The 144,179-nt window shown below is 51.3% G+C and overlaps 1 protein-coding gene across 1 annotated transcript; it reads right to left on the minus strand.

Annotated features, from left to right (window-relative positions):
• Positions 1-12,908: 12,908 nt before the first annotated feature.
• On the minus strand, positions 12,909-52,213 carry LOC133354167 (uncharacterized). Its single transcript, XM_061570794.1, has 7 exons — positions 49,268-52,213; positions 35,333-35,453; positions 25,918-26,080; positions 23,962-24,021; positions 18,556-18,645; positions 17,657-17,717; positions 12,909-13,009 (listed from the first exon to the last, which is right to left on the minus strand). The coding sequence occupies exon 1, from the start codon at positions 50,927-50,929 to the stop codon at positions 49,889-49,891; it is 1,041 nt and encodes a 346-aa protein (XP_061426778.1). The 5' UTR covers positions 50,930-52,213; the 3' UTR covers positions 12,909-13,009; positions 17,657-17,717; positions 18,556-18,645; positions 23,962-24,021; positions 25,918-26,080; positions 35,333-35,453; positions 49,268-49,888.
• Between the last annotated feature and the right edge of the window lie 91,966 nt (positions 52,214-144,179).

Raw genomic sequence — 144,179 nt, forward strand, 5'->3', positions numbered from 1 at the left:
TTATTGTTGTGTGTGTGTACGGGGAGCGGTGGCGCAGTGGTTAGCGCACTGCGTTTCTGATGTTTGTCGGCGACTCGGGTTCGATCACCGCTCAACGATAAAATCAATTAACAGTGGCGAATCAGTTGCACTCACGTGCCAACAGGCGATTGGCAGCGGAGCGCGCGCAACCTCCACTCGCCCGACCCTTTTAGGCCAAGGCGATTGTTGTAAGAACATCTGAAAATAGAACGGAGCATTGCGACGGCTTCGAGAGGTGGCTCTACTGGCGATAGACAAACACACCAAGGCACGGGAGGAGCGAGGGAAGCGCGGGTGGTGGGAAGCGGGGGCGACGATTGGAGCCGTGAGGCTGCCGGGAACAAAGTGGCTCCACAAAAGACAATAGTTTTGGCTCCACCATCAGGGGATAGGCGAGTTAGGATGGTTTTACCCACACCCGCTCTGTGTGTGTGTGTGTGCGCGGGGCAGTTGCAGTCGGCCGTTGTTTTGCTCGTCTCCTTCCGTGTGCAGCTGTGGTTGTGTTGCGAGTGAGACAAAGGCGACCGGGCGTGGTTCTGGCCACCCACCCCCTCGTGCACTGCATAGGTTGCTACTCGCGAACAGCACTTGCCCCAAAAAAGTATTTGAAGGCTATAGGGGGCCCTTTGACATTGCTTTACTTGCAATGCACGCGCTCAAGTGCAGTCGTTTGTGCGTCCAAGAGTGCACGCGTGTGCGTGGCGTTTCTGTGTCACCATCATCATCATCCTCATCATCATTATCATCATCTGTGCACAGTTCGAAAAAAACAATCTAGCCTGCGGTTTGCAACAAAAAAAGGGCTTGCGAGTCAACGCGTGTGAATTGGCACAGGCGTGTTCATGCAAGCGCGTGCACGCAGGTGCACATGCACGCGTGTGTGTGTATTCGTGTCTGTGTGCATGCATGCCCTGTGTGTGTGTGCCTGACACACACACACTTGGGAGCGGTGGCGCAGCGGTTAGCGCCGCACTGCGCTTGGAACCCGGGCGAGCCGAGTTCGACTCCCGCTTACGACCAAAATCAATGACGAATATATCTGAACCGGTCCTGGGCCACCCCTATGTCGATTCAGCCTTAAATTAATTACCTTGGGTGCGGTGGAAACGTCGGCACTGCCGAGACAAAGGTTGGCGAACCGTGTTCCCACCTTCATAGGTGGCTCGTCGCGAACAGCACTTGCCCCGACAGCCTGCGAAGGCTACATGGCTGCTGGGGGGTGAGGAGGGGAACCTTTGCCTTTGTGCGTGCGTGTGTGCATGCGTGTGCGCGTGCGCGCGTGCACGAGCGGTGCGTTCATGTGCGAACATATGTGTCTGCTCGTGAGCATACCCATGAAGGCTTTAAATTGCACAGCTGGCCTCTCTGGAGGACCACGGAGTGTGGGTGGGGTGAGGGTTAGAGAGGCGGCACGTTTGGGAATACTGACATGGTTCCCACAAACATTCCATTGTCGCCCATCAGGAAACTGCATACATTAGCCCGACTGCAAGAAATACTGCCCCGGATCGCTGTCCCAGACCGTAAGAGACTGAGAGCGTTAAAAAGAGATACGACCCGGCCGAAGCCCTTTTGCATGACAATGCCAACGGAGTTCTTTGCCCCCCCCCCGCCCCACTCAAAAAAACCAAGCCCCCCCCCCTCCCACCGCCCTCTCCACCCTAACCCCCCCACACACACGAATCTGTAGTTTTGTTTTAATGATCACTTTTGCCAGAGAGGAGAGAGATCGCAACGATACACTATGGGGAGGGGGTTATTTTTTTACTTACTGTACAATGCGGCTGTGTTTGTGAGTGTACATATTGGAAGGGGTGGGGGGTGACGTGTATTGTGCTTTACAATTGCCCTCGTGTGTTGCACGTGACCACCACGTGGGCCCGGCAACACGAGAACCTGCTTGGCTCGTCCATATCTCGGCGGCTAAGCAGGTTTACAACCTGGCCAAAAGGTTGCTTGGACAGGGGCAGGCCGCCGCAGACTACCCACGTGCTCCAGATAATTGAGCACCAAGGTTCCCACTTGATGGCAGTGCAGCGACGGATCGGTAAATCTATCTGCGCGGCAATTTGTTTTTTCGTAGGCACACTGGTGTATCAGACCATGAGCAAATCTCCTTCATAACTGGGCAATTAAAGACACGAGCCACTGGAGTGCGATTGTGGCCACGCAACCGAAACTGTGGACCAACGAGTAAACCCACTCTTCTGAGACCTCGTCGTGTGCACGAACAGCATAGAACTATAACCCATTTTCGAATGAAAGCGATAACGTGAACGAAACGGGCCACGCGTTTGGCAGTGCGCTAACCGCTGGGCCACTCACTCACTGCTCCACCCTCGTGCGATCAACAAGGTGGGGGGGGGGGGGGTGAAGCTGCCCCATGACCAGTGCCGGATTAAGCTAGTGCGGGGCTTGTGGCGTATGTTATAAAGGGGCCTTAAATAAAAAAAACATAGACATAAAAAAATTACTTGTATAGTAAAGTCATTGTATTTTTTTATTTGCTATACAGCCAGATAATGCGACAAATGGCTAACATTAAACACCCAGTCGTTCATAAACCGTGAAGGCAGTATAGTACTATCGTAATAGAGCAAGTGCAGAATCAGTGAACCGGAATTTATTTAAAGCATTTAGCGTGGGGCCCTTGAAAGTGCGGGGCCCGTAGCATATATAATAGAGTGTTTAGGGTTATATCCCGTAAATGTATAAATGTGTCATTTAACCCGCCACCACCCGACACAGCCAACTAGTAAGGGTTGTCACGTAAACAGAACGTGGCCAATTAGTCACTAGTACAGCACTACACCGGTGTGTTGGAGAGCCAAGCCACAACATTTACCAACTGAGTACGACGTTTCGCCAGTAATTACAACCAGCTTCATCGGGCGGTGGCGGGTTTTAACGACACATTTATATATGTACGCGATCTAACCCAAAACACCTCTATTATGGATATTGGTCGCGAAAGTCTACGTGTTAAACCCCGTAGCATATGTAGCTACTCTTGACTCCGAGGATAATCCGGCACCGCCCATGGCACCGCGGGCGACTGCAACGCAATCCTCGTCCGTCCAGCGACGCCTCGGAAGGTGTTATATTCTCAGCGACAATGATTGACAGATTGCCAGATAATAAGAGGTTTCTAAATATTTTAAAGGCTCATTTGCCCCCACACATGTCGCCGAGTGAACACGAGACGAAAATCATTAAAGGGATGCGGTCGCCAGCGAGCAGACAACAACAGAAAAAGAGAGAGTGAGTCCACTGACATTAATTTTAAGACACCAAAAAAAATCCATACGCAATCACTTAACACCGCTAATCCCTAACCATGGTGGGTTTTTTTTTCCTACACGCGACACACATGTAGTCTCGGCGTTGTCACGCGAATTCAGAGCAAAATATCCAAACGTCGCGGAACTCGAAAGCTCGGTGGCCAGAGGATAATCCCTTGAATATATTACAAAGGCACGCAACGGCACGAAGTTACGTAACTTGCAATTCACTTATTGCCGAGTATCACGAATGCGCTTCGCTCTTCGTTTCGCTCGCTCGCTCATTCGTAAATAATCAGCATTATTGTCGCCAGGTGCAGTATCCCACTGGGACGTCAAGTCTCTCTTGCAGGGCAGACCTGGCTTCAGACGAAAGCGAGAAAGCGCGGCGCAGCACAGCGCGACGGAGGCTTTGTGCGCAAAAAAACGCAGACGGATCACACCCAGGAGAAACGTCACTCACACAACAACAACAACAACCAAAATTCAAACGCAATTTTCAACGTTTGTAAAACAAGCCTAACTTTTTACTGGCAGGTTGTAATGTGGTGATGCTGCTACAGCTGCGTTGGCAGTGGCGCACAAAGCACAATTAACACGACACACGCACACAAAACTCAACACGTTTGTCAATAACAACACCGTGGCCTTGAAACATAACAATTTACACGTATTTGTAAGGCACCTTCCACTAAAGTATCAAGGAGCCTTGTAAGAATAAGGATAAAGAACGGACAAGACAGTAGGTGAAGCTAAACAGAATAAAATAATGCCTGAAACGTGGCCGATGACATGTTTTCTCACATTGAAAGCCACAGTGTATTTTACGAATGCGCTTAAGATAATCTTTTTTTCTGTTAACAGCCCTTCGTTAAAATCCACTGCTGTATGAGGCTTCTTCCAACGCCTGTGTCGGTCACGAGAGTTGTTCAAGCGCACTTTCATCAGGCTGCTCAGTGCGGGCTTTGTGAAGGGAATCGGATGATTTCACGAGCCACTGATGTTAAGCAGCGGTGCCACGCGCCTCCCTGTACAGGGGCGGACGGACGAGTCAGACCGTGGGACAGGAGGCTCAGGTGTTCACGCCTTCGAACTGGGCAGGGATGTGCTTCCGAAGGTGCCTCCTCCGCTCGTTGTCTCGGCACGACGTCCGACGTTTAGCTTCGCGTGCCACCGGGAGCCTATTTGGAGAATAAGAAGCCAAGCAACCTGAACGAAGAAGTGCGTGGAGTGTGAGCGGAACGTCCGAACAACGCTGGGGGGGGGGGGGGGATGAGCTGAAAAGACATTGGAGAACTGCACAGCAGCACAACCGGGAAAATCTGCGCGGCGGTCTCTCTCTCGCTGTTCAGTCCAAGTGGAATTTTCTTCTCCGCCTGAGTTTCTCTCCCCCCATCCCCCCGCATCACTGAAGGCAAGGGCACGGACGTTAAGTCGTGCTCACAAGACCCCCCCCCCCCCATCCCTTAGCTCCCTCTCTTCCCTCTCTCTCTCCTCTCTCTCTATCTCCCCCCCCCCCCACTCCTCCCATCTCTCCAACTCTCTCCAGGGTCAGCCCCTTCTGCAGCCCCAATGATTCCATGCAGCGCATTGTAGTGACCCGTGCAACTCGGCACCCCCAACCTCCATCGCGCTCTCTCCGTGGCTCATTTGCCGACAGCCCCCGGGGGGGGGGGGTCTCGCGGCGCATCGATTCTGTCTCCGGTGCGTTTTCGTCTCGCGCCACGCGTTGCTTGTGCGAGATGTCCCAAACGCACGCCTACCCCTGCAACGCCTCACAAACGCGCGCAACCCCCACCGCTCGACCCCGCGACGCAACTTCTCGATTTGCAAAAATACGGGGGGGGGGGGGGTGGGAGACATTATATACACGTGCGACAAAATAAACGAGGATCGCGTGAGGATACGCCGGCCAGTTCTCCGAATGGAATAAACGAGCGATCCCGATTCACTGCCCACGTGACTTTTCCAAAAGAACCGAAGAGTATGGATTCCTGCAGTCACGAAAGCTTCAAATCAAGAGTAAAATAGAGGTTTGGGTGTGGGGCCGGGCAGTGTATCATTGCACCCTCATTGGCTGCCCCTTCCCCCCCGGGGCAGTTACCGATTCAGTTCACAGCTGCCCCAAAGCCCCCCCCCCCCCCCCCCCACGATCTGCGCATGGCGTTGAAGAGCGGCTCACCGCCCCGTGTGAGCGATCCGTTGCGCGCGACCGGTCCATATCGACGCTTTGGGTAGGGAGTGGAGGGGGGGGTGAGATCGGTGTCGTCCCCTCCCTGAAATATCCGGCACGCAACCCTCCTGGGTGACGCCGCGCCGGCGAGGGATACACAATCCGGCAACGGCACCGGACAAGCGAGCGGCGGAGTTACAAAGTAAAAATTACGAGGTGGTTGTTTTTCGATTTAAAGCTTTCGTGACTGCAGGGATTCATCTTCTTGGTTCTTTCGGTTAAGTCACGTAGAAGGGAAATAATAAAATAATAAAATAAAACATAATAAAAATAATTCTCACGACGTTTCGGCTACAACGCGAGTAGCCGTCCTCAGGTGAGGATAATTATCACGACGTTTTGGCTACAACGCAAGCAGCCGTCCTCAGGTGAGGATAATTCTCACGACGTTTTGGCTACAACGCAAGCAGCCGTCCTCACCTGAGGACGGCGTTGTAGCCGAAACGTCGTGAGAATTATTTTTATTATATTTTATTTTTATTATTTTATTATTTCCCTTCTACGTGACTTTACCGAAAGAACCAAGAAGGTGTCTTTTTTTTTCTTCCTCCGTCTCTCTGTTAATGCTCCCGCTGGGACGAAGGCATCCTCCACATGCCGTGTCGGTCTTCACCGTTTATTAAAACTCATCCCCCCCCCCCCCCCCCCGCTGCTGCCTCCCCCCCCTTTTGTTCTCGCTGCAAGTACGGGGACCGTGGCGGCGGCCAGGCACACGCGCTTGTGGGCTCTCTCTATTAAAAAAAAACATAAAACCACTCACAATGGAACGGTGGGCCGCACGCTCCCGTTTACCCGTGACAGTCAAGCGTCAACACCCTGTCATTATCTTGTTGCCGTTATTTGTGAGAAGGGGGGGGGGGGGGCTTGTGTCCCAGGTAATCCGGTCGGATAGAAATTCCTCGACAAATTATAGTGTGTTTTTTTGTGTGTGTGTGTGGGCGCGCGGGAGGGCTCACCAAAGCGGCGTGTCACCTCATTTGCTCGAGAAGGCTAAAGTATAGGCTGACAGGCGGACGTCGAAAAGCAACGCCGGCCAGGGGGGGAGGGGGGGGAAACATGTCGGGGAATTAAGACCGGCACTGCGCAAAAGAGAGACTAACGAAAACAGCGCCGTGGGCTTCTGTGGCCAACGAAGGCTCCCGTTAACGACCCAAGTTTGACAGGAATGCCGGCTCCGGCGAGCGTGGTGACGTATGGCCGTGTGATCCCCACCACAATCCGCGCAGGCATTGTGGAGAAACGGGTCTCTCTGTCGCAGCTACTGGGCATCGGTGGGAAAAAGAGCTTCATCGCTCATCGGATTTCTCCAGGATAAATAAAGATTCTGATTGTGAAACGTCGCATGTTGCGACGTGTGTGTATTTGTCCTGTTAGGGCGGTGTTATGAACGAATGTGTTAATGTTGTTGTTGTTGTTTGTGCACCACCGCCAACGCAGCAGTAATCACAACAGATTTTGTTTACGTTTGATTGAAGGCTTGTCAGCTGAGAGGATGATAATTAGTTATTAAATAATGGTACAAATTCCAGGTTTTGCTTACGATTAAAACAGTGGCATTAGTCACGTTATTCCACCACATTATTCCACTGCATTGCACGCTTTCAGATACGCTTCTGCGGCCGTCTGGAACGCTCTTACTTTTTTTAATAATAGAAAGTCATTGCAGCTATGCACTTTTAAATCTATATTGAAAACTCATTTATTTCTAAGTGATTTTTGTATTTAGTTTGTTGTTTTTCCCCCGCACCTCCGATTAGCACGGTTGACAGCGTACGGTGCGAAAGAAGTTAAAACACTGTACATACAGCGGGCAAGCGATATTTTAAACGGTTCAGCAGTAACCAGTGCAGTGAAGTGTGGTGAAACAACCCTAATCGCCGATATGACACAAGGAGGCCCTCATCCAGCAGTGGTTTGACAAATCGACTCTAAGTTTAACCAATACCAAATGAATGAATCCAAGACAAATGATGATGACAGTGCCAAATTATGACAATGACAACGATTATTTGGGCATGAGTACATGCCAATGAGAGTGGTGATAATAACGACGACGACGATGATGAATTGGAGGTGCTAAGCAGAAACACCTATTAACGCGCCTGGTGCACAATGGTGCACAATAACAACAATTACAGCGGTGACGTTAGGGTCACGGGCACAAAGTGAGAGCTGACTTTACGGCGGGCCTCTGAAAACACCGAGGCAGCAGCGGCAGCAGCGGCGGTGGCGGCAGCGGCATTCCTAGGCAAGTAATCGCCGCATAATTGAGCGCCTGCCACAAGTGTCTCACGTGCTGAGATTTGCACCAAAAAGCTCTGCGGGCCCAGGTCCCCGTGACCCCTGCCTGAACCGCCGCTCTCTGTCTGACCAGTCCACCAAAGGGTCAGCTGGTGGTCACGGCTTAGAGAAAGGGGACGGGCGAAGAGAAAGGAGGAGAGCGGTGGCGGTGGGGAGGGAGGGAGGGAATGAGAGATGTAGAGAAAAGGAAAAGTGAGAACCCAGCCCATTTGTGTTGTGCTCAGCTCTGTAAATTAGAAGTTGCGTCCGTGACATCGGCCCCCACGTCGCACACAACAAGGGTACGACGGGGGCCCCCAGGCGCTACGCTTTGTTCACCCAAGGCCTCCGGCTCGGCATATTAGGCCGCGCTGTCACGGGGAGAAACGTTAGCCGGAGTGTCCCTCTCCGAGGGTGCAGAGCGCCCTGTGATTAATCGGGGTGAATGGTTGAGAGGCCCTCTTGCTTTGGACACCTTGAGATTAGTGGGATTTTGTGCCCCCCCCCCCTTAAGCAAGGAGCGTTGCGAGTTGATTTTTCATTTAGCTGAAAACCGATCGCGGGAGGTCATTGGGGGGAAACGGCGATGGCGACCGACGACGCGTCATTGTCCAGAGTTTACGGAAAGTTCAAGCCATTGAACGCGCGCATGCCTCGCTGTTACGGATCGCCCCAACGCGTCATCCGTGATGTAAGTCACCGCCGTTCGCAGTCGCGCCGTGTAATCGCAAACGCCCCGCAACCGTTTGTAACGGCGACACAGTGCCCCGTGGTCGCGCCGTACAGCAGCGGGATAAATATTCCTGAAGAAGGCCGGTTGGCTGAAACATCAAAGGTTAGAGCTGGTTCGATGGGTAGATTATTAAGGTGATTGATCGACTTAAAATTGGACTCCACTACTTTTGAGTGGTTGATTACTCGCACCACTTAAAACATGTAGTTCCCCCCAGATCCTGCCTCCAGAAGGTGGGAAACCCCCAAAAGGGCCACGGCCAACGTGATGCGGCTGATGATTCAGATGACATCATCTAGTACCGCCCGTAACCTCCCGTACAGCGACACAGCTGTTTTCTAAACGTTCGTTTGTTATCCGATTGGTTGAGCAATGGAACCAACAATCAGCTGAGTAATTGATTATTTAACAAATCAGATAACGCAGCTTTAATAAAGATCACCCAACCCTCTCGGTGACAGTAACAAATAAACGAGTTATTCTTTTAAATTAATCGTCTGTTTTTGGTGGCAGCCCAGGAATGGAACGCGTCCGAATGTCTTGTCCACTTGAGGAGATGGAGCAATGAAATCAGAAGGCGACGGCTCAGGGAGGCCTTCATCCAGCAGTGGATTGACCAAGTTGCGATGACGGCTAAGGGGCCGTGGTACACGGCAGCGCGCCAGCACGCTCACCTCCTAACCTCGCGACAAAACCACCCTTTTGAGTCGGCGACCGAGAGCATATCTTCGAATTAAACTTCCGCAGCATTTATGTTCGGTTTCAAACGGGGCGCACCATCTGACCCCGCCGTAAATGCACCTGAACTTTGCGACCGCAGAGATAGAGGGGCGTTCTGTTCAAGTTACTGTCGAAAAATACAGGGTTCGTAAAAAAAAAAAAAATCCCCCTCGCTTGAAACAACGACCGGTCTGACACTAAAATTGTGGAGAGGGTGGGCAAGCGAAGGACAAGTCGGCCTTTTTTGAGTGAGCGGCCCTCTCGTTATGTTCGCGTAACCCGGCTTGCGACGACGATTTCCTCCCCGCCACTCATGCGCTCGCGGGCCTTCCTCCACCGTGAGCACAAAGCGCGCGCCTTGTCCCGCTCGGGGGCACGGCGCCTCTGCCCACCCACTCCTGCAGATGCTCCCCTCCTTTCACATTTTTTTTATCCCATTGTGGGTCCGGTCAGCTGCGGTGACCTCCCCTGCTTTCGGAGGTGGTCCCCGCGTATAATGCATCCCTTTAATAACGGGGCCAACTGAACGCGGCCGCCTCCGCCCGCTTGAGATCGGCCCACGGACAGCTTGCGAGGTCGCCTCGGCGGGCCCCACCAGCGCCGGCCCCCCCGGAGGAGGCCATCGCGAAACGGCCGCCCTGCACGTTCCTTGTGCGACGCTTTGACCCGAAGACCCCCGCGCTTTCCTCGTCCCCCCCACCGCCGTGGTCAGGGGGCTAGCGACGTCCCCCCCACCCCCCTCCCACCTGCCCTCGCCACCCCCACAGCCGTTGGAGTTAATGATGCAAGTGAGTGGGCGCTCCTCCTGTGTGACCGGAGCACCTCGGCGCGCTCCGGCCACGCACTGCGTGGGCTCTCGAGGTTGTGTCCCTCCGCCGCACGGCGGCTCTGCGATCTCCGCTTGCAACCCTGAGCCCGCGCGGGGAATTTCCTCGTCGCTACGGCGGGGGCGAGGCTCTGCGTAGGACAAACCGCGGTGGGCTTCTCCCATGAGCTGAACCTATTTGATCGAGCCTCGTAACGGTGATGGGCTAAGTCAGGGCTCGGCAACCTGCGGATCCGAAGCCACGTGCGGCTCTTTAAGGGACTGCTTCGTGGCCGTTAAGTATGAAGGACCCACACCGTCTCGTATTCACTAAGTGCATTGCAGCTCTTGAAATATTGAGTATTTTTAACCGAATAAAAAAAGTGCTCTTCTTGTTATTTTGGTTGCAGGCCAGTTTACCATGGGAGTTCAGTTTACCGTGGGATTTCAGTTTACCATGAGAGTCCAGTTTACCATGTGATTTTAGTTTACCATGGCAGTCCAGTTTACCATGGGATTTCAGTTTACCATGGGAGTCCAGTTTACCATGGGAGCCCAGTTCACCATGGGATTTCAGTTTACCATGGGAGCCCAGTTCACCATGGGCAGGAGTCGGCAACCTGAGGCTTCGGAGCAGCGTGCGGCTCTTTAAGGACCGCTTCGTGATGCTTATTTATTAAGGACCACAATCTCGTATTCACATGCATTGCGGCTCTTGAAATATTGATGTTTTTTTTTACTGAAGTCGAAAAAAATTGCTCTTAATGTTATTTTGGCAGCCGACCACTGGTCAATCACCGCCGAGGATTTGAACTCGCAATATTCTGATCGAGAACCGCTCGGTCTACCGCCGAGCCACCCAGCTAAATAATCGCCGGCCACGCTGAATCCACTGCTGGATGAGGGCCTGCCCAAACCGTCGCTCGCCTACATCTCCAGTGGGGATGTAGAAGTTGCGTTGGGCACTTTGGTTCCACTCGACAACTCACCAATGAAACCATTCACCAACGGGGCCTCCCCAGAGAAACATTTTTCACTGAATGACCTCTGGCTTGCTGGCCCACTGGAGGTGGTAGGTGACGACACCCTACAGCCATAGCGAGATGCATACTTGATGTTGTGTGCCAGGTGTGAATTTTTTTTCACGTCACCCTCACCCTAACCCATAGACTTGCACAGAACCCATATACTTAGGATCCATAGGCCATAGCACCCAAAAACTTACATAGGACCCATATGCTTACATCAGACCCATAGAGTTACATAGAACCCATACACTTACGTACGAACCCAGGCCTTCATTTCGGGCTCAATATTTTCTCGGCAGACTGCAGGAGGTGACACGTGACCACCGAAGCAGCCACCGTCAGAGCTAATACCGGGCGCAGTGCGACAGGGGCGCGGTGACACCCCGCGGGTCGCCGACCCCCCCCCCCCCCCGGCCGAGGCGATTCCGCTGGGCACCTACCAAAAGGCGCGAGCGGGCGATCGCGCAACGCGAGGCGACGGCGCGTGTGCATAGCGGCCTCGCGCGAAGACGGAGTGCGTACAGGTAACGCATGGTGCTCGCTCGCCATCCCAGCCCACGATTGGATTCCCGAAAATAGCTACAGTGCTGGTAAAGCCTGGACCCCACTCACCCGTGCCATGGTATTAGGACAATAGGACTGTGTAAATGCCACTAAAATTTTAACATCACACAGGCTAAAACTCATTTATATTAATGTACATCGTAAATATTAAAAAGGGCACCTTTCCCAGCGATGCGTCCATGTCAGAATGGAATATTTATGATGCCGGGCCACACCCCGGCAGTGCGCCCTTTTGTTGTGGTGCTCCGCCGATTCGCGCTGCTCGCCGTTCGTGCAGAAACGCCAAAATACAAAAAGACGAAGAACGTCCACCTCCCACCACAACCCCCCCACAACCCCCCCCCACAACCCCCCCACAAGCCCCCCACAAGTCCCGACCCCTCCCCCCCATTCCCTTCACCGTCTCTGTCCACCCAGGTCACGTGCGGTGGGGAGTGTGTGTACTTCTCACCTCTTCCAAGCCGTCTGGTCAGCTTGGAAGAGTAGGCCAAAATGCTCTCCAGAGGGGCTCTCAAGAGCTGGCTCGAGTAGAAGGCCTTTCGCCAGCAGCGGCGTAAGCAAGCAGTTGCAGGGCCGCACCTTTACCTTGGTACCTTGTTACGCTCGTTCGGATCCGTAGATTTCTTTTTGGGCGGGAAGGGGGGGGGTGGTTTGGTAAAAATTCTGGCCAAAAAATAATCGGAGGCTTCACCCGAAAACAATGATGGACAAGCTGCGGCAAACCTCGTTGAGTTTGTGTTTTAAGCACTGTCGTTACGTTCGCGACAGGTTGCCAGTGAGCGTTGCGCGAGGCTCACCGTCGCCCGCTCGGTTCGACGCTCGAGCCATCCACGTTGTCGACAGCTTCCCCCCGTCGAAAAGGGGAGCAATTACGAAGGACGCGAACGGACAGATGGACGGACAATACCCCGCCGTGTTCGGTTTTCCTCGGCTGCGTTCACCTGCACAGCCTCCCTTACAGCGAGAGAAAGAGACACGACGCAAATTGGATGCGGCATTTTGAAAGTTTACCGTTCCTCGAAATCGTTGGCTTAAACGAGCAAACGGGCGCGGGCCTAATGGAGGCGATGGCGATCCGGCCCCAGGGCGCGACGGATCGTCGGGAGCCACCGACACTTGCCACCGTCATCTCAGATCGTCGGCCGGGGGGGGGGGGGGGGGAGGATTCACGAGGCATTGAGAGACCGTAACGCTGCTTCAGCCGGGAGGGGAGGTGGTGGTGGTGGCGATGGTGGTAGCGATCCCCCAACAGTCCAGTCCTGGGAATCACCCGGCACGCCACATCCAGTATAGCTCTCGCCGCCATTGCGTGTGGCTACCGGGTCACGTGAAACCTGTTCCAGTCTGCCGAACACAACATATCTGGTCAAAGAGCCCTGGGTGCTGCGTAACCCTTCAGCAGCAGCGCCTGTAGCGATGGGGAGGGGGGCGGACACGGGATGCTTTGCCGTTGCCGTTGGTGTCTGTAAGGAAGCGCGCGAGAGCGTTGCTTTCGGTCCCGTTACAGCGCGCGTGCTTTCAAAAGGAAGTCTTTCAACAGGAGACGTTATTATTTTGAGGGTGGTTGATGACCCCACTCTGAAGGTGAAGGTAACGGATGCCCCCACTCGCAATGCCCCGCGGTCGCAAACCGCGGAGAGACGCCTTGGTTCTTCCGCCAGCGCCGTCGCCTCTTCCCGGAGAGATATCAGGGACGGGGAGAAAAGGCCTGAGCGAGCGAGAGAGAGAGAGAGGAGAGAAAACAAAAGGAAATGTGAAAATAAATAAATAAGACAAAGGCAGAAAGAAAGTGTGACACTCGGGGAGCGTTTGATGTATTGTTGGCAGTTGGCCGCGGCTGAGATAAGCGGTCGGGCAGGGCCTCACTATTTGTCAAGGGGACAACACGGAAAGTCAGACCGCCGGGTCACAGAGGGCTCGACCCCAGGGATGAAAAGGTCAGACGTGGCAGAAGAAGGCGCCCAGGTATATATATACGTGGACGGGTGGGAAATTAACCTCCCCCCCACCCACCCACACCCCGCCACCACCTCCCACGGTGGGGGAGGGGGATAAAAAAAATGCCTTCCCTAAAAGGGGCTGATTTCTGTTTGCGGTTGGCGATTTCATCTGTTCTGACACAAATCCCTCCATGAATACGCACAATGAGGCTCTTTAAAAGGCAGTGAAAAGGGCCCGGGCTTCTGAGCTCTTGGGGATCAGTGACAACAGCGGGATGAATGAAATCTCACTTTTCACCCGATAGAGAGATCTTTATCGGGATAAAGGAATGACTGAATGAGCGGCGCATTTCCTATTTGCCGAGCTCGGCGCAAAACACTCGTTCTTCAAAAACATCTGATAGTGTACAAGTGTTCTGCCTTTCTACGGCGCGCGCTCGGGGAAAAAGGACCGGCCGCCCGGCCCGGCTATCGGCCGTGTGTCGCGCGACCGCTCCATATCGACGCCTTGGGGGGGGGTAGGGGGAGATCGGTGTCGTCCCCTCCCTGCAATATCCGGCAGGCAACGCGCTCACGGACGTGGACGCCGTGCCGACGACAGATACACAATCCGGCAATAACACCACACAAGCGAGCAGAGGAGTTCAAAAAAAGAAGAAATATCGATCATTGTGTTCTCGTTTCGTCTCTCTGTTAATCTACCACTGGCATGAAGGCCTCCTGTCCACATGCCGCGTTGTTCCTGAGCGTTGTTTCACCGTACGTCACTGTGCAAGGGACTGGGTCCAGATATCGCTTGCCAAAAAAAAAAACACGAGGCGTGTCCGGGAATCGAACGGCGGTCGCCGAGCTCGGGTGCTTTTGCGCTAACCGCTGCGCCACCACTCCTCCCATCTCGTCAAGTAGCGAGGTGCACAGCAGAGGGTCCGTTAAGCGCACGTTGCAACGGAACCCACCTGACGCGCCAGCGCAGCAAGATACAAGGGAAATCCAAAGCACAGCGTACTTGAGAAAAAGTTACGTCGGATGAACTTAAAGGGTATTGCTGTGGCAGGAAATTACGTCTATAGCTCAGCGTATGTTTGCTGAGTATGCCAACAGTCGCCCTCAATCAATCCCCCACTCATTCAGATAGCGTCGGATGGGGGGGGGGCGGCAAGTTGTGACGGTGCAACTTTCAAAAATGTAAACGTAAAGTGAAATTTCTGAATGAGTTCAGAAAGTCATCTTAAACTCCATTTGGTTAGCGTTAACAAAACAAAAAAGCGTTGAAAATAAAACCAAGAGTGCATGGGCGCGATGACGCCCGGCGGTCGAGGCTCACGAAGGAGCGGCAGCCGAAGGAGGGAACGCGACCGGTGAGGACGTCACCACGGAGTTCGAGCATGCGTGCAAGCAGCTCGATGGGTCGCTGTGTCGAGCGACCATGAGTGGTGGTGATGGCTTTGCGCGGCCTGCACTGAGCAGTAGATCGATCATGGTTGGCGATGATGACGATGATCACGATGATGATTGGTGGTGGTGGTTAATATTTATGCATAACGGTAACTTTTGCAAACTGCCTCCATAATCTCTGTGCTCACCCGGCTCAGCAAACGAGTCGCGGTCCTCGTTGGTGAGTGGCGCCTCTGACACTCCAGTATGGATTTAGGGAGCCGCCGTGGCGAGATGTTAACTACCTCGTCTGATATACAGGAGGTCGTGGGTTCGATTACGACCCTGACGCCTGCTGTATATTTAGATCTCTCCCCGTAGTCGCGTGGATTTTTCTCCGGGTTCAACGGTTTTTCCTTCCGCCTTTATCAACATGCGTTTCGAGTATTTGGCTGCTATAAATTTTCACGTGATAAGCCACTTCGCTTGGGCTATCATTTGTGGCCAGGTCAATTCTGAAAAAGAACTCTATAGCTCAGTGGGCCTTGCCTAGTAAAAGAAAAATAGTTTAGTTTAGCTCAGTCTTTGGATGCAGAGGTATCGCTTCGTAAGTGTCATGTGCAATTGCTTCGCAGAGTGACTCAGCGAACTTATTTATGGCGCAGTTAAAAAGTCTTGCCATTAGATTTTAAATGTATTCGGTGCGCCACATAACTCATTGTCACGCACTTCATTTTAATACAAATTTCAAAATCTTTTTCCGAGGTTTGATACCATTTTTTTTGTTTGGGGATAGCCTTGATGGAGTGGTTCCCACGCTGTGATTCGGGTCTAGTGACAAACATGAGTTCAACTCCCGGCCACGACCAACATCAGTTGCGATTGATATCTAAGCCCGTCCTGGGGAGCTTCACCTTCCCCAGCCCGCCCTGACCAGCGTGGCGAAGAATGTTCAAACATCCCCATGATAGACACAGCATGGGAGAGGCCTTTACCCAGCAACATATTGACAAAAGGGTGATTTTTTTGATAAAGATTCACTCGAATGTTCCTTTATATTGTGTGTACGAGCAATGTCTACAGTGACGGATTGACCTGGAATGCCAAACCATATTGGACATTTTAGGTAGAACTGACTATGTACTGCTGCCACCATTGCCTGCAAACATCAAACGGTTAATGTTGGATATTGGTTAAATAGAGGCATTATCACACTGAACTCCAGATAATCTTTGGGTGGCTTATACGAGTTTCGGATTACCAATGCTCGCGAAAAAAATAACGCAAAGCATCTACGCGCGCTCATTTCATTGTTTTCATCCGCTCCTCACTTATCGAAGGCTGGTGGCATCGCCGCAAACCTCGGCGAGTAAACCGATTAGCCACGGGGAGGAGAGACGTCACGCACATTCCACGACCGCGCGCCCAACCCGTGTGTGCAATCAACCGCCTACCTACCTGTTTGTTCACAACCTCATAAAAAAAAAGTTGCTTTATATATTCGTATTTTTTTTCTATATCCGGGCTCACACCGCCCACGCACGGCGTTGCCCCCCCCCCCCTCCCACCACCCGCCCCCACCCCGGTTAATCGAGAGTTGATGAACATGAATTTAGCCAAGCTGCTGCGTGGTCCCGTCGTGGAGGGGCTGAGCAAGACGCGTTTAAATAATCTGACTTACGGCGCCGTGACAAGACGCACAATGGCTTTACTTCATCATCCGCGAGCGGCAAAAAAAGCCGGCAGCTTCTTACCGCCGAGGTGAGAATTTACGGCGCGACAATGATGAGCGGAGCGGAGCGTACGGGCGCGTATTTTCACGCCGCGGTAAAGCGTGCTCGTTTCATGCTCTCGCCTTTAGATTTTTTTTCTTCTTCTGCCGTTCAGGAAATATCGACGGCGCGGATATAAACGCCCTCCGCGTGAGTCACGGCCGATAAATGTTAGCTCGTGTGAACGGGGCTGCGCGCGTTAGTGCTCGCGTTAGAACGCCAGCGTAGCGTAGGCCGGGCCACTGTGTGTGTGTGGTGCGTGCGTGTGTGTGTGTGTGCAGTTGAAAGGCAAATCATTCCCCCCATGTAGCCTTAACAAGGCTAATTGAGCGAGTGTTGTTAGCGAGCACGTATTAATGTATTTGTATGTATGTTGAAATTCTTCTCAACCGTATGTTGCCAACCATGCTAATGGGAGGTGTGGAGGAGGCACAATAAACTCAACACAAACATCAGACAATAGCACACGGGTGGTGTGGCTAACGCCACAACCGGCCGCATTTGTCTCCCCAGTGCTGATTTTCACACACTGCACGAGATACTTATCTAAGGCCAAGTCAACTTTGGGGAGGCCTGCAGGACCGGTTCAGAAAATCACCGCTGATATTAGCCATGGCCGAGAATGGAACTCGGGCCGCCGTATTCGTAGCGAGCATCAGCTTTGGGGAGACAAAGGCAGCCGGGGGGGGGGGCGTAGAGCTGGCCACACCAAACGCTCGTGCACCACACTGGCATTCGTCGGTGTCTCGTGAACAGCACTTGCCCCAGAAGTGTGCTAGACAGAGGCCACACATGCGATCTTCATGTTTGTCTCTTCGTCAGTGTTGGCAGGAGCCAACGTGAGATGGGGGGTGGGGGGGGCGGGATTCAAATCTTTTAGCTCCGGCAAAAAAAAAACCCATTACCTCCTTGCCCTCGGCTGATGCCGACTCAGACATCAAGCCCTCCTTGCCGCAGCGATCAACTCTGCGAATCCAACATGACGCGCAGGACCCATCGAGAGAGAGAGAGAGAGACGGGAAACAACACAACGCGTTATTAATCTCCGACAAGAATTTGCGATTAAGTTATTATGCAATTACGGGACCCACAGCAGAGCCAGGGCTCGAGTTATTTAGAAGACGTCGCCGCCGCAGTGGGAAAGTAGTCTGCCTGACATGACGATGATGACGACGACGATCACGACGATGATGGTAAACCACAGGATAGTCAGATTATTTGCTAATTTCTCCTGCCGCTTCTCATCGTTCAGCGTCCATTCAACTTCCATTCCTTCTAGATTTGAAGTTTTCGTGACTGCAAGGATTCATACTCTTTGTTTTTTTCGGTAAAGTCACGTAAAGCACATCGCTTAAGTGTGCTTTCGCTAAGTTGTCCCCACCTTAAGAAGGATGCTTGTGTTGCGCCCGAAACGTCGTGATTTAATTTATTTTAAAAAAAATTACCTACGTGACTTTACCGAAAAAATCAAAGAGTATAGCTTCCATTCCATAAAACTTCGTTCAAGATTCACGTTGCGGTCAGAGTCACAATTTGGCAGTCACGACTGAAAGCGTAATAAAATGTAAAAAAGAAAAGGAACGTAGTTACATTTTTTTTTATTTAGTTTCAAAGTGCATTATACTGTAAAATAGTAACTTTAAGCCAATCGTCAATCCACTGCTGCATTAAGACCTCCAATGCTGAGCTGGTCATGGAAGGAGTTTCACCGTATTTCACCACGCTGCCCGGTGCATGCTGGCCAAGCGGAGGGGGGATGGGGAACGCTTCAGATCTCACTTGCGTCACCGACATGAGCGCTCACCTCTCCGTCTGTTTTCCAGAGTTGGCTCCTCTCCGGCGGGTAAGAGACAACTCCAGGTCCACAAAGGTCCCTCCTGTCGCCTCGAAAAGGCTGTTGGGGCAAGTTCTGTTACCACTTGTTGTGTTGAGTTTGGTTGTCCTTCCCCCGCACCTCCGATAAACACGGTTGGCTACATACGGTGCGAAAGAAGTTCAACATACATACAACCGAGCACCTATGAAGGCCGAGGTGATGGGTGAGCAGCACCACACCCGGCCGCCTTTGTCTCCCCAGTGCCGATGTTTACACGCCACATCAGGCACTCATCAAAATGCTCAGCCGACCAGTTGAAACATTCGCCACTGTGATATTCAGCGAACGGTGCTCTCCCCAACAGTCTGTTCAGAGGCTGTCCGGGGGAGGGGGGGTTTCGTCTTTGTGTGCGCGTGCGCGTGTACGCGCGTGCGTGAGACCCAGTGACAGCGCGGCGGTGGCGGCAGCCGCGGGAATCTCTGAATAAACACGGCGGTAATTGTCCTCCGCTGGTCACACGCCGCGTTCCTCCGACAATCCCACGGCAGAGCGGCGGCTCCCCAGTTAGCCGGCCACGCTAACCAGGACGCGCGCGAGTTTTTTGTTTTGTTTTGACGGTCGATGACAAAAACGCGCGCGTGCGGTTTGCGACGTCGGTCCTAATTCGCCAAGCTTCGAGAGCCGAATGCGAAAAAAAACGGAGCAGCAGTTCAGGAGAGAAAATGGGAAATAAGTGTCGCCCGAAACCGGTCGTCTCATTCGCCTGTGATTAAAACCGGGACGACTGCAAGGCATGTAACGTTGCAAACTGCAAACGTGACCACGGTGGAACGGCCGTCTTCATTCTGCTCGTGCTCTCACTCAGTAGAATAAATAAATCAGTTTTACATTCGACAAAAAAAACTAATGGTAAAAAAAAAAGTTTTTGCGTCTCAAATTTTTTTTGTAACCTGTAAGCCAAAATAAGTTAAACATGCTCCATGACGTCCAGCTTCAAGATCTATTAACGTTCTCCAAGTTCAAAATCGAATGTCGTCTTGCGCAAGAAAGGAATTATTTTATTTTACCTGCGCTGAACGTTTCGCCGCTGCCCTGCGCGCTACTGCTGAGAGCGCAGAAACTTGCATCGGTCTATTGAGCGAGCTTTCCAATCGCTCTTGTGGCTGCGTGGACAAAGGATCCATGCCTCTCCCCATCTGCGTTGCGGCCCGAGAGGACCCATCGGTGGTCCATTGTCCGAGCTGTCTGCCACGCCGTATGTCCCATGACGTACATACACGATAAGGCCAAAGTGCCCATCAATCATGCCGATGGAGTGCTCTTTCCGCTCACAGAGCAGGCCGCTTCCAACCACCGCCCGTCCGTTCGCCTGCCCTCCCCTCTGCCCACCATCTACACGCCCAGCCACACCATTACGTATCGCTCGGACCCCCGGGATAACCAAATATTGTTTCTCATTTGAATTCCGGTGGCGAGAAACCGAACACCACGACACGCATGCGCTGGTGCGTACACATGACCGTTGGTCCCATCCTGTGGTCCGTGGACAAGGTCGTGGAAGGTGTCCCGCAGAACTGCTGAAGATGCTCCGACATTATTTTTTATCGCCAATCACTGCACGGTGGTCCGCATAATCTTTTTTAGCAGCGATCGGCGGGACCAGAAAGGTCGGGAACCACCGCACTAAACACTTTCTGTCACCTCCAGATTAATTTATACAATCAAAAATGCGGGAGGGGGGGGAGGCTGGCCCCCCAAATCTTAATTTCTGCTTAAGGGCCCCCAATGGATGAGCACCGCCGCAGGTGGGCTGGCTTCTAACTCGGTCCCCCCGTGCGGTGCCGTGTTAGAGGGGCATTGTCGCTCGGCATTAAAGCCACGGATAGTGTCTTTACACACTCGTGGCCGTTCAGGATTCCGCGGCGGGACAGGCGACCGTGCGCTCCAGTCAAGGCCAAAACTGCGGCCCACTTAAGGCAATCGGCAGAATCGCCGGGGCGTGCGCCGCCGTTGTCGCTGCCAACTCTGGCACGGCTTACTCGATTACGTCCGCAAACACGCTGGCCACGGAACGGGGCGGCTGCCGCTAATCAATTCTCGTTCCGGTGTCCAGCGACGCGGTAAACAATTTGTTTAAACGATTTAAATATATTTTATTATTTTACCAAGGTAAGGCCCACGGAGCTACTTAGCTCTTTGCAGAAGCGACCTGGCCATGTGGAAATGCATAGCAGCTAAATACTCTAAACGCATGTTTTTAAACACGGAGGAGAAAACCCAGAGGACCCTGAGAAAAATCCACGCGACCAGATATACAGCAGGCGTCAGGGTTGGGATTGAACTCACGACCTCCAGTATACCAGGAGAGGTAGTTAACATCTCGCCACCGTGGCAGCCCAGTATCTGCAGAATACTGAGTCTCTGCAGGGTGAAGCCCTCCCCAGGCGAAATAGAGGTGTTTATGACCACACCTCTTCGATACTGGTCAGTGTGGGTTGACCCTGGTGCGAGGAATTAAATGCTCTCCACCCCCCCTCCCGCCCCCGGTCTCTTCAATTCTTCAATATACGGAGGAGAAAAACCAGAGGACCCTGAGAAAAATCCACGCGACCAAATATACAGCAGGAGTCAGGGTTGGGATTCAACTCACGACCTCCCGTATACCAGGAGAGGTAGTTAATATCTCGCCACCGCGGCAGCCCAGTATCTGCAGAATACTGAGTCTCTGCAGGATGAAGGCCTCCCCAGGCTATATAGAGGTGTTTATGACCACACCTCTTCGTCAGCGTGGGTTGACCCTGGTGCGAGGAATTAAATGCTCCCCACCACCGCCGTACCACCCCCCCCCCCGCCCCCCGGTCTCTTCAATTCTTCAATATACAGAGGAGAAAAACCAGAGGACCCTGAGAAAAATCCACGCGACCAAATATACAGCAGGAGTCAGGGTTGGGATTGAACTCACGACCTCCAGCATACCAGGAGAGGTGGTTAACATCTCGCAGCCTGCGCTCCCCTGGCCTGCGGGGCTGCACCAGTGCAGTGGCACCGCCTGCACTCTCTAAAGCCAGACCGCTTGTGCCAATATGCTAGAAGTTTGATTGCGATCCCTTGCATAGCTGGAGTTTGACTTGTATATTTGGGGGGAGGGGAGGGGCAGGGGTTCACTTTGCCCCTCACATTAGGAATCGCAGGGGGGGGCGGCATCGCCCTCCCGTGCCATCCTCCCTAAACTCTGCCCCAAATGGCTGGCTACATATGGCTGAATGCAAAAAAACCCTCCAACGACGTCCACAAGCAGAAAGTACGGCCGACACGACGTCCCCCTCTCCAGCAACGCATCTGGCCCGGCGGTTCGCACACCGCGCCGTGAACCCGGCCGACCCGAGTTCAAATGCCGGCCAAGGCTGACCGTCGGTGGCGAGTGATGCCCCGACCAGTACTCCGCTTTCGCCAACCCGCACTCACCGGCGCGGTGAAGTGCGCTCAAAACAACCCCCAGCGCCCTGTCACTTCTCGGGAGGTCTCCATCCAGCGGGAGACTGACGCGGGTGCCGGTGATAACAGCGAGGCGCCGCGGTGGCTAGGAGATGTGAACTTCCTCGCCTGGTGCACAGGAGGTTCGTGGGGTCGATCCCGACTCTGATGCCTGCTGCTGTATATTTGGAGTTTGCGTCTCTCTTTCTCTGTCCCCGTGGTCGCGTGGAGTTTTTCTCCGGGTCCTCCGTTTTTTTTCCATCCACATTTATGATCAACATGTGTTCGGGGTATTTGGCTGCTATAAATGTCCACATGATAAGCGGCTTCGTTGGGCTATCACTTGTGATGGCCAGATTACTGCTGAATTGGAGCTCTATAGCTCAGTAGGCCTTACTTCGTAAAAGAAACATAGTTTAGTTAATTTGAGCTCAGTCTTAGGATGCAGAGCTCTCCCTTAGCAAGCACCACGTGCAATTGCTTGACCGTCCGAATCAGCTTTACATATTCATGGAGTAGTCAAAATGTCTTGCCCTCAGATTTTAGTCTGAATAATCGAGTTTGAACGGCTTGCTCTGCACATTTTTTTCCCAGGTGAAACCCGAGAGCCAAAGGTGCCGCTGTCATCAAACCCGCCGTCCGTCCGCTCACCAGCCGGGGCGCTTCGGTACGCGCCATCGACCGTCAACTTGTCGTTGGTCGCGGCGCTAAAAAGCTCGCGTCCGTAGGAACGGCCGGTGGGGGGGTGGGGAAGGGGGGGCGCCCCACCCCCCCCCCCCCCACCTCCGCGTTCCTCGGGTGGGGGGTGGGGGGGCAGGGCAGCCCACATGCTCAGGTGTTGAGTTATGGCCCAATCTAATGCGTCTTGAAATCGGAAGTGTGTGGTCCGCGCGCGCGCACGTGCGCTAAACGGGTTTGCGCGAGCGATGGAAACGAATGAATGAAAAATGAGCCCCCCGTGCTCTCACAGCTGCCGCCGACGCCGCCGCCGCCGCCGCCTCCTCCGCAGCGCAATTTGCGGGAGGGCGCTGATGTATTTGTTTTGCCGCTGGAAATTAAATTACGGGCGGGTCCGAAAGGGCTCGCCGAGCAGAATAATTCCGCATTATAAATTTGCGGTGTAAACTAATACATTTAGGCGCGGGTATTTCATGTAATTTCCGCGATCCCTTCGGACGGAGCGGAAAAGGCACCGCGTGCCCAGCGAGCGCGCCGCGATTGGGCGACAGAAGGCGTGCCCCCGCACGCGCGTTCCGCAGCTGGCGTCACCCGCACATCTGTAGCCACAGCCGTGGGATAAGCTGACCGCTCGTTCCGGCGACGAACCAACCCCCCCCCCTCCCCCACAAGCGCTCGGCGCTCGCAAACTACCGCTGTGTGCCAAAACTAAAAATAACCAAATCCCATGCATGTACGTTGAACTTCTTTGACGCCGCACGCGGTCCTTGCGATTGCTCACGCCGCCGCTGCTGTTAGAAGGGCCTCCACCGCTGGAGACTCGAGGCCATGGGTGGCCAACTGGAGTCTGTGGAGCCGCATGCGTCTCTTCGATCCACCACGTGCGGCTCTATCGATGGGGCATGACGTAGAACATTCCATCACAGTAGTCAGCAAAGAATAATGAATATCTCCCGTGCTGTGCCGACAACTGTCAACATGCATAAACTTACACACGTGACTCTTTGCAGAACTCACGGATACTTTTTAGCTCTTGGTCTGTTACAGGTTGCCAACTCCTGCTCTAGACATTGTCTTGGCCTGCTCTGCCATGCTGACCGGAAATCTTGGAAGAGGTAGGAATACCCACACTTTACCCCATACATCCTAATATAAATGCGCAAAGCACAGAATTGTATTTTATTTTAATATACATGCTTTTAAATTGTACAAGTATTCATAGTTATACGGTGGTTTACGCACCAATCAGTGGCGAGTGACATTTCAACCGGTCCTCTTGGGTCCTTCACCTCGTCACCTAACCTGCAACGGACCAGTGTGGTGAAGTATGGTCAAACATCTCTTTTGACCGAAGCAATAGGTGGAAGTCTTCATCCAGCAGTGTACTGGCAAAGGACATGAAATAAATTCGAAATATCATTGCCAAGTCTCCGTGTTTATAACTAGAAACATTAACAATGATCATTGTCAATTTGTGCCACACCCCTCTCATCCGCCCCCAAAAAAATAAAATCGTGGCCTGGAGGTCAAACTGTGTGACTCATTGGGTTAGGGTCATCCTGAAATCTGGCGCTAAACGTTTTAACGTCGTACAATCAGTGTGAATCGAGCAGCTCGCCCAGTGAAGAGCATTACGTTCCAAGCCAATAAAACGTGGGCGATTCTCGGTCCCAATTGCTCGTAACACTCATCATCAGGACATATATATAGAGCAGTAACGTGGATATTGAATTCAAAGTGGGGTGAGGTGGGGGGGGGGCATGTTGGGGGGGGGATGGGTTTAGAATAAAGCAGATAAGAGCGCAAATTGTTTAAAAACCAGCGCAGAGAGTGTCCGGTGGCGCGACGTGTAAACGTGAGCGCGCGGCGGACAATTTTGGGCGCAAACGGCGCTTCGCGTGATATATCCGCGGCCGCCGCGCGCGGTGGTAGCAATTGATATATACCGCGGGCAAAAAGCGACGCGGTTGTAATGCGCACGTCATTATCGCGGCAAGTGCGAGCGTTTCATTTTTATTTACGCGTTTGTTTATTTTACAGCGCAGTTAAAAAAAGAGAGAGAGAGAGGCAGAGAGAGAGAGAAACGCGCCGTCTCCTTCGCAATCGCATCCAAATTTAATTATTCATGGCCGCCCAACAGTGGAGAGCCTATTAAAGGGGGTGGCTTAAAACACATCATTCTATTATTTACCACATTAAATTATACAACGCCGCTTAACTTAGACAAACACGAAGGGGCTCGCCCGTTTCCCGCGCGGTCCCCCCCAAAAAACGCGCAGGAGCCGGGCGGCTCGGCAAAAGCGGAGGGGGGCGAGGGGGGTGGTGGAAAAGGAAAAAAAAACACAAACGACCTTCTAATTGATGGAGCCACAGGATGCAGGCCCCTGGGCAGCAGTGGAGCGATGTTATCTTAGCCCAGGGAACGGAGGACTCACGGCAAAGCGCTCCGGCGATTAATCTTGAGTCCACTAAGCTCAGAGAGAGCGAGAGAGGCGATGCTCGCACTCTCCCCGGAGCACCCTTCACCCAGCCCCCCATCTACCCACCCACCACCCCACCCCACCTATACAGCCCCCCCCCCCACCCAAGTTATGTGTCCGTAATTCCTGCGCGAATCCGTGCGGCGATGTAAACACAGCGGTGGCTACGAACGCCGCCACCGCATCTGCAGTCATCATCATCGTCGTCGTCGTCGTCGTCGCCAGCCATGATCTGTCCACTGCTGGATGGAGACCACCTCAACAAGCCTTCACCGTCTCTCTAAGGGGTTTGCGGTGGAACGATCCGCCGAGCCAATGCACACGAGCTGAACCTGGTCGTCACTGGCCATGATCTATCTACTGCCTGATGGAGGCATCCCCAATCGCCGTTGCATAGTGTACGTATGTATTCTAGATTTGAAGCTTTCGTGACTGCAAGGATTCATATTCTTAGGGTTTTTCGGTAAAGTAACGTAGGTAAAAAATTAAAATTAATAAAAGTAAAATAAAAAATAAAAATACAAAAATAAAATAAAACTATATAATATAATAAAATATTTTATTGTACTTTTATTTTACTTTTATTAATTTAAATTTTTTACCTACGTGACTTTACCGAAAAAACCTAAGAATATGTACGTATGTATGTTTAACTTCTTTCGCACCGCGCGCAGTCAACCGTGCGAATCGGAGGTGCGAGATGCGGCAATCCGTTCACCTTCCACGCATGCGATGCAACAATCCTTCGAGCAGCCGAACACCGGCTGTTGTCACCGCTCCGTCTCCGTGGCGGACGCCCTAGAGTGTGATTCCCTGCATCTCCATCGCCAGTCTCGAGCGCCGTCATCATCCCGCGTCCTGTCCAAGTCCTCGTACCCTTCCTTTAACGGTAAATGCAACGTCTCAAACTTACGCATTTGCGCGTCGAAAATGTGGGCGCTCACAAATAACATGAAAAACATATGCGGATCTGAAAAGTGCGGGAAGTAGCACGCGGAGAGGTGCACGCTTGGAATGACGCTGAGAGATAGAAAGGGGAACCATTTGGTTTGGGGAACAAAACATACGACGTAATTCATGTTGGCCAAACATCCCAATGGATTATAAATATTCCAATTTAGATTTAAAAAATGTTTTTATTTTATTTTTATTTTATTTCTAACTACGTGACTTTACCGAAAGAACCAGAGTATGGATTCCTGCAGTCACGAAAGCTTCAAATCTAGATTGTTTTTAATTGGTAAAACATTCATACTTATTACCATTCATTGTTATCGTCACACGCACGGCAAAAGTTGCGATGATGGAAATATCACAATTAGCCAGGAACTCTGCACAAAACGAGGCTGGATTTCGATAGTTGTAGCCGCATGTGTTTATCTCTTCCATCCTGGTCTATTGATTGATTTGCTTTATTTTACCAGGTGAGGACCCATTCAAAGGTCACCGGGGTCAAGCGGTGGTCACCAGTCCAGTGCAGCAGACTGACTGAACGCCCCTTATGAACTCCACAATCATTATACACTCCACAATGATTATGAACTCCACAATTATTATGAACTCCACAATGATTATGAACTCCGCAATGATTATGAACTCCACAATGGAACCCCCCCACCCCACCTCCTCGCGGTTCACGACCCTCCCCCAACGCGTCTACGTTACCCCACGCGAGCAAACGATTCAGAGGCGCTAGAGATTTGAAAATGGTTATTTCTCTCGTGATGCTTCCTGCACATGGAACAATATTGCATCTCTCTTCTACAAACAAAGACACAACAATCCCCACCCCCGTATAGCCTTACCAGACTGTTGGGGCAGATGCTGTTAGCCAGCACCTATGAAAGGCCGGCACGGCGCACGAGTGGGTGGGTGGCCAACAACACGCTCTGCCGCCTTTGTCTCCCCAGTGGCAATGTTTACACACCGCACCGGGTGCTCATTTGATGTTGTGTCGACCTAGGAGAGGCCCTGGACCGGTTCAGATAATCGTCACTGGTGTTGGCCGTGAGCGTGAATCGAACTCGGGTCGCCAGGTTAGCAGAGCAGTGCACTAACCACTACCTTCAATATGTGATAAAAGACTCCGTCAGGCACTGCTTGTCTCCGTTTGTCTTTTATTTAGGTTCTTTTTCCGCACCCCGCTGGTCTCCTCCGCAGACCAGCGTCGTCTCGCGCGTGCCCCGCACGCGCTCCCTCGTCAGCTCCTCCACTCTTCCTCACACCCTGCTGGTCCTGACAAGGGACCAGCGTCTCCCCTAACGTGCCACACACGCTCCCTCGTCAGCTCCTCCACTCTTCCTCACACTCCGCTGGTCCTGATCAGGGACCAGCGTCTCCCCTAACGTGCCGCACACGCTCCTCCGTTAGCTCCTCCACTCCCGCACACCGCTGGCTGACGGCGTGCTGAGGTCCTTCGGCCACGTGGCCGATGGCGCGGATCTCCTCTCACCACCCAACGTGGCTCAGCCTCTTAACTTCCCCAACTGCCACGATCTCTTCCGGGCTCCCACTTATATACATTCCCCCCACGTGACCCTGACTCCTCCCCTTCCGGTTCGTCAGATCCGGCCTTCCCATACTACCCTGCTGGCTCTGCTCCCATTCACCTCGCCTCCCATTGGAGCCGAGGTGAACGGTGGCCCCTCCCAATAGGGACCTGAGGACGGCTGCTTGTGTTGTGGCTGAAACGTCGTGATAATTAGTATAGAATTTTATTTATTTAATTATTTCCCTTCTACGTGACTTTACCAAAAGAACCAAAAAGAGCTGTGCGGTGTGAGTTTCGTGATGTTGTTTTGATCCTTCACCGCGTGCATTCTCACTCTCTCTCTCTCTTTCTCCACTGATTTTGTTACCCAGGTCTCCTTTGACGGAGAGTCTTGTTGAGCTCTCTCGTCTCCCTCTGAATAAAGGACGTTGATCGATTTCACTGATTTGTCTAAAATAAATGACGGCACGCGCGTGACCAAAAAAAATAACTACGTCTCAGTTAATCACAAATGCGGCGAGCGACCACTTGGGCAGACGAATAAATAAAGGCGCACGGCATCACGACGTTGCCACCACACGCAAACGTCGTTCCTTTCGCGCCACGATTTACGTGACCCCTTTACCCAGACAACAACAACAACAACAAAACTTTAAACCGAATTCTCCCATATACGAGACCAGAAGACCGTGTTTTTTTGCTTCCCAAACGCCACTTATCATGAAGTGTGCGCGCTCACAGGTGCGACCTTGGGAAGACAGCCAGGGAGGCTTTCTCGAGCCTTTGGGAGAAATTCGGATTTCGGAGCCAACAAGCCACCATCCATCATCTGCTGCTGTCCCCCATACACCACTCGCTTCCTGGTCACATAGACTCAGCCCTAAGCCCCCTCCCCTCACCTCATATTAACCTCCCCCACCCCCTCATATTAAACAGCGGGGCAGGCAACAACCTCGTAAGCAATAGGGGCAAGCGCAGCGTGCCACGGTGGAAAGCCACCCGATCCGAGCAGTGGGAACTCGGATTCAAAACCAGAGCCTGTCCGCGGCTACATCGGCACACCCGCCCCTCGGGCTACGATCGTTTCCCAATGCGGTTGGCGGGGCTGTGGAGTTGCCGGTAGACTGGAGTAGAGCACCGCAGGATGGCGTGGTGATAATCTGGTATGCAAGAGGTCGTCGGTTCGATCCCGACCCTGACGCCTGCATATTTGGAGTGCGCGCGTGCTCCCCGTGGCCTGCGTGGATTTTCCTCGGGGTCCTCTGGTTTTTCCCTCCACATTTAGAATCAATGTCACGCGTTTCGCGTATTTGGCTGCTCTAAATTTCCACGCAATAAGCCACTTCATTCGTGGCCAGGTCGCTTCTGAAGAAGAGCTGTATAGCTCAGTGGGCCTTACTTGGTAAAACAAAAACATTCAAAAATAAAAACAGGCGCACAACGAGTATCCACGGCCATAACGAGTGGTATACTGGACGTGGTGTGCTGGGTTCAGATAATATTTTTCAGGGTCGCTGACTCCAAACGGACCCGGCAATGAGGAAATAACGTGGCGGCGGAGTGGCGCTAACAAACACGGCCGCGTGGCCCGGCCAGCGGGCATCCCGGCCGCGTTCATTACGATGGAAAACACGCGCAGAGCGAGACGCATAAAACACACGGGCGGTAACCGCCACCGCGGGGGCCCACTCCTCGACACGTCTCTCGCCTCCCAGCGTTTAATTTAATTAGGCCGCGCTCAAATGTGGGTTAACATCTCCCCCCCCTCTCCCCAATATTTAGTGCCGGGAAGCTCCCCACCCCTCCCCCAACCGATCGCGCCGCAAGCGACTTGGCGGGGCCGGGCCCTGGGTGGCCAGCCCAGACGATGATACATCCCGGCTTGACCTCATGGCAATGGGACATTAAATGTGATTTCCATTACGATGATAGTTAAAGGTACAAGGTGACTCCCGCGCAAGAGACATCGTGACAGATTGCGCGCGCCGTGGTGACAGCCACGAAGACAATACCATCCCAGGGGCTGCTGGTGGTGGCCTGGACTGCATCGTGGCTCAGGCTCGCCGGGATTAGTCCCCCCCCCCCACCATCCCTCCCCCCCCCCACCCCCACGTGCCCTCCAACTCAGACATATTTACCAGTCCGCGTTGAAACACGAAGCAGTAATACGGCCCACAGGGAGAGAGAGAGAAGTTGTGTTCGGCTCCATCATCGTTCATGAGCTGATGGAAGCGACAGATAACAATGACGATGATGATGGCAACGATGATGATGATGGTGACAATGATGGTGGCGATGGTGATTACAATGATGACAATGATAATGAGGATGATGACGGCGATGATGTAGACCTGGCCTAGTCAGCGAATTATCTGGAAGCTGGACTCGGCGGGAGAGGGCTCAAGGTCACCACCAGCAGCGCCAGCAGCTGGTCACCTGCCAGTGACATCATCGGTGACCCCTGGCCATGTGGGTGGGCAACAGGCTCTGCTCATAGCAACCTTGCGCTCTCCCGTTTTGGGATATTAATAGAAAAAACTAATATTTTACATTTCATCTCTATACAAGAAATATCTGTACCCGGCTACCAATGGCAATCTGGGTACAGCAGACGGCAAGATAAACAGCGCAAGAGCTAAATCATCAGTATGCACTATGGTGAACTTCGTTTGCACCATACGTAGCCAACCGTGCTAATCAGAGGTGCGGCTGGAAGGACTAAAAAATAAACACACAAAGCAAGCTCTAAAGAAATGAGTTATAAATCTAGATTTAAACGTGAAAGGCTCCAGCGGTTTCCTAATAACGGAAGGAAGATCATTCCAGACAGCCGCAGAAGCAAATCTGAAAGAGTGCTATCTGGTAACCGTCTTTGTAACCACCATCATCGTAAAATTATTCTTTATGCCAGGCGAGAGCCAAAGTGACCAAGAGTCTCTTTGTGATGGAGGAACTCGGGTTACGGAGCAATACCGTCAACATGTCAACAAATCCTTAACTTTTGACAATTCATTATCATCGGCCGTCATCTATCCGCTACTTCAAGAAGGCCTCCCCAAACTGTCGTCATCCCTTGTGATCTCGCAAAGCAACAATGTAGCTGATTTTGTCGCTCCATCTTCACGGTGGATGACCCTTAATGGCACGTTTCCCTCCTTTGGCTGTTGCTCCGTTATTAGTCTCGACCAATGGCCATCCTCCCTTTTCAGTGACGTGGGCTGTGCAAACCCCCAATCTTATTCTAAAATTCAATACGATGACTCTAACTTGAGTGCCTCATCCATTTGTTTCTCTGGCTGTCTCTCGGTGTAATTCCAAGCGTGCGTCTGTCCATGGCTCTTCTGTTCCTGGCCACGGCCAATATCAGAGGCATATATATCTGAACCAGTCATGGGCCTCTCCGAATTCAACTTAGCCTTAAATGGGCATCGCGGTGGCGAGGTGTTAACTACCTCGCCTGGTATACAGGAGGTCGTGGGTTTGCATCTTTTTTTCTCCAGGTCCTCCAGTTTTTACCCTCCACATTTATAAACAACGTGCAATTAGATTATTTGGCTACTGTAAATTCCCACGTGATAAGCCACTTCGTTGAGCTATCATTTGTGACAGCCAAGTCACGTCTGAAAAATAGCAATATAGGTCAGTGGCCCTTATCGGCTAACATAACAAAAGATTAGTAAAAAAAAATGGTTTCGTTTTATTTTAGTGTAAAACATGAGCACTGGGGAGAAAAAGGTGGCCGGTTGTGGTGCTGACTAGACCACCCCCTTGGGCGCCATGCCGGCCTTCGTAGGTGTTCGCTCACAGCAATTTCTCCAACAGCCTGTGTGGGCTACACGGGGGATCTCTGTTCTCGTGTGCCCACGTGATCCTTTCGCTCGCCTGACAGATGTGACCACTGGGCTCCAGTCCAAACGTCCTCGTGACACCGAGAGCACTGCAGCCTCTGGAGGTGAATGTGTAGCCCAGAAGGCTAATACTGTCCTAGAGATACTGACACGGCCGTTCTGAGACCCTGGATTTGAATCCTGGGTTTCAGGCAGCTGTGACCAAACCGAGGTCTCACGTGAATCGAGTCGAAGGTCTCAGCCCGGTCACCGCTCACTGCACAAACAATGAACCCCATCGCATTATAGATATGCCATGGAGTGGAGCGGTTGTACGGCGGGAAACACACTGCATGATAGCCCTGGCAACCCGGGTTCGAATCCTGGCCACAGTGAACATCGGTGCAGAGTGAAATACCAATCTGTCCTGATCTCCACCCTTTAATATATCACCAACCCGCACTGACCAGGGCGGTGAAGTATGGTCAAACAATGCTCACGACCGACACAGCATTGGTGAGGCCTTCATCCAGCAGTAGATTGACAATGCGGCTACAAATCACCATGATTATTATTATCAGACAAAGCAGAAGCTTTCTATTTATCGAAATGATTTACTATTTTACTTGGTGAAAGAAAGTAGGTTGTAAAAATGCATTGTAATAATTTGTTCCCCCCCCCCCCCCAAAAAAAAAAAAACAAGCCAGGTTGTAATAGATAAAAAAATATATTAAAAGCCCAGTATACATTATATAATTTACGGTCTAAAGTCCCGGTACTAAAAAAGCAACCCATGCGTGCGGACGCACAATCGATGGGAGCACAGCAGCGGGTCATCGTGGGGCACACAGACCCTCACCTGGACAGACTCCGACGGGGGCTGGGGGTGGGGGGGGAGCCCTGGGAGGAATTTGATGTCTTGTTCCAGCAAAAAAAGTTACGCACTTCTTTGTTTATTTATTTCAAGCCCTCTGCGCTCTCGGGCGGATCGAGGTCGTGAAGCCGTTTCTTATATTTTACCACCACCTACCGCGGAGAGCGTCAAGCGCAAAAGAGCGATCGCGAAAGGAAACGCACGGAGGCCCCCGTTCGGCGCATCCCGGATTGCATTTCGAACGACGTCTCGAGACGCGCCATCCTGCCGCATCATTGCATCGCGTACAAAAAATATACGGGGGCCCGTGTTACCTTTCTAAAGATGCGTCAACTCTTATACTGACAGATATAAAAACACCTTATAAAGATACTGTTTGGGGGGCCACGCGGTCAGAAGGTCGCGACCTCAAATCCTGGTCGGTTGTTGGCAAAGACCATCAACCCCCCCCCACCCCCACCAGGGTCGATAAAATAAAGTACCACTTTGTGGTGAAGTGTGATAACTATTCCAGCACGGCAGGCAAGGGTGCTGCTTGTCAATTCGAATTCCGGGGCTCGCTGGCTCTCTTAAATAACGTGAATGTTAACGTCGTAGATGCTTCTAGATTTGAAGCTTTCGTGACTGCAAGGATTCATACTCTTAGTTATTTCGGTAACGTCACGTAGGTAAAAAATGAAATTAAAATTAATTAAAAATATATATTTTTTTGTTAATTTTAATTTCATTTTTTAAATTAATAAAAAAATTATTTTATTTTTTGTTAATTTTTATTTCATTTTTTACCTACGTGACTTTACCGAAAGAACTGAGAGTACGTCGTAGATGCTGCCCAGGTGTGACGGTGAGCAGTTGAAAAAACAACGCTCGTGTCTTAAAGCCCCACGGAATTCTGTACACCCTCGGCAGTATGAAGCGAGTCGACCGGCAGGTCACGTGTGCTGGTGTAAGGTGTGGGTGGGGGGGTACTCCCACCTCTTACAAGACGTCAGGCCAACGTGGGGAAGAGTAGGCCAAATACACACCGAGCGGGGCTCTCTCTTGAGCTCTCTCCATTGAATGCAAGGAATTGCAGGGCTGCACATTTGCCATTTTTTCACAGACCAATAGGTCCCTGTGTGCGTGTGTGTGCTTATTATGACCACTGTGGAATTCCGATCCCTTGTGACCGGGCTGCTGGGTGTGGGCCTATAAGCAGGGCTGTGTGTGTGAAGTCACATGTCCCCCTCGCTCTGGCAATGCTGATATTGCACGCCAGCCAGAATCAGTATTTTCATTTATAACGGAGGTATCTGATGAGCTATGAAGCCCTCTTCACCTGCTGCTGATCTTGACACAGCGCACTCGGTATAATGGTACTCACCATTGCAATGGTACTCACCGAGTCGACCTAGGGGAGTTCACAGAATCCGTTTTGGAATATCGCGTGTTGATGAATGTCAGCTGTGGATGGGAATTGAACTCAGGTGGCTGGGTTCGTAGTGAATAACGCTCACCATCATGCCACCACCGCCCGGCAGTTACCGAACGCCTGTGAAGGGCTGCACTGCACATGAGGTGGTGTGGCCAGTACCATGCCCAGCCGCCTTTGTCTCCCCTGTGGTGATGTTCACACGCCACGTACTCATTTGAGGCTGACATAGGCGAGGTCCAGGACCAGTTCAGATATTCGTCACAGAAGTTGGCCGTGAATGGGAATCGAACTCGGGGCCGCCGGGTTCGTAGTGCAGTGCACGAACCACTGCGCCACTCCTCCCCTGTATCCCCCGCACTTCCAATTCGCACAGTTGGCTACGTACGGTGCGAAAGAAGTTCTACATACATGCATGCCCGCGCACGCACATGCACGTACATATCCAGAGAATCAAAGGCACACAAACCCTTCATCAACCCGTGCTCAACGCGGGCGCGCGGGGTCAGGCAATAACGAATGAATGGAGGTTCGGGGGTGCTTGTGCTGCTGCAGCGGCGATGACGGTGGGGTGCAGGAGGCCAGGGGCTGCGATGATCCGCTCTCTCACAGAGAGGAGGCTCGCAACAAGGCTCGGCTCAAATCAGCAAACACCACTACACTTCAATATACGTTAAGTGCGCATGGCTGGGCATTGTGCAGAACACCCTGGAAACAAGGAGGACTCCACTTAACGCCTTTATGCGCAGTCTTTGAGAGTCTCACCTTTTGACCTTCGGCAAAATGAAGACTTAAAAAAAAACTGTGCTCCGAGCATGCGCACGCACACACGCGCACGCACACACGCGCACGCACACACGCGCACGCACACACGCGCACGCACACACGCGCACGCACACACGCGCACACACGCGCACGCACACACGCGCACGCACACACGCGCACGCACACACGCGCACACACGCGCACGCACGCACACACACGCACACACGCGCACGCACACACGCATGCATTCAGGCTCTCTCTCTCTCTCCATTGCACAGCCCCCTATGCTGTACGTGCACGCATGCAAGTGTGCACGTGTGCATGTGTCTGTGTGTGCAGAACGTGGGGAGCGATAGTGTAGCGGTTAGCACTGCGCTATGAACCCGGCGACCCGGGTTCGATTCCCGCTCACGGAGCAACACCAGTAACGATTATTTGAACCGGTCCTGGGCTTCTCTTAGGTCGACTCAGCCTCAAATGAGTATTTGCTGCGGTGTGTAAGCATCGCCACTCGGGAGACGAAAGGACGTGGTGCCGTGCCGGCTTCCCTAGGCGCTCGCTAACAGCACTTGCCCCAACAGTCTGTTAAGGCTACAAGGGGGATCTTTGTCTTTGCAGAACAGTAGCGCAGTGGTTAGCGCGCTGCACTATGAGCCCACCTACTTAGTTGGTTTTCAATCATGACCGTGTTGGTTATTGGTGTTGGTTGTCTAGGTGCAAGAACCAGTCTTGGGTTCTACCGATGTCGACTGAGCCTTAAAGTACCTGGTGCAGCGTGTCACCATCAGCGCTGGGGAGGCAAAGGCAGCCGTGCGTGGTGCTGGCCACACCACCCCGTCATGTGCCGTGCCGGCCTTCGTAGGTGCTGCTCGTCAACGGTGATTTTCTGATAATAAAGTTTTTTTTTTGGGTTAGATCGCGTAAATATAAATGTGCCGTTAACCGACCACCACCTCTGACAAGGCAAATTAGTAAATTTCGTCACGTCAACAAAACGTGACAATGATGAGCTGGAGAGTAAATCCGAAACATTTACAATCTGAGTGCAAGTTTCACTGGCGTTTGCAACCGGCTTCATCGAATTGTGAAAAGATCTTCCTGCTCTTCCCTGAAAAGTCGATACGAGGAGGGGGGGGAGATATTTGCCTCCATTGCACGTGGAAAGCTGTTACTGATACGTACGTGGTAGACAAACGAAAGTTAAACTTTCCCGTGTACGGCGAGCCTCGCCGCAGACCGTCAGGTGACACGGAAACGCGATTCTTCGACGTTACCGGCGGCGCGTGAAGAGCACCAGTGCCACGAGACGACCGGGGGGTGAATCGGGGGGGGGGGGGTGGTCAAGAGACTCGAGTATTTGTTTAAATGAGCCAACACGTAAAAAAAAGCTAATAAATTCAGGTCGTGCATTTGTGAAACACACAAACGTAATTTTTTTTCAATAATTTTATATCAGATAACAGCAATACGCATACAAAGATCCCCCATATAGCCTTAACAAACGGTTGGGGCAAGTGCTGTTAGCGAGGACCTATGAAGGCCGGCATGGCACACGAGGGGGTGGGTGGCCAACACCGCGCCCGGCCACCTTTGTCTCCCCAGTGAGGATGTTTACAAACTGCACCAAGTTCTAATTTGAGGCTGAGTCGACCTAGGGGAGACCCATGACCAGTTCAGATCATCGTCACCGGTGTTGGCCGTGAGCAGGAATCGAACCACGGTCGCCAGGTTAGTAGAGCAGCGTGCTAACCGCTCTACTACCGCTCCCTATGCACACACACACTGTTAGTTTTCGCAAATGTGTGGCCAAAACAAGGAACAACATCGGTTGGCTGGTGGTGTTTTTTTTGTGTTCTCAGTGATGTTCTCTAACCAGTGATCATAAACAGCGATGCCTGTTCTGGCAGAAGGCTGGTCTCCCGGGAACCTGAAATTATGTTGTTGTATTAGTTTACATCGCTGTCCACACAGCTGCGCACATTCCTTTGTACGTGATTTGTGGGACGCTTGTGCTGCTGCTGCTGCGTGCTGCCATGCATCGAAAGAAAAATGAGAATTAATAAAATCGTGCGGAAACCGACGGGAGGAGGGGGCAGGGAGTGAGGGGTGCCCAGTACGATCCTGCTCCCACGACACGGGGTTGGCGAATCGCTGGAGGACGGGAGCCACCGCGTCTGCCGCTCCCAGTTGAGCCCCGTGGCGGTGATCAGCGGCAGCGTGCGTTCCCGTGTGAGCCACGATGAGATGGGAGGGGGGGAGGGATGGCCGGGGATGAGGGGGTGGTGGTGAAGATGCATTTATGCGGCGTGTGAAGCCAGCGCAACCAGAGCAGAATGTGAATAATGTGAGCCTCCCTGGCCTCCACCCCCCCCCCCCCCCCGAGAACACACACACACAGTGTCTTCTTGCAGACTGGAGACGCAGCTACAGCGGCCTGGACAGGGCTCCGAGTGCGCGCTGTGTCTCTCCCTCCAGTGTGGCGGGAGGCTCCCCTCTCTTTGTGTGGCAGCGGCAGTGGCAGGGCGGTGGCGACGGTGGTGTAGTGGTGGTGGCGTAGTGGTGGCGGTGGCAGTGGTAATGGTGGTGTCGTGGTGGTGGTGCCGGTGGCGATGGTGGCGGCGGTGGCGACGGTGGTGTAGTGGGGGTGGCGTAGTGGTGGCGGCGGTGGCAGTGGTAATGGTGGCGTCGTGGTGGTGCCGGTGGCGATGGTGGTGGTGGCGGCGGTGGTAGTGGCGGTGTAGTTGTGGTGGTGGTGGTGGTAGCCGCTAACCGTCCCTGGGGACGCACGGAGCGAGGTCAAAACGACAAGCTGCTGACGTCAGGCGCGGTTATTATCCCCCACCAAATTAATCGGCGATCGTTTCGCGCAAACGGACGCCGAGCGGTCTGCGCACCGCGACACGCGTTGCACCGCAGTTACAGATTTGAGCAATCTTCCTCTTATCCGCTGGTCTATTGCCTCCAACGCCGATTTCTCCGCGAGGGCCGAAGGGTTCCTACAAATACTCATCATCCACAGGTCCCCTATTCTTCATAACACCTGCGATTAGTCGGCATTTTTTTGCGGATGATCAGAGTACATTTGTGGACAATAGGAGCCATGATGTTTGCTCACCGCAAGAATAATGAGAGAACGATTGAATTATCGTCTTCATTCACCACCATCATCAGCAATGACGACGGTCTTTAAAATGTCAGGACCAGAATATCTTCTTGGTTCTTTCGGTAAAGTCACGTCGAATGGAAATAATGAAATAATAAAAAATAAAACATAATAAAGTAATATAACATAATTATTAATATAATATAATTCTACGTGACTTTACCGAAAGAACCAAGAAGATGAATTCCTGCAGTCACGAAAACTTCAAATCGAAAAAGGACCAGGATATTTATTTACACTGGAGGAATCCGATGAGCTGTAAAGCTCTTTTTTCACAGACTCCTAAGGAATGATGCCACCCAGCCAATGACAGCACAGCCGGACACCAGGCTGAGGCCGTCAGTTTGCTCCGCTTTGAGACTCCGTGGTGGCGTGTCCCGCTTGGCGCACGATCGATGTGCGAATGATCTTCCACCGCAAGTTCCCGCTCTGAATAACTGCGCGAGCGCCTCTCCAGAAGCAATTTGCCATTTCCCAACCCTCGCCGTGGCTATTGAGGAGGCCCTGTGCACGGCGTCGCGCATTTCCCCTAACCTTGACCCCCCCCCACCTCCCCACCTCCGCCAACGGACTAACAAAAAAACATTCGTTCCAAAATGCGGAGCAGATAAGCGCAGCATTCCTCTGGTCGGCGATTAACCATGCGGGTGATCACGTGAGCGATCACGTGAGCGCGCACGGGCTAGAAGTGTGGCGAGCGCTCTCCGATAACGCGGCGTGGATTTTGTTCCGCGCGGTGACGGTTCCCGAGGAACAGAGTCGAAAGAACAAACAGACGTCCTCAAATCCAACCCCAGGGTGCCTCTGTACCACCCAGCAGGAGAAACGGGTTTACACCGCAGCTAGCCGATCCGCAGGTCGCGTGCGGTCGGGTTAAGTGTGGTTACTCTTTCGCCAAGATGTCCGGAGGGGGCTCTCTGCTCCTCTATTGGAGGCCCTTCTGCCGGCAGTGGCGTGAGCGAGCAATTGCAGGGCTGCGCCTTTGCCTTAGAAGCATTGCACGTACTAGCATCCCACTGGTCAGGTTATTTTTTAACATGCTCACACGGACAAAGATCCCCCCGTGTAGCCTCAAAATGCTGTTGGGGCAAGTGATGTTAGCGAGTAGCAGCTATGAAGGCCAGCGTGGTACAAGAGGAGGGGGGGGGGGGGTTGCAAGCACCACACCCGACCGACTTTGTCTCCCCAGCGGCGATGTTTACACACCGCACCAGGTACTCATTTGAGGCTGAGTCGACCTAGGGGAGACACAGGACCGGTTCAGATAAATCGTCACTGGTGTTGGCCATGAGCGGGAATCGAACTCGGGTCACCGGGTTCATAGCGCAGAACGCTGTCGCTCCCATCCTCACGCTCGCTCACTCACTCACACGTTCCTGTCAGCTTGTGTCCGTCAAGCAGAAATACTGATTGCCAGAGCTTGGCACAGGCTCCTTCTGATGGACAAACACTTGACTCTCGGCATTAGAGCATATACAACCCGAGCAGACACGTATTTAATGACGCTACTAATAAGAACACTTCTTCACACATCCCCACAGCCACTGAAACGTCCGCAAGATTCACGCGTGGAGATGCGGGAGGGGAGGGGGGAGGGGTGAAAAGAAAAAGTGGATTCCAAATTAATAATCCACATCGGCCCATCAATCATTTCCCATCGTGTAATTTGAATTACTTATGGTTTGTAAAACTCTATTATCTGCGCCATTTGCCGGGGAGCATATTGGATCGTATGTTTTCCCTGCCTGAACAAATAAGCTCTCTGAGATAACAGCGATTTATGGCTCATTACTATCTGAGCCAGCGGACTCTATCCATTAGGCCCCAGTTAGCGCGCTAGCGAGCGGCTGCCACCACCACCACCGCCGCTGCGGCTGCCGAGCGGGCGACGGACCCCCCCCCCCCCCCAGAGCACCGGCAGGGATCCTCCGATGCTTGCGCCACGCGGGCCCCCCACCCCCCTCCCACGCCGAGCTACCCGGAAAAATACCACCACCGGCGGTCGCGCCATCCATCACGCCGTGGTGATGCCCGCCCTTAAAACGGGTTTTAGGCAAAGGGGGGAGGTGGTGCACGCGTGGGGGGCACGCGAGGGAGGGGGGAGGGGGCCGTGTTGGGGGGGGGGCACTGTGGGTACGGGGGGGGGGCATCCCGATGGAAGGGAGACGATGTCGGGGAGTGATGTTTATTTAAATCTGGAGCAGTGGCGTTGCCTCGCTTGTGCAGGAGTTTAAAAAAAGCAGAATAAGCATATATATTTAAATAAATGTAATTAACCAGTGTAGATGACATTTTACGATAGTTGAATAAATGTTTGACAAAAGTCTCAGAACAGAAGGTGAATTGCACTTCGAAGCTGTGAAAATACAATTTGCAGCGGAACGCCGAATAACCGCGGTGATGTAGGTGGGGGCTACGGTGGACCCCATGAATCACAACACAGATGGTTGAGTTTTCTCGCCGCACAACTCCAAACATTCGCAAACAATGCGCATCATTTTGGAATTTTGCCCCAATCGATTGTGGGAACTGCCACGAGCCGCGCTGCTAATAATTCACCGTTATGCAATTTCTGGAACGGAACGTGGCAAGATCTGTTGGTTCCTTCCCGAATGCGTTTTTGCCCGCATCTCCCGGAATTCGGGATGGGCAGAAAGGGAGGCGATGCGCAGGCAGGAGCCGTGACCGCCGTCAAAACGAGCCAGGATGAAGCTCAACGCCGCGGGAGGATGGATGTATGCATGTTGAAGTTGTTGTGTGTCGTACGTAGCCAGCCGTGCAATTCGGGGGTGCAACTGCTGCCTGGAAAACTCTCTCGCTGGTGACGACACAGCCGATTCCCACATCCCTAACCAAAGTTTCAAATGCAGAATGAAGACTGTCCAAACTAGTTTCTTCCTAATTTACGAGACTGCGAGAAGCGACAAAGGCTCGGGAAAAGGGGGCTTTCATCCAGCAGTGGATGGAACATGGCTGTTGATGGCGATGAGGATGAATAGTATGATATTTGCATGCCGTGTTGATCGCAACTCGAAGTTCTGGCCTCAAATTCAACGAGAGATCACTGCCCCTCGATTCACGCTGGCCACGTGCCCTCTTCGCTCCGAGTTTCACGATCTCGCCCCTTTGCCCGCGTGGCCTGCTTCTTCTTTGCCAGCGGACGGTTCCCTGCCTCCCATTGGCACCGACGCAGCGACACGGCCTTTTGCTTCCGAACGGCAATCAATGAGTGAGCATTCGGTGTCGTCCATCATTAGGGTCGGTAGATTTGAAAGCAGCGGCCCGACAATAATTGTAATCACAGTGCGGAGTTATTACCGGTGTGGGGAGGTGTGCCATCTTCTGGCACCTCGATCCCATTTTTGACAGCAAGCCATTCGCATCAAATCTCGACGCAATGAATTGTCTTTAATCGTTATTATTGGTCACCTATAATAACGTAGGTGTGTATCTACAGACAGCGTCGAAATGCGAACGCGTGTCCAGGCGCCCCACAGACACAGTGCATGTACGTTGAACTTCTTTTGCACCGTACGTAGCCAACCGTGCTAAATCGGAGGTCGCCTTGTTTGAGAGAGAGGCACGTCAGTCGTAGGCAAAGGAAAGAAAAACAAAAAGTCTTGATCCTTGACTTGAGCAGAGGCAGGGGGTCCAAAGCCCAGACTGCTGAGGGATGGCGCTTCCAGACGATGGGGACAGCAAACGATGAATCTGTTGCATCGTTGCATCGTCACACCGCTAGTTTTGACAAATTTAGCGGACCAAAGCCTCCAGCCCTTAAGGGGTAGTAGATAGATCGCAGCTGATAGTAAACAGATGAGTGAACCGATAGCTGGGGGTAAAAAAAAGCCCAGTTTTGGGGGTTATGTTTATCCGGCCTCTATTTTTTTTTAAACATCCACGTGCGAGACGAGATTTCTGAGCAACGCAATGAGCCAGAAAATATTCCAGCAATCCCACAACCACTCCGCAATGCAATGTCAAACCGCCCCCCACCCCCCACCGCTGCTCCACTCCCGACCCCCCAAATGATGGAGTGATGGAGGCTCGGAGGACGAGGAGTGAAGTGTTTCCCACTCGGCGAGAGCGTGAGTGACGCGAGGCGCTCGGCTCATTGTTGAGCACGCAGTGCGATGTCACCTGTTGGAATTCCACGCCAAGGTCACGACACTTGAACCCCTACATCTTTGCACGACCCAGTGGCCCCCCCCTCTCCTTCCTTCAGAGATGGTGGGGGGGGGGGGGGGGCTCCGCTCCGTGAGCACCGAACGTTCAAACTCAATCGGGGGGGGGGGGTGAGGGTGCAAAGCCGCTCAAAGACCATGGCTGGTGGGCTTAAGGAAAGCGTGCTGATCAGTCAACGATAATTATTCAGTTGAACACGTAGGCTCTCGCGACCAATATGATCCACAATAGAGGTTCATAATACAATCTCTATGATGAACGATAATTATGGTAACGGTTATCGTTCACAGCCCCTTTGTCAGTCCACTTGATGCGCGGAGAAAGCCCCCTCGCCCCTGCACAGCGTGTCGACCACGAGGTTTGTTTTGACCATACTTCACCACTCTGTGCGGCTCGATGAGGGGTGTGGCCGACGACCGGTTCAGATTATCAATCATCACCGACGTTGGCCGCGGTCGGGAATCCAAACGCGCCAGGTTTATAGCGCGGGGCGCTAACCGCTGCGCCACCGCTCCCTCCACCCCTACCCCTCCCCCTAGTCAGTAAAAGTCACCGTTGTCATCTTCATCATGAACATCGCCCATTGGCCACTCCGCCGCTGGGTGAAGGGCTCCCCCAAGTCGTCGTCACCTCTCACGATCTCCAATCGTCAGAAAATATCATCCATGAATTGCTTTAGCGGAAGGCTTCGGGGAGGTGGTGGGGGTCGATATGGAGGGGGTCGAAGGTCGGGAGGGGGGAAATTCTGGTCAGGGGAGCACGATGGGAAATATTTCACCACCAAGGCTGAATACCAGGCCAGGCATACGCAACAACAACAAACATTACCTTATTATTATTATTGTTACTGCTGGCCCGTGAAAAATGGTGACGGCATGGGGAGGCCTTCATCCAGCAGTGGAGTGATCATTGAAGATGATGATGATGATGATGATGATTGGCATATGAAATTTAAGTCTGGCTTATTCCAAGCATCTTTCAACTATTTCCGTCCAACCATGTCCCGAAGAAGACCACAACCTGTACACAACAGCACTTATTTATTATTCTGATTACAAAAAAAAAGATATTATCAATCGATTCCAAGCGCCGCTGTTTGTTTTTTGTCACGTGCACGGCAGTAGCCCTCGGCAGAGTTGCGATTGAGATGGGGGGTGGGGGAGGGGGCTGTGGGGCCGCTGAGTACGAGGGGTCAGGTTCGACTATGAAAGCCCAAAGGTCATACACCTCAGGGTCAAAGTCAAGACGTTACAAGCGCCGCCGTGCAGGATCAGAGCACGGACGCCCCATGAAAGAGACAGAGAGAGAAGGGAGCGAGGCCTCCTCCTCTATCACCGCAGGGTCAAAAGACCACAGTGGTCACGACTAACCATGTAGCAGCGTGAACTTGTTTAAAGGGGGGCATACACAATCTCACGAGGGGGGGGGGGGGGGGGGGAGGGGAGCACTACACGGTCAATGTTGAATAAACTTCAAATGAATGATGAATGCTGCGATCGGCTTGCGTCCACCGTGCATTCTGCTCCCACTCTCACCCCGCTGTGTTGCGTACGGGGAGGGGCTGCGATGTCACCGGTGTTAGAAATGGTAACAGTTTTTTTTCTATAATTATAGCATTTTAGAAGAAGGGGAGGGAGATGGGGTGGGAGCCCCGTCCAGCCACTCCAACGCTCCGGTGCCAATCGTGACCGACAAAAATAATGAACAGCAAGCGACGATGGCCAACCACGTGACGGACAGACCGATGGACCGACGGACGGACCGACAGACGGACTTGACTTTTGGATGCACGGATGGAACGGCAAGCTCACGGCGCGCGTACGTCATGCGGCGGGCATCAACATATAATTCTCCTTTATACGCGGGGGGCAGGGTGCGGGGGGGGGGGGTGCGGCCGGATCTGGGCTGCGGCCGCCCAGGCTTTACAGATTGGCCGTGGGAGCACCTCACGGACCTCGCGACAGCCAAGGTTACAGCCGCGCTCCGGCTGCTTTGTAAATCCGTGCACCCCGTCAATGATGGGAATAGCTCTGGGGGTCAAGGGCAAGCCACCTTCTGCCAAATGAAATCACTCCACTTTATTGTCCCTTGACATTAAATAATTGCTTTAGTTTTTCGAATCGATTCGTTCACTTATCCTCTTACAAATTACATCTGTGTCCTTGCGCGCGTGCGTGCACACGAGGTGGGGGGGGGGGGGGGGGGAAAGAGCTGTCTTCCGGCCGCGATATACCGTGACTGGCCGAACGGGCGAGCGTTTCGTCGGACCCTTGCCGCCGGATGAAAACGGCGAAGCGCTCTTATCGGCGGCGACGCGGCTCTCGGCTTCACAGCGATTTCTTTCCCGCGTGCGTTTGCGCGTCGTGAAAAATGTTTAAAAGACACCCCCCCCCACCCACTACCGTTGCATAAAAGTTACAGGGATAGCGTTCGTCTGCGATTGGTGTTGTGAATGCCACCGATATTGTCTCGACCGAGGCGTTGCATGAAAAAAAAATGAATGCATGTCCATCGAGTTTTATGTAACAAATAAGTTCCGTTGATATTACCCCTCGGCACTCCGTTCAGTGATTGTATACTTCGGAGTCGTATAAATATCTGAATAAAGGCTCTCGTTTCATGGCGTGGCGCGTGAACGAAAGCCACCTGTCTCCGGCAATAATATTAATGAGGAATGTAGGTTTCAAAGACTCTCCGTGTATTTTATGAAAATTGGATCGTCCCGCCTGCCCGCCCGAGTCGGGTTTTGGGAAGTGACAGGGTGGGTGTGTCGTCGTGTTTCCACAATCACAGCGCCCGGCAAATAAATGTGCACCGAGAGATTGAATAAGTCCTTCGCCTGCCCTTTGCCTATTCGGCACGGCATGGCTCTTATCACGTTGTGGTGCCACCTACGCCGCACGTGCGTGTCTATCAGCAAAAAGAGGCATTTGAAAGTGAGAATGCAAATGAAATGCAGGTCCCCCCCCCAAAAAAAAAAACTCCACGACGCTTAAAGGGAATGCCATTATTACGTGGCGCCAATACATTGCCCTTAAAAAAATAAATCTAAACGGCCATGGGGACATGTACACACGCACAGAGAACTCCATAAATAATTTTTCCATACATCATCATTTATAACCTACAACATTTTAAATGGGATTATTTTTGGGAATGGCTTCTTTTTTACGGCGCCCCTCCCCTCCTCCCCCTCCCCCTTAAGGCCACATTTTATGCCGTCCCAAGGCTTTCGGACGATGCGAGTGTAACTTTTACGAGAAAAGCAACAGATTTCGGAAGAGCAAACCATTTACGGCATAACTAATAAAGCCGCTGACCCAGAACCTGCCCAGGAAGATCACAAATGGAAAGCGCCTGTTATTAGAAAATGCTTTCGCCGTCGCGAGGAATTTTAATCTTACATCTCATTCACCGCTGTCTTTGGCAATATTTTTTTGCAGGGCCTTGATCAGCAAATGGTGCATGAAATTAAAGCGAGCTGTGTGTAACGTGACCCGGGCACAGCCGGGTCCTATTCGCACGGCGATTATGTGCCCCATTATAAGTGCCACGAGCATTCAAATTGGCTCCCTTTTTTGCTTTGCCAGAGCTCTAAAGTAACGAATTTCATCGGGATTAGCGCAAGTGCCGCACGTTTGGCATTTGAGTATCCTAAAAGACACCTTGATATTTTAACCGCGTCCCGCCGATGCGGCCACTGACTGTGCATAAGTGTAATAGTCGCACGTGCGTTTTATTATTTAATGATTTAACAGTACATAAACTTGTAATTGCTGGAATGCAGAGAACAGATGCCCCAATAAAACCCGTTGCTTCAATGCACTGTTTGCTTTATGCGCTATGAATGATGCCGCTCCTCGCCATCAAATTATCGGGGGCTCATTTCTGTGTCCTCCGTCTCAGATTGTCGTGCCGCTCACTCCTGGATTCGCTATTAGCATGCAAACTACCGCGCGCTGTCGTCTGCCCACGCGACGTTTCGCGCCCGGCCTCACGCGCGCACGCTACTCGCGCACGCTAAGGCCGGGGGAGCGCGGTGCGGCAGGAGGAGAAGGATGGCGTCGTGCGATCCCGGCAACCAACGTGCTCCTCCGCTTGCGGTGCATCATCGTGGTCATCGCCGGCGTCGTCACCATCATCAATCTACCGCTGGATGCCCACCGCCACGCGGATTTAAGGTCGTGCCGGTTCAAGTGTCACACACGTGTGCCATGGGCGGTATCGAATTCGATGTACGGAAGCCGTCGGGGAAGGATGGGGGGGGGGGAACGCATCTTTGATTTTGCAAGTAGCCCTGATGCTCCGATTTGTTTTGGGCGTGAACCCCTTGACCAATGTAGCCAGTTAGTCACCAGGGAAAGCCCCGAAAGGCAACACAACTTTATACACAGCGTTCATCCACACGTGGTCATCTTGACGAGAGTTATCATGGCCGCCCCCCCCCCCCACCGTTGCGGACGGACGGATGGAGCAAATCCAAAAAGACTTTCCACTTTGTTTGGAAAGCATTCCAAATGTTTGTGAATATGAAGTCAAGTAGGCTCCGTGCGAAGTAGCTCATGGGGCAACGTGCTCGTCGTGGTGCCCTATTGGTGTGCGTGTGTGTGGTGTGTGCTGCCTGTGTACGTACGGGTGGTGCATGTGTGAATGTGTACATGTTGTGTGTGTGCGTGGAGACCACGTGTGACTGTATGTGTGTGCCTTTGCTTAGCAGAGGAGCAAAATGTTGCGGGAATTTCTTTGACAAATCTGAACATTTCAGGTAGGGCCCAGAAATACCCACGACACCTACAGCGGCTGCGCCCCCCTAAAGGGCCCCCCGCTGAGCCCCCACTGGGCCCCCTCTACTGGGCCCCCTCGCTAGGCCGTCAAGACCTTGGCTCCATAGATACCGATGGGGAGGATCGATGGGCGTTGGTCGGATTGGAACCCCCCCCCCCCGTCTCAGGGGAGGCGACAGCTCTGGGTAGCGGAGCGTTGAGCACCGTCATGCCGAGCCCCCCACACAAAGGGGGGATGTGACTCTGCTCCGTGCAACCCAGCGGCAATTAGTTCTGAGTTTGCACGTTTTAACCCAAACGCGACCCTTTGCTTGTGAACCGCGCATGTGCCCCCACTTAAAAGAAAAAAAAGAATCTCAAAACGTCCACCGCGTAGGTGTTTGCACTGCACACGGCTCTCCAGACGAGCTGTCGCGTCGTTTGGCACGACGTCCGACGTTTCGCTCCACGTGCCGGGGAGCTTCTTCAGGAAATGTATTCGCGTGTATTCGCGTGTGGAGCGTAAACGTCATGAACCATTGATTCAATGAAACAATGAACCAAAAAAAATCAATGAATGAACCAAGGCATCAGAAACCAATGGATCAATAAACCAATGAAGGAACCAATGAAGCAATGGATCAATGAATTAACCAGGATGAATTAAGCACCAATTAATCAATGAACAAGCAATGAAGCAGTGAATCAGTGCAAACGTGAGGGCACTCGTATGCACCGCACACGCTCCCTTGACTGCTAACGGTTAAGTTACTCTCCTCACAGTGACAGCCAGAAACAAAACACCAAAACATTATGCTCAAGAATGCGAGCGAGCCGGCGGTTCAGTACTTTAGGTGGCGGCGGGGTTGGCGTTTAATAACGTGACATCCCTGGCACGTGGCATTTGACACACTGTATAATAAAGTGTTGCATTTGACTTTATCAAAGCGTGACTGATTTCCGCACCCTTGCCATCCATCAATGCTCATAACGCTCCCCTAATCAAATAAATCCTTCCGACGCAACTCGGAGGGGTCAGGGTTACTTAAACCAATTACTGCATTGTCACAGTTTGCTCGCAAAAAAATGACTCTGATCTGTTCATCAGACTAAGAACTTTTGATATCTGCAATTACACAAGCCGCTGGGACGCAGAAGAAAAGACCAAGGCGCAGCCCTGACAATTTCTTTCTTGTGCCACTGCTGCCAGAAGAGCCCCTATTAGAGAGGGCTCTACAGATCCCCTCTGGATGGGGTTTTGGTCTACTCTTCCATGCTGGCCCTATGTCTTTGAAGAGGCTTGGAGTTACCCACAATTTACCTGACCACACGCGACGTCCTGTACGACTAACTGCGGTGTAGCCCATGTGGACTGCTGGGTGGGCTGAGGTCTGGGGGGGGGGGGGGTTAAGACTGCCTCCCCTCGCACCGTTCTTTGAACTGCCACGACGAGAGATCGAACCGAACCGGAGACATCTCGAGTGCAAGCACAGGGTGCTGACCGTTACACTCCGGGCAGCGTGCTACGGCAGAGAGACACAAATGAAAATTCCCGCTTCTGACGGTGGATTTAAACAGAGGCACAATCTGTTCATTGAGAATAGTTGTGCGTTTATTTTCTTCTCTTTGGTGTTTCTTTTTTCCCTTCTCGATGCCATGTTTTGTTTCTCATTATTTTGCGTCAATAACGTCTCACCATCTGCTACGGAAATTCTTACAAATCCAGGATTTTTAAACAAGCTGTTACTCGATGCAGATTGTCACGTTTTTTTTCTTTCTCTTTTATACAAAGTTCCGCCGATGAGTGGAGACTCGTAATTTGTATTTTGCCTGTGGAGATCACACGCGGAACGTTAGAAATGTTTTGCACTGATTATAATGGGATCATAAACACTCGCCCCCTCCCCACCCCACAGAGGACATCAGAGCCCAACCCACCTGACGACCATCTAGAAATGCCCTCTCCGAGTGCAGGTAAAGGTTTAGCCCTGCAATTGCTTTCTCATGCCACTGCTGGTGGAAGGGCCTTCACCAAGAGTTCAATTTCAGAAAGGGTCCGTCCCGACTGAAATATTTACGCGTCTGGCACACCGCACCCAAGAAGGGTAGATGGCACGCGATTTGCAAACATGACTACCATGGTGGTCATGTTTACAAGTCGAGTGCCATCTACCCTTCTCCAGTCTACCAGCGAGCAGAAAATATTCGGCGAGATATTAGGCCCTGCCTGCACAGGAAGCTTCGTGATGCGTGTGGTGACGAACAGACGGATGGACGTCAGTTTCGCCAACAGCCACGGATCATTCAGCTTAGGACCGTTCGTGAGCCAGGCTCTCACGCTCGCAAACGCGACGTCCTCTCCCTCGGCCCACCAGCGTGCGGGCCCCCTCGTTTGCACGTGCCACCGGCGGTCACGTGACGTCGCACGCAAACAAACAGACGGACGTTACAAAAAAATTCTAAAAAGAAAAACGGCCATCGAACAAGACAACGGTTCCGCCACGGCTTGCGGCGCTGTCATCGCGGCTCCGCCGTGCGCCGCCGGAGCGCCCTACCGCAGTCCGTGCGGCCGCGGGGGGAGCGCCCTACCGCAGCGGAATGCCTCGTGATGACGGGCCATGCTGGTACGTCGCAGGTGCGCTCGCTCGAGAGCGAGGGTGCGGAACCCGTCCGCCGCCAACGCCGTTGCGCGAGCCGCACGCGGCCCACAAGTTAGTTTCACGCAGCTCCCCCCCACCCCTCACCCCTGCGACTGCAACGGCCCACGTGAATGACGCTCATCGACACGTGTCTTTGACCATGCCGCTTCAGCGTACAAAATGTATAAGTTCACGTGGAGGTAGGTGAGTGAGCCAGTGGATGGCTCAGGAGTGGCCCCGTGGTGAATATCTAAGATGCTGCCTGAGACTTTTGGGAGCCGGCAATGGGCATCACTACACGGTCCGTGGTTTGAGACAGCGACTCGTGCATAGGTTTAGAGGCTTTCCCAGAGAGCAGCTCTAGTCTCATAGAAACCCAAAAACCTAACGAGTGGGCAGCGGCAACCTGCGTGGTCCTTCACTGCACTAATCGGGTGCTGGAGAAGAGTCGCGAGACTACAGAGTTCGGCTTAAGTCCAGGAAGCTGCAATGTTTTCGGACACACGTGGACCAGGGTGAAGGGGTAGTTGTCTGCAAAGGGCGGCAGTGACGCGGGGAACTCGAGATGGTGTTAGCGGGAGAGGAAGACCTCGATGTTCCTGGGCGTCAAGCCGCGAATGCTGGAGAGAAAAACCTCAATGAGACTGGGCGTCAAGCAGCGAATGCGGGAGAGGAAGGCCTCGATGAGACTGGGCGTCAAGCAGCGAATGCTGGAGAGAAAAACCTCAATGAGACTGGGCGTCAAGCAGCGAATGCGGGAGAGGAAGGCCTCGATGAGACTGGGAGTCAAGCAGCGAATCTGGGAGAGGAAGGCCTCGGTGTGACTGGGAGTCAAGCAGCGAATCTGGGAGAGGAAGACCTCGATGTGACTGGGCGTCAAGCCCCAAATGTGGGAGAGGAAGGCCTCGATGTGACTGGGAGTCAAGCAGCGAATGCGGGAGTGGAAGACCTCGATGTGACTGGGCGTCAAGCAGCGAATGCGGGAGAGGAAGACCTCGCTGTGACTGGGCGTCAAGCAGCGAATGCGGGAGAGGAAGACCTCGATGTGACTGGGCGTCAAGCAGCGAATGCGGGAGAGGAAGACCTCGATGTGACTGGGCGTCAAGCAGCGAATGCGGGAGAGGAAGACCTCGATGTGACTGGGCGTCAAGCAGCGAATGCGGGAGAGGAAGACCTCGATGTGACTGGGCGTCAAGCCCCGAATGCGGGAGTGGAAGACCTCGATGTGACTGGGCGTCAAGCAGCGAATGCGGGAGAGGAAGACCTCGCTGTGACTGGGCGTCAAGCCCCGAATGCGGGAGTGGAAGACCTCGATGTGACTGGGTGTCAAGCAGCGAATGCGGGAGTGGAAGACCTCGATGTGACTGGGCGTCAAGCAGCGAATGCGGGAGAGGAAGACCTCGGTGTGACTGGGCGTCAAGACCCGAACACTGGCACGGGATGGAAGCCGTCTCGGCTGAAGTGGACAGCAACCGGCCAAGAGAATCGGAGAGAGTGCCGCACGGGGATATCGTTCGTGGCCCCCAACAGCGTAGAAGGCCAGGGGACAAGAAGGAGGGAGGGAGAAGGATGAGAAGAGAGACTCGGCTGAAATCGGTGCCCTGCATCGCATTTGTTGCGGCTGCCACTTTTCGGCGGCCGCGGATTTATCATTCGAGGGACAGGCACGATTCCGTTATGGCGCAATGTTTTATATATATAATGATGGCGTGCTCTACGCTGGCTGGCTACAAATTCATTACGGTCTTTTAAGTGTTGAGCTGGAAATTGAGATGTGTGTCCCGAGCAGGAGCCGTGCTGTAATTGTTGGTGCTCCGCTCCCGGCCGCAAGCGTCTCCGCAGATTGAATCACCCCGAGCAGAGATGCGACGAGCGGGGTTGACAGGCACATAAACTTAATCAGACTCAATTAGAATACATTACACGGTAACAAAAAATTATATATTTCTTTTTACTAATCCAAACTAAATTACGTAGCGATTTCAAAATAAGCTTCTTTTTTATAATAAAATCAACCAGTGTGTGTGTTGCACTATCGAGGCTATACGGGAGATCTTTGTCAATGTTGCCACTGGAATGTGGTGGAGGTGGATGCTAAGGGGTGCCACCTGTCTGGGTTTGACCCGGTCAGTCCGGGAATCGGCATCTTTGCGTCGGGCAGCGAGAGTTTATGTGTGCCGAGATCTGGCACAAATCTCATCTTGCCGTGTTGATCTCTATTGCAGGAGACTGCACAGTGTTGATGGAAGACCTCGCGCTCCTCCACTCAGCGATTTACTCATTCATTCTTATTTATCTGCCAAGTCACTTATTAACTCACTCACTCGATCACTCACCCACTTCACTCACTCACTCACTCGCCGACTCGCTCTAAACGCTGCACCGGCGTTGCCACTTGTCTGGCACTCTACATCTGTGTTCATGTGGCAGGAATTGATGTGTAACCGAGATGTGGCGATATTGTGGAGAAATCTATTGCAGTCCACTGCACAGCACCGACGAGAGATCTAGGCCGACGGAGAAATGTGTCCGGGCTTGATTTGTGGAGGCGGTGTTGCTCGTGCGTCAGAGATCCTAAAGTCAAGAGCGTGACATGGCCAGTGTGGAAGAGTAGACCCAATACACCGCTAGAGGGGCTCTCTCTAGAGCTCCCGCTAGCGGAGGCACTTCCGCCAGCAGCGTTGTGAGCAGCTGCAGAGCTGTGCCGAAATTAAAGGCAACTTTGGTTAAAATCGATTCGCTATAACTTCAAATTGCACATGTAAGGAGCTGACGTTTGTCAGTTCGGTGATGTTTACGTCGCCCGCTGCAGCCACTGGAGGCGCTGCTCATTCACAGCGATGTAATAATAATTGGAAAAAAAATCCATTAATTAATTTAATCGCAACTCTAAATCGATAGAATTCATAGAATTGCAGGCAGGTGAATTGTGGCAACCATACTAATGGCAGTCAGAGGGATGTTCCACTCCCACAAACGAGGCCCCTGAACCAGAGAGGAAATTCCACATTCCTATGGTGGGGGAGGGGTCCGTCCGCATCACAACCGCTGCGAAACTTCTCGCAATGTGGCACTCGTTTTATCGACCGAGGAGGGAGGAAGGGATGACGTGAGCTGCTCACTTCAACGACTGCAAAATTCGCCACTTTATGTGTACCGATTGTTATTAAAAGTGTAACACTTTTTTGGTCGAGAAAAATTTCAGAAATGTTTTAAAGTTGTGCAATCATATTTATTTGATGAGGTTAATTGGCCCAAATAACGGGTACACTGATGAAGACATCATGTTAAGAAAATGCTGTAATGAAAGCAATGGTTATTAAACACCTTAAACTTGCAAGCTTCCAATAAATGTAAAGGCAAGATTACAATTCATACGTAACACGTTAGAAACCGTACTGTTGACAATATTCTTAAAATAAACACCCAGGTTTGTCCGGGTAAGCGGACTCAGTTATGCTTTTTTGTCGCAGTCAGCACACCACATTCAGTATACCACTCACTGTGTGCTGCGGTTAGCCACGTACCACCGACTCCAACCTACCAGCCACGCACAAAACATCCAGTGAGAAACCAAGCCCCTGCATTGCTGCGTGAAACGATCAAACCAACACTGCGTATGATACAATGACATGAAACACAAAGTCGCATCTGCACGCAGGGCTTAAAGGCAGACGCGTACGACCCAAGGTAACATTTCAAACGCGGTCGCGTCTTTAGCCACCGGCAAGAGATCGCGTCGGCGAGGTCGGGGTGACTTTTACTCCGCAGACTCGATGAAACCCCATTACGGGTCAGAAATCCGCGGCGAGACGCAACGATGGCGCAGACAGCGAGAGGGGGCTAATCACATTATCTGTGTCTCCCAGCACCTCCCTGGCATATGGCGGCAGAGAGAAGATTGCATTATCAGGGGGGATCGCCGTGCCACTGGGAGAAGCGGAGCCGCGGCGAGAGACACCGAATCAGATTAATCCGCTCGCGAAGAGTTAATTAAACTTGGCACTGCCCTTCGGCGCCCAGGTGTGACCTTGAGACCCATCCTCTCCTCCTCCTCCGCCCGGCATGCACGGGAATTCGGGGCGTGCGGCGGGGGTGGTGGGGGGGGGGCATAGTAATGACGATGGGAAAGTGTTGAGGAGGAGGTGAAAACAGAGGAGGAGGATTCGGAGGAGGAGGAGGGGGGGTCAGGATGCAGTGAAAGGGTCAACAGCCAGCGCTGGTGACAGGATGGGGACACTTGGTGGGGGGGAGAGAAGGGGGGAGGGAAGGGGGGAGGGAAGGGGGCAGTGGTCACATGGGGCGGTGGCTGTCTTAAGGGGGTGGCGGCCTCCTTATTATGGGGGCGGTTGCGAGAGCGGAGAGAAAGTGAGGCGGTGGGGGGGAGGGGGGAAATGGGATGGGGGCAGAGCAGGGATGGGTGAGGTGGGATGGGCTGGGGGCGGCGGTGGGCGATTGCTCAGGGAAGAGAGGTGGAGGGGCTGTTTCTGGGAGGGCACACACACGGGGTATTAGGCAGCAGCATTTGAGTGCAGAGGCAGTGGGGCTCAGCAAGGGAATGTCAAGAGAGGTCAGACCCACCGGCCCGTGGCTAAGCCGCAGGCTTCATTCCAACGCAGATGACCCTTGCCTTTCTTGAAATCCCTAAAATAGATGTAATCACAAACTGGTGGCCGAGCTGCCAAAACATCGCGACTCCCGCGAAAGTTTTAAGCGCCTTTGGAATTTTTTTTTTCGACGGTGGAATTTTATACCGAAGCGCATAAACTAAAAGGAAAACAAAACCACTTATCCGATATTTTTTCTTTCTGGGGGGGGCAAAAGAAAATGTAAATGCGTTGAGATTTGCCCCAAGATCTGTCGAGTTTTGAGACCGACTTGCAAAGGTGCACGGCTGATTGGCAGTGGATCTCAGCCCGCACATCCTCGCAAAAAGATCAATTTATTTTGCCAACAAATCAACAGAGATGCAAAAAAGTGAGAAAATGAGCAATCGACCAGTCCGCCGGCTCAACTTGATCTCCGGGGGTGGCAGTTGCTCATCGGATTCTTCCAGTCTAAATGCAAGATTCTGATTCTGAGAACATATAAGGAATGCGGCAGGTTTCTTACACATCCCCTACCCTCGCCAACGTCCACGCAGTGATGCATTGGGTACAACCACAGTTCGTCAAAGAGTGTGGGTACTCTCACCTCTTCCAAAGACGTCTAGGCCAGCAGTGGAAGAGTAGACCAAATACACCTATAGAGGGGGCTCTTCAGAGCCTCCATGAGCGGGGCTCTCTCTCGAGCTCGCTGCTAGCGGAGGCACCTTCGCCAGCAGCTTTGTGATCGAGCAGTTGCAGGACAGTGCCTATATCTCCAGGCAACTTTGGTTGCCACAAATCTGCGCACGTTTGTTGGAAACGACAGAAAGCGGCATACTCGAGGCATTACCGCTGTCATGAGTTAGCCACACGTGCGGGGAATGGGAGGGAGGGGGTGCTGGGGGGCTAGCGGGGGGGAGGGGGTGCTGGAGTGGAGGGGGGTAGAGAGTGGAACACTACAAACAATTCTTAAATCGTACGGTAAAAATCAACCTATTCTGATCTTGGCATCCCTTGCCAACGCGAGGGACCGCGGATTCAAGCACTTGCAGGGCTGCGCCTTCAACTTCTACTGCACGAATGCCGCGCCCCCCTCTCGAGACGGCGCTCTGCGAACGACCGACGGCAAAAACCGGCCGGGCGAATTGAAAGACGGCACGTGCAAGGATATGCGGGAAAAGGGGTTAAGGGTAAAGGTTGAGGTCCTACGACCACTAGGTCGCACCAACGCTGGCGGAAGGGCTTCCAATAACGAGAGGGAAGCTCCAGAGAACTCCCCTCTGGAGGGTTGTTTTTTTTGTTTTGTTTTCCTTACTCTTCCACGCGAGCCAGACGTCTTGGAAAACGGCGAGAGTACCCACACTTTACCCCACCAACCTGTTAATCGACCAACCATTGGTGCAGCCATTTATACTGCTCTGTTGGCAAGAGGCAGTGGGGTAGGAAGAGATGTGGGGGAGATGCATGGAAACTTGCACAGTTGTTTGATTGGGGCGCCGAGGCGGCGAGATGTTAACTACCACGCCTGGTATATACAGGAGGTCTTGGGTTCGATCCCAACCCTGACGCCTGCTCTATATTTGGAGTATGAGTGCTCTCTCTCTCTAACCGTGGTCGTGTGGATTTGTATCTGGGTCCTCCAGTTTTTCCCTCCACATTTAGAATCCACATGCATTTCGAGTATTTGGCTGCTATACATTTCCACTTAATAAGGCCACTTCATTGGGGTATCATTTTTAGCCAGGTCACGTCTGAAAAAAAGAGCTATTTCGCTCAGTGGACCTCACCTGGTAAAATAAAAAAATACAAATTGAGTTTAGGTTTTCGGCTGAGATTCAATGGAAACGCCGACCTCTGGATTGCTGGTCCGGTGTGCAGACCATTAAACCAAGGCAGGCAAGGGTGCTCCTAGTTCATTCATATTCTGCCACTCGCTGGCCGCCGGGCTCAAACTCAACTTACTTGATACAGCTGTCGTGGCTGTGACGGTTCCACCTGAAGACGGAGGCTTGTGTTGCTTCCGAAACGTCGTGAATTTTTCAATTTGTTTTATTTTACTTTGATTAATTTAAATGTTTTACCTACGTGACTTTACCGAAAAAACCTAAGAGTATGAATCCTTGCAGTCACGAAAGCTTCAAATCTAGAATCAAACTCAAGAGTTCACGAGAGCTCTGTGATTTCACCAGACGGCAACGTCTCTGCGGCGAGCGACAGTTTAAAAAAAAAAACGACTATTACGTGCGAGAAGGATAAATTGTCGGGGTTTTTCACCATTCCAAAGGCGCGCAATTCATCACGACGCCGATCTTAATTTTCAACGCTCATAGCCAGAGATCTCGTTTATCAGATCTATTGCCATTTGAGTATTTGTGGACTCGGCAAGTTATGATGAAGAATGTTAAGTAAATAAAAAGCCCGAAGGGACCGCTGCCTTGTACACATGAAGGAATTCTCTAAGACAACATTCGGTTCACAGATGTCAGCGTCTAAAAATAACCCTTCGCAGGAAGAAGAGAAGACGAAGTCAGCTGTGTAAACAGCCACTCAGATATCTTCCAGAATGTCATGCTTTCCACTCGAAGAGAACACAAGAGCACATTTCCAAGTGATCAATTATAGAACTGAACTTTATTTCGTGTGGTGTGTGTGGTGTGTGTGCGCGGCCCATGAGTTATGGCTATTTAGCTGGCCTTGAGAATTCAAATGAGTGCAGATAAAAATGTGAGCGATTGGCCACAAAATCTCGCACGGCGTTAGGGCTCTCAATCGACCACCGTCGCTTCGCGCGAGCCATTTACAGATACCCCACTGATTTCTAATGAGCCCCCCCCCCCCCCCCCCGCATCTTTTACTTTCTTCCCAGCAGGGGAGTGAGCGAATGTTGTGACGGCTCCGTGCCGTGCAGGGAGGAGGGTGTTAGCGGATTTTACGCGAGCCGTGAGATTGGTGGGATATGTGTACGTACAAGCTTTGAAATAAAAATGTGCTCTCCGCATGGATATCTCCCACCTATTATTTCCGGGTGGTTTCTACGAACGAGGCATCTATACATGGATCGCCCCGCACTATTATCCATAGACGTGGATTGTTCACCCCAGGTGAGGGGGGGGTGCAACTGCCCTTAGCGGGGGGGGGGGGGGGGGACAGCTACCTCGGGCTCTCTTTCGCGAGTGATGGTGAGTGGGAGTGGGAGATCGGCCGGTGGATCTGTGCGGAAACGTCGTGAGAATTATTTTACTATGTTTTATTTTTATAATTGTATTATTTCCCTTCTACGTGACTTTACCGAAAGAACCAAGAAGATGAATCCCTGCAGTCACGTAAGCTTTAAATCGAAATTTAGCAGCTGAGTTCTCGAACAAAGCTCGCGGTTTACAGGCCGATCCACGTTCCAACCCTCGCCGATGGTCATGAGCTTTGGGCAATGACCGAAAGGATGAGACCGCGGGTACAAGGGGCGGATGTGAGGTTTCTCCCTGCAGGGTTGCCGGGGTCACCACTCTCCGCGGTCGGGCGAGGAGCTCGGCAATCCGGGAGGGCCTCTGAGTCGAACCGCCGCTGCTCCTCATCCGTTAGAGAGGAGCCGGCAGAGGTAGGTTCGGGCACCTGGTAAGGATGCCCCCCGGTCAACTCCCCCTGCAACTCTACCGGGCAGCAGCAGCAGCAATGTCCCGCTGGGCGAAGACCGCCGGGGCCGGCCCAGGACCACGCTGCTGGCGGTGGGACGATGTCGCTCAGCTGGCCTGGGAACGCCTGGGAATTACCCAGGAAGAGCTGGAGTCTGTGTATCGTAGTGTATAGTGTATAGTAGTGTATAGTGTATAGTAGTGTATAGTGTATAGTAGTGTATTGTGTAGTGTATAGTGTATAGTAGTGTATAGTAGTGTATAGTGTATAGTAGTGTATTGTGTAGTGTATAGTGTATAGTAGTGTATAGTGTATAGTAGTGTATAGTGTATAGTAGTGTATAGTGTATAGTAGTGTATAGTAGTGTATAGTAGTGTATAGTGTATAGTAGTGTATAGTGTATAGTAGTGTATAGTGTATAGTAGTGTATTGTGTAGTGTATAGTAGTGTATAGTAGTGTATAGTGTATAGTAGTGTATAGTGTATAGTAGTGTATTGTGTAGTGTATAGTAGTGTATAGTGTGTAGTAGTGTATAGTAGTGTATTGTGTAGTGTATAGTAGTGTATAGTGTATAGTAATGTGTAGTGTATAGTAGTGTATAGTGTATAGTAGTGTATAGTGTATAGTAGTGTATAGTAGTGTATAGTGTATAGTAGTGTATAGTGTATAGTAGTGTATTGTGTAGTGTATAGTGTATCGTAGTGTATATTAGTGTATAGTAGTGTATTGTGTAGTGTATAGTGTATAGTAGTGTATAGTAGTGTATAGTGTATAGTAGTGTATAGTGTATAGTAGTGTATAGTGTGTAGTAGTGTATAGTAGTGTATAGTAGTGTATAGTGTATAGTAATGTATAGTAGTGTAGTGTATAGTAGTGTATAGTGTATAGTAGTGTATTGTGTAGTGTATAGTGTATAGTAGTGTATAGTGTATAGTAGTGTATAGTGTATAGTAGTGTATAGTGTATAGTAGTGTATAGTGTATAGTAGTGTATAGTGTATAGTAGTGTATAGTGTATAGTAGTGTATTGTGTAGTGTATAGTGTATAGTAGTGTATAGTAGTGTATAGTGTATAGTAGTGTATTGTGTAGTGTATAGTGTATAGTAGTGTATAGTGTATAGTAGTGTATAGTGTATAGTAGTGTATAGTGTATAGTAGTGTATAGTGTATAGTAGTGTATTGTGTAGTGTATAGTGTATAGTAGTGTATAGTAGTGTATAGTGTATAGTAGTGTATAGTGTATAGTAGTGTATTGTGTAGTGTATAGTAGTGTATAGTGTGTACTAGTGTATAGTAGTGTATTGTGTAGTGTATAGTAGTGTATAGTGTATAGTAATGTATAGTAGTGTAGTGTATAGTAGTGTATAGTGTATAGTAGTGTATAGTGTATAGTAGTGTATAGTAGTGTATAGTGTATAGTAGTGTATTGTGTAGTGTATAGTGTATCGTAGTGTATATTAGTGTATAGTGTATAGTAGTGTATTGTGTAGTGTATAGTGTATAGTAGTGTATAGTAGTGTATAGTGTATAGTAGTGTATAGTGTATAGTAGTGTATTGTGTAGTGTATAGTAGTGTATAGTGTGTAGTAATGTATAGTAGTGTATTGTGTAGTGTATAGTAGTGTATAGTGTATAGTAATGTATAGTAGTGTAGTGTATAGTAGTGTATAGTGTATAGTAGTGTATAGTGTATAGTAGTGTATAGTAGTGTATAGTGTATAGTTGTGTATAGTGTATAGTAGTGTATTGTGTAGTGTATAGTGTATCGTAGTGTATATTAGTGTATAGTGTATATTAGTGTATAGTAGTGTATTGTGTAGTGTATAGTAGTGTATTGTGTAGTGTATAGTGTAGTAGTGTATAGTGTATAGTAGTGTATAGTGTATAGTAGTGTATAGTAGTGCATTGCGTAGTGTAGTGCATTGTGTAGTGTCGTAGTGTATAGTGTATAGTAGTGTATTGTGTAGTGTATAGTGTATAGTAGTGTATTGTGTAGTAGTGTATAATGTAGTAGTGTTAAAGAATCTGTCGGCTGGGAAAGGGAGGTGTGGACCGCCACCACTCAACACGCTGCCCGCCGCGAGCCTCAGCGGGGCCAGCGGACTGAGAGACGAACGAACGAGAGTGTACACGTGTAAGGGTACGGGACCGATCCAGTTACAGATGCCCCACTGATTTCTAATGATCCCCTCTTACTTTCTTCTCCGGTAGAGCTGTTAGGAGATTTGGTGCTTGAATTGAGATTGGTGGAAGACGCGTGCCGGCAGCTTTTCTCTGCAATCTCCCCCCCCCCCCCCCCCACGTTAGTTTGATGCAGCAAATCTGGCTGTGACGGTCCCACCTGATGACGGAGACTTGTGTTGCCTCCGAAACGTCGTGATTTTAATTGTTTTATTTTTATAAAAAATTTTTTTACCTACGTGACTTTACCGAAAGAACTAAGAGTATGAATGCTTGCATTCACGAAAGCTTCAAATCTAGAATTGGTGGGGTATCTATAAATGGATCGCCTCGTGCATTCGTTTTGTTCTCTCCACCCCCTCTATGGAGGGCGTTTAAAAAAACAAACAAAAAAACGATGGCATTTGCACAATCGGCTACTCTTGACGTCTTGCGCAACAATTTTCAAAACGAGAGCGGACTTTCAGCATTTAAAATAAATAAATCATTCAGAGTTAAGTGGTCACCGCGGCAATGAAAACAAGAAGTAAATCACGTGATGAGCGCTAGCAAGAGGGGGGGTGGGGGGGCGGCTGACGCGCTTTGGCGAACAGTCGGCCCTTGAAGCGATCGCGGGACGGTCGACAACCGAGAGAGGACCCCCGCCACGCACGCCGAGTCAACTGTAACGCACAGTCCGAGGAAAAGGGAAAAGTCAAAGAGGGTTAAACTTTAAGAATGGCGGTGACCTTTATCTGACGGATAATCTTGTCCGCAGTTTACGAGGGGGGGTGGGGGGGTGGTAGCGGGGGGGTTGGTGGTGGGGGTGGGAAGACTGCTATTGATCCGGACGACTAAAGAGCGGATCAGAATAGGGGACGCGACGGCGATCGAGAGAGAGAAACGCCACCGCCACCGCCTCCTCCGAACCGCGCCGGGGATTATTTTTGGGCCCCGGCCCCAGCCTCCACACTCGAGCGCTCAAATTGCCCGCCGCTGCATATTAAGAACGGATTAAATACAGATGGGAGCGAGCGCCACGGGGAACGGGGGCGGGGACCTTCCCTCGGCTGCCGCGCGCTGCCCCATCGGTGCCTAATAACCCGAGAAAATATCAGGGGTTAATGTCTTCATTAAAACACAATAAATAATCCACGCAGCACAGATGGTCCCATCGCCGGTGGATCGCATCACCGGGCAGGGATGGCACGCCTCTGAGTGGTTTTGCTGCCGCTGCTGTGTCAACCCGGCAACACCGATCGGCGCGGGAGACTTGGGACGCGACGGCTTGACAGCCAGCATGCGGCACGATCGCTGGGTGCGGAGAGCGACCCCCGACCCCCCCACCGGATGGAAAGAGCCAAATGCACAACGGCCCCAAGCAGATCGCATCTGCACATCTGTGAAAAGGGGCTTCATAGCCCTTCGGATTGCTCCAGTATAAATATGCTGATGCTGCCGGCAGCTTCTTCGGGAGTTCCCAGAGCTCCCAGCGGAGGGCGAGGAGAGAAATGTCAGACTTAAACGCCGAGAGAAAAACAACCCCAAAAAAACAACATCGGAGAGTGATGCCGTGTCACCGCCAAAATCCACGCAGCCCGTAACTCGTTGCTCATTCAGTTTAGCGTTTAACATCGATTGGTTTAACACCTCCGGCTGCGTCGTGCCACCGTGCCCCCCTCTCCGGTTTTCGTCTGCGTGCCCCTTTAGATACGGTCACACTACTGGGGCCGTTGTGGAGGACGACCCCGGTGAAAGGATGCGCGGCAGCCTCAATAACTGGGCGTCCGTTTCACGTTTGCCGTGATCTCAGCAAGGAGTTCTCGGCGGTTGCTCTAATCGTGGGGGCCGTCCTCGTCTCAGGCGTCCGCGATCACGAGGGCGAATCGCCCAGCTCCAGCGCGTCACGACCGCTTTCATTCCTTACCCGCGGCGGTGGCGAGATGTGAACTGTCTCGCCTGGTATACGGGAGGTCACGGGTTCGATCCGGGTCCCCTGACGCCTGCATTTTTGGAGTTTGCACGTTCGCCCCGCGGTCGAGTGGATTTCTCACCGGGTCCTCCGGTTTTTCCCTCGACGCTTAGAAACGTGCGTTTTAGAGTGTTTGGCTGCTATACATTTCCACGTGATAAACCACTTCTCGTTGAGCTATCATTTGTGGTCAGGTCGCTGCTGAAGAGGAGCCACGTAGCTCAGTGGGCCTTGCCTGGTAAAATAAAAATAGTTTAATCGTTTAGTTCGAGTTTCATTTCACAATACTTCTGACGGTATGACCCATTACACGCACGAGCCATGTAAACAGCACAAGGGGTTTCCGAAAGAATAATGATCTTTTAATTATGGCAGTAATAAATTGGAAAAGATTGGAGCATTAACACTTATTTATATACTAACGAAAGCCACAGTTTAGTTTGAAGATTATTTTTCAGAAGGGTCCTCATACATTGAGGTTGTTCGACCAAACATGAATGACATTGTTTTTTAGCTATGGGAGGACACGGGAGAACCTTGAGCAAACCCATGCATGACAGGGGGAGGGAGTCTACAAATCCCACACAGAAAAGGAGCCCGAGTCAAGAATCGAGCCCAGGTCCTTCTTATTTGGGAGGCACAGGAGTTAGTTACCACTGCGCCAGCCTGCCGGAACACGGGTCGTAAAGTGTGCAAATAAGCGCGGAGAGGCCCACTCTTTGAATTACACCGAGAGACAGAATGAACGCAAACTAGAATCAGCAAACCAAATGCAAATTAGTGACAACATATGCTAGACAGCATACTTGGCTGATGGACGAGGCTTGTGGGTGACATGACAGCCAAAGGAGAGAAGTGTCAGATAGGACGATGAGATCGACACGATGAGATCATCTCAACGCATCTGATTGAGATTAAAACACACAAATGCCACACTGTTGGTGGAGCCTTCATCCAGCGGTGGATTGACCATGGTTGAGAAAGAAGGATGAGGACGATGGCAAATTCCGCAGCAACTCAAACCACGACGCCCGCCCATCCACGACGGCTCGCCACCGAGCGCCTTTGGAAGACAATAGTTCAAACGGGCGCAGCCAAAGGCGGGCGGTCGGTTGTTACGCGCGGTGCTGCGTCGTCGGAGCGGAGGCCCTCCCCCCTCCCCCCCTGCGAAGGTCCGAGCGCTTCGTCTCGCAGAAAAAACAAACAAGCCGCCACCCTCAACAATCGCGGGAAGTGGCACGTTGGGGTTCCAGGCGGGGTCTTCGCGGGCCCATAAATCAGGCAGCGGGGGAAACGGGCAGAAATGATCTCCGCCAGAACTTCATCGAGAGTGATGGCACCACCTCGGCGGCGCGCGGGAAGGAAGCGAGTGAGCCTCCTGGCGCAAGGGAGGATACGGAGAGGGCGCGACAGGCGTGCATGCGTGCGTGCGTGTGTGCGTGCGTGCGTGCGTGCGCGTGTGTGTCTTCGTGTATGCGCGTTTGCGGTTAGCACGCCTCACCGCGAACTTGGACACCCCCGCTTCATACCCGCTCACGGCCAACATCAGTGGCGAACATCTGAACTGGTCCTGAGCCACCTCTAAGTCGACTCAGCCTCAATGACCAGCTTGTGGAGAGTTATAAACATCAGGCAGGGGGAGTCAAAGCTGGCGAAGCGTGGTACCGGTCGCCGCCAACGCAGCACTTGCCCTCCAGCCTGTGTAGGTTACGTGGGGGATCTTTGCCTTTTGTTTGTGTGCAGCATTGGGCCCTCGGGGTCCAGAGTCTCGCTGTCTCTGCATCCTGCACCAGCGGTGCTCGTGACAATAACTAGAGCTCGAAAATACAGCACTGGCAAAATAACAAAGTTGTTTTGTTAAGACGGACGGTGTTGAAACCTATCCACCTACTATTCCCCAAAGGCAGGGATTCCAAAATATATATATACCAAGGAAGAAAAACCATGAATGTGCGTGGATTCTGTCATGCTTTCCGAAGTGCGTTTGCTCTCGCGCGTATTTTAATTAGCAATATGGAAGCTGACGGGGTAGCGGTTGGGGAAAATGTATATTTTCATATTTACAGATAGTCAGTCCTTTTATAGTGCTGGTTTGTGTCTTCAGGGTTGAGGCAATGCTGTGATGAATTTGGCCAGTTTTCACTTGGGCTAAGTCCGTTCCAGCAATACAAGCTTAGAGTAGAACGCTGAATTTAAGTTAAGGCAATCGCAGTGTCGCGGTTAAAACTTTAGAAATAGATTGCAGTCTATTTCCTCTCATCTGAAACCCTCATATCTGCCACTGATTATCCACACTCCCCAAACACAGATGCATAACCTCATATTACCAGCGTTTGGCCAAGGATAAGAGGCCCCACCTAGAATTGGTCTCATGAAAGTGCGGAACTGATGCTCTTATCCACGTCTTTTCATACAGCACGGCTGGGGTGGCAGTTTCATGCGCGCAGATCTAAATTGCCCAAAATTTGCTGAGCTGCGAGTTGGACGAGATGTGGAAGTGCATCAAGAGGCTCCCTGTGAATGATCATATCTGGCCATGTGGTTCCCAGGGTTGAGCGAGCGGCTCGCGATTGCAAGATTACGGGTTTACTCAACCCACAATCTCACAGGGGTCGATACAATTAGCACCACTTTGTGGGGAAGTCAGCAGTCTTAGTCCTGTGGATAGACTCATCCCCGCCATAGGAATTTGAAATTTTCATCACTGGCTCAGGGGCTGTAAAAGGAAGATGAGCAGGGCATCAATTCTCATTTGAGTGGGAAAACCACGAGTCTTACTATTGTTGCTGTTAAACGTCGCTGTTGCTGTGAAATTCATGGCAGGATTCCGCAAGAGCTCGGGTTTCCTCCCACACGTATGCGAGTTGAACTTCTTTCGCACCGTACGTAGCCACCCGTGCTAATCGGAGGTGCGGGGGGAGGACAACAAACTAAACACCAAAAGCAGTTCTAAAGGAATTAGTTTTCAATCTAGATTCAAAAGTGTACAGCCCCAGTCGCTTCCTGAAAACGTGCAGTTGCACACGCTCCTTGAAACGAGCAAAAAAACAACTCAAGACGCAGGAGCCTCATGGAAAGTGTGGAGACTGGCGGACGTACACGAAGGTGGATGTTGCCGTTGACGCTGACGACGCAAATGGAACAAGAGCCGAAAAAAGTGCACGCAGAAACGGGGGGAGAGAGGTGGCGCGGCTTGGAACGCCACAAAAATATAAAACCACACCGATGCCTGCAACATGCAATGCGACGCGTCCGTCGGGACCTGCGATAATCTAATCAATCGATGTTTCCTTGCATCTGTCACGCGTCCGAGAAGACGTCCACAGGGGAGATGGAGCAACGAAATGAGTTCGTGCACAGCTGTTGGGCGGATCGTTACGTCGCGGGATCCTTTTAGAGGTGGCAGCCTCTCGGGGGAGGTCGTCATCCAGCAGCGGATTGACCGTGGCCTTTTCCGCTGACGCACCGCCCATGCTTTTTCCGTCCGCGTTCACGTCTCTGTACGCCGGCACGAGAGTGAGCGCGGAGCGGACGGCGTTCGCTGCACGAGTCTGTGCACATGAAGGGTCCTACAACGCTGACAGCGTCTCACTCACTCCCCTGCCCGCCCGTTTGCCCCACGGCTTCCGAGTCAGGAGCCAAGATATCAGAGGCGATGGATCAGCAGCCCTAAGCAGACGCAGCATGCGAAAGCCAGCAAGTCAACTCGCACATGCGCGCTCTTCATTACTCACCCAGCGCTGTCACAAAACTACTTTGGTGAGGACAGATGCCACGAGCAAAATGGTTCAGGGACACGGAGCAAAGTGGTTCTTTTTTTTGGAGGGCGAGGGGTTACATTCTCCCCCACCGCCCCCCCCCCGCCCCTCAATTTTATCCCAATTGTGCGATCAGCGCCGTGTCACGAGACGAAGGGTCCGCTCGGATCTGTCGTAACGTGTGTCAGAGAACGGTGAGCAGAAGGAGATAACGCAGAACGACTTCTGAGATCTCGGCAAGCCCTCAAGTGGCCTCTTATCCACACTCGGGGCACAGCACTTCACTATCCGTCCCTCGCCGCGGAGAGGAATATTCATCGCACAACGGTATAAAACAATTAGTTTCATTTTTAGAGATGGAATTCTGGTAAATTAAGTGCAGGCACAATTACATTTTTTAGTATTTTGTGAATATTTACTTGTAATTGTAATAAATATGACATCAACCCCCTATGGTCTTCGCAGCAGTGACGACATCACATTTACCGCCTCTATTTAAGACCGAAACGGGAGGAATTCTCCACAATTCTGGCTATCGCCTGATGATGCTGGTTGTAATTACCAGCTAAACGTCGTATTCGATTTCTAAATGTTGTGGGTTTACTCTCCAACACACCGGTGTGCTGCACGAGTAACTAATTGTCACATTTTGTTTACGTGACAAACCCCACTGATTGGTCGTATCGCGTGGTGGCAGAATCAACGACACATTTACAGTCAAGCGATCTCACCCCAAAAAAACCCTCTATTTTGAATATCCAGATATTTTTTAATTGGTTCATTTGGTGACCCAAGCTGAGACACCATCAACTCGCTTCATCTGAGAATCCGATTGAATCGCAGGTGGCCCAAGCGACGTATCCACACCGAGGGACATCTCAGCGGCGCCAGCTCAGCCCTCTGCTGACCTCCGAGCCACGGGGTTCACCGGGGGATGAAAAGTGGTTTTAACGAATGGGTCTCGCGGTGTTGTCTCAGTTTTGTCTCAAGTTCCCCAACCTCCGGATTTAATCAGGGTTTAATTCGCTCCAAGCCGTGGCGTCTGAAGTGAGTCGCGTCCAGGTTTTTCTGGACGGACCTTGAGGCAGGACCATTAATTGAGTGACCGATAGCCCCTACAGGCCAACGATTGTTACGTCTCCACTGGCAGTATTGAACGTGGCCGCTCTGGCGCGGATGGACTTGGCTCGTGGTGACGAACGATTTGTGATCTATATATATTAAAGGGAAATTTGTGAATGTGTGTCTGTTAGAAATGTTTAACATACTTCCCAACATGCAACAAACTTTAAATGTGGCATGTGGGTAGCTTCCAGACTGTACACAATGCAAAAAGTATAAACATAGACTTTTTAATTTTTTGGGGGCGGAGTGGGCACAATAACGGATATATTTTGCACGGCACGTGAGCGGTGACGTCACATCAGGAGACAACGACAATAATAGACAGAGTTAATAAAAAGCGTGTAATAATGAAAACACGTGGATTCCTGTGCACGCCATTAAAACGGATGAATGGCGAGATTCACAATCGATACTTGTGACACGATGTTTCGTTACACTGTACGTAACCGTGGCACAGCGTCCTATTGTACAGTGGCACAACGGTGGAAATGACCACACACGGCAGGTGATACATATACAAGCACTTAAAATGCTCCTAGAATTACCTGCCAAAAATCCCCGCCGAGTACTCAAGGCACGAAAGTCCTGCATGAGGGTGTTTGCATTGCGAATTTGTCTTCGTGTGGGAGAACTCGGAGAAAACCCTGCCACACTGCATACGGGGGTGGGATGTGGATGGTTGGTGACACCCACAGCACCGCCATCAGCCCCAACACCTACAACAGCAGGCAAGCTCACCATCCCTCAAGGAATGCACGAACCAGGCTCAAAAAATTTAACCCGTAAAAACAAAGTTTTTCACTATAAATCCTTTATATGCGTGGCATCGGTTTTATTTTATTATTCATTTCTGTTTTTTCTTGAGTAAGAGTTTCATTTTTATCACATTGGTATTTTATATTAAATATGAAAAAAAATGCTAAAAAGTGGGAAATTTAGGAAAAAAATGTTCACGAAAATAAATGGTCACGCAAAAAACGACCGAAAGATTTGCACAGTCGTAAGCGTGCAAGCAAGCAAGCAAGTGAACTTAATATAAAGGATTTAAAAAAGCTGCTCAAGCTTCGCAAGACACGAGGGGAGATCGGCCGCACGCGGTCTGCCCGGGTTGGGTTGCGTCGTCAGACAGAGACAGAGAGATCCGCCGATTTATAACCAGAAAAAAACACAACGGGTAATTGCGGAATTTCAATACGTAACAATGCCCCCAGTGAGTTTCCAGGAACGTCAATTTATCATCTGAAGAAAGAAAAAAACCCCACGATAGTGCGGCGCATTTAGAGATACCCTTTGATGAACACAATTCTCCAAGTGAAGCATTAGTAAATTCAAAGTAGCGTTTTTCTGTGTGTGTGTGTGTGGGGCTTAAACAAGTTTAGGCTTCTGATGTGTCCTGCCCCACTGGAAACGGAATTAGATGAATCGGAATGAATTGGTTTAACATCTAATTCAATTCCAAACACATTAACGTGATTTGATATCAAACCCAATTTGTGGTCCTGCCAACCACAGCCACAGATTAAATAATATAGACTTGCCAAGTGGAAATGGAAATGAGTCTGTAATTCCCTTTGATGCCACGCTGATATAAGCACGCATATATAGCTCGCGGTGCAAACAAAGGTGAAATATTAATATTTAACCTGCTGGCAATAGAGCGCAATCAATTGTAATGGTAGGGACATCGTTATTGCTACAGCAGCGGCAGGGCTTTGTAATGGAGAATGACGATCCTCTGCCGTTGCTAAGTGGAATATGATACGCGTTTTTTTTGCTTTGTTTTCACAAATGTGACGCTAAGCACCGTGGCCCCTTACCTGGCCATTTCCAGGAGCCGTGGGCTACGTCTCGTCAAAACATTTTACTTTGACGAATTACAAAATCTAAAAAGATAAAAATGCACGTACACGCACAACGCACCTCGGTTTAACGAGGTACACCCTTCGCCTATCAAAAAGCAAACAAATTACTGGGAGCTATTTATTCAACGCCCCGAGTAAACGTGATGAATGCAGCTGTGGAATCTAATAACTATTTTTTTTTTCATTTTACCACGTAAGGCCCACCGAGTTCGCGAGCTATTTTTCAGAAGCGGCCTGGCTTTCACAAACGATAGCTCAACGAAGTGGCTTATCACGTGGACATTTCTAGCAACCAAATACTCTAAACGCACGTTGCTTCTAAATGTGGAGGAAGAAACCGGATGACCCCGATAAAAATCCACACGACCACGGAAAGAGAGACACCGCAAACTCAAAATATACAGCAGGCGTCAGGGTCGGGATCGGGATCGAACCCACGTACCTCCTGTATACCAGGTGAGGTAGTGAACATCAAGCCGCCCCCTTGCGCAACCGGGCTCCAGGCTCCGAACCCACTCGTCCCCACCGGGATTTTGTCCGCACGGTGCCCACAGCGTCTCTGGAGTTCAATGCCCTTGGAGGTGAGGAACTCACAGTTGACTTCTAAGTCCCTGTTGAGGACTTCACCACTCATTTAACACGACGTAATTTCTCTGTCGGTGATGTGCACGTCTTCTTCGAACGCTGTGGAGCCGGAAAAACCCTCTGTACCAGCGTGGACGGCACCCTCGTGTTCACCTTCTGAAGCGCTCGCTCGTCGCCGTGGCGTGCGCGATCACCACCACCACCACGTGGCTTTTCTTTCGTGTTGTGCGTGGTGCATTTAGCAGAGGTGGGACAAAGTCATTGTTATGCAAGTCCAAGTCGAGTCTGAAGTCATCAAATTCATGACTCGAGTCTGACTCGAGTCCAAGTCACATGACTCGAGTCCACACCTCTGGCATTTAGCGCCACAGCGCGTGGATTTGTAGCGTTTAATTTCATTTGTTTGCTGGTGACTTTGTGTATTTCATATCGGAATCGCCTCCAGTGCTGTTGCTGCTGCTGGCGGCAATAAAAGTTGTTTAAAAGTCAAAAAGTCTCTCTCTATCTGCCCTCTTTTGTCACTCTCGCACCAGTTACTTGTCAACGATTCAATTCCTCCCCATACATTGCATCGCGCTCAGAGACACATTGTTGAAGGGACGCCCTATACATCTACATCGACATTATTGGTAGCAAATGTAAATGTTTAAAGATTTGCAAAAAGGGCTAAGGGAAGAACGTGAATCGCACTTAACGATTAATATTACAAGAAATGGAATGTCATTTCTGGAGAGGGAAGTTACTGAATTGGGAAAATGGAAGTTCACAAGAGAGGACACAATGGCTGAGGTGGCTGCGAACGGGAGAGGAGCGGTTGCTCAATGCTCATTCGAGCGGTACAAGCCACGATTCTTACTCTTGCTGCTGTTAAATGTTGATGCTGTTGTTGTTGTTAAACAACATCGCAGGTTTCTACCGACGCTCGGGTTTCCTGCCCACACGTCTATAGACCTCTGTCTTCTCCTTCGTGTTCTCTACGGATGATGTTCATGTGGATAAAAACAACTACGACTTTACACTGTGGTGCTTGAGTCAGATGTTTGCATCAGGAGGAGCAGAGTGCAGCGCTGATGTCGTGATGATGTCTCCTCTGTATTTATAATTAGCAGCTAATTAATTATTTCACGGCACTAAGCTGGCACTTGTGCACGAAAAACAAAACAAAAACTCAACACATTCGTTAATAGCACTGCCTTTGATGGGGAAAGGTATTTACTTTGTTGAACTTCTTTCGCGCCGTACGTCACCGACCGTGCTAATCGAAGGTGACGGGTGGTTATGACAACAAACTAAACACAAAAGGTCCCCGGCTCGTTGCAAGAGAGATCACGAATGGCGGCAAAACAGGCCAATCCTCAAATAAACGACCAATTGTAAATGATTCTGCCGAAACCGCTGGTAAAAAAAACAAGGAACACAATCACATAAAGGATTACGCAACGATTTCCGAGCCGAATTTGTGCCCGACAGTTTCAAATTCGCGGCACGAAAACCGACAGAAAAGGGCCCAGGGCAAAGCGCATATCCACGTTGGCAAATCGTTCTTTTTCCATGGTTTTGGCCAAAGCTTTCGTGCAATTTGACCGTTTTGAATGAAGGGTTATAGCTCCTAATGGCAACGCAGCGTTCTACTCTGGGTCGGATCGTACTGGGTCGTCGTAACGAAAGCTCTCGTGACCCCTTGCTACAGACGGACGGACGAACAGACAGACAAAACCAGTGGCACGATGCCTTGTCAGCGTCTGCTCTTCCACTTCACATGCTGGGCGGGAGCTGACAACCCCCAGTTGTCAATGGCCTATCGGATCCACTGCTCGGAAATATACAAGTGTCTTCTGCTAAACCTCATTTCAAAACCTTGTCTGAACCGCAATTTGCACTTCATATATTGGGGGGGGGGGGTGTTTGGCAGTTGAACCTGATGGTTACTTTGGATGGGAAATGGCAAAGTGCTCAGGGAGGCCTTCATGCAGCAGTGGATAGACCATGGCTGACGACAAGTTTTTTTTTGTTCCTCCCCTTGAAAAGGGGACTCTCGCTCAGTCCCAGCGGGCCCCCCACCTCCCTTTAAACAGCGGTGCCTCCGTCTATGGCCTTGCGTTATAGACAGTGCCGGATGAAGCTAGTACGGTGCCTGTAGCATACGTTATAAAAGGGCCCTAAATATTAAAAACACGTAAATATTAAAACACTAATTTTTAAATTGCACAGTAAAATAATTGCGTGTTTTCATTTGCTATACAGCCAGATAACACGCCAAATTGCTAACCTTAAACACCCAGTCGTTCATAAAAGTCAAAGGCGGTATAGTACTATAGTAATAGAGCAAGTGCAGAATCGCTGAACCGGAATTGATAGCTTGAAAGCATTTAGCGCGGGGCCCTTGACAATGCGGGGCCCGTAGCTACTACATGTGTAGCTACTACATGTGTAGCTGCTACATGTGTAGCTGCTACATGTGTAGCTACTACATGTGTAGCTGCTTCATGTGTAGCTACTACATGTGTAGCTACTACATGTGTAGCTACTTCATGTGTAGCTACTACATGTGTAGCTGCTACATGTGTAGCTGCTACATGTGTAGCTGCTACATGTGTAGCTGCTACATGTGTAGCTGCTACATGTGTAGCTGCTACATGTGTAGCTGCTACATGTGTAATAAAAATAAAACATAATAAAACAATTCTCATTGTTTTATTATGTTTTATTTTTATTATTTTATTACTTCCCTTCTACGTGACTTTACCGAAAGAACCAAGAAGACAGGCGTAGGACTTTTTCCAGCCTCGGCGTTTTCCGGTTGTCGACGTTTGTTGGGAGCAACACAGTTAAGAAGTGCCGTGGTGGGGTGGGGGGGGTCCGCTAGCCCTGATCCAGACACTTTTGTCGACGCAGCCTGCGACCTCTCCGTCATCACCGCGGTAAAGTGGCAATCGGGACAACGCCACGCATTTGACGCTCAGCTCCGCGGACACTGTTTAAAGCTCCTTGTTTGTTTCAATACGGAGGGAATTAACGGATTTTGGTGGGGGGGGGGGGGTTTATTTACTTCTTTTAATGACGGCGGCACGAGAGAGAGAGAGAGAGAAAAGAGATTTATCCACGATGTTGACAGATTGATAAATGGAAAGTTGCTTTTTTTCGCGTTTAAGGAAATGCGCATGGAATGCGTGGAATTGCACAACACCGGGGCCCTGCGTGCTACTGATGCCGCTATTTCCTACTGCCTCCGTACAGTGCCACGCATCCATCACTGTCATCCCCCCGCGTGCATCCTCCACGTGCTCGCTCGCTCGCAATCTGCGTCGTCGTCTTTGGTTTTCACCGTTTAACCCACCGCCCCCCCCCCCCCCCAGTTTAGAAGCCATTTATCGGAGTTCAGCGTAATCAGCCGAGATATACAATGCATGTTGCTTAACGGAAGGGCTTGTTTTTCTTTAAAACAGAAAATAAAGAGTCGAGGGACAAACACAAACCGCTCACTACACATTGCCTTACAGGGGAATAACGCCGAGTGGGCTGGTGTTCCGGCCAATGGACAATCTTCTAGAGAGAATAGGAAGGAGGAGGGCGATTGTACGAAAAATGTTAACTACCTCGCCTGGTAAAGAAGATGTCATGGGTTCGATTCAGGCCCTGCATATTTTGAGTTTGCATGTTCTCTCCCTGTGGTCGCGTGGATTTTTCTTCCAGCCCTCCTGTTTATCCCACCACAGTCAGAACCAACACGCGTTTAAAGTAGTTGGCTGCTGTAAATGTCCATGCCATAAGCCACTTCGTTGATCAGTTATTTGTGGCCAGGCCGCTTCTGAAAAACACATTCCTGCGGAGGGAGCTGGTAGGAACGTTGGGTTGCTCGGTCAATGGCCAGGGTCAACGGCGGCGTGGTGTATTCCGCAAATATGGCCGACTGTGAGGGCGGGCACAAGCCGACGTGAGTAGGTTAAACGTTGAGTTTTATAAGGGCGCCACGGGGTGACCAGCCCCTCCCCACCCAGCCCCACCCGTCCCACCCCCCACCCAGCCCCACCCTCCCCACCCAGCCCCTCCCCACTCAGCCCCTCCCCACCCTCCCCACCCAGCCCCTCCCCATCCTCCCCTCTCCACCCAGCCCCACCCCTCCCATTTTTGGATGCACGACGGACGGACGGACACAATAATCCCCTATGGGCTGGTGGAACCAGGTGACTCCTACCAGTAAACCGGCTATATATCTCAGTGGGGGTTACCTGCTAAAATAGAAAAAAAAGTTTACAGTTGAACATCTTCTCTGGTTTACATCTTCCACGCCTTTGACATGCCAAGGATCCGGAGAGTCCTGAGTAGCTGTACAGGATAGGGGCACGCACCCACAGCAGACGGGCACTCGGCGATGAGCAAGACAAACATGTGCTCGCTTCACCAGACCCCGCACTGGCCAGCGTGGCGAAGTTTGGTGCAACATCCGCTCTGAATGAAACACATCATAAACCAGAAGCTCTGGTTCTAGCAGCCAGGCCATCAGCTGGATAGGTGGAGTAGGGGGGTGATAAGAACACTGGGTATGGGCAGGACGCCACATTCTGCTGTCACGGTCAGCACAATGTATGTTGTACATTGAACTTATGTCGCGCCGTACGTAGCCAACCGTGCTAATCGGAGGTGCGGGGGAAGGACAACAAACTAAACACACCATTGGAACCGCATTTGCCAGTAAAAAATATGATAATTGTTTTTTTACCCTTCTATCTGGCAACAAAACTGACACCTTTTTTTAAGGACAGTGCATTATCAGAGTTATGTTTTTTGTTTGCATTATGACTGCAGGTATTGTGGTCTATGCAAACATGACTCCTTGTAAAAAAAAGGTGTCAGTTTTGTTGCCAGATAGAAGAGTAAAAAAACAATTATCAAACTAAACACACACAAAAACAGCTCTAAAAGAAACGAGTTTTCAATCTAGATTTTAAATTGCGTAGCTTGTTAATATCGGAAGGAAGAGCATTTCTAGGCAAAAAGGGCATCCGAAAGCGATGAGGTGACCGCCTTTGTTCGATGGCAGCGAAAAGCCGCTGCTGCTGCTGCTGCTGCGAGGGTGACCGCCGGAGTCCGCGTGGCGATGGTTGACGCAACTTGACATCGGACCGGCCTCGGTCGTGCAATGCAGAGGCCGCGGTTCGAGCTCCCGGTGGGCCAGTTGATACGATGGACCCCACTGCCCCCCTCCGCTCCCATTCCCCGGCCCCCACACCCCAACCGCATCTGCTCACCCAGCAGTACAAATGGGATCGCCGCAGTTAGTCGATCGGGAGGTCGCGTGAGGCGGGGTCAAGCGTGGGTGTCGCTCCCACATCTTTTATAGAGAGCAGGCCAGGTAACATCTCCTCGACAGGCTCTCTCTCTCTCTCTCGAGTCCACTCTCGTGGGCGAGCGAGACACTGCGGGGGCCACGTGTGGCCTGGGAGAAGAGCTCTTCGTGTTCGCGTGTCGGTTGTTTTCTAGTTTCGTCCTTCCTTCCACGGAGCGGACTACACAGGCTAAAGGGGTCATTCGGTGAACCCCGCAGCTTCGCGAAGCGAGCGGGTGGTGGAAAGTGGGGGGGGGGGGGGGGGATCACGTGACGGACAGCGTTGGGCTGCCCGGCCTTCAGCGCCCCCCCCCCCACCCCCCGGTTACGTATTATTTAGAGCGTCCGTCGCACCGGCCGATCCGTCTTGGGGAAACAGGAAAACCCCGAGGAGGTTACAAGGCGCGGGCGACCCCATTTGTACCGACGCTGTTTTCATTAGAGGGCTACGCCACTCTTGCGCTCGGGGAAATGATTTATTCCCCCGGCATGGGCCGTTGTCAAATTAAAGGGCACGGCGGAGGGATCCCTCGTTGAAGCCATCGCTGCCATCCCTCTGCACCTCTCTGTCCGTTCACCTGGAGGGGTGGGGAGGGAGGTGGGGGGGGGGGTTACATGTGCCACGGTGGTGAGATGGTAACCACATCGCCCGGTATACAGGACGTCGTGCCTTTGATCCCAACCCTGACACCTGCTGTATATTTGGAGTTTGCGTATCTCGCTCCTCGATGCTCGTGTGGATTTTTCTGCGGGTCCTCCGCATTTAAGGAGCGGGCGTTCAAGAGTTATTTAGCGGCTATACATTTCCACATGATAAGCCACTTTCACTGGGCTATCATCCGTGATAGCCAGGTATCTTCTGAAAAAAAGAGCTAGATAGGCTCAGTGGGCCTTACCTGGGAAATTCAAATAGTTTAGTTTTTTATAGTTTTTCACATCGTCAGATCGCAGCGGTACCCTGTCACCGCTCCGTGAAGCCGCGGCCACGGAGGTGGACTATAGCCCACCCAGGATGCCGCAACGCTGCTAGAGCCGGGCGATCCCGCACCTCCCATCAACACGAGTCGGCTACGTACAGTGCAAAAAAAGTTCAACGTGCGTACATCACACATGTCAGATTGCGTCAGTGATTGCCGACTCATCGGGCAACAGGAAAATAGTTGGGGGGAAATAACGTCTTACACCACACACGTGTGTGCCGCTGAACGGGAGGTGGTGGTGGGCGGGGCTTGATGACTTCACCGGCACCTCCAACCGCCTCACGCTGGCCGTGGCTTGTTGGGGGCATCACGTGGGAGTGACGACCACGATTAAATGGGCCCGAGTAGCCGATTGGAAAAAAGGTAGTGGATTGTAATGTGTTTCCATTGATGTATAAACTTCATTTAGAAGATCATCACGGCTCTAAACTAAACTACTTTTATTTTACCAGGTAAGGCGAACTGAGCTATGCAGATTTTTTTTAAAAAAGCGATCAGGCCACAAATGATAGCTCAACGAAGTGGCTTATCACGTGGAAATATATCGCAGCCAAATACTGTAAAAGCATGTTGATTCAAAATGTGGAGGAAAAAACGGAGTACCCAGGTTAAAAATCCACACAACCACTGGGAGAACACGCAAACTCCAAATATACAGCAGGCGTCAGGGTCAGGATCAAACCCAAGCCAAGACCTCCTGTATACCAGGCGAGGTAGTTAACATCTCACCACCGTGGCGTCCGCTACTCACAGTCTCACGACAGGGGCAACCTAAAGGCCGCAAGCGTAACAATGATGCTTGTTTGCCACATCTGCCGATAGATATCCAGGGCTTTTGTTTGAGCCGGATATATTCATCTCCACATCCGGCACAGCATATCCAGTATACCACTACACCTTTTGCTATGGGAGTATGGTTACTCGAAACGTGCCCAACTCTAGTCCACCAGAAAGCATGCAGTGAGAAACTAAGGCTTCGGTGTATTTATATATTGACGAACTGCACGTGTCGTTTTTCGTCTTGTCGCGCTGTCATTACAGGCAAACATCACAATCCTTGGAGGGGGGGAGGGGGGGTGGGGGCAGGGAGGTGATACGGTGGGTTAGTGCCCTGCACTGTGAACACAGCGTTTGATTCCCAGCTATACATCAGTGGCAAGCGGCATCCGAATTGGTCCTGGGTCGATTCGGGTGTCGAACATCCGAATGCAGAAAACCTCGTGAAAAATCAAGTTTTGAGACCGCCGCCACAAACATCGCCACCAACACCGCCACCACCACTGCCAACACCACCACCAACACCACCACCGCCACCAACACCACCACCGCCGCCGCCACCGTACGTTCACCCGCAAAAAGAACGCGCGCAGAAATGTCCCCTGGTCAGGAGCGTTCAAGGGGTCAGAGTGAAATTACACATCATAAACTATTTTCTCAAATTACGTAAACATTTTTCATCGTGGGTCACAGCCGCACGTGGTAAATTTAAAACAAATGTCCTTTGGGGGGGGGGGGGGTCGGCGGGCGGGCCTAATTGCAACCAGATGGTGGAGCCATAGAAGACACGGCTAATGCATGCAAGAGCCAATGGGACCGAGGAAATAGCTTTTTGTTAGAATCAATAAACCTGCGATATGAGGGGCCCGCTGTATTCTTAAGCGCTCGCTGCGTGCGAGATGATGGATCGTCGCGAACCGCCCGCGCTGCGTGGAGTTTTCAATTCTTTACGGGCACGCGAGCAAATGCCTCGAGTCCCTAAAACTGGCTCTGGGGGATGTAGATGACTCTTAAAATATTTAAAAAACAATTCGGTGCATTTCGTCACTTTGACTGACAGCTGCGTTTTTCTCTCTCTCTCTCGATCGCTCTCTCTCTCTCGCTCTCTCTCTCGCGCTTTTTTCTTTCTTTCCAGGACGCCGCTCGGACGTGTCCAATAATTTCTAAGAAATAAGGGAAGCATTACAAAAAAGAATAATAATGGGGATGCGCGGAAAATGTATTGCACGCTCTCTCTTCTTCCAGGAGGACGTTCGCCACGGAGATGGAGTGACGAGATCGGCTCGTGCGGGTTGCATCGTGGGACCGTGGTTAAGGATGGCGGGACGACCTCGGGTGGCTGTCATCCAGCAGTGGATTGATCATGGCCGATAGTGATGATGACGCTCACAGTTATTAGCTATTATTGAGTGTTTCTTTAAACGCCTTTTTTACGGTCCACTCCACGCTTGCAATAACAAATGTGAGCGTGTGAATACGGACGTGCTGATCGCGGGGTTCCTGCCAGGGGAGGTTTGCATCGGGCAGGCCCCCGTGACGTCCGGCGATGATGCATCAGCACTCCTGAGGCTGGCGGCCCTCACACCGATGGGGCGTGAACAAATAGTACAACGACAGCAGACTCATTTTTTTGTTTTTACACGGGAGTCAAAGAAATAGAAATAATCTGCCAGAATACAATACACGACACTCCGAAGTTCGTCTTTTGCACAATATTGGAATCTTCCTTACGAACACGACACAAAAGTCAGGATAAAGCGCCGTTCACTACCGTACAACGGAAGCATCGCTCGACGGGACGATGTCCGGTGGTCCAGGCTAGCGACAAAGTGGCAGCCTTGGGAGTTTCCACGCCCGAGTGAGCCTGTCCACCGTGGAGATGGAGCGACAAAATCGGCTCGTGTGCAGGCGCCAGATGTATCGTTGCACAGCGAGACCCGCGAGAGATGGCGACGGCTAGACCTTCATCCAGCGGTAGATAGATGAAAGTCGATCACAGTTTGTTTTATTTGTGCCTCTACAGCAGCGCGCACACCATTGCTTAATTTTTTTCGCACCATTAACAGCGTTGCAAAATTGTATTCTAAGTGTCCCGCGTAAGTGGACGAATAACCCGACACTCGCTCAATACTTTAGCGATAATCATTGCTGCACAGGGAAGGGACTATGTAATCAAGTGGCAGCGAAGCATCTTCAGCCGTCGTGTCTGCCACTCACATCGTGGAAGCGACCACGTCTGCACGGGCGCATGCACGTGTGTGCGTGTGTGCGTGCCATGTGTGCGCGTGTGTGTGCGTGGGGAGCGGTCGTGTCGCGGTTAGTGCCCAGCGCTACAAATCCGGCCACCAGAGTTTGATTTCCGCTCATGGGCAACACCGGTGACAATTATCTAAACCGGGCATGAGTCTCCCTTCCCTAGGTCGTATTTGGTGCGCTGTGTAAACATTACCACTGGAGAGACAAAGGTGGCTGGGCACGGTGTTGGCCTCCTACCCCCTTTCGGTGCTCGCTAACAGCACTTGCCCCAACAGTCTGTTCAGGCTATATGGGGGATCTTTGTGTGTGTGCGCGTGCAAGCGTGTGTGGGGAACGTTATTGTAGCGGTTAGCGAGCTGCGCTATGAACCCGGCGACACGGGTTCGATTCCCGCTCACGGCCAACACCAGTGACGAGTATCTGAACCGGTCCCGGGCCTCCCCTAGGTCGACTCAGCCTCAAATAATTACCTGGTGCGTTGTGTAAACATTGCCACTGGGGAGACAAAGGCGGTCGGGCGTGGTGCTGGCCACTCACCCCCTCGTGTACCGTCCCGGCCTTCATAGGTGCTCGCTAACAGCACTTGCCCCAACAGTCTGTTAAGGCTATATGGGGGATCTTTGTTTTTTCTTTGTTGTGCGAGCGTGTCGCTCCGTTCGGCACTCGTTCGCCAACCTGTTGATTTAATGGACCCTCCGCGAGACGTGACCAAATCTCCCCCTCAATACGGCCGATCTCAGTAGATATTCTGACTCTAAGCGAGCTTGATCCCGGATAATGCTCGATTGAACGAGCACGGTGTGCAAAGCAGATCGCTGCCCGGCTTACAGGGAGCTACGTGGTGGGCACCGTAAGAAGGTGCTGTAAAATACACTGTCGTCCTAGACTATGCTCGCCACGTTCGTCAACCCGGGGAATTGGCGTCCCTGTTTGGGTGGCAGGAATCGGTTTGGACCGGGATCTGGTACCGGTGCTGTGTTTGGACTTCATTGCAGCGTACGGCACCGTTTGGAGAGACCTCGGCTGACGGGCTTGGTTCTACAGCGGAAACGGTGGCAGCCGTTGTCCAACCCGCGCTGACCAATCGCTATGCAAGTACAGTCACATAACCTCCATGGACACTCCAGGCCCTCGGCCAGCATAGTTATTGTTAAATTTCAATCACAGTTCCTATGATCACTGTTACATTGCTTTTATGCCTTTATTTTGGTGATTTTGAAAACGTTTTGGTTTAGCCATATTTTGTTTGTTGTAGTACAGAGTTAGACTGATCACTTTAATCTAAATTGTCTTGTGGTTGATATTGTTTGACTTGCATCCCACTGTGATTTTTGCACACAGCATTGTTATACGGTGCTTTTTCTGGAAGACTTTGCTGTTTTTTCCTGGATTCTTCTGTTTACGCATAGTCACTTTAAGATATTTCTTGTTCATGTTTTTGTTTGTTGCGGTTGCACCCGATACAAGAGCCGAATGGCTCACAGGGCTATACCAAATAAATGCAACTGAAATGAAAACTGAAAAAAGTTGTCAAAAAGGGCTTTTCACGTAACACGCGAGACACAACACTGCGTCTCGTCCATCCATCCGTCGAACCCCGCAGAGGCCCCACGTGTGCATGGGGTCAGACCACCTTTGGAACAGCCCATTAGCATGCCTAATGCAGGGCAGCGATCGTGCCCGAATGTGCAGTTCATCAGACCGACAACCCCGGGTCACCGAGTGGCACATTCCTTCCACGGCCTTCCGAATCAACCTGCTGTGCAGGTGGCTAGGGGGGGTCCCTGAAATGTTATTTATTTTATTGGACATTTCTGTGGGGGTTCAGGTGAAAGGGCAGATTGATTCTTTTTAAGCCAGCTTTCGGGTCAATATATCGACCAGTTTAATTGTCATAATGAAAAGCACACCTTCATGAAAGTAAAAATAATAATAGTGATGTGTAATGTTATCAATGAACAATAACAAAGCAAAATTCATATCGCTTTTTCAATGCACTGCTGAATGGAACCTCCCCCCCCCCCCATGTCATGCCGGTGATGGACGTCGTATGACCATACTTCACCACGCCGGTCAGCGAGGGTTGGTGAAGGCGGGCGGGAGGGCACGGGACCGGTTCAAATTTAACTTCACCACCGATGTTAAAGCGTTGGTCAGGAATCGAACTCGGCCTGCCGGCTTGACCGCACGGTGCGCCAACCACGAGGCCACCACTCCCTCCCTGCGCCCGATTACGGAAGACGACGACGGTGGTTCAAGCCGTTGTGATGAACCACCAAGGTCACTCACGAGGGGGGCCAAGTTTCACGTTCAATCAAGACAAAGATCTGGAAAGCATTTGAAATAAAAGTATTAAGGGTTTTTTTGTGTTTTACGCTGCTGAATGCCAGCCTGATTAATATTTCCAATTTGGAAAAATTTTGGCCAGGACTCTTGCTTAAATGATAATTGTTCTGACTGAAGATTAATTTACAAAAAGGTATAGATCCTACGTATAATATTATATCTTTACGGGGAAAAAGGAAAAAGGTGCAGCCCTTGAATTGCTGGTTCACACCACTGTTGGTGAGAGAGCCTCCACTAGTGGGCGCGCTCGAGAGGATATTTGGCCTACTCTTCCACACTGGACAGCAATCTTTGGAATACTTACCCCACCACACGACCTGCCGATAGGCTAATTGTGGTGTGACCCATTCACGCCACTGCATGGACAGAGACAGTGGGGAGGGCATTTAAGAAACTAGCACCGTTGTTTCAACTGCCGTGCCAGGAGCTGGAATCGAACCGGTAGGTTCTGAATTGCAGGTCCGGAGTGATAACCACAAGACAACGTCAGCTGCCCCCTTACATCTGCATAATATGTACTATTTCTTGTGAACTATATTGTACGTTACCATTGCAATTTAAATTGAATCAAATTTACAGACACCAAACATAAAAGTCCATAACTTGTACGGCCCTTGCTCAATGCATTGCTGAATGAAGGGTTTGTATGAATGTATCTTGTGCTATCTTCTTGGTTCTTTCGGTAAAGTCACGTAAAGGGAAGTAATACAATAATACAAATATAACATAATAAAATAATTCTCACGACGCAAGTAGCTGTCTTCACCTGAAGACGGCTACTTGCGTTGTGGCCGAAACGTCGTGAGAATTATTTTAGTATGTTTTCTTTTTATTATTTTATTACTTCCCTTCTACGTGACTTTACCGAAAGAACCAAGAAAATGAATCCCTGCAGTCACGAAAGCTTTTAATCGAAATTTATCGTGTGCTACTTTCGCACGTAGCCAACCGCGCTAATCGGAGGTGCGACGTCATTCGTAGGGGTTGTTTTACCATTCTTCACGATGCCGGTCAGGGGCTGCACATGCTCAGATATACTCTTTGGTTCTTTCGGTAAAGTCACGTAGGTATGAAATAAAATAGATCACAACGTTTCGGGCGCAACACAAGCGTCCGTCATCAGGTGGATGTTTGTGTTGCTCCCGAAACGTCGTGATACCGAAAGAACCAAAGCATATGGATTCCTGCAGTCACCAAAGCTTCAAATCAAGATTGCTCAGATATCATTCACCACTGATGTCAGCCGTGGCTGGGAATCAAACTGAGGTGGCTGGGTTCATGGCACAATGCGCTCACCACTGCGCCACCACTCCTCCGAATGTTAATTAACTTTCACAAATTTACATCGGAATTCCTGGTGTGTTTAGGGCACTTGGAGCCACGCGAGGTGTCATGCCTGACTGCCACGTAGCATTAACATTTCCCGTTTATAGAGCACTTATGCCTGGGAATACCTCCATTAAAATGTAATCTACGCATTCAAATGCATGTTCTGGAGTCCGGCGGCGCCTGTGGGGTTGTGAAGCCACGGTTGACGCGTCGATTCAACAGCTCAAATAAATATTTGCACCCACAATGCAAGCATCGAATCGTTGCCACTTCAACATCGATTGCACTTCGCTTCGTATCACCATCATCGGCCACGCGTGATCCACCGCTGAATGAGGGCCTCTCTAAGCTCCTCACCATCTTTCAATTGCTTCCAGCCACGGGGCTGGAAACAATTAGCACGACGGCTGGATGACTGATGCCCCACAGGAGTTGCGGAGGTTTGCGGTTGATCACCTGAGACGCGTTCTGCTCGCACGCACGCACGCGCACGCACATGTGCACGCATGTACGCACGTGCGTGCATGCACGCTTGATTCCCAGCCATGGCTGACAGCAGTGGCGAATGTTATCTCCTTTGCCTGGTATGCAGGAGGTCGTGGGTTAGATCCCGACCCTGACGCCTGTAAATGTGCAGTTTGCATGCCTCTCTCTCCTCCCATGATCGTGTGGATTTTTCTCCGGGTCCTCCAGTTTTTACCTCCATATTTACAAACCTGCGTTCAGGGTATGTGGCTGCTATAAATGTCCACGCGATAAGCCACTTCGTTGAGTTATTATTTGCGGCCAGGTCGCTTCTGAAAAAGAGTTCTATAGCTCGGTGGGCTTTACTTGGTCAAATAAATATAAGCATATCTTCGTTTACTTGAAGACAAAAACAATTGACGAAATCGCCGTGCTTGTTGCGTCCCGGTTGCCTGCCGATGATTACCGCGGCGCGATTAACACGTATCGATGAGCGTCACGAAGATTGCAACGATACTTTCTTTAAAAAGCATAACCTTTACAACTCCCTCTGAACAGTTTCCATTTGTTGTGAACAATTACGAGCAAAGGGTGGGGGGGGGGAGATGGAAAAAGTGGGGGGGTGGGGGGAAACCCTCATTTCAAAAGCGAACGGGCCGTGTAATTATTTTCGTATACGTGTATATTACATTCCCTCGCCCCTTAAATTGAGATATCATTAGACGTCTGGATTTAAAAGGTCGTCGTGCATCCCCGCAGACGATTCCCCCTCATTAGGGAAACAAATTTATCAAACTGCGCCGCCCCCCCCCCCTCCCTCCCTCCCCCCACTTGCAGCTACGGGGTGAGCGGCTCTCGTTTCAACGACGACGACGAGGCTGAGGCTGCCCCCTCGTCGTCGTCACCGTCATCATCTTCGTCGCGCCGGCTCGATGGTCAGGCCTCGTTAAGAACAAAGAATCGACGCCCCCCCAACACCCCCCTTCCCCCCTACGAGTGCTCGCTGCCAGGTGTGTGCGAGTGAGTGAGCGAGCGTCGGGCACAGGTGCGTCCGTGAGAGTTCCGTTGAACGACGTCTACACGGGACGGGGGTGGAGGAGGAGGAGGGAGGGAGGGAGGAGGAAGTAGAGCAGGAGAAAGTTTGAAAACAAAAACATTTCTCAAATTTCATTTGTTTGTGGTGGCACGGAGGTCAACGGGACCTGGCAGGGTTCGAGGACAGACGAAGAAAGAGGGCGATCGGTCCCAATTGTTGTCCTTGAGATGACGGGAGGTGGAAGGGAAGAGGTGGGTGGGTGAGGAGGGAGGGAGGGGAGGGAGGGGAGGGAGGGGAGGGAGGGGAGGGAGGATCAGGCAGGTGCCTTCGCCGCTATGGTGCTGGTAGCGCAGCAGCAGGGGATCTGGTGATGGGTTTTTGAGGGTGATTTGTGTTTCTTGTTGGTGTCTTTTGAACACAGTAACACACAATGGGACTAATGTTACACGGGAAACCCGCGTTATATCTTTGATTAAAAAAAGGGAGCACATGAAAAAAATACAAACAAACGACATGATGAACGAAGTAAAGTGCCGAAAGACTGAGCATCTTTCTCGTCTGATCGTTTAAAAAAAAAGGAGGGAGGGAGGGAGATGAAAAACAAAAACAGCTCTCAAATTGCATTTGTTTGTGGTGGCACGGAGTGATGCCAGAGGTCAGCAGCACCTGGCAGGGTTCGAGGACGGACAAAGAACGAGGGCATTTGTTCGGTCCCAATTGTTGCCCTTGAGATAATGGGAGGAGGAGGAGGAGGTGGGAGGATGATGATGATGTAGAGGAGGTGACAGAATGAGAGCGAGGATCGTGCAAGTTTGAAGGAGGAGAGGTCGGAGAAGGTGGGGAGGACGAGAGGAGATGCAATGCGGTCAAACGCACGCCACATTTAGAGGTTCTACAGCTCATTTTAAAGGATCCACGTAGAACACCGTGACGAACGTTCGTCTGTAACGTCCAGCCTAGGAATAAAGAGCGACAAAGTGAAACAATTAAATGTAGGTATGTTGAACTTCTTTCGCACCGTACGTAGCCAACCGTGCTAATGCGGAGTTACGAGGGAAGGATAACAAACTAAACAAAGAAATCAGTTCTCAAGAAATTAGTTTTCAACTTAGATTTCATACTGCATAGCTTCAGGGGCTTCCTAACATCGGAACGAAGAGCGTTCCAGACGGCCGCAGAAGCGCGCCTGAAAACGCGCGAAACGGTGACCGTCTTTGTTGGATGGCCAGCAAAAAGTCACTGCTGCTGCTGCTGGCTGCGAGGGTGACCGGAGTTTGCGTGATGGTGGCTTATGCTACTCGGCGAGATCAGCAAGGTATAGTGGTTCAGTCGTGGCGAGCACTTTGTTTGCGACGAGCACGACCTCGCAAAGTATTGGTTCAGCAAAGGAACGTGGAATTTCCACCACTGCCCCTGATACAAGGCCATGACACAAGACGAGAGCCACAAAATCTCAGCGCTCATTTGGAGCAGGAAATCGCTTTTGGAAAAAAAAAAAATTCGCGTCGTTAATTAAATCATCAGAGAGCTCCATCCGCGCTCCACACAGACACGCACACAAACACGCACACAGACACACACACAGACACAGAAACACAGACACACACACATACACACACAGACACACACACACACAGGCACGCACACACAGACACACACAGACACGCACACACAGACACGCACACACACACACACAGACACACAGACACACACAGACACACACACACAGACATACAGACACACACACAGACACACAGACACACACAGACACGCACACACAGAGACACACAGACACACACACAGACACACACACAGACACACACACAGACCGCCCCCGGTGCCTTTCGCAAGAGGACGTTACGCTTAGAAGGACGGCGGGGGGTGCGCGCTCGCGCACGGCAAGGAAGGGCCCAACATTATAACGACACTCGATACGCCGACCCGCGATGGTTGCGTGGCGCAGAGGAAGCGAGTGCGCCGGACATTGCCGGCTCGGCCGGCAGCCGGTGCCGTAGCCGGGAGCGGTCACAGAGGCACCTGCGCGGGAGGGAGGGAGGGAGCGCCGTGGGATTGCGGAGTTCGTGCGTCGAGGCAAGTTCGAGCAAAAAAGAAAAAGAAAACCGCCGCTTTAAAAATGCGGATTAAAACGTCGTCAGATGTTGCCCCGGATTGTTATTGTAAGAATGAAATAATTGTACGTAAAAAAAAGTAAGCTACTATTTTATTAAACTATTTTTTATTTAACCAGCTAAGGCCCACCGAGCTATATAGCTCTTTTTCAAGAGACCCGGCTATCACAAATGATCGCTCAAACGGAGTGGCTTATCTTCGTGTTAACATTTATAGCGTGATGTCGATCCTAAATGTGCGGGCAGAAAAAAGCGGAGGACCCAGAGAAAAATCCACGCGATCACAGGGAGATCATCCAAACATATACAGCAGGCATCAGGGTCAGGATCGACGCCACGACCTCCAGTAGAGCAGGCGAGGTAGCTAACATCTCGCCACGGTGGCATCCCTTGTGTGCTATACGCGAGCTCCACTGTCTCATCGGCCTGGCACAGGACAATCCACAAGGCCGTCAGCTCAGAGCGGAGGTCGGTATTTCCGACAGCTCTTAGCACACTGCACGAGTCGAGATCGACTCGTCATCGTCAACATCATGGCCAAAGAACCGTTGATGTCACCACCACCGCCGACACCACCGCCGCACCTCATCGCCAACGCTTTCTGCCCCGCCGCCAGATCCTGCAGCTGCTGCACAGGAGACACACGACCATCAAGACCTGCACTGGCAGTGTCCCACCGTGCACTCTTTCAGAGGTCTTCCCCTGTAGCATGTGAGTATAAGGGCATCGATGCGACTATGCGAGTTTAAGGGTGTCTGTGACGAGCGGTAGTGTAGCGGTTTGTACGCCGTACTCCAAACCCGACGGCTTGCGTTCAGTTGCTGCTCACAGCCAACACAAAGCAGGTCCTGGGCCTCCCCTAGGTCGATTCAGCCTCAAATAATGAGTACTTGAAGCGATGTGCAAACATCGCCACTGGGGAGACAAAGGGGGCCGGGCGCGGTGCTGGCCACCCGCCCCCTCGTGTGCCGTGCTGGCTTTCATAAGTGCTCGCTAACAACGCTTGCTCCGTCAGCCTCTCGAGGCTACATATGGGGGACATTCGGCGTTGTTTATGGGTGTCTATGCATGTCCATGAATCTCCACGCGAGTCTGTGTCTCAAACCAGGGACCTCACGGCGACACCAATGCCCGCTTCGCGATCATTCATTTCTTCCGAGCTGCTTTGTGCGTCCAGTTCATTGTCTCTCTCCCTACGATGAGCACGGTGGTCGGCTACGTACGGTGAGCGAAATAAGTCCAGCGTGCGTGCGTGCCATTCACATTTCTCTCTCCAAAAAAAAGGAAAATCTAAAGTGCATGACATTTGTATTTACCGGCACCCGCATTGCCACGCGCTTGTTACGCGCTTTCTACTTCTCTGTGTAATCCAGCTCCAGTCGTACAAAAAGACGCGCGTGTACACGTTCTCGTATCGGCACCCCGTGAGCCGATATATAATCTGGGGAACCATTACCTCGCGGAGGCTCGCGCATAATTTAACATGTTGATGTCACAGCGTGATTCGCGGCCCAAAGAATTGATTCCAGCGGCGGCGCGATCTGCGGAGACATTAGCGCCTCCCGGATGCCATCACGTCTCTCGACGGGGCCGCGATGACGCGTTCAGCGGGAGGTGCCGGGGGGGGGGCCCGGCCGCCCCCCTCAACCCCCACCCCTCCCACTCTACCCCAGCAGCACCAGCGTTGCCGACTTTCACGATTCCGCCTCTAGATCGGAGACTTTGTTTGCCCATCCGCCACCTCTCCCCGCGACAAAACATTTTCGGCGACAAAATCGAGCGACTTTCACGACGGAGCACATGACGATGCAGATGTATTTGTATTATTGCTGCTGTTGTTGTTATTACATACGCTTGTTTACCCAGAAAAGGCGCTACAAGAAGCCGGGGGGGGAGGGGGTGACGGCGAATTGAGTGCCATAAGCAATTCGGAGAATTCTATGCATCGTCCTTGAGTGATGGTCACACGGGGAGGGAGCGAAATGGACGGGAGGAAGCGAATCCCCGCAACCGTTGAGACAGGACACGTACACGTAGACTCAGGGAGAGAGAGAGAGAACCCCGGGAAAAACTCGCCGAGTCTCAAGACTCAAGAGGGTCCTGCCAAGTCTTTAGAGGGACAGGCGCAATGGATGGCATTTGTGTTCCAAGCGAGTCATTTCCGGTGAACATTTTTCACACTGGGAAAATGTTGGACCCTGACGCCGGGAACACACAATGGCGCGCTCTTGTGACTGACGCCGCTGGGCCTTAAAGAGTCCTGCATGGGCCCTGCATCGGTTTACGAACTCTTGCAAATGACGCCACTGGGTCTCAAAGAGTCCTGTATGGGCCCTGCATCGGTTTACGAACTCTTGTGAATGACGCCACTGGGCCTTAAAGAGTCCTGTATGGGCCCTGCATCGGTTTACCAACTTCATTGTCTCGTGACGTCATGTGATGACTTTAGCAGCTCCATCTCGAGACATCCAGCAGCAACCTTGTGAGTTTCCTCTTGTCAACTTTCCACTCCACAGAGTTGGCAGACGCGTCCCTCCGGTAGAACTCCCCGGTATCATTCACTCGGCACACCCCGGTTCCACTCGGCACACCCCAAGGTCAAATGGCCAACAACCCGGTGGGATCCATATGCCGGGTCCAATGCCAGACACCACTGATCACCCCCCCCTACCCCCCGCACACAGAGATGTATACATACACCCAATGCGGGGGAGCGGTGGCACAGCGGTTAGCACACCGCACCATGAACACTAACGTCAGTGGCGAATGACATCTGAACCGATCCTTTCCTCCCCCCACCACCCCTCCTCACCCACCCCTCCGCTCCCAATGGATCGATCGTAGCTGATAATACAAATGTATATAAACATAAAAGCCATGAATTTTGTTTAAACGGCAGTCGCAGCTATCGTGAGACTCGCACGCGTGAGAGACACAAAGCGAACGTGGGCACGCCCGCCAGGGTGGGGGGGGGGGGGCAGCGAGCGCATCCCACGACCCTCCGGGGTCCCCCCCGCCCCCCCACGTGGGACGCAGCCCCCCTGCCCTCCTCCCGCTGCTCACATGACGGATGGCCACAATCACGCCCCGCGCGGGCGGGGGTAGCGCGTCACGGTTTGTGGTTGGGGGGGGGGTTGCTGGTGGTGGTGGGTGGTGGTGGTGGTGCGTCGCCACCGCAGGTAACACAAAAAACTGCAGCTCGCTCAATGTGCGGAGCAGCGGCGCGGAGAGGGAGGAGCGCTGGTGGCAGGGCAGGGCAGCCGTGTGGAGATGGGGTGAGACAGTGGTGGGTGGGTCGGTTAGTGGGGGGGTGGGGGGGTTGCCGGGGTGAGGGAGGTCAGCGTGAGAGAAGGGAAGGTGGGGTTCGTGTCGGACGCGAGAGGGGTGGGAGGGAGGGGACGATGGTGGGGGGGGGGCAGTGGAATAGCAGCCAGGGGGGGGGGCTGCCTCCGCTCCCAAAAGGAAAATTACTTAATGCTTGAATGAATATGTGACTTTTGGAAAAGCTACAGTAGTGCGGCACTCTTTTCGGTGGGTAATGAAGAAAAATGATCGGCGAGCACGCGGCCCGTGCCTCGTAGCGCGCCGCACAATCTCGGGGGGGGGGGGGGTGGTGAGGATGGGGCGTGCGCCCGCGCGGGGGTCAGCACGCGTAAACGGAGCGACCGCTCTCGCGCGCATGATTGGCCTCGTCCCATAAAGGCTTTGGCCTTTTTCTGATTTGTACACGCATTCCGCCCACACATTCTCTTATTTATCGAAGATGGGGGGGGGGTGGAGTGGAGGGGGAAGTCCCCCTCTCCACCCCCAATATCGTGCACGAGTAGCCAGTCGCGTAAGCGCCGCGCGCGGACGGGACGTGCTCCTTGTTACGCACGCGCACTTCACACTGGGGGTGCTGGGGGGGGGGGGTGACGGGGTGGCGTGTGGAATATCGCGTGCGTTCTGGAATTTCAAAACGCCACTTCTCGCGACTGTGAACGTAAGTCAGAATTAATGATGATGTTGATGAGGATGGCGACTACGATGATGATGATGATAATTTACGGAGCATTGTCGATGCACTGCTGGAAAGAAGGCACCTCTGCTACGATGGCGGGTGGCGGTTGTTTGTTTATACTTCTCCACGCTGGTCACTGCGGATTGGTGAAGCGGAGGAGAAGAGAGGCGTGGGGTGGGGTGGGTTAGGGTGGGGTGGGTGGGGGGAGGAGGCAGGACCGGTTCAGATGTCGCTCGCCACCGATGTTCGCTGTGGCTGGGAATTGAACGCAGGTCACAGAGTTCACGGCACAGGGCACTAACCACTGCGCCACCACTCTCCTAATCCAATACAGTCATGTCCTCTATTTGTTCAGGGAATCCCTACCAAGTCTCGTGATTGAGGCGGGTTCCGCATTGGGATGCTCTTCCAATGCTATTAATGAGAATTTAGTACGGCATTGAATAAGCCAGCGAAGTGGTTTACTCGCAACTGAATGTCGAACATCTACATAAATGCCGTAATTAAAACGTCAACGTAATGTATTCATACGTAGCTTAATAACACGATGCAACATCTCATGCATATCTTATGGTCAATCTGCGAATGTCAATCCCCAATCATAAATCACTCATTGCAATACAATATCTGGATACAGTCGACAAAAGGCATCGCGCGGGTGCTCCATTCTAAAGCGCGCCAGGCATTGTGTGCAAATCTCCGTGCGGCATTAACGCTCGTGTTTGTGGGTGGAAACGGCGGTGCAGTGGTTGTTGCACTCTGTGGAACCCCGTGAACCTGGTGACCCGATTTAAAAATTCCCGGCCACGGTCGAACATTTCGTGGCAAGCGACGGGTGCTGCGTCTGTCCCGTAGCGGCCCCGGGCCCTCCACCCCACCTCGTCGAACTCGCGCTGACCAGCGCGGTGAAGCATGGTCAAACGACCGTCACGAAACACATCACGTACGTGAGATGTGCGTACGTTGATCTTGTTTCGCGCCGTGCGTGGCCAACCGTGCTAATCGGAGGTTAGCGGGGGGAAGGGCAAGAAACTAAAAATGCAAAAAGCAGTTCTAAAGAAAGGAGTTTTCAATGTAGTGTAGAGGTTTAGTGTAGTGCATAGTGTACTATATACTAGTGTAGTGTAACAGCAGTGTAGAGTATAGTGGTGTCGCAGTGTCGTGTATAATATATGTACGTATGCTGAACTTCTTTCGCACCGTACGTAGCCAACCGTGCTAATCGGAGGTGCGGGGGAAAGACAACAAACTAAACACAAAAAGCAGCTCTCAAGAAATGAGTGTTCAATCTACATTTAAAAGTGCATAGCTCCAGTGGCTTATTAATATCGGAATAAATATATTAGGAAGAAGCGCATGTGAAAGGACGCGATGCAGTGAGTGGCCGTCTTTGTTCGGCCACAAGCAACTGCCGCGAGGTTATCTGCGTGATAGGCTCATCCCCCTGGACGATCTCGGCAAGGTAAAGCGACTAAGTTGGTGTAGCGAGGCGTTCGTCCAGCAGCTGATTCACCAAGGGCTGTTGAATGAACGCAGTAAGGGCCTCCACTCGAGGTAGCTCTGGAGAAGCCCACTCGACGGTGTCTTGGCCTCTACTTCCACACTGACCCAACATCTTGGATATACAGCGTGCGTTTTGAAACCCGTGGGTTTTTTTTTGACCGACCTGTCCTATTTTTCCGTTACGATCGTTTTTCTCTCTCTCTCTCTCTTCATTAACGGAGTTGATTAGCGTGAATTGTGTAAAAACAAACAGTGAAGAGGGAGACAATTGCGCTTTCAGCGTTCCCTGGATCGCTGCCCAGAACGGCTCCGCCGTGCGCGACACCAGCGCAGTAAGGGGACAGCCAATTCGGGCCACGGTGGTAACAACAAAACTGCTGAGCCGGCGTCTGTTACTGCCAGGAAGGGTTCAGGCCCTTTGGTCAACACCCCCCCCCCCGCACCCTGGTCCTCTGCCCCTGCCCCCCCCCCCTGCCCCTCCCTCAACTCTCCCCCCAGCCTTCGCCGACCAGACGCGAAATGAAAAAGTAATTTTATTTGGAAAGTTATATTCGTGGTCAAGAAAAATAGATGGCTTTGTGTGACAGTCTCTACCGTGCCGCGGCCGAGCCGCAGGGCGTTGCGCCGCTTTGTTTGCGGAGGTTAGCGGTTCGCATTGGGCAGGCGGCCCCGGTTAATACCGCCGGTTTCGTTGACCGCGAAACATTACGTGATGCCGTTCGACAAACAAGAAGGCAGGCGGTGTGTGCCAGTCGTTTTAAATTAGCTTCATTTGACAATTGTCTGCAATTTTGGGTAATATTGGACCGCAACATCGACCCCTACTGGCAGATTTTACCTTCTGTCTGACACGTAGAGCCTGCGCAACAGATCCTATCTCTGTAAGAAGTGGCACGAACACCAGATGTACAAAATAATCCTCACTTATAATTATAAAAGAAAGGCATTTTGCACAAAATTTGTATCTGTATTTGATTAGATTATTCGCAGCTCTGAGAATACAAAGCGATAAATTTGCGGAATAAACTCGTGACTAGTTAAGTATGTATCTATGTTGAACTTCTTTCGCACCGTACGTAGCCAACCGTGCTAATCGGAGGAGGCGAAATCTTTGGACTGCCGCACGACGAGAGCGTAGCTCCTCGCAGGAAGCTGGGAGTTGTGGGTCCTGCTGGCTGCTAGCGCAGTGGTTCACAGCGCCTTTGGAACCCAACGTCAACCCTCAAAAACATTTCGCGTTGACCACCGTGCAGTAAAATAAAATCTATGCTTTTAAGTTCGTGGGTATAAATGTGACGGTGGTGCTTTGCGTGGGAGATTTGTGCCAGAAAGGTGCCAGTTATGTGTGCACATTTTTTTAAATTTGACTTCACTAAAATCGCGGGCCACTCCCCAGGGCCTAGCGGCACCCTCATGTTCTCCCCGTGGTCGTGTGGAATTTTCTCCCGAGTTTTCCGGATTTTCCCTTCAAATTTTGAGTCAACGTGCGTTTCGAGTGTTTGGCTGCTACGAATTTCCACGTGATAAGCCACTTCGTCCAGCAATCATTTGCGATAGCCACGTCTATTCTGAAAAAGAGCTATGTAGCTCAGTGGGCCATACCTGGTAAAATAAAAAATAGAATCGTTTTATTTTTCGATTTAAAGCTTTCATGACTGCAGGGATTCATCTTCTTGGTTCTTTCGGTAAAGCCAGCATAAATAGTCGCTCCAAGCCTGGGGCCAATGGACGTTCGCGGCACAATGGACATTCCTGGACAGAGTGAAAGTGCAAGCTGTTTTCCACGTGGGGAAATGCATCGCCCCACTTTCGCGGTGAACAGTTGTAACGCGCGATTAACAATGCACGCCTTGTACGCGATTAGCACGCTTGGCTTCGTGCGGTGTGAAAGAAGTCTAACACACATACATAGACGAACAGCTGCATATTTGTGAACATCTGTAAGCAAAAACAAAAATGATGAAAAGTTCACACCAGACTCTGCCTTCTCGACAGACCTGTTCTCCACCTAAAGACGGCTGCTTGCGTTGTGGCCGAAACGTCGTGAGAATTATTTTATTATGTTTTATTTTTATTATTTTATTTTTTTCCTTCTACGTGACTTTACCGAAAGAACCAAGAAGAAGAATCGTTTTAGTTGAAGTCCACTCTACCGCTGGCTAACCCGTATACCAACAGGTGGCCTAAGATGGACATCACCGAGCAAAAGGAAAACTGGAAGTCCCAAGACCACCTGACGCAACACTGCGAAGGACGAGCTGGTGGCAACAATCAACTTCTTCAACATGTTGCCAAGGACAGGAAGAGGTGGAGGGAACTCATAGCGACCTAATGTCCCATCGGGGATGAAGAAGATTAACTAACTAACCGCTGGCTACTCGCCCCAGCGCTGTGCCGACTGTTCGTGCACGGCTGCGTAGCGTTTAGAGTTTCCTTCATCCGAACGACCCCGTCGAAGAGAGAGAAACGGCGACTCGAAAGCCACCTCGGACGGCTGCAATACAAACTCGTGACGCGTCGTTGCTGAGCATCACGGGTAATGACACGGAGCGCCATGGGAAAGAACGAGCGAAGAGACCACCTCGGTTTCGTGTCTTCGAGTAAACATGTATAAAAGCCACCGTCCACGATGGCTTTCCAAACCGATGCCACAGTCGGCAAGGACACTCTCTACCGCTTTCAACCTTATGGGTCTCATCAGCAGTTGCGTGTAGTTTAAAAAAACATACGCTGGTGGGGGGGGGGGCGGTGTCTGGACACCCACAACACCCTCTGGCTGGGTGGCTTGCTCTGTACGATTGCATCGAGGGGGCCTGCCGATTACATTTCCCCTCGAGCGCGGGAGGGACGAGCAAGGTTAATAATCTCTCGTGGTCTACCGAACATCTACTGCGCTCGTGACTTTCACCTGCTAACAAAAAATGTTCGGGTGGTGGAGGGGGGGGGGGGGCAGGGGGCAGTAGAGACCGAGCACCACAAAAACCTCGCCATTTGATTGATTTTCTGGTCAAAGATCACTGTGGATCAGAGGTCAAGGTCAACGGTGCTCCCTCAGCCCTGATATTCCTCTGAATGGTTGCGCTAACCCGCATTATTCCTTGACGTCGTTGACCAATCTGGGCAAAACGTTCTGAATAGTCCCCACATAACAGCATTTCGGATTGAAGTGCTCCCTGGGTGAAAAGGGCAAAAAGGTAAACTTCATAATGATGCTAAGGACTGTCACGGGCAAAGGAAGGACCAGGCAGTGTGTATGTGTGTGTACAGGGTGTGTGTGTGTGTATAGGGTGTGTGTGTGTGTACAGGCAGTGTGTGTGTGTACAGGGTGTGTGTGTGTGTACAGGGTGTGTGTGGTGTGTGTACAGGGTGTGTGTACAGGGTGTGTGTGTACAGGATGTGTGTGTGTACAGGGTGTGTGTGTGTACAGGGTGTGTGTGTGTGTGTAGGGTGTGTGTGTGTGTGTTATAAAAGGCGCTTTGTGCACCGTACTGTGTGTACGTGTAAGCAGTCTAGCAATAGATTTACATATATATTGAAACAATCAACACATCTGTCAATAAAACTGTGGCCTTACAAAGGATATATGTAATTACGCGACGTTTTGGGCAATGGTCCTTCTTGAAAGCAGGTATGTGTTGTTGTTATTTGTGCTTGTACAACACTGCCAATTTAGCACCACCAACAAACACACACATATATATACACTATCCTGATAAAGGCCAGGATAAAAAAAATACTTCCGAAAAAATGTTTAGAAAAAAAGGGACCATCTGCAATGCTCTTCCTTCCAATATTAGGAAGCCACTGGAGCTATACACTTTTAAATCATCTAGTTTGACAAACTAATTTCTTTAGAGCTGCCTTTTGTGTCTAGCTTGTTGTGCTTTTCCCGCACCCCCGATTAGCACGTTTGGCTACGTACGGTGCGAAATAAGCTAGATGGACAACAGAGGAGGACGAGCGAATTCCCACCGAGCAAAGGAGGACTGCGATGTTTCACGGAACGCCTTGCTGGCTCGAGCGGTGAGTGCGTGGGAGGGAAGCAGAGTGGGGTGAAAGGAGAGATAAAGGAGAGATGATATAGGAGAGCGCATTGAAAGGGAGCAGAGTTAGACGAGAGGACAGAGTGTGTGGGCAGGGATGAGTTCATAAGGGATCTTGAAAGACTGAGCACGATCTTGAAACGAAGATCCGCGACTGGATTTGGAGACAGCGGAGGGATCTGAGCACGAGGACGATGCGGCTTTGTTTACAGCTGCGAGGTTGTCTGGCGGGTGGCGTTATTTCATCCAAAATGCAACAGAGTTTCGAGCCATTACAGGCTTGAGTGGATTGTCACATTCACGACGGGAAGATTTGGCGCCCACAACCCGACGCCGGCCGTGCAGCGATTACAAAAGGTGCCAAAACGTCGAGCCCGACTCGTTAGGCAGCCGATGTTGCGGCACTGCCTGGACGGAACGCGGCTCGCGTGGGAGCGAGGGGTCTTCTCGTAGCCTGAGGGGCGGGCGGTGGCAGGATGTCTCAGCCCACACGGATGAACGTTCAAAACAGCTCCAGTGAGGAGCCCTCTTTAGGGTTCGATCCCGACCGTGACGATTGTATATTTGGAGTTTGCATGTTCTCCCCATGATCGCACACCCGGTACTCCGGTTTTCCCCTCCACGTTTAAAAACACGCGTTTGGAGGCTTTTGTTGCTATAAATTTCCACGCGACGGTAAGCCACTTTATTGAGCTATCATTTGTGGCCAGGTCGCTTCTCAAAAAGAGCTGTATAGCTCAGTGTGTCCTACCTGGTAAGATAAAAAAAAATGTTTATCGATGCTCAATGAGCCACTGCCGTTATCCATGCCTGCGGCTGTTAAGAGGGTGTAGGCGGTGCAACTGCACCGGTGGGTGGCTCATTGGACCCGGAAGTGCTCAGGTGACGGCCTGCTGGAATTTCAGAGCGTGGCCCCCAATTTAATTCGTCGCACGCGCCGTGGGGGGGGGGGGGGGCGTGTCTGGGCACGTTTGGCCACCCCTGTGGGACGGACCTCGCGTGCTGCGAGTTTGACGACGGTGCGTTGGGATTGTGGTCTGGCATCAGGGGACCTAGTGGACTTATTTCTTCGTTGCGAGAACTTTTTTTTGCTGTGCTTTTCGGTGCTATTTCTTAATTGTTTGTCAATTTTTGATTTTGCTTGGTTGCAGCAGGGGTTTATTTTCTTGGTAGTGGCTGTATATGGCTGTATATGGGATTTGGTCCTTATATATAATGAATGTACAGCGTCATGGGATGCTATCAGCATGAATGATGTATATAACATGCAAGTATTAAAATTATTATAAATACAGTACATGCAAAACGTGGCTTACAGACAGCGATGGGTACATCTGTGACCATGAGATCAGTCACCCCATAATGCCTTGCACGTCACGTGACATCGCCAAAAGAGCTTTGGTTCAGACCACCGACGCAAGGTAGAGAACGCCGAATGGCGGTTTCGTCCTTGTTAGGAATCATCAGTGCAGTGGAGCCACCGTTACCTAACTGCTGCCTTGTGCCTCCAGTGGTATTAATGTGGTTGAGGGCCCTTCCTTGGCCACTGCCATTCCCTGGTTTGTCACGGCCTGTAGGCGACCAAAAACAACAACTCGAGCGCTTCCTTGCCCATGCGACGAGACGCTCGTTAGAGACAAACGAGCGGTCACGTGGCAAATTTACAACTCGCTTTGACGTAACGCGCAGCGCGTATTCGCTGCGATTCACCGTTCACTTTTGGGTCAGGCCACGCACGCAACCATCTGGCCGGATATTTGCCACAATGTCCTCCGCCACCCGGCACTTCGTGTACGAGCACGTTAACGCATAGACTGATTTCTAATTCGTAGAACGATGACAGCTCACGACCGGATGCAGTTACTTTGAGTCGCTAAAACCCAAAACACGTTGGCGAAAGCAGCACAGATCGCGTAACCCGAGTCAATACGTCGCATGCTTCACGTGCATTACCGCCGCCTTCACGCGCTTGCCCCACATGCGGGTGGGGTAGAAGGGTGGTGGAGGCTGGGTGGGGGGGGGTAAAGACCCCCCACAGCCATATGCAATTATGCCAAAGATCTACCGCTGTCTCGAGTTCAAAGATTCCTATCAGTGGAACCCTCTAAACAATTCTTAAACTGCACGGTAAATCACCCATTTCATCTTGGCCTCCCTCCGCCCGCGAGCCGCGGATTCTATCTGCCGAGGCCTCTAAACTCCATCCCACGTGTGACACATGATTTACGCCGCCCGGCCATCCTGGCCCAGGATAAAAAGCATTTCCCGGCTCCCAATGATGGGCCCAATCTGCCCCGCATGATTTACTGCAACGGAACACATTCGCCAGATCCTTGTCCCCGTATTTTATGGAACACTGTGCTCTATTTACTCTATTATGAGTCATTTTTATATATATATTTATAACTACGCTGAAGAGATTTTTGCCGCACCCCCCCGCCCCCCCTCCGACACGGTTATTTAACGTGCGGCGCGTTGTCTGCGGGTCTTTGTTGTTGTTGTTGTGTCCGTGGCCGTGGTGCAGGTGCCGTTATGCAGTAAAGTGACGACGATGCGCGCCGAGGGTTCAACTTGAAGCAAAGTGCTCCTCCTTCCCCTCCTGCCGTGGCGACGACTTGACGGTGTAAACATGACTTACGCGCACTGTCACGGCGTCCCGATGGGATTTTTAACAATGCCGCGTTTGCGTCTCTCTCGCCCTCTCTCTCTCTCGGCGAGAGGGTTCATTATTTATTTAACACGCTTTTTATTACGGCCGGCGGTGTCAAAATCACGACGCGCGATAATCCGAAACGAGTTCCCTCCCTCGCCTACGGCCACGAACGGACGCGCCCCGTACCGCACGCGATAAACGCTGCGCAAACAGCAGGTGACGATACAGGTTGGAGCGTAAACTCTGGGCCGTGAAGACTCGAGCGCAGGTCGCAGGCGAAGTGATCTCCTGCTGATAGCCCCCCTTCGAAGCCAGGAGTGGAAATTCTACATTCCCATGGCGGGAGAAAAGCCAACCGCTGCTTGCGACTCCTCGCGAAGTGGTGCTCGATTTGTCGACTCACCCGGAGGATTCGATGGGCCGAGTGAACTCCCGACCAGGATGTGAAGTCGCGGCATTCCGACAGCTTCACCGCTGAGCCACGTGACCATTTTGGTGCTCGGGTTGTTATTGAATAGCGAGAGCGTGAGACACGGCCATGGGTTGGCGGAGGCCTTCATCTAGCAGTGGATTGATCATGCCTGCTAGGGGTGTTGATGATGATAGTGTTTTGTGGTTCGAAGTTGACAGCCATAATTAATACAACATTCACGCACAACCGCAGTTCCTCATCATGGTGAATTCATCGTCACCGTCATCGTAACCATCGTCGTCGTCGTAATCCTCGACCGTCATCATCGTCGTCGTCATCATCGTCGTCGTCATCGTCATCATCGTCATCATCATCGTCGTCATCATCGTCATCATCGTCGTCATCATTGTCGTTATCATCGTCATCATCATCGTCGTCGTCGTAATCCTCGACCGTCATCATCGTCATCATCATCGTCGTCATCATCATCATCGTCGTCATCATCGTCGTTATCATCGTCATCATCGTCATCATCATCGTCATCATCGTCGTCATCATCGTCGTTATCATTACATCATCATCGTCGTCGTCGTAATCCTCGACCGTCATCATCGTCATCATCATCGTCGTCATCATCAGCATCGTCATCATCATCGCCGTCATCATCGTCATCATCGTCATCATCATCGTCATCATCATCATCCTCGACCGTCATCATCGTCATTATCGTCATCATCATCGTCGTCATCATCGTCGTCATCGTCATCCATGGCGGCGCTGCTTTTTGCCGTGTGCCACTTCGACACAGAGGCACACCGAGCGGTAGCGGGCGACTCGGGCTCGCAGCTTTGACCCCGAGGTGTCAATTCATAACTAAAAAGAAAAGTACTTTTTTATTTTACCAGGTAAGTCCGACTGAGCTATACGGCTCTTTTTCAGAAGCGACCAGGTCACAAATGACAACTCGACGAGGTGGTTTATCACGTGGAAATCCACAGCAGCCAAATACTCTAAAACGCACGTTTCTTAATGTGTAGGGAAAAACCGCGGAAGAAACCAGCGAACAATCAACGCGACCACGGGGAGAGAGAGAGAGAACATGGAAACTCCAAATATACAGGCATCAGGGGTCAGGATCGAACCCCCGACCTCCTGTATACCAGGCGAGGTATTGCACATCTTGCTACTGTGGCGACCACAATTCAAACACGCCATGAGGTTTAGAGGGAGGGGGGGTGGGGGTGTCTGCGTTATAAACGTCGTCTTGGAAGTCACTTAGAGCGTGTATGTCGTTCGCGAGCACGGCACTCGGTCTCTCTCTCTCGCACGGCCCCCGGTGAGGAGTAAATAAACACGTGCCCCCTGTTCCCGAGCACTGCGATCATCACCCCCCATCCCCCCGTTGGCGAAGAGCGCGGGGGCGAGCCGCCAAACTAAACACGCGCAGGAATTGACCGCCCCTGGCTCCACTGTTTGCTTAACTCCGCGCCTAAGGGCCACTTGTGTTCATCTGTTCCAGATCGTTTATGCACGGGACGGGTCACCATTAGGCCTTGTTCGGTTTTAAAAAAAAAAATGTATTACAGCGATGATTTATTTTCACATTTCTTGTTTCGCTCTCGAACGTTTTACAAGCATTACAATAATAATTTACGTAAGTTTTATGTTTTTCCGAATTTATTCTTAGCCTCAAAATGTTCTTTTCGGTTGAAATGTCTCTTGAAATTATGTTTCCTTTTCCTACCCGGCTACACCGATACCTGGAGCCCCCTTTGGGCATCCACTGCTGGATGAAAGCCTCGCCACCCCGTGTCGACCGCGGGGGATCTTTGACCGTATTTCACCTCGCCGATCTTTGGGAGCTTTGATTTCATCAAGGCTTTGGCACAGTTTCACCACGCGATGCTCCCATACCCACGTCGCATTAGTTACTTTACACTTGCAGATGACCGCCCGATGATTGTGTAGATTTAATTCGGAGCAGGACGAAGTGATTTGGAATACTGCATTCGATCATTAAAATCCAACTTACCAATGTGCCTTAAGGAGGTGCATACGACCTGCCACATGTGCACTGAGAAACAAAAGTTGAAATGTATTCTTGGTTCTTTCGGTAAAGTCACGTAGAAGGGAAATAATAAAATAATATAAATATAAAACAATAAACAATATTATTTTATTATTCCCCTTCTACGTGACTTTACCGACAGAACCAAGAATATGAATCCCTGCAGTCACGAAAGCTTTAAATCAAAAGTTGAAATGTATGCCAATGAGTGGAGTACGGAGAGATGACCGCTCATCATGGCGGTGAGATGGAGGACGCTCAACACGTGGTTCAGGGAAAACATGGAAATTGGAGACGTCATATTGACTGTGAAGGAGAATCGGTGGGCTTGGAAGGGACACATCGCTAGAAGTGACGATCACAGATTAGCTAAGGTCGTTTATTTTGCGTTTCGAAGTCAGAACTCAAGAGACATAATCTTCATTTGTGGCACGGGGCGTCAGTTTTCCAGTAGGGGGCGATGATTGACATCTGTGAAAAAAAAGAAAGAGCTGTGTCGCTCATCGGATTCCTCTAGTATCTATACATTTTCTGACGATTACCATCTGTAGCACTAACTTAATACATTTGCGGGTCATTTTGGAATTTGGCACGCGATAGCCTCCTCCCACGAATGACGCCAGTTGACCTTTCAACGTCCGCTGTGGCAGCAGGCGGCGTGTGTACAGCGTCATCACTGCTGTTATCGCTTCCACGCCGATCACCAGGGTGGGCCCGCTGGATCCGAACCGTGACCCCCAACTCCGCCCCCCACCCCCCCACCACGCCGTCGCCAGGCCGCGTCGTCGCCCGCGACGGATGGGACCGGTGAAGCAAAGGAAAGTGGAGTTGATAATTGGTTTTTTACCCTTCTATCTGACAACAAAACTGACACCTTTTTACAAGGAGTCATGTTTGCATAGACCGCAATACCTGCAGTCATAATACAAACAAAAGACATAACTCTGATAATGTGCACTGTCCTTGAAGTTGATTGGTCCACACCCGACACAACTTTCCTTAGAGCCTAGTCTCACATGGGTTGGACCAGATGACGCCAAAACGCGCACGGAGAGTTGCAGCCACGGAGAGAACAAAGGAGAGGCGGCGACGGTGGCCGTGGAGGCGGAGTGACGGGGGTTAGATCACGTGCACGAGTTTGATGGGTTGGGGCACCACGAGACACGTGAAGGATGGTGATGGCCTTCTTTCTGCAGTCGGCAGACCATGGCTGATGACGCTGATGATGATTGTTCAATAACATTTTTCTTTTCTTTTTACAATCGCCTGCAAGGATCGGATACAAATTCCTCTCCGATGGATTTTAGGCGATGCTCAGTGCTCGCCTTTTGTAACTGCTGATGTCATGGGTCAATGGAGGCAGAGGGCGTAGGGTTGATGACGTGAAAACAAAGGAAGCTCGGGTTAGCGACTCACCAGACGGCTACAGAGGAATAACAGAGATTGAACCAGACCGGAGATTAGCCATGCTTACAGAGGACCCTATACTTCTAAACTGTCAAAGCACGAATGCTATGAATTACAACATAATACTTACAATCATCATCACTAGACATGGTGAAGCTACCGCTGGATGAAGGCCTCCCCAATCTTCCGGCATCCCTTACAATCATGCGATGCAATAATCCCACCGGCACCTGCGACACGGGCCGATTTCGTCCCTCCATCTCCACGGCGAACGTCCCCTGCAACGCGTTCCGTTCCTTGTCTGTAACTCCGACCTTGAGTCTCGCCATCGTCCCTTCTCGCCGTGGCGCGTCCTGCCCCAGCCCCGCTCGCTTTTCATAGCGGTTTGAATGATGCGTTTAAATTGTCGTTTTCACCCCGCACCTCCGATTAACACGGTTGGCTACGTATGGCGCGAAAGAAGTTCAACATAGTAATCTGCACTTGAATTTGTTATTCTGCACTCCATGCTCGTTCCTTTTCCTATCCCTCAATGCAATCATGTACGTGCATCTTCCCCCTCGCTTGTAAAATAAATTCATGCAACGGCTTCCCGGGAGGACTTGACAAAACCGTTGGGGGGACGTGCGTTTCACGATAGCGCGATGTGGATATAACGCCGAAGCATTTGTTTGGAAGCTCCTATGCGCTGCGAATTTGTCATCGACGCGCGCTCCGCGACGTAGAATGGAAACAAGGAGAACGCGAACACAATTAGCAACGCGTGGCTCTCCGAAGGCACGGGTGTGACATTCGAAAATCGCCCGCTCGCTGCATCCTCCGCCGGTGCCGTGGCATTCCCGAAGACTTCCGTTGGTGGCGGAGCCTCGTGCCTAACGACGCAACCACGCGGGGGAAAGGAAAATTAAAGAACGATTAACGTGAAGAAAAAAAACAACGACCAAATAAACACCGTCGTGGGGGCATCGCAAACGAAGGAGGAATCAGGCGACGCGCGCAAACGCGCAGTGGCACGCAGATGCGTTGGCACGCTCGCGCGCGCTCGCGCGCTACTTTCTCCTTGAGCTCCGCGTGACCTGCAGTTGAACCTTTTCCTGTGTCTAGAAAGGGGTCAGTGCTCGGTCAGGCCCCCTCTGAAAGGAAAACAAGCGGAATTGAGTGCTTTATTGCTGTTATTTATTCATTTTTGGCCCGGACAATTGCGCAGCATGTGACAAATAGAGGCCTGCACGAGGGCCAGAGAAGACAATCAGTCTTTTGGTCGCTGGCAAACAAACTTTGTCTGAATCTTCAGAGAGCGAGGAGGATTTGTGATGAAGGGATTTTTTGTATGCTCCCCCCCCCCCCCCACTTCTTTCATTTTGTTGATCGAGAGCTCTCTCTCTCTCTTGTCCGCCTTGATGGCGATCAATGCGTGGCCCGTACCTTCACCAGACCCGGGAGGGAAGGAAAGAAAAAAGACAAACCCATTCCCGCAGGTACAGAGGGGACGATTACGGGAGTCACCTTAACCGAAAGCAGCTGAACGCCATCCAGCCTACGGCATTGTAGCGCCGCAGTAAAGCGCATCCGCGCATAAAGGCCTTTACGCAGTCTCTGGGAAAAAAAAACTAAATAAGTAGCATCATTACAATTGCTTTCCCAAAGTATATATTCTGATGCATGCTGATGTTGTGCGCCCGTCAGAGTTCGATGTTGTTTTGTCTTTTTTGCAAACTAGGAAAATGATTATTTCTCCCCGCTGTGTTTTTCGGGTTGTATGGCAAAATTTCAGTTTCTGAAGATTATCGTACAGAAGTCCACATCGCTAAGGTATGTGGGACTTCTTTTGATCCGTACGTGCTCATCGGAGATGCAACATGTGGCGAAAAATCGCAACATCATGCCGATCAACACGCAGCAGCGCCCGACACACATCCATGAGATGATGATCGTTGGTGTGCACTGATGCATTCCAACACAGAGTGAATGTTAGGGGTGCATTGGATTAATCGATTCAATGATTCTTAGTGCACACTAAATCAGAATCGATGATTTTCAATGTTCATGTTCACATCGCCTCTGCAGCCACCAGAGGCGCTACAAGTCACTGCCGTTTAAAAAGAAATAATGTAATCCTGGATCGAATTGTGACCCTTCCATGGGGACAATTCATCGCAGTGGGAGTGAATTCCAATTTCAGTTCAAGTTGAAATGTTATTTAAATTCCTGCAGAAGCACATCCTGCCAAACAGAATCAAAATATGTATTTACACTGGAGGAATCCGATGAGCTATAAGACTCCGTCTCACAGATGTCGAGTACGACCCGAGAACGCGTCAGAGAGCTGCAGAGCTGCACAACCGCGACAACCCGCAAGGTAACCACAGAACCGATTTAAACAACAACAACAAAAACAACAACAAAAACCTCGCCAGGACGAACCACAGAACGCCCAAATTTCTGCCGTCCAAAAACTAAAATACGAAACTCAAATGCAAAAAAGAAGTGGCCCTAGGCTTTGGGTGCAACATCGCTGAAGTCGCACCGCGTTAGCGGGACTTATCCCATTGTCTGGAGAATAAGAGCCGACGTGAGCCACCCCTGTGCTCAAAGACTAAGGCCCTCTCCCCCCACCCCGTGTCCTCCGTGGGGGCAGGTGGCTCACACTTGAAAGGGCAATGAGCAGAGGAGCACACTCTTGCGAGACGCACACGGCAGAGTGTGTGCCCGTTTGGAGGCCCATGAGGGCCCCACGTGGTCAGAGCCTCACAATCCCGCTGGCCAAAATCTGCTGAACACCACCAAAATTGACCGCCCAGTCTAGCGTGGCCTGGGCCTGGGAAATGAGAGCCATCCACTCCTCGTTGGAATTTGGGAAATTTTCCTCTTTCGGGAATAATAAAAGCTAAATAATGGCCCTTGTCTTTTTGGTTCTTTCGGTAAAGTCACGTATAAGGGAAATAATAAAATAATCAAAATAAAACATAATAAAATAATTCTCACGACGTTTCGGCCACAACGCAAGCAGCCGTCCTCAGGTGAAGAACAGGTCTGTCGGGAAGACAGCGTCTGAATGACAGACCTGTTCTTCACCTGAGGACGGCTGCTTGCGTTGTGGCCGAAACGTCGTGAGAATATATTTTTTATTATTATTTTATTATTTCCCTTCTACGTGACTTTACCGAAAGAACCAAGAAGATGAATCCCTGCAGTCACGAAAGCTTTAAATCGAAATGGCCCTTGTTTCATCTGATAGATCTTGGCGACTCTCAAAGAGGCTGCTGCTGTGTTGAGATTCTTGGCCAGTTTTGAATATGATGGTGGTGATGACATTATGACAATACTGGTTACGATGATTATAAATTGAGACTGATGTGCAAGTAAATAATGATGATGGTGACGATAAGGATAGCAGTGCAGATGTTGATGACAATAATGTATTTAAAAATTATGACAGCAACGATGAAGACAATTCTGATGATTACAACGGTGACAATAATGGACATGAATGACATTCATTATACAATCGTGACTACTTCACATGACGGGTTAGCATCCGATGATGCATACATTAACACTACTTTTTCTTCCCTATCTGAATCAGCGTAAATTCAGGCGAAGCTCCACGCACATTGCACGATACATCCCGGCCCAGGACCACGTGGTCGGCACGAGGGTCAGTCCAGCGGTCACTCCTGCAGGAACCCCCTCACCCACCGCCCCTCCACGCTAAGAACTCAACTAAAATCCAGAGATTAACTCGGGAGCAAATGCTCATGGGTGGAAGGAGGCGATCCGACACGATGTGCAACCGCGCGCGGTAGATAGCATAGCGCTGGAAATCACAACGCTCTCAACGGGGTGGAAATGCAGCCCTGCAATTGCTTGTTCACTCAACTGCTGATGTAAGGGGCCCTCCACCAGGATGTTTTTTTTTGTTTTGCCTACCTCTTCCACGCAGGCCAGACGTCTTGGAAGGAGTGGCAGTACCCACATTTTACCACACCGCACGCGAACGCCCACCCCCTTCCCCCAACATTCAAATAACGGTGGGTGTTTTTATATCGCTGCGTGGACGGACAACAGGGTGAGGGACGATTAAAAAAATATGCACCGTCGTTTCGACTGGCGATCTCCTCTGGGGGTTGCGAGTTCCAGTGTGTTAACCATTACACACCCCGGCAAAACGACATGCCTTGCTGCAAACGCTCGTGTGATGATTTTTTTTTTACCCCCTTCAGGGATCTGGTAAACTCTCATCTGGCGCTCGGTGCGAGACCAGCAAAGGAAGTGTGTCTCGTTAAGTCTGAAAAAGGCAGAGTGCCGTTTTTAGTTTTTAATTTGCACATATTATGCACGCAAAAAAAGAACCCCTCCAACACGTTTCCACCCACAATAAAGATGTTACGCTGCCATACAAGACAGAAACAGTGGGCAGGCCTTGAACTGTGATATACAGGATGTCTTTGGGCCAACAAACGAACACACACAAAAAAACTTCCCATAAATTAAAATACGGGAGGAGGAGGAGGAGGGGGGGGAGGTGAAACTGGGATACGTTCGTGAGCTGGGATTGGCTGTGCGTCGTAGTAAATTTTCAGGCACCTTTAAAAAGGAGGTGGGGGTGGAGGGGGCTGGGGGTGTGGGTGAGGGGGGGGCATTTTCCCCTCCATTCTTTTGGGGCCTATTGTCCTGCGTCGTGTGAACGCAGAGGCTAATTCTGGCTTAGCCACAATGGCTTCACGTTCCACAGCAACTGCCTGTGGTATGTGACTTTCTGGAGAGGGCCTTGGCCCCCTCTGCACGGCTTAGAGAGGGATAGAGAGAGAGAGAAGGGCCTTCCTTTCAACGTGCAATATAATATGCCCTCTTCCTACGCTCGCCGTGCGTCGTGCAAACTGCTGTCCCCCACCCACGTCCCCCCACTACATCCCCCCCCCCCACCACACCCCCTCACCACGTCCTCCCCACTACACACCCCCATCACGTGCTCCCCACCACACCCCCCCACCACGTCTCCCCACCACGTCCCCCCCACCACATCACCCCCACCAGATCCCCCCCACCACGTCCCTCCCACCACGCCCCCCACCACGTCCCCCCCACCACACCCCCCCACCACGTCCCCCCCACCACACCCCCCCACCACGTCCCCCCCACCACGCCCCCCACCACATCCCCCCATCACACCCCCCACCACGTCCACCCCACCATGTCTATCCACCACATCCCCCCACCCTCCACGCCCACCCCGATCCACGTCCCCCACCCACCACGTCCCCCCTCCACATCCTCCACCACGTCCCCCCCCCCCCACTACGTCCCCCCCCACCACGCCCACCCCCCCACTACGTCCCCCCCACCACGTAATTAACTTCATCAGCGTTGCGCGCCACCGTGCACTGCGTGGCGGCGGCCCCCCGTGACGGCGGTCTGGCCGCGATTGTCTTGCGTGGGTTTGCTGCTCGTGTCGATGTGACGGTGCAGCGTGTATGCTGTGTACGTTGGTCTTCTTTCGCACCGTACGTAAGCCGAACGTGCTAATCGGAGGTGCGGGGCGGGGGGAAGAACAAAAAGCTGAAACACAAAGCAGCCGTTCTGAAATAAATGGGTTTTCAATGTAGTAACAGAGGCGTAGTGCCGTGTATAGTAGCGGTGCATCTACCGATGATCTCAGTCAGCCAACCCATGGCACCTGAGTCTGTCCCGAGACCTGTCAGCGAGCCCTTCGACACTTCACGTGGCCTCGAGGTGCACCTAGCCTGGCACAGACGCCATGGTCACATCACTGCCACTTAGCGGCGAATGGCGAGTATTGGTATTGTGTCGTGCAGTGTACTCTATACTAGTGCAATCGTAGTGTAGTGTATAGTGTACGTACGTATGTTGAACTTTTTTTGCACCGTACGTAGCTTCGTGTGCGCAACAACAGTTGTACACCAGACTCGTCGAGTAGAGGCCTGCACGAGGGGTGGGGGGGGGGGGGTCCACGGTTCTTTAAATAATCGATTACCTATCGGTTCGATTACCTATCGGTTCGATCGCACGACTCATCGAGTAACGTGGAAATTATCGCGGTGGGTGAGTGGGAAGAAAAACGGTCTCAACTCCCTTAACAAGTGTGCCACTGGACGGGAGGTGATGGGCGTGGTCTGTAGAGGCGGGGCCGGGAGGAGGGGGGGTTCCCACCTTCAGACCATAAAGTGTCCCAAAGTCATTAACTGCAACAACAAACAAATTCCCGATTTATCGACTTAATCGACTACGGTCCCGGCTCCAATTATTTCACGTGTAACAAAAACAAATCGATGAAGCTCGTCATGGGTTCCCATTTCGTACACGGTAACGCTACAACGAAAGCGACGGGTTCCGCGTGAACTCTGCAAGCAACTCAAGGCGGCGTCGAACCTTGCCATCTAAATCGCCCCCAAAAAAGCAATATAACGACACGTGGAATAACGAGTAGGACGGTGAATCGTTGCATGCCCAATGTCACCACTGGCAAGGCAAGCGCTATAGTAACAGTTTCTGACAATCGCTGGGAGCTCGTTAAACGCCACAGTGGCTAGGAGATGTTAACTACCTCGCCTGGTATGCAGGAGATCGTGGGTTCCATCCCGACTCCTGCCGTATATTTGGAGTTTGCGTTTCTCTCATCAATACCACGGTGGCTAGGAGATTTTAACTACCTCGCCTGGTCTGCAGGAGATCGTGGGTTCGATCCCGACCCCTGCCGTATATTTGGAGTTTGCGTTATTATTGACGCTATGTTTTTTACCTGATGACGATTGCTTGTAATGCGATCGAAACGTCGTGATATTTTTATTAGTTTTTTCTATCTACGTGGCTTTACCGAAAGACCCAAAGAATTTACAGTAGATAATCGATTATTCGAGAGGAAGGGGACGCCAAATAATCACTAATCATTTAAAATAGCATAGTTTTTGCACATTCTCGCATAACGTGATTTTAGGTGCCGTGTGCACGTTTCTTTTTGCTAAGTGTTTTAAATGTCTTCTTAGTTCTTTCGGTAAAGTCACGTAGAAGGGAAATAATTAAAATAAAACATAATGTCCCTGCAGTCACGAAAGCTTTAAATCGAAATGTTTTAAATGTGTTTGCTACATGACAATTGGCATAAATAGACGTACAGACAGACAGACCATCCTACTCTGAAAAGTTCCTGTGTTTTACGGTTCCGTACTTAGCACTCCAAACTCTGAAAGCCTCCACGGTGTGATGCACGTAGTAGTTTAGTTCTTCTTACTAGGCCCTTGTTTCATCAACTCGATGTGTTTTGACGATCGCCGCACACTTATCGCCCTATCGGCACTTGATATTCTCTCTTTCTATAACTGTCGTTACGAGTCGTGAACAACCGGAAATGTGTCTCTACGTGCCGTCTCTGCAGTGTTTAAGTTGTACGCAGTGGATCATGGTATGTCATATTTTTGACACTGAAATCAAGCAAAAGCTGGCTCGTCTTGGACACGCTACGTGGTGCCAATCGCTTTGACTGGGTTACAGCCTTTGGATCGATTTCGCCGGATCGGCCCTGGACTGCCGGATAATCGATGATGAGCTGTATATGCGAGCATAGCTCAGCCTCTATAGCAGGCGGGCAATACGCAGTCTAAACTTTGAAGGATCGACCTCGGGGCGTGGCGAAGCATTCCGAAGCGTCGTCGCTGCTTTGGTCTTCCGAAGAAAAACGGATTTTGAATTGAGCGTGGTAGTTGCACCACCCACCACCACCGTCAACAACACCACCACCACCACCCACTCCACCCACCGCCACCACCACCGCCGCACAACCAAACACGGCTCATGCAAGTCGGCCTAGCCGATGACGATTGAATCAACCAGATTGCCTCTCTTCGTCGTCGTCGTTAAATTCGTTGCTCAGCAGGATGTTGTTGAGCCTGGATCGCTCTTGTATGGACGACCACCATGCTCAAAAGTCAGGTCATTTGCACTTGCGGGCACTAGAGGGCAGTGCATCGATTATTGCTGCGCCACTCCCCTCGACATTCAAGCACAAAAAAACCTGCACTGACCAGCGTGGGGAAGTATGGTCATCATTCAGCAGTGGCTGTTGGCGTACTGGTAGCAGTGTCTGCCCCACGTGCGCAGAGCCACGTGGCTCTCGTCGCTTCGCAGCGGTGCACAGGGGGGGCAGCCCAGCGCTCGCCAGTGGCCCCCTGGGTTCAAGATTACATTTTGCAATCAAATGTTTTCGCCATAATCAATGAAAATGGCACGCGCCAATAATCGCGTGTGTAGCCTCGCGGCTACAAATCCACGCTGTGACTTTGCCACGTTCCGCAACCTCTCCACCGCGTCCCCGTGCCCGTACCTGCCCTGTGCCCCCCCCCCCCCTCATTCCCCCGCAACCCCAAACTCTTAGCGATAGCAGAGGCAACGTAGAGGAGTGTGGCTCGCGGGCAGGATGTTTGTAAGGGTTGCCACCTCCGAGGTACAAAAGAAAGACGGGACTCGTCATGGGAAGGAGACACGGTCACAGTACCCGAATGCGTCGTCTTGAGTGCTTTGTTATTACGCGGCTGAGACAACCCGGTAAGCGCGACCTCAAGGGAGAGGATGGATCTTGGGAACGACAATCACCAGGTGACAACCCTCTTGGTCAACACCAAGTCTGTGCGTACGGCGAACCCGGAGGAGAATGTGTTCGGCTGTGTGTGGATGCATTCGCCGGTCCAGAAATTGACCGTGACCTGAAATCGTCTCCAATGAGTGGCCCCGCTTCCTCGAGTTTGCGCATAAAAGAGCTGGGCCGTGAACTCTGCACGCTTCACGCTGTGACGATTCGTGCAAGTGCGATATCTATGTGCGCGGCGTAGTATGTTAGTCGTGTTATATATTTATTTTTGGCGGTATGCCCAGGAGGAATGGAAGTGCGTGCTTGGAATTACATTGAGATGTTTAAATAAAAAAAACAGGTGCATCAGAGAACGTACGGCAGGTTAAAGATATCATTCTGACTGCAGAAAAATTGAGTGGGCTTGAGCAGGAAGAACGCGCCCGCGAAAGCGCGATCACGTCCACCACGGAGATGGAACGATGGAATCAGTGCGAGGCGGATTGTTACATTTGGTGAGGTCGCATGCATCACACACAACGCACTTGCCACATATGAACCACAATACCGATCTCGTAAAGGAGCACAAACACATCACGCGAACTCCCGTCATTTGGCTCGGCCCTCGAAAAAATAGACGGAAACTGCAATCGCGCGCTTCCAGATGCGCTTCCGCGGCCGTCTGGAACGGTCTCGTGACCCCACGACCTAATGCATACCGGGCGAGGAGCTAACATCTCGCCACCGCGCGGAGGATAACGGCCCCGTGCCCGCCGCGCCGCGTGAGTCAGCATCTCATTAGGGGCAACCGTTGCGATTGATCACAATCACAAAAGTTGCACTTGAGGTCAATGTGAACCTGGGACAGGGCGGGGGGGCACCCACAACAATGCGGCTCTGCCCGCCCCTATAGCCGGAGTGCGGGGGTCGGTGGAGGGTGGAGCCCACTCGTCGCCAATGTCTCAATTTTTATTGAATCTCTGCAGCAATTAACGGCAGCGAGTGCAGTCCGTTGTCAATCCGCTGCTGGATGACGGGACTCGTCGCGCGGTATCGATTGTGGCGGGATGTTTGACCAGACTTCACCACGCTGGTCAGTGTGACTTGGTGAATGTTGGGCAGGGCCCAGGTTTAGTTCAGCTCTCGCTACGCCCCACTGATGATAGCTGCAGCTGGGAATCGAACCCAGTCCAAGGCGTTCATAGCAGAGTGGTAAGATAATATTAATGTTTATCCTGAAATTGTGAAAATGCCATCAATTGCAAGATTGCCTCTGAACTGCCTGCTACATGTTTAACATTGCATGCCTAACATTTCAGACCATCCCTGAATACGCACACGCACGCACCTGAGTGATTACGCCTATCTGTTAATTAACACCACTTATGGCGTACAATTTGAAAGGTCCAATCAAGTCAAACGTCTTTCCCTGCTTCAACAAGCGTTCTTGCAATTACCTCCATTACGGGCCCCCTAATTAGGTGGTGGAAATTCCACGTTCATAACGGTTGGAGAAACAAGAACACACACGGAAATGATACTGGTAGGAACCTCCTGGTTACACCAGCCCACAGGGGATTATTGTGTCCGTCGTGCAGGGAGGGGCTGGGTGGGGAGGGAGGGGCTGGGTGGGGAGGGTGGGGCTGGGTGGGGAGGGGCTGGGTGGGGAGGGGAGGGTGGGGAGGGGCTGGGTGGGGAGGGTGGGGCTGGGTGGGGAGGGGAGGGTGGGGAGGGGCTGGGTGGGGAGGGGCTGGGTTGGGAGTTTGGGGAGGGGCTGGGTGTGAGGGTGGGGCTGGGTGGGGGGTGGGAGGTGGTGGGGCTGTGTGGTTTGGGGCTGGGTGGGGAGGGGCTGGTCACCCCGTGGTGCCCTTATAAAACTCAACGTGTAACCTACTCACGCCGGCTTGTGCCCGCCCTCACAGTCGGGCACATTTGCGGAATACACCACGCCGCCGTTGACCCTGGCCATTGACCGAGCAACCCAACGTTCCTACCAGCTCCCTCCGCAGGAATGTGTTTAAATTGGCAGAACAATATCCGCACTCCTCCATCTAAGTCACCGCATGGGCCACACATGGCACAGTTGCTTGCTGTGAAGCGACACGCGTTATGATGTAACAACGCGCCGCATGTGGTTACAGCTGTTTAAAGCGCCCGCAGCTCCGCGAGCAATCTCGGCGTAACACCAAAGGCAGAGGTCCCCCGTATAGCCTCGGCAGGCTGTTGGGGAAAGTGCGGTTCGCGAGCACCTATGAAGACCCGCCCGGCACACTCTTGGGCAGTGGTTTGTAACCTGGGGGTGCACACAGCCGCGGCGGGGGGGGGGGGGGTGCGAGACGTGCCCAGATTTTTTTGGAAGGTAAAATCATCGAAAACAGGGCACGTAAGTACAACTACTTTGTTTCATCAAACTCTATGTATTTATTAACATTCTTATTTTTACGATTGAGAACCAAAGGGGTGCAGGCTGCAGTAAAATGTTAAGAGCCACTGCTCTAGGAGATGGGTGGTCAGCATCACGCCCGGTCGCCTTTGTCTCCCTAGTAACGCCATTCGCTGCTGAATAGACCTAGGGGAGGACCGCTGGTGTTGGCTGTGAGCGGGTTTCGCACCCGGGTCGCCAGGTTCGTAGCGCAGCGCGCCAACCGCTACACCACCGCTCCCCACCGCCTCCACCACCTCCACCACCTCCCGCACCACCTCCACCATATTCCCCACCACATCCCCCATCACCACATCCCCCATCACCACCTCCACCACCACCACCTCCACCACCACCACCTCCACCACCACCACCACCACCACCTCCACCACCTCCACCACCACCTCCACCACCTCCACCACCACCCGCACCACCACCTCCACCACCACCTCCACCACCACCACCACCACCTCCACCACCACCACATCCCCCATCACCACCTCCACCACATCCTCCTCCACCACCACCTCCACCACCTCCACCTCCACCACCACCCGCACCACCTCCACCACATCCCCCACCACCACCACCTCCACCACATCCACCACCTCCACCACATCCTCGCCATCCGCGGCGGCCAAGGCTCCCCGCTGGCCGTACAGTGCGCATCGCCTCGCATGCATCACCCGGCGTGCCCCCGTGAGACCATCAATCACGGGGCACAGCGCCCCAAAGACAAGTCCCCTCGCTTCCCCCGGTTCCCCCTCGACCCCCTTCCTCACACCCCTCCCTCCCCCCAGTGCCACGGTGCACAAACACGGAGCGCATCTGCGGTCGCCACCTTTAAAATTTCAGAGCAAGCAACCGCAGTTTGGATTCACTCAGTCCCCCCCCCCCCCCCCCATGTGACTTGTCTATCACTTGGTCGCTGTCCCCACCAACTTTATTCATCGATTGTATCTACGTACGTTCAACTTCTTTCGCACGGCACGTAGCCAAGCGTGTTAATCGGAGGCGCGGGATGATACCGCCCATGTTGATGGCTCAAGTCGACCAGACTGATTTGTCTCGTCCACACCGCGCAAGCACCACCACCGCAGGTCACAAACACTCCTCTCCCCGCTTCTTCAAAATTCACCTCAATTTTGAAATTCTTTCCGCATCCGTCTCTTCCCCCCCCCCACCCCACCCAAGTTCGTTTAACCTTTGCTCAATTCAAGCAAACGCATTCACGCTTGCGTATTCCTCTTTCCGTCTATTCCAAGACGTCTGTTCAGCATGGAAGAGTGGTGCCAAAATACCCCCGATAGAGTTTCCTCGAGTGTCGGCCCTTCCATCAGCAATGGCATAAGCAAGCAAGCAGCGGCAGGGTTCTGTCTTTACCTGATAGGCGCCCACTCTTCACCGCGTGGTTCCACCTCCTAGCGTCTCTGAGTCGTCCTCTCTCTATGTGAGAGAGAGAGAGTAGGGGACACTGCGGCGGTGTTGCGTTGCAAGTTAACATCATTATTTTCTGATTTAAAGCTTTCGTGACTGCAGGGATTCATATTATTGGTTCTTGTGTGGCCCTCTTTCCTATGGTGATGATGATGAAAATAATGATATTCTTGGTTACCGAAAGAACCAACAATATCATTATTTTCATCATCATCATCACCATAGGACAGAGGGCCACACAAAGTGTTTCGTTCAGTCGCATTACATAGGAACTATAAATCGAGGTAAAAATGGAAAAAAATATCGTTGAATATCAAAAGAGATGCATTTGCCATTGATTAAACGTGAGTAAAATGTCGTGGTGTGCACACATTGACGTTGAGTCGACCCTTCTCACCGAGGGCGCGATAGCTAAGGGGCAGTTTCGAATGTCTCGGACGTGCAAGGGTGAACTTGCAGCTTTGCACGGAAGTTTTTTTTTTTACGACCAAGAAATTATCGTACGATTAAAAGAAAACATCCTCAATTGACATCGACCACGGGGCATTGCGAGCTACATTTCTGGGCCAGACGTAGCGACGACCGCCTGGAAGTAATTCACCAAAAGAGCTCCGTGCAACCCGTTTTTTTTTTAATATATATAAGACCAAAGTCAGTGACCAACATTCTGAACCAGTTTAACACGTTGCAGGCTTTCGTGACCAATATTATCCATTACAAGAGGGTTTTTGGGGTAAGATCGCGTAAATATAAATGTGTCGTGAAACCCGCCACCACCCGACACAGCCAATGAGTAAGGTTTGTCACAAAAAACGAAATATGGCAATTCGTTACAAATTCATCACACCACTAATTACAACCAGCATCATCAGGCGACAGCCAGAATTGTGGAGAAATCCTCCCGTTTCGGTCTGAACCACATAACATTGTGTTGATATTTAGTTATCTTCTAACACATCCGTCATTGAAGAAGCTAAACGTGTGTGTTTTTTTTTTCTTGAAATGTGTTTTGGGATCTTTGTCATAAAGGGAAATATATAAATAATAGGCAACGTTTTGGTCAATGGCCCTTCTTCACATGGATCCCTTGAAGACCACAGGATTATTGCCGAATGCGATTTTTTTAAATATATAACGCTTGTGCCTCACTGCCATCGCAACAAAAAACCGATGAGCACTGTTGGCTGTGTACGGTGTGAAAGAAGTTCAACATACAGGTCAAGTTCAACATACGTATCTCTTCGCACGCTGCACTTGCAAAAGCGTCAACAATCCAGAGGACGGACACCGGTTCGATTCCATTTCCCTGCACGGTTAATTGAATCAATTTACGAGTTACTTAAATTCTACCCCCCCAACCGACTACCTTCCCCCCTCTTCAATGCGCCCAGCGGTACAACGGACCACATCGGGCTTTGAAGGGGCTTTTGGAGAAAGAAAAAAAGAAAGGAAATCACAGGCCAGAAAAAAATAAAATTGCACGTGCGATTGTCAGCACATCACCTTTATGAGCCGAGCCGGCATGAAGACAAATCATGCTCGAGTTGAATTACATGCCGCGCGTTCATACTCACGGAACTCCCCGCGTATATCAGCTCTTCCAATTTTGCCCAAATTCCCACGGGAGCTGCCGGGCGGCCGTGAAAATCCTGGAACTGGGGAAAAGGGGACCCACTTGCGGCCTTACTTGCCCTTGTAAAGTTTTTTACAGGTTCGACGGAGGTCAAAGGGATCACTGCGTCGTTAAAGCCACTAATGAAGAAAAGTGGGGAGTGGGGGGAGTGGGTGCTGTCCGGACTTGTGCCACTATCGGCCTGAGAAGGCCTTAGTTGTTCCGTGCCTTGGGCATTGGCTTCCAGAGTTCTTGTTCTCTGCTGCCACTTCCTGGAGTGACATGATCGGAGTCGCTGCTACAGAATCAGACAATTTATACTAGAAGAATGCATTGAGCTAGGAAGCTCCTTTTCACGGATGTCCAGTAATTTACAGGTGTCCAGTAATGCCATCCGCGGGGCAGATGAACCCTCGAATGCATCGCATCCACTGCGCCGGACTGCTCTGAGAAAACATTTTCAACACATTCGGGAGTGTTCTTTTTGACTAGTTATGTTTGCGTTAAAACAAAAATGCGGAGATTTAAAAAATATATATTTCGCTCGTGGGAGCGTTATAACCCCCTTTTTCTCTACACCGCCCATCGTTAGTCTGCTGCTGATGGTGCCGTTGGTGCCATGCTGGGGGGCATTTAATCGGTGCCAACGAGTAATTTAATCGGTGGTTACGTGGCACCAACGATGGCAGCTGCAAATCTGCGAAGAAACTTCCTGAAGAATTGGGCCTTCCCAAGAGCCGTCTGGGTAAATACACGACAGAGAGCAATTGCTCCTGAATAAAATTGGATATGAGTGGAATTGCAATATTATTGGCCCTACTTACACTATCGTGAACATCATGGTGCATTTGTTGATTAGGAAAGTACACTGAACTACATGTGTAAAAAATACCATTAAGAATCAGACATTTAAAACATTATATATGCCATTAGTAAGATCATATATTAGCCTTTACACGACCCTAATTTATCTGAGAGGTTTAACCACACATGGATTCATATATTATCACGATAATGTGCAGAATCTCACCCTGATCCGGAGGAACGCTGGCGAACTGAGTGGAACAACGTGAACGTCCAGATGAAACGCCTCCTCATTCGAGACCCAAAAATCGTTGCACCTCCTGGCTTTGATATTCCTCCTCCTCCCACCTCCTCCCACCTCCCCTCCTCCTCCTCCTCGATACTGGTGGTGGAATCATCAGCCGCATCAGAGCATCAACCGACCGATGTGCACCACCTCCTTCATAAATGGAAAATTGAAGACGAGGCACAGTCGTGCGATTGTGGTCATGCAACACACACTGTTAATGTATGTTGAACTTTCTTTGCACCGTACGTAGCCAACCATGCTCATCGGAACAATGGACCGTATAGTAAAGCACTGTGGTTTGTGCTCTTTCGTCGGAGGAGGAAGAGCAAAATGACACAAACTCCCCTCTATTCTGAAGCCCTCTCGTCGTGGCTGGAATCGATCTCATGAACATATCGCTGCCATCACGTACACGGATCTAATTATTATCATTCGCCTCCTGATACATGCCTTCAAACATATATGAATGAACTCACAGCCACCAGTTGGCTGCTTACATAAAGCACAACGTAAAAAAACAAACACGAATTATGCTTGAGTCAATCTGCAACTCAAAATCGTCGTCGCAGTTTATGAAATTTTGCCCTGCGCGGTGGTATGGAGGAGGGATGAATTGCCTCACCGCGAGCATACGATTAATCCAATCCTCTCACAACAGCTGCATCTCAAGATGCTAACGTGCGTGTGTGAAGGTGTACTCCACCAATGCTGTAGTGTAGCGGTTAGCACGCCACGCTGTGAACCCGGCGACCCGAGTTTGATTACCGCTCACGGCCAACACCAGTGACGATTATCTGAACCGGTCCTGGGTCTCCCTTATGCCGATTCAGCCTCAGCTGAGTACCGGTTGCGATGTGTAAACATCACCTATTGGGAGACAAAAGCGGTCGGGCGTGGTGCTGACCACCGACCCCCTCGTGTGCCACAGGAGCCGTTATTCATAGGTGCTACGCGCGGGGGGAGGGGGCCTTTATCTTTGTCACCCAATGACACGTTTCAGTAGCTTTACTTGAGTTAATTGGAGATGGGGGCCAGGGGGTGGTATTATCAGCGCTTCACGTTAAAAGGGATCTATTTTAGGTTTCGCAACTGAAATCTGAAGTGGATGCAGAGGACAGTCGTGGGCAGAGTTCAGGGTCCATCTGATGGGGTGTCCCTTGCAGTCTTCCTGTGGGGTGGTTATCGCGAGCCATCCCAGCCAAACCACAATCCCTGTCCACACACAACCAGCTCCAATACGATACAATAATACAACACATCAGCATTATATATATATACAGCACACTGGACTTGCAATTCACATTCGACCTTCCGGCACGACAGTTCTAACCATCGCACAAGTTTCTGAAATACCGCCCTCCCTACGTCCCCCACCACCACAGCCTCTTTTTACCCAGCACTACAAATGGGGTCCAGTGCGGTTAGGTGACCGTTGCCTCCGCGTACGGTGCGGTAAAGCGTGGGTAACTCTCACCCCTACCACGATGTCTGACCTGTGTGGAAGAGTCGGCCCAAGTACCATCCAGTGGAAGGCCCTCTCTGCCAGCCAGCAGAGGAGTGAGCAAGGGAATTGCATGGCTGCGCCTTTGTGTATTATATATAAAGGCAGGTTGTAAATGAACAGTGCTCGCAGGGCAGACGATAATGCTGCAGCCGTGCAGCTACTGGCAATTTGGGAGTGGCCCAGGATGCGATAGCTATTCAGATACAAAAAAAAAATGCTGACAGTGGAATTCCTTTTTGCTTTCGCAAAATGCATACTGAAAGCATCATGATTCCGAACATAATGAATCCGCCGAGTGGAAAATTGCGACTGTTCCCTTAAGTATGTTCTGGCTTTGCCCTGCCAAGTACCCTCAGAGGAACTTGTCGGGTGAAATTTGCAGGAGTGGCTCTGTGGACTGACACGTAGGGCCGGCCTCGCGCGTCGCGTTTTGGCACGCGTTTTTGGATGTAAAAAATGTCGGACTTTCGGAATGTTACTGGACAACGTCGGATCTTTGCGTGGCTTTGTCTAATCATTTACATTACGCCTGGGTTGCGGCAGCTTGCGGAGGCCTTCGTCCAGCAGTTGATTGATCATGATAATGACGATGACGTTTCCATCATGCAGGAATTGAATGCCTTCGTGCTAACAAACGTGATGTCAACCGATGCCACGTGACTTCATTGGAACGACGTCACTATGACGTCATGTGACGTCATACTTTCGGATAAGTCTGGAAGAATCAAATGTTTTTTGCATTGTCCATAATTTTATAACTAGGCCGATTTGGGTTTTTTTTCTTCAGATTAAATTCGAAATTGTAAACAAATCCCTGGTTTGTGTGGAGCAACAGCCCAGCCAGCTTCAGGCCTCATGCCAACGAGGCAGGAAAGCCAATGGGCTGACACTCAGGAGCCACGGTGGGCCAGAGGGAAAGGAATCAGATGTCGCCGACAGCCCCTACTCCGAGGCACCTCGGCGGATGACAAACAGCAGCAAAAACCACCTCCGCAAAAATAACACGTTTCATGTTATTCCACAAAAACCATCGTCATCTTGACAATCAGCCACGGTCAATCGACTGCTGGAAGAGGGCCCTTCCTGCGGATGTCATAGTCCCACCAAGCACTTGCTCACACGCCGACTTCAGCGCTCCATCTCCACGGATCTCGGGGCGCATTCCATTCCGTCGATGCCACTCCAATCGTTCCATTCCGATCATCGTCCCTTCCAGCGACGAGTCCCGCCCAAGAAAACGTGACTTCACCGAAATAACCAGAGCGACTATGGATTCCTGCAGTCACGAAAGCTTCAAATCAAGACGTGATTCATCTCAACGGTTCGCACGATGTCTTTAGCTCGCTCGTGTTCTCCAAAATCTGCGTGTTCACACGTTCGCCTCTCAACGCGACTCCGAGCCCTGCGTCACGCCACGCATTTCGCCGCGCGCCTCTCACAGTTACGTTCTCAGATTCCATCATCAATGACCACGGTACCTCTGAAGCGTGCGTCGCAGCGGGCGGTGGTGCAATGATTAAAAACGTTTATCCTTTCGGCACGCTGGCACGTCGCTTTTCATTCTCGAGCTCGGCTTTCCAAAACTGCACTCCCTAACCTCCCCTGGTCCGCCTCGATATTTCATCATTTTTTTTGTCCCGCCGGTACACCCACCGATAGCCCTTTCGGTTTTCCAGTCGCGTTCTTCTGGCAGATATCCACAATTGTAACCATCATTATTATTGTTGTTGCTTGAATCCTTTGTTAACCCACCACCGGCAGATAAAGAAGCAGAAGTGGAGTAAATAATTTAGTCGAGTCCGTCGCTTTTGCGGCGATATATTTTTAACAGCTCAACGGCAGCGGGGGACAGGGAGGGGGGGTATTTCACTCCAAGATATTTTTTTGGGTTTGTTACCAGCGTTCAACTCGTTTGCCGGTTGTGTGTGTGTGTGTTTTCCCACACCTCCCCCCCCGCTCCTGATTGACTCATGCTCTCCCGCCTCCCCCACACAAAACGAGTTCGTAAAGCATCCCACCTCCAAGCTTATTAGTCGAAAGACTTCAGCGAAGACTGGCGCTCGACTCCGACTTGTCGTTGCCGAGACACAGCGCCGCCCTAACTGGCCCCGACACATTTCTATTTTTCTTGCGCGCGCTTCTCCCTGTGCGGTTGTTTGCCCCCTTTTTGAAACGCGGGGTTAAATTACCTTGAGCGCGCGTGGATTAAGGGGCAGCACGGATGGGTCAAAAAAAGACATCGTCAAAAACCCGTCGAGATAAAGTCGGGCTGCGGGCGGGAAGGCTGCCTCGAATATTCGCGTCAACATCAAATCCCCTTCAGAACAAAGCATCGCAGGGAAATGTGTACGACCGTGTGGGTGCATGATTTAAAGTCCAGCGGTCTGACCGTGACCTCAAATCGTCTCCAATGAGTGCACACTTCTTCAGGTTTGTACGTGCACACAAAGAACCGGGCAGAAAGATCAGCACGCTCTACTCTGCGAAGATGAATGATATATATATGTGAGCGTTTTTATCTATATAGCCAGGAGGAGAGACGCACGCTTGGGATTACATTGAGAGAGAGAAAGCGGAACACGTGGTTTATATCACTTGCGCAGGTTAAAGACATAATTGTAAGAGAAGTGAGTGGGGATTGTGCACGACGCGTCACTGCGATGTTTGCGTCTGCTCCCAATCGGAAGGTTGTGAGTTCAAATCCTAGTTGTGGGTTGATTCAGTCCATCATCCCTCGGGGGTGGGGAGAGGGTTGATAAATGAGCAACACGTTGTGTGTGGGGTAATAAACTGTGGTTGTCCTATGGATAGTCCCCGCCCCCGCCATAGGCACGTGGAATTTCCGCCACTGGCTCTGCAGGGCTGTTAACAGGAGATGAGCGCCAATGACTCGAGGCTCAATCCGAGCAGGAAATCGCGTTTTGCTTGTGAATTGTGTGTTAGTGGTGCAACGGCGCATCGATTCACATCGAATTATGCAACTCACGACGCACGCACAGAGCCGCGTGTGTGGCCGTGTTCGTATTGGGTAGAGGAAGGCGGTGCAGTAAAACTCCGTTAACGTGCTGGGCTTCTATTCCCACATTCGTCAATCCGTGTTAACCAGCATGGGGAAGTATGGTCACATAACCCACTGGGAACCGGAGGCCCGCATCAAGCAGTGGATTAAATAAGAGCTGTAACATTAAATATGCATACTCTTTGGTTCTTTCAGTAAAGTCACATAGGTATAAAATAAAATAAATGTAAGTGATTTAATTTATTTATTTTATACCCACGTGACTTTACCCAAAGAACCAAAGAGTATGGATCCCTGCAGTCACGAAAACTTAAAATCTAGATAAAATATTCATTTTAAGAGGTTTTCTTCATAAAGTTGATTCTCAAGCCAAAACTTTTAAATATTGCCTTTCCACTCAGATAAAAACGTATCCAATAACATAACATACCTCTTGTGATTGGAGAGTACATATTCGATATCTCGATATTTGAGGGGCAAGTCACAACGTTAGCGTACGTTGTATGTTAAGAAGCCAGCGAAGGCTGCGAACTAGGGACGTAAGACACGCAACAACTTGATGCAACTGCGAGTATCCAATCCAAAGTTCCGGAGTAATATAATGGGCAGAGCTAAATGCAAGCCTCATGATCGGCGATGTAGCTACGTGTGCTACATACGCTACGGGCCCCGCACTTTCAAGGGCCCCGTGCTAAATGCGTTCAAGCTATCAATTCCGGTACAGTGATTCTGCACTTGCTCTATTACTATAGTACTATACTGCCTTCGACTTTATGAACGACCGGGTGTTTAAGGTTAACGATTTGTCGCATTATCTGGCTGTGTAGCAAATGAAAAAACACAATTACTTTACTATGCAAGTTAAGAATTTGTGTTTCAATATGTATGCGTTCATGTATTTATTTAAGGCCCCTTTAAAACAACATATGCTACAGGCCCCACACTAGCTTAATCCAGCACTGAAGTGGGGTGATGTGCTTTGGGCTCTCTTCATTCCTGCAGCCACTCTAGACGCTGCCATTCACATCAACGTGAAGCAACAGCAGAACCCCTCTTAAAGACGGCAATTGGTTCCACGTAACCAGTCGTTCGGTGATTGTTGTCGTTAAGCGAGTACAGGAAATACGGTGACACCAATAATTCTAAAGAGACGTTTCCACTTCAAAGCTCACGAATGGACGTCGCTGATTGGCTGAAATTGTCGGTCACGTGCTCGTCGCAAGCCCGTCGTTAACAGGGGGAAATGGTCGGTAAGCGAACACATTGGGCTCTATGGGGGCTCATCACTAAGCGATTAGTCGTTATCAGGGGTGGTCATTAAAAGTGGTTATACTATATAGTACGAATACACACCACGCTGCTATACACTATGTACTTACTATGCACGACTATACACTATACTCTACACTGATATACACGACACCACTATACACTACACATTGGGCTCTAAGAGGGGTGCTATGGTTAAAAAAACAACAACCGTCGCTGAATGGATTCGCAACGCCTGAATCACGGCGATGTACCGAGCTCGCCGCGAGAGGATGGAGACACGGGCAGCTCCTATTGAGTGCCTTCCTGAGATTCATACAAATCAACAGCATCAACAACAACAATAAAAAAAATCCCAGCCCCGCGTGGAATTTCTGAAGCATCCGCATAAACGAATTTCATAAACGAATTCCTATTTTTCATCTCTACCGTGCAGGCACTCGCCGGCCAAAAAAAAAAATTACACGAATTAAACAGAAATCACGGTAATGCAAAAATCGGAAAACAATACATCACGCGCCAATGACATCATGTAATATAGTGGAACGGTGATTATTTTTCAAAAGCCGCCAGTCTTATTACTGCGAAAGCAAGCTGATGCAAAATCATTCCTCCATACATTAAGCCATTCAAACAAAAACTATTGATCACTGCGGCGCAGCTTTGGCAGTGTTTGATTAATAGGCAGGCTCGGCGTTGGTGTCCCGCCATTGATTAGGGTCACCACGCAATCTCAGAGTTCACTGCCAAAGCCCCCAGGGAGCCAAGAGGCTAATTGTTTGAAGATAGGGGGGCTTTTGGACGGCCGCTCTGTGGGCCAATGCATAAAATGTGTGGCTCGCAATGTTAATTACTTCACGCACGCATTCATTACACGGCAATGATAATTGTTTATTTAGTTATTTTGTTTACATATTCATATTTTCTTCTTCATTTTGCACGCTCGCGTTATAAACGCGCGCGCGTGCACGTGGCCGGGAGCTGTCGCGTAGCGGTCAGCGTGCTGCGCTACGAACTGAGCTCGGCTCTGACGCAAATGAGCACCCGGTGCGGTGTGCCAAGCATCGCCGCTGGGAAGACAAAGGCGGCCTGCCGTGGTATAGGCCAACCACCTCCTCATGTGCCGTTCCGGCCTTCATAGGTGCTCGCTAACACCACTTGTCCTAAGATTCTGTTCAGGCTATGCGGGGAGGGGGGAGGGGGTCTGTGTTTTTTTCCTTTTGCAAACCGAAGTTTGGCGGAGCACGGGCGAAACGGGTGCTGTGTTTTCGCGTGGCCGTGTGGACTTTCGGCGGCTGTTAGCGAGCTCCTCTTGCGGTCGACAGGGCGCGCGAGACGGTGCTGTGGTCAAGAATACGTCTGCTGTGGTCGACTGTCCAGTGGCGCGTGTCGTTTAGAGGATTCGGCTGCTGTACATTTCCATGTGATGATAAGCCACTACGTCGAGCCTGTGGCGAGATCACTTGATGAAAAATAGCTACGTAGCTCGGTGGGTTTTACCTGGTTAAATGTTTTTTTTTCAATAGTTTCGTTTAGAGTGCGTGGTGTTTACACACCGCAATCAACCTCACTGTTCCTGATGACGACCGCTTGTGTTGCGATCGAAACGTCGTGATGTTTTGAATCGCTTTTTTTTGTTATTTTTTTTTCTATCAACATGACTTTACCGAAAGAACCATAGAATATGAAACCGCAAGCAAGGTGCTCACATTTAAAGGCGAATCGAACGAGCGGAACGCCACAACTGGTGCAGATATCATCAGGCACTGAAGTTGACTGTGGCCGGGAGATCGAGGCTGGGTAACCGGGTTCACGGCGCAATGCGCTAACCACCACTACACCACTGCTACAACACACGCGCGCGCACTCTGTGGCCGTCTGGAACGCTCCTCCTTCCGATATTCGGAGGCTACTGGAGCTACGCAATTTTAAACCTAGAATGAAAACTAATTTCTATAGAACCGATTTTTTTGCGTTGAGTTTGTCGTCCTGTCTCCGCAACTCTGATTAGCACGGTTGGCTACGTACGTTGTGAAAGAAGTTCAACAAACATACATACATGCTCACACACCAGTGCGTGTACACGCGCACACGTGCACGTACGGACGCACAAAAGCCACAGGGCTGAAGGCAGCAGACACAATATTTGTTGTGAAACAACACGTATTCTCCACTGCACATATTCTCATGTTGTACTAGAAAAAACAACTTTAAGTATTTATTGGAATACATTAATACATATGGAGGGAAGCGGTGGCGTAATGGGGAAAGTGCACCGCTTTAGAACCCGAAGAGACATGAGTTCAATTTCCGGCCACGGCTAACATCAGTGGCGAGTGATACGTTAACCAATCGTACACCGCTGCACCCCTTCATCGACCGCCAGTGGCCAAAATAGGGAAGTATGGTCAATGAACCCCCATGACTGTCACGGCATAGGAAGGCCTTCATCTTGGAGTAGATTGACAAATTGGCTGTGAATTATCATTAATTAAGAGTACTTTCATAAACATAGACAAATGCACAGTGTGTAACAACACATTCCTGTGGAGGGAGCTGGTAGGAACGTTGGGTTGCTCGGTCAGTGGCCAGGGTCAACGGCGGCGTGGTGTATTCCGTAAATATGCCCGACTGTGAGGGCGGGCACAAGCCGGCGTGAGTAAGTTACACGTTGAGTTTTATAAGGGCACCACAGGGTGACCAGCCCTTCCCCACCCAGCCCCACCCCTCCCACCCCCACCCAGCCCCACTCTCCCCACCCAGCCCCTCCCCACCCTCCCCTCTCCACCCAGCCCCTCCCCACCCTCCCCTCTCCACCCAGCCCCACCCCTCCCATTTTTTGATGCACGACGGACGGACACAATAATCCCCTGTGGGCTGGTGGAACCAGGTGGTTCCTACCAGTATAACTGCACGTAGCTATCGATTGCCGTACATTGTATGCTAAGTGGAACAAAAAAATACAACAGAAATTCACTGTCCAGGCGCGGAGAGAGGATTGCGTACGGGGATATGAAAGGCACGTGAAAGCGGATGACGTTGTTTGGCGAAAAGTTTAAAATTTTCAGGAACGTTAAGGAAATTGGGTGGAGCAATATTGGCCTCCATTGTGAGCATTGCAACAACAACAAAAAACCACGCAGGACACATGCACTCTTCAAAATACAGAAATCCAAAACAGCATTTTTACTTCCAAGAAAACGAAATGCTCCCTCTCCTTCGCTCATTGGATATGTGCGGTATAGCAAAATTCGAGTGGCGTTGCTATACATCAAGCGTTTCAACTTCGGAAATGCCAGCCTCGAAACATCCCGACTCGTTCTATTGAACTTGACAAACCACTCGGGTGATACGCGTGGAAGTCTGGGACGAGGCTGCCCTGCTCGCTAAACGTGCGGTCGGCAATATATTTGAAAGGCAGTCGGTTTGAAAAAAATAATCTCCATTCTCAAGTCGCACTGATACCCACACAGGCCATATTGTTTGCCTTCTAATTGAAAACACACAAGGGGAATAAGGTGGAGGGGAATACCCAGGATGTAAACATCCTTTTAGAAAATTACATTTAATTTTAGTTTTACCGAAGAAAAAAAATTGAGTGGTGGAGATCGCATTGCGTTAGGAACCCGGCGACCCAAGTTCAGATTCTGGCCACGGCTAATGTCAGTGGCGAGTGACATCCGGACTAGTTATTGTGGGTCCCCTTCACCGATGCGCACACGTGCCAGCGTGGTGAAGTATGCACAAACCACCTCCATGACTGACGCAGCGTGTTTGCAAAACTGCAAGGTTCCGCCGGTCTCAGCAGCCCAGCGGTTAGCGTGCTGCGCTACGAACCGAGCTCGGCTCTCTCGGTAGAACGTGAGACTCGTCGCCTCAAGCGGCCTTCTGGGCGAGCCCCGTGAAGGGTGCACAATATTTCGAGGCACAAACTAATTGCTTTGACGTAGACGTGGCGCGATAGCCCTTCTGTGCTGTGAGAATGACGTGAACTACAAATGTACCAACCGCTAGATTCAGTGAAGGCAAATCGTAAAGGTTGTGAGCGCATTTTTCTCCGGTCGGAAAATGTGCGACACAGCGTTTGACGCGGTGCACAAGCACACGTAACGAAATGTTCGACACGTAGATCAACAACACTGCCCTGATGAGTTAGAAACAACAAATATATATATACATAATAACAGGCGAACGCGTCGGGAAGTGGCCCGTTTCAATTGCCATTCTGAATACTTGATCTCTCCGCTTTCAAGCAGCACCATTGCCCCAAATGTCACCGATGCGAGGGCTTCCTCTGTAGGGCAGGTGCTGCCGATGAATGGCGATGAGGTTTTTTTTCGGAAGAACGGACATCGGCGGAGGCAGTCGCCTTTGCGAGTGAGGATCGACGTGCTGAGAGCGACATCGCACAAATCAAGGAAATGTTCGGCGAGACGACCCAGTGACGTGCTTACAAAGACAAAGGTCCCCCTTATAGCCTTCACGAACTGTTGGGGCAAGTGCTGTTAGCGACCACCCATATGAGGGCCGGCACGGCACACGAGGGGTGGGTGGCCAACACCACGCCAGACCGCCTTTGTCTCCCCAGTGGCGATGTTTTTACACACCGCACTGGGTACTCATTTGAGGCCGAGTCACACAAAGACAACAACAAAGACAAAGATCCCCCGTATAACCATAACAGACTGTTGGGGCAAGTGCTGTTAGCGAGTAGCACCTACGAAGGCTGGAAGGGCACACCAAGGGGTGGGTTGACCAGCACCACGTCCGTCGGCCTTTGTCTCCCAAGGTACTCTGTTGAGGCCGAGTCGACCTAGAGGAGGCCCAGGACCGGTTCATCCACACAGCATGTGGAGGGAAGGGGGGGGGGAGGGAAGGAATTGGGGCTGAGGCCCCCCCTAATAATTTTAAGCCCTTACCCCCCATTCAAAATCAGAGCTCGCAGTCTTCCCAACAAAGCAAAGAGAATCAACAGTTAGCGTTGTGTTCATACGTATTTGAACCACCACGGCGCTTGACAACAGAATGGGCAACATCAAATCGGAGCTCGCGACGCTGCCGTTTGGGCGAGCGGTCGCGAGTCGCCGCCCGTGCCCCGCGATGAAGATCAAGCGACAGATTTCTTTGACAGTTGGCAGCATGAGGCCAATTGCGAGCAGTGACCGTGCGCTGGGCCTGTGGTCTTGTGCCCTTTCCCCCCGGCTCGAAGTAGACTAAGTATATAAATATATAAGTGCTCCACAAACCAGAGTCGTTCGGAGCCGCGGCCGCCGCCGCCGCTTCGGTCGAATCACAACGAGACGCGTCTCGAGGAAACGCAGCGCGAACAGAGTTGACGCGTGCCGCTCCGCCCGGCAACATTTTTTTTATTTTTTAACTGGTTATTTCCTCCCACAAATATTATCCAGATCGTGCCGTCGGTGTCGCATCGCGAGGCAAAGGATCCAGATGTCTCGCAGAGGTCGCGGCCGTGACCCATCGCGTCAGGGAACTGACCACGGAAGCGGACGTCGAAGAGCTACCTCTGAGATCTGCTCACGTGACCTCTGGTCCGCACAGTAGAGGGCAGCGCTCTCCCCACCCGCTCTGCGCATGAGAGTCGTGTTCGTCACGTGACAGTCAAATCAATACTTTAATTCTTTAAGAGCTGAAATTTCGCCAAATTGAACAGCAGAACCAAATATAATTTGATCCATACCTTTTTTTTCGTGAGTCATTGGTGACCAGGCTTAGACCATCGAGTCACTACACTTGAGGACCCGGTTAAAATCACCGGCGGCTGTCCGGATTCGAAGCCAGGAGCTCAATTGCACAGTGTAACAAAAATCCACGAGCGTTTGTGCATTGTTTCCATTCAAACGAGGGCACAGGCGGTGCAGAGACGAGGGCCAAAATAATTGTAAGTGGGTTTTAAATTCGCTAAGAGGAAGGACAAGTTGGGAGAGAGAGAGAGAGAGCAAAACAAAAAAAAGGGGGGACCGACGAAAAGAAAAAGAGGCACGAGAGAAGATGGAGCAGCGTGCCGTGGCCCAATTTGGCGACATCCATTTGTTATTACTTACGACCGCCACGCCTCCCCTGCTAGCCAGGCCCGGCGCAGCTCAAGGAGTACGGCACTAACCTAACCGTGACCCTATTTTTGTGGCTTGCCTGATTTTAAGCACTTGCGATGCAGCCCCAGGGTCAGCCGTGGAATGTGCTCTTTTTTTCTCTCTCCTCTCTCTCCTGCTTACACCACTCTCTCTCTCTCACTCTCTCCTCTCCCTCACTCTAAAATGTGCTCAGCAATTCAACCATGCGTTGAACTCTTTGGAATAGAGAGAATGTTGGGAAATGAAATTATAGGGTCATGAAGCTTCGTCTGCAAAAAAATTTGCCCCGGCGTTTATCGGCCACACATGGGCGGATTCCGACTGGAAGAATGGTGGTGATAAAAAAAACACCCTCCCATGTCTTGCACGTCTGCATTGCGTACATTTAAACAAATGTCACAGACAGCCCCTCCGTCGAGCCACTGCCGGATGAGGGCCTCCCAACGCCGCGTGAGTCACCGTGGGGGGGGCGGGGCGGGTTGGGTGTTTAACCAGACTTCACGACGGTCAGTGCGGGTTGGTTACAGCGGGGGGAGGGGGGGGAGGGCGCGAACCGCTTCAGTCGTCACTCGCCACCGATGGCAGCCGTGGCCACGAATTGAACCCGGGTGGCCAGGCTCGCAGAGCCGCGCTTGAACCGCTGTGTCTCCGCTTCACTTCAGCTGAACATTGTAGACTTTTCGCGACCAATATTATCTATAATGGAGCTTTTTTTTGTTCATACTCTTGGTTTTTTCGGTAAAGTCACGTAGTTAAAAAATGAAATTAAAATTAATAAAAAATATTATTTTATTTTTATTAAAAAATGAAATTAAAATTAATAAAATAATTTTTTTTAATTAATTTTAATTCATTTTTTACCTACGTGACTTTAATATTTTTTTACATTTTTATTTAATTTTTTACCTACGTGACTTTACCGAAAAAACTAAGAGTATGAATCCTTGCAGTCACGAAAGCTTCATATCTAGAATCTTTTTGTTGTTATTTTGGGGTAGATCACGTAAATATAAATGCGTCGTTAATCTGGCTGTCGCCTGATGAAGCTGGTTGTTTCAGTTTTTCAGTTTTAAGTTTCATTTATTTGGTATAGCCGTGTGAGCCATTCGGCTCTTGAATCGGGTGCAACCGCAACAAACAAAAAACAAAAACATGAACAAGAAAGCATCTTAAAGTGACTATGTAATTACCGGCGAAACGCCGCACTCGAATTGTAAATGTTGTGGGTTTACACAACGGGTTGCTGAGCTAGCCACTAACAGCCATGCTTTATTTACGTGACGAACCTTACTAATTGGCTATGGCGGGTGGTGGCGGGTTTAACGACACATTTATATTTAATCTAACACAACAAAACCTCTATAATGGACCGCTTCACTCCGTGTGTATAAACGTTTTTGTTACTTCTAAATACGAGTGGAAACATTCTTTCATTAAAACATTTAAGCCTCCGTGCGTGCGAGGAAGTCGGTACCGATGTTTGCAGACCTCAGCAAATTAATTATGAGAAGTCACCAGGACCTGTGTTCATCGATTAAAGACGCCAGAGATATTTCATCAGGTGTGCAACGGTGCATCGATTCCTGGACTCGGATTGATTCCCGCAACTCTCAATGCATGCATCTGTATCACGCGCGCGAGGATCGATAGTTTACAATTCATGCAAATGCAGTGCGCACGATATTCGCTAATGTTACAATTAGGCTAATGGGGTGAACCGAACTGTACGGACGAGAGGAGAGAAATAATGCAAACGAGTCAGCAAAAAAAACCGAGACGGACTTTTTCTATTTAAATCTCTAATTCAAATTGCGACCTCCGAATTGACGATCCATGCCATTGCCGGCTGTGTGAGCAATTAAACAATAAGTAACTAACAGCCCCATTTCGTCAATCCACTGCTGGATGATAACCTCCCCATATCAAGCCGGCCACGGGGCATTGCTTGACCATACTTCACCACGCTGCTCGGTGCGAGTGTGGGGAAGGGGGCGCCTAAGGCCACTTTGGTTCTCACTCGACACGGACGAGAGCCGTGGCCGGCCGGACATCGAATCCGAGGTCATCAGCGCAGTGCACGAAACCAGCCGGGCTACTGCTGCGGCCTTGAATCATTTCGTGCCCAACGAGGAACATTCACGCGTCGGCTGGGGGGGGGGGGGGGGGTGCAGGTGAGAGTGCCCCCAAGCAATGAGAGGCGATTCACAGATGCGCGCAAATCATTTCACCGCGAGCGGCTCCTACTCGGCTCTGAAGCTCTGCGTTCGGCACGCGGTCGCGGACTCGACGGTCTGCCGAGTAAGCCGGAGACGCAACAGGAGGAACGGAGAGAGCATAACGTGGTTCATAGCAATCATCGCCATCGTCACCATCATCATCACCATCATCACCATCGTCACCATCATCGCCATCGTCACCAACATCGCCATCGTTACCATCATCTCCATTATTACCATAATCACCATCACTATCGCCACCATCATCACCATTGTCACCATCATCTCCATTGTTACCATAATCACCATCACTATCGTCACCATCATCATTGTCATTATCACCATCATCACTATCGCCACCATCATCACCATCGTCACCAGCAACCCCATCATCGCCATCATCACCGTCATCAGCTTCGTCACCGTTGTCACAATCGTCACCATTTAACGTCACCATCATCACCATCATCACCATCATCACCATCATCACCATCTTCACCACCATCGTCACCATCATCACCATCATCATCACCATCATCATCATCGTCACCATCATCGCCATCGTAACCATTATCTCCATTGTAACCATCATCACCATCATCACCATCGTCATCATCTTCACCATCATCTCTTACTTACACCTCACTTCTCAACATGTTTTTATTATTACTCAGCGAAAAAGTGATTGCAGTCCAAATAAATTGTTCAAAAACCAGACTGTACGCACAGTACACAGATTAAATAAGCACAAAAAATGTAAAGAGCGAACCTGCATTTCAGAGAACTGTCTGTCTGTTGTCACTTTTATTTAAGCCGTTCATATGTGACCAGAAAATAGCACCTTCAATGTAGTCTTAAGCTGATGAGGTTGTGGACGCATTCATACTATTTACATGTAATCCGATCCACAACTTTGGTGCCATCACACCAAATGCCACTCTCAGTAATTCCCAAATCCACTCGATGCTCTTGAAATAAAATAAAAACACACGCGCGCGTCCCTATCGCTTGAGCGTAATTCACGGGCTCTGAACGAAATTTTGCAATAATTCTGCCAAAAATTCCGGCGCAGGCTTGAGTTGTGTAGCGGCTGAAACGTTATCATAGCGTCACAGCCGAGAGGGGGGCAGCCCCGAACACGTGACCCGGCTGTGACCTCCAGGGCCTGGCCACGGCTGGGCTCGCTCCGCACGTCGGCCCCTGCGGGGGTCTGCGTTCGGCTGATCGGACCGAACAAGTGTGAGGCACAACGCTGGGCGCGTGGATTCGTGTCGAATTAAAGGGCTGCGTTGACAGCGGTACATCGGCAAAATTTGAATGAATGTATATATCAACGGAGGACCGTTGGTCGGTGCGATAGCCTCCGACATCACTCGCTGTGAACGTTTGCGCGCAAGTCGTAATGGTCAACGTTAGTGCATTGTGGAATGTTTTGTCTTTTCCGTCAATGGTTTATTTTTTCAGGATTATTGCCACTGTAGTCACGGGATGAAGGTTTCATTCTGCCCGTGGTAATAAAATAACAGCAAGAAAAAACTATCCGTGGAAGAATTCGTCGCGAAAACAATTTCCGGAGATCCCTTGAAGCGACCTGTTTACCCGCCTTGCTGTTACAGCAAGTGGTTTTCATCTCATGACAAGCAATGAGTTGTCTATATTTAATAATCAGAACTGGATTTTATCCAAATTCAATGGTACAGCCAACAAAGGCTTTTCATCGAAACCCCCAGTCACCCAACATTGCTCAACTAGAATTCTACATAGCAACAATTGCCCACTCATGCAAAAAAAAACTGGGCACGACTAAAATTATGGAGACTCAGTGAGGCTCTCCAGGGTAACCAACCAAATAAATAAATACACATAACAACATGTGTTTTGTATTGGTCAGTGAGAGATCAATCAGTGTCCTCTGCTGCCCTGACCGCCCCTGCAGCCGACTCCCCCCGCCCCTGTGCAAGAAAAGTCTCAAGACGTCATTATATCTTAATGACATTATTGTTGTTGTGATACTTGGCGCATTGCTTCAACCGGCGTGCCGTCCGGGAGATGGAGTCAAACTGGCGAACCCCCGGATTTCAATCCCGCGGCGTGCGATCTAACCGCAAACACCACCGTGGCTGCCCCCCCCCCCTGCCCCCCACCCCCAACTACCATGCACGAGAGAGACCGAGCATTGGAGTGGAGCGTTGCACGTTTGCGTCGATGAATCCGGGAAGGCCACGTGGCAGCTGCGCAAACAAAACCCTACACCGTCAGTAACCGCTTATATACAGTCGAGGGCCCCCCCTATCCTCCCACCCGACCCCCCACCCCCTTGCCCCCCCCCACCCACCCCCGAGTTAAAAAGTTCACAGCCTATCTCCTCCATCATCCGCGCCGGACGTGAACTCAGTGCCGCGGCCGAGGCTGACAGATCTAATTTGCCTGACGCGAGAAACTTCCCCGACTCAACCTAAAGCCGCGTTGGGGTCACCGCCAGCCGGATCGCTGGCAGCTCCCGAGTTCCAGTTCACGCTGAGAGGCAAAATTGGAAAAGCTTGTTACGGCCGTGGGGTCATACCGGGGGGAAAGAGAGAGAGAGAGGGGAAAAATGTGGCAGACTAATAATGTTTTACTCTTCATGATTCCCTCCCTTATTAGTGTGGGTTGTGCTGTGTGTGCAGGAGGGGAGGGAGGGGGGTGGTGGGTTGAGGTGTTTAGGGCACTGCACTATGTATGTTGAACTTGTGGCGACTGCATTCGGCCCCGTGGGCTTTGTGCGTCCGTGCGTGTGTGCGTGCACACTCACTCGCGTGTGAGTATGAACTTCTTTCGCGCCGTACGTAGGTGCGGGGGGGGGGGGGAGGGTGGGAAATACAACAACCTAAACACACACAAAAAGTTTAACCCCACACCGTCAGTAACCGAACTCAGCGACCCCGCTCGTTGCCCCGCTCATGACGGACATCGGTGGCAAATACGAGCACCTTGGTGCAGTGCGTTGCCTCCAGCACCAGAGAGGCAAAGGTGGCCGGGCGCGAGGCTGGCCATCCACCCAGGCCGCATGCCCACGCCAGGTTTCCGTGGGACGCTCGCTAACAGCACCTGCGCCCGACAGGCAGTCTGTTCAGGGCTGCACGGGGGGGGGGGTGGGGGGTAATCTCCAGAGGTGTGGACTCGAGTCATGTGACTTGGACTCGAGTCAGACTCGAGTCATGAATTTGATGACTTCAGACTCGACTTGGACTTGCATAACAATGACTTTGTCCCACCTCTGGTAATCTCCGTCTTTTGCTCGAAGACAATGCGAGACGACCTGCCAAGGGGGATGCGATGCGCCAACATCGGGCTCCATCCGCACCGGTTAAGATGACGGCGAGCACATTGGCGGTGTGCATCGCAACACGTGGTTCCGCCATTCGTCGTTGTGGCGAGATGTTGACTACCTCGCCTGGTGTGCAGGAGGTCGTCGTGGCTTTGATCCCGACCCTGACGCCTGCTGCTGTATGTTTGGAGTTTGCGGTGTCTCTCTCTCTCTCGTCATAATCACCACGGTGGCGGGATGTTTACTACCTCGCCTGGTCTGCAGGAGATCGTGGGTTTGATCCCGACCCCGGACACCTGCTGTATGTTTGGAGTTTGCGTGCCTCTCTCTCCCCCCGTGGTCGCGTGGATTTTTCTCCGGGTCTTCCGGTTTTTCGCTCCACATTTAGAATCAACATCACGCGCTTAGAGTATTGGGCTGCTATGAATTTCAATACGATTAGCCAGTTCGTCGAACTATCATGTGTGGCCAGGTCGCTTCTGAAAAAGAGCTATACAGCTCAGTGGGCCTTACCTGCTAAAATATTGAATAAGTAAATATGTAGATAGTTTCGGTCGGGGGCCGCTATTTGAGGCCTCTGAAAGCAAGCGACCGAACGAAACAACTCGAACGGGAAACGCTTTTCTCGGACGCCCATCTAAGTTCTCAATTTCTCCGTCTAACCCGTTTGCTCGTGCCCTCCTATCCTCCTCCTCCTCCCTCCACCACCACCCACCACCACATCACCACCCCCCGTTGCTTCTCAATTCGTTCCCGACGTCGCGCCCGAGGGAACGACCCGAGATGCGTCCCACCTGCACCTCAACTCACACATCGCTCCACTCCGCCGGCCCCTCTGTTTTGTTTGTGTAGCTGAAAGTCTAAATTAAACTTGGTTTTTTTCTCTCTCTCTCTCTCTCTGTCTCGTACACTACTCCGATTGTTTTCCTAGGAAAGCCTCACTGAGTCTCAAGAAACTTTCTCGTGAGGGTCCTGCCAAGTGCCGTTGGTGACAATTGCCACGTTTCCCAATTCAGTAATTTTCAAGTATGTTTTTTAATTTATGAAACACGGACCGTGACGCCGGCACACAAATGCATCACCGCAATCGTTAATGTCCACTGTGAAGCAGACTCGTTGTATTTTTACGGTTGATTTGATACACCCGCGGTATTATCCAGTGGGGGGGGGGGGGGGGGGGGCTGCCTCATTCAAAAGTTAGCATCACCGCAATATCTCAACTGGACTTCGGCCACCCCAACGATAGCCCACTTTGACCTAGTGAAGTATGTTCAAAAATCCCCACGTGGCCGACACGGCGTGGGGAAGCCCTCATCCAGCAGTGGGTTGACCAAAAGCTATAAAGTAAAACATTTCATTCAAGAGACTGTCCTCATTCAGATGACCATCAAGCCGAAACCAATTAAAACGTTCACGTCCACTGAATTTTTTTAAAAACAAAATATTGTTTTATTTAAATAACATACCATAACGTATTGTAATTGAAGCAGCGACATCGTATTTATCTCCAACACGTTTGAGGCTCGTCACAACGTGTTCGAAACGACGCAGGCCAGGAGCGTCAACTCACAGCTCCGTCTGATTTGGATCTCAGTTCGCGCCACGACGATTCCGCAAATTGTCACGATTCACGTTCTCGGTTCCAATCGACAACCGATTCTCCGTGTCAGCATTGTGCACGAACGAAGCATCCGTGGTGGCTGCAGGGGCCATATGAACCCATTACACACAACGTATACGAAACATAAATACATTGCAGCCATTCTCGGTCCACCAATGGATGGTCACGAGTGATTGTTTGATAGCACGTCACCGTGCTGGTCAGGTCTTGAGTTGGGTAGGGGCGGAGGGGTTAGGGCAGCTGCAGATTGCACTCGCCACTGACGTTTAGCCGTTGACCAGGATTCCAACTCGAGTGGCTTGGGTTGAATAGGACACCGCTCCGCCCACACAACACAACACACGCGAATCGAAAATCACATTTGACTTGACCATGCACGTGTCGTGATCTTACGACATTGTATTAACCGATGAGTCGATGTATCATCATTGCATGATATGTGCAATCAGGCACAATGACTCTCGCTGAGTGGGCTTGGGCAGGACAAATGCAGCTCTTCCGCGATGACGTCCAGTGGTGGAAACGAACATGAGTGTCAGGCCAAGAGAAGGAACGCGCCCGGGAAGACCTCCACCGTGGAGATGGAGCCACGAAACGAGTTCGTGTGCAAGCTGCCCGACGGGTCGGTTGCATCGTAGGACCGCAAGTGATGGAAACAACTTGGGGGGGAGGCCTTCATCCAGCAGTTGATTGATCGTGGCTGATGATGACGATGACGATTAAGTGCCGGTGCGTAACATTCCACGTGCGTTTCTCAAAAATGATGTCTGCCCATCTGCGTGAGTAATCTTGAACGTGCCGTCGGACACTCAGACGACGCACGCGACTGGATAATGAGCCGGCGCTCGTGTCGCTACATTCCCGGGAATAATCTCAGTGACCTCCTCTGCCTGGAAGGGTCCGTGCCTCGAGTCAGACAGCGACGGCACCGCGCGTCTCGTCTCCGCGTCTGACAGCCGCCGCAGCAGCAGCCGCGAACTCATCTGCACTGACACACAGTGCACCGCGAGCATGATGATGCGTGGAAGCGGCTACACGGAAAAGGTTTGGCGTGTGGGGGGTGGGGGGGGGGGGTGCTCGGGATATGAAGGGAGAGGGGAAAGGGGGCAGCGAGGTCCAGGGTGAGAGAGGGGGGACGCAGCAGAGGGGGCGGCGAGACGAGTGAGGCTTATTTTGCGAGCACCAGGTCAAGTCAAGGGCAGCGGGCTTTGATTGCAATAATTTCTCATCTGTCCCCGGCACGGCGACGTGGGCGGAGGGAGGTGGTGGTGGGGGGGGGCATCGGCACTCCCTAGAGAATAGCCCAGTGGCAGCACGGGCCGTGACCTCTAGCCTTGGCCAAACCCAGGCATTTGAACTCCGCGACAGATGCTGCGCTAGCGATTCGGGGGAACGAAACCCGAAAGTTGGAGGCGGAGGGCGGGGCGGGGAGGAGGGGGGACGCGGTTAAATGGAAAGAGTCGCTTGTGTCGCGTTGACACCCCGTGACCCCCGCGGCATGCGGCTATGGATTTTTGTTTTCGTCCCCCACCCCCACATCGGGCACGACGGCGCAAAAGCCGAAGGCAAGCGGCACGATCCGGGGATTACGGGACGAGGAGGGCGCGGGCGCGATGGGACATTCGCGGTGGTGGCACGGCCGGTTGAGTGGTGGGGGCGGGGGGGTGGTCGAGGTGGCATCCGTCGCAAAAGACACGCTCACAGCATAACACTCAATCGATGATGGCTGCGTCCGTTAGGGCCTGCGCGTTGTTGAACTTCCTTCACCGCGCCGTGCGTAGCCAAGCGTGCTGATCGACGGTGCGGGCGAAGGACAGCGAACTGAGCGAACAAAAAAACGACGGTTCTCAAGAAATGAGTTTTGAATTGTGATTAAAAGGCCTGCGCCCACGTGCGCTCCCTGTCTCGCGTCTAGGCGAGCCGTCGAAACTTCTCGGCGCAGAGGAAGGAAGTGATCCGCAGAGAGGGTTTGCGAGAGGTCTCATCAAGAATCGCGACAAGTTTGTACGCAACTATAAATGAGAATGATGTCATTGTATGGATGTGTGTATATATATATTTCTCTCTCTCTCTGTCTCGTGTTTTTATTCAAATATCCCCTTAAGGGGGTTTCTCGCTTCAATGTAGCGAGCGAGCAAAGCAAGCATACTGACATTGTTAAGTAACTGTAACAAATACACGCGACATTTGACATTTGCAATGCCCCATGAGGTTAACAAATACATGAGGACGATGTTTCAGACAATGGCCTTTCTTCAGGACAGATATAAATTAGGGCACAGAGATTTGGCCGACTTCACAATTGGAGATCACACTGCACACCGTGTGGTCCTGACACACCTGGGACAAATGGAGCAACTTCAAATGACATTCATACAACACATTCCTGCGGAGGGGGCTGGTAGGAACGTTGGGTTTGCTCGGTCAATGGCCAGGGTCAATGGCGGCGTGGTGTATTCCGCAAATATGCCCGACTGTGAGGGCGGGCACAAGCCGGCGTGAGTAGGTTAAACGTTGAGTTTTATAAGGGCACCACGGGGTGACCAGCCCCTCCCCACCCAGCCCCACCCCTCCCACCCCCCACCCAGCCCCACCCTCCCCACCCAGCCCCTCCCCACCCTCCCCTCCCAACCCCTCCCTACCCTCCCCACCCAGCCCCTCCCCACCCTCTCCTCTCCACCCACCCAGCCCCACCCTCCCCACCCAGCCCCTCCCCACCATCCCCTCCCCACCCAGCCCCTCCCTCCCTCCCCACCCATCCCCTCCCTGCACGACGGACACAATAATCCCCTGTGGGCTGGTGTAACCAGTAGGTTCCTACCAGTATAAGCTCAACTCTGCCACCGCTACCTTAGCATGCAGAGGTGCCGCCCTGCAATTGCCCGATCGTCCCACTGCTGATGGAAGGGGCCTTCGGTAAGCGGGAGCTCGGGAGAGCCTTCATCGAGAGAGGGTGCGTTTTCACCAATTCTCTTACGCTGTGCCAGACGTCTTGGAAGTTCCCCACGCTTTACCCCACCACACTCGATCTTCCGTTCCACTGAACTGCTCTGTACCCACGCTTACCGTTGGCTGGACAGGAGGCGTGTACGTGGCTGTTGGGAGGGGAGCGGGGATTGGAGGCAGATTGTAGAAACTTGCTTCGATTGTTTGCACAGCCGAACCGGGAGAGTGAATCTGCGGTCTGTAGATTTCAGGCCCGAGTGTGGTTTATGAGTGTACAGGCTTGCATCGCAGTCCACGTGTGGTGCATCTGCCAGTCAGTCAAGCCACGGCACCTGGGTCTGTCCCGTGACCTCCTGCCAGCAGCGAGCCTTCGACACTTCACGTGGTCTCAAGGTGCACCTAGCCTGGCTGCAAGCGTCGTGGCGATGTCACCGCCGCTTAGTGGAGAACGGCTGCTGCTGCTTCTGTAATTGTTGTTGCAGGCCATAGTATCTAGCCATTATACCCGGCAGCGTCCCTATCTTATATTTATAAACATAAAAATCTGACTTCCGTTACCCCCTACTTTACATGTGTATTAAAAAAACAACTAAACCCCTTCAACTGCCACCCACCCTTTGGTGTTGAATGCCAGGCAGGTGGTTGGCTGGCATTAAAGCGCCCGGTGTCCTTTCAGAGCGTTTCCTCTGTTCCCTCCGCGGGAACAAATCCGTGCGGCGCTGGCATTTTCGACGGTGGCCTCGGCTCGACGCTGGAATGTTTCAATTTCGCAGCTCGAGGAGCAAATAAACTCAAAATAAACACCGACGGGGCATGCCCTTGTGGTTGGTAGTCTGTGCAGCCATCCACCCCCCCCCCCCAAACGTACAAAGGCAGCCAATATAGTTAAGTCACATCCAGTCTGTTTTCTCGCTGTCACACTAACGCGCCTGTCGAAAATGGGCACAATGTCTCCATTTTATGCTCGCGTTGTCCCTCCGGGCACGGGGGGTCTTAACCCCCGCGCCCTGGAAAAGCAACGGCTTTAATACTCTGATTACTGGGTTATTGATTGAACTAGAGACCGACGGCAGCGGTTAAAGCCCCCTCCTGTGCAGAGGGGCCCAGCGGCCGACCGGGGGCCGCTTGACAATTGCTGAGTTAGCGCGAGGCGGTGGCCACGGCGGCGTTCACGAGCCTTGCTTGATCTTGCGGCGTCCGCGGTTGGGAGAGAAATCGTCACTCGCTCACCACCACCACCCCCCACCCACCCCCGCCACGAGAATGTGACACAGTGACGGTGAAGGCGCGGCCCTGCAACTGCTGTGTTCGACGCCACGGCGTGCTTCGTACACAGGGGGGCGGGGGGGGTAGGACTCCATTATTTTATTTTATTTCCATTATTACTTTTATTAAATTTTAATTTTATTTTTTACCTACGTGACTTTACCGAAAAAACCCTAAGAATACGACTCCACGATTAGCGTGGTTGGCTACGTACGGTGTGAAAGGAGTCCAACATACATACGATAGATAGAGGCAGCTCTTGCGAGTGCCCCGGGGAGTACAGCGAAATTTGGCCTACTCTTCCACGCCGGTTAAACGTCTAGTGGCGATTACAATGTATCTTTGTTTTAATGATTATTATTTTTACAATGAAGGCTCTGAGATCATAACGATTACTGACACATTGTCATCTGCATATGTGTGTGCTCATGCACAGCTCGTGTGTCGATCCACTGCTCGATGAAAACCTCCCCACATACTCTTTGGTTCTTTCGGTAAAGTCACGTAGGTGAAAATAAAAATAACTAAATTGATTTAATTAAAATTTTTATTTAAAGCTTTCGTGGACTGCAGGGATTCATATTCTTGGTTCTTTCGGTAAAGTCACGTGGAAGGGAAATAATAAAATAATAATTGCATTGTTTTATATTGTTATTATTTTATTATTTCCCTTCTACGTGACTTTACCGAAAGAACCAAGAATATGTTTGTCTTTTGTCAACGCGACACTTTTTTGCTGATTGGCCGTGTCGGGTGGTGGAGGGTTACAACACATTTATAAATAACGCGATCTAAACCCAACAGTGGATGTTGTTACCCTGCCCTCTACTGCCCACGATCCCTACTACACCTGTTGTGTGCTTGACAGTCACCCATCCAAGAATGACTCAGGCTCAACCACGCTGGGCTTCCGAGGTCTTGACGGGATCAAACGCACGCTGGGCGTTTAATCATAGGCCAGAGTTTCCATCATCGTGCGTCTCAAATATAATGTGCATTTCTCTTTTACTTATTTTATATATAAGTTCTGGGATGTGTTTCCAGTCCTCACAACCCACCACGATCAGCCTCGACGTGAACACGGATCTATTCCACTCTCATACAAGTCACGCCGCTGCACACCGCACGCGCCTGATGGTTGGTGGGTCGGGGAAAGTTGTGGGTGGCTCAGGCACGGGGGAAACGATTTCAGAAGTGCAGACGTGAGCACGAGACCGCGTGCCAAGCGGCGCTCACAGGGACGCGGTCACTTACGAAACAAATGGAGCAACAACAACAACAACGACAACAACATACAACAACAACTGGGAAGTGTTTACATTATGAGACATCTCCTTTACCAGTGGCAAAATATAGTAGTAGGTTTATACCCTTTCAACTGGTACAAAACTGACACCTTTATACAAGGGATCATGTTTGCAATAACCACAACACAAGCAGTCAAGATGCAAACAAAAAGAAACAACTCTGATAATGATATGCACTGTCCTTGAAGTCGATTGGTCCACACCCGAGACAGCTTTTCTTAGAGCCTAGTCTCCATTGATGTTGGACCAGATGACGCCAAAAGGCGTACAACTCAAAAACAGCGCACTATCAGAGTATTGAATGCACTATCATAGTATTGAAAGCTCGGGGTAAGCATTTACTATATTATCATTATCAGAGTTTTTTCTTTTTGTTTGCATTTTGACTGCTTGTGCTGTGGTTATTGCAAACATGATCCCTTGTATAAAGGTGTCAGTTTTGTACCAGTTGAAAGGGTAAAAACCTACTACTATAACTGGCAAGTGCTCAATAGAGTCGGGAGAAACGCGCGCTCGCAATGACATTGAGAGACGACGGGAGGAGGGGTGGGTGGAGGCCGCGTGGATGAGAGAACGAACGCAGGGTTTTTCAACACCTCCGATTTGCACGGCTGGCTACGTACGGTGCGAAAGAGGTCCAACACGCATACCTATAACATGGGCAGGGTCACGTCACGAGACGGGACGATGGCCGATGGTCAGCAGGGATGGAGTGGCGGCCAAGACATGGAACGCGTTCGGGAGAACGTCCACCGAGTTGGAGGAGGAGAAGGAGCGGTGAAATCAGCTCTCGTGCATTTCAGGATCGTGACGCCCTCTTGGGAAGGCCTTCATCCATTAGTGGATTGAACATGGCTGCTGCTGATAGTGATGATGAAAAAAAACACACACACACACGCGCGCCCGAAATATTGGCTTGGCAAAAGTAAACGGCCACAAGTTGCTCGATCGCTAAGTTTAAACAGCGCAAAATACAAATAGCCACGGAATGGAGAGAGAGGAGAGAGAGGGGAGAGAGAGAGAGAGATGGATCGGGATTCCCAATAGCACAGCACCTCAAAGCCACTGTGCGCAACTGATGTTTGCGCCCGCCAGAAATTGAATCATCAATACTGATAAAGAGGGGCAAATTAATCGAGCCGCCTCCAAACAGGCGGGTAATTCGTTGTTCTCACGCGTATGGATCTGCCGCAATTCATGTTGACATCCGTACCCCGATACGTTATCAATACTGACAGCGCAAAATCAGCCTCTCATGTTTCTGAAAGTGAGCGATGGTGGAGGGGTGGTGTGGGGGGGAGACGGGGACACGATGGGGGGCCCCTGCACACACGCACACACGCACACACACGCGCACACACACACACACGCACACACACACACGCACGCACACGCACACACGCACACACACACACGCACGCACACGCACACACGCGCACGCACGCACACGCACACACACACACACACGCACACACACGCACACGCACACACACGCACACACACGCACGCACACGCACACACGCGCACACACATGCACGCACACACACGCACACACACACACGCACGCACACGCACACACGCGCACACACATGCACGCACACACGCGCACACACACACACACATGCACGCACACACACACACGCACACACGGGCACACACACACACACGCACACACGTACACGACTGTCTCAATTCCTTTTGTCAGCCGCGTTCTCTCAGTTCATCAGAGAGAGAGAGAGAGGGGGGACGAGTGGGGGCGACGGGGGAGAAGTGAAGATTCGAAATGTCAGTCGAGATTTAGGGAGGGATATAAAGGAAGAGAAATGACAAGAGGGCTGGTTCAGTTAACACGTGGCATGGTGGCACGCAGCGTAGGGATGCTCACCCACCTTAGGTACCCCCACCCCCCACATCCACTCAAACTTAAGGTAATAAAAATGAATGAATGGATTAATTGTTTTCGGCGCAATGTCACTCCAAAGCTGCACGAGGAAGGCATCCCCACGCCTTGTTGGCAGTGGGAGCTGATTGACCAAACTTCACCACGCGGGTGGGCGGAGGGCACCCAGACGGGTTCACGTCTCACCCACCCAGCCACCCACCACCGCCACCAACACCGCCTGCGAACCGGTTCACGTCTTACTTACCCAGTCACCCACCACCGCCACCAACACCGCAGACGAACCGGTTTACGTCTCACCCACCCAGTCACCCACCACCGCCACCAACACCGCCGCCGGGAATCGAACTCCGTCTCCCGGGCTCAAATCGCAGCGCGCTGACCGGCTAGGCCGTCGCCGCACCCCTTAAGCCTTGCTCGCGACTAATAATACAACCATCACAGAGCCGCAGATTGGTCTTTAATTAGACGCGCATCGGTCATCAAAAAATGTTGTAAATAAATATTGGTTTTTTTTTGCTCCGGTCAAAACAAACACAAACAAATCGTCGTTCGTGACTCGCGCTGATATGTAAAGGCGGGAGCGGGCACAACCCCCGCTGCGTTTTGGAATGGCCATGCAACATCGTGACCCCCCTGTCCTCCCAATAACCCATCTGAGTTGCGACATCACGTTGGGGCCGTTCGCGCTTGGAGCACGACGCAACTTGGGCCACGTTGGGCGCGCTTGCTCCACGCGCTCTCTCTCTTCCCTCTCTCACGTCTGAGTTCAGAATTACGAGCCCAAGTGCGAAACTATTGAAGCGACATATCCATCGCCCGACGAAAGTGCCGCACCATCACGCGGGCAATTTTGAGCAG

The sequence above is a fragment of the Lethenteron reissneri genome, chromosome 46 (assembly GCF_015708825.2).
Source record: "Lethenteron reissneri isolate LAM-NWPU_2019-01 chromosome 46, ASM1570882v1, whole genome shotgun sequence".
NCBI classification, from domain to species: Eukaryota; Metazoa; Chordata; class Hyperoartia; order Petromyzontiformes; family Petromyzontidae; genus Lethenteron; species Lethenteron reissneri.

Excerpts from the sequence above, each read along its gene's own strand:
- LOC133354167 (XM_061570794.1), bottom strand. The coding sequence starts at position 50,929 with ATGCGATGCAGGGCACCGATTTCAGCCGAGTCTCTCTTCTCATCCTTC.